Below are 138826 nucleotides of genomic sequence, written 5' to 3'. Positions count from 1 at the left end.
GAGATCGCGGGGGAGAGGAGAGATCGCGGGGGAGAGGAGAGATCGCGGGGAGAGAGAGATTGCGGGAGAGAGGAGAGATTGCGGGAGAGAGGAGAGATCGCGGGAGAGAGGAGAGATCGCGGGGGGATAGGAGAGATCGTGGGGAAGATGGGAGATCAAGGAGGGAGAGGAGAGATCATTGGGGGAGAGAGACATCGCGGGGGAGAGAGAGATCGCGGGGGCAGAGAGATCGCGGGGGGAGAGAGAGATCGCGGGGGGAGAGAGATCGCGGGGGGAGAGAGATCGCGGGGGGAGAGAGAGATCGCGGGGGGAGAGAGATCGCGGGGGGAGAGAGAGAAGGCGGGGGGAGAGAGAGATGGCGGGGGGAGAGAGAGATCGCGGGTGGAGAGAGAGGTCGCGGGGGAGGTGTGAGATCGCGGGGGAGAGGTGAGATCGCGGGGGAGAGGTGAGATTGTGGGGGGAGAAAGAGATAACGGTGAGAGAGAGTGACCGTGGGGGGAGAGGAGAGATCGCGGGAGGAGAGGAGAGATTGCGGGGGAGAGATCCCGGGGGAGAGGCGAGATCGCGGGGGGAGAGAGAGATCGCGGTTGGAGAGAGACATCGCGTGGGGGAAGCGGAGAGATCGCGGGGGAGAGGAGAGATTGCGGGGGGAGAGGAGAGATCGCGGGGGAGAGGGGAGATCGCGGGGGAGAGGAGAGATCGCGGGGGAGAGGAGAGATCGCGGGGAGAGAGAGATCGCGGGAGAGAGGAGAGATTGCGTGAGAGAGGAGAGATCGTGGGAGAGAGGAGAGATCGCGGGAGGGAGGAGAGATCGTGGGGATGATGGGAGATCACGGAGGGAGAGGAGAGATCATTGGGGGAGAGAGAGATTACGGAAGCAGAGAGAGATCGCGGGGAGAGAGATCGCGGGGGATAGAAAGCGGGGGAGAGAGAGAACGCGGGGGAGAGAGAGATGGCGGGGGAGAGAGAGATGGCGGGGAGAGAGAGATGGCGGGGAGAGAGGGATGGCGGGGAGAGAGAGATGGCGGGGAGAGAGAGATGGCGGGGAGAGAGAGGTGGCGGGGGAGAGAGAGGTGGCGGGGGAGAGAGATCTCGCGGGGGGAGACAGAGATCGAGGGGGAGAGAGAGATGGGGAGGGCAGAGAGATCGAGGGGGAGAGGAGATATCGTGGGGGAGAGGAGAGATCGTAGGGGTGAGGGGAGATCACCGAGGGAGAGGAGACATCGTTGGGGGAGAGAGAGATCGCGGGGGGAGAGAGAGAGCACGGGGGGAGAGAGAGATCGCGGGGGGAGAGATCACAGGGGAGAGGGAGAATGCGGGGGTGAGAGAGATTGCGGGGAGAGGAGAGATCGCGGGGAGAGGAGAGATCGCGGGGAGAGGAGAGATCATTGGGGGAGAGAGAGAACGCGGGGGAGAGAGAGATGGCGGGGGAGAAAGAGAACGCGGAGGAGGGAGAGATGGCGGGGGAGAGAGAGATGGGGAGGGGAGAGAGATCGATGGGGAGAGCAGATATCGCGGGGGAGAGGAGAGATCGTAGGGGAGAGGGGAGATCACCGAGGGAGAGGAGACATCCTTGGGGGAGAGGAGAGATCGCGGGCGAGAGAGATCGTGGGGGAGTGGAGAGATCGCGGGGAGAGGAGATATTGCCGGGGGTGAGGAGAGATCGCGGGGAGAGGAGAGATCGCGGAGGGAAGGAGAGATCGAGGGGAGAGGAGATATCGCCGCGGGAGAGGAGACATCGCGGGGGAGAGGAGAGATCGCGGGGGAGAGAGAGATAGCGGGGGGAGAGGAGAGATCGCAGGGGAGAGGAGAGATCGCGGAGGGAGAGGAGAGATCGCGGGGGAGAGGAGAGATCGCGGGGGAGAGGAGAGATCGCGGGGGAGAGGAGAGATCGCGGGGGAGAGGAGAGATCGCCGGGGAGAGGAGAGATCGCGGGGGAGAGGACAGATCGCGGGGGAGAGGAGAGATCGCGGGGGAGAGGAGAGATCGCGGGGGAGAGGAGAGATCGCGGGGGAGAGGAGAGATCGCGGGGGAGAGGAGAGATCGCCGGGGAGAGGAGAGATCGCCGGGGAGAGGAGAGATCGCGGGGGGAGGGGAGAGATCGCTGGGGGAGAGAGAGGGCGCTGGGGAGAGAGAGAGATTGCTGGGGAGAGAGAGATCGCTGGGGGAGAGGAGAGATCACGGAGGGAGAGGAGAGATCGCAGGGGAGAGGAGAGATCGCAGGGGAGAGGAGAGATCGCGGGGTAGAGAGGAGAGATCGCGCGAGGAGAGAGGAAAGTTTGTGGGGGAGAGGAGAGATTGCGGGTGGAGTTAGAGATCGCAGGGGGAGAGAGAGACCACGGGGGGAGGGAGAGACCGCGGGTGGAGGGAGAGATCGCGGGGGAGAGGAGAGATCGCGGGGGGAGAGAGAGATAGCGGGGGGAGAGAGATCGCGGGGGAGATAGAGATCGCGGGGGGAGAGAGAGATCACGGGGAAGAGGAGACATCGCGTGGGAGAGCGAGAGATCGCGGGGGGATAAGAGACATCGAGGGGGAGAGAGAGATCGCGGGGGAAAGAGTGATCGCAGGGGAGAGAGAGATCACGGGGAGAAAGAGAGATTGCGGGGAGAGTGAGATATCCCAGGGGCAGAGGAGAGAACGCGGGGGTGAGAGAGATCGCAGGGAGAGGAGAGATCGTGGGTGGAGAGGAGCGATCGCGGGGGGGGCGAGAGAGATCGCGGGAGAGAGAGAGATCACGGGGGTAGAGAGAGATCGCGGGGGAGAGGAGAGATCGTGGGGGATAGGAGAGATTGCGGGGATAGGAGAGATCGCGCGGGCAGAGAGGAAAGATCGCGGGAGGAGAGAGGAAAGATCGCGGGGGAGAGGAGAGATTGCGGGGGAGGAGAGAGATCGCGGGGGAGAGAGATCGCGGGGGAGATAGAGATCGCGGGAGGATAGGAGAGATCGTGGGGTAGAGGGGGATCGCGGAGGGAGAGGAGAGATCATTGGGGGAGAGAGACATCGCGGGGGAGAGAGAGATCGCGGGGGCAGAGAGATCGCGGGGGAGAGAGAGATCGCGGGGGGAGAGAGATCGCGGGGGGAGAGAGAGATGGCGGGGGGAGAGAGAGATGGCGGGGGGAGAGAGAGATGGCGGGGGGAGAGAGAGGTCGCGGGGGGAGAGAGAGATCGCGGGGGAGGTGTGAGATCGCGGGGGAGGTGTGAGATCGCGGGGGAGAGGTGAGATCGCGGGGGAGAGGTGAGATTGTGGGGGGAGAAAGAGATAACGGGGAGAGAGAGTGATCGCGGGGGGAGAGGAGAGATCGCGGGAGGAGAGGAGAGATTGCGGGGGAGAGATACCGGGGGAGAGGCGAGATCGCGGGGGGAGAGAGAGATCGCGGTAGGAGAGAGACATCGCGTGGGGGAAGCGGAGAGATCGTGGGGGGAGAGGAGAGATCGCGGGGGAGAGGGGAGATCGCGGGGGAGAGGAGAGATCGCGGGGGAGAGGAGAGATCGCGGGGAGAGAGAGATTGCGGGAGAGAGGAGAGATTGCGGGAGAGAGGAGAGATCGCGGGAGAGAGGAGAGATCGCGGGGGGATAGGAGAGATCGTGGGGAAGATGGGAGATCAAGGAGGGAGAGGAGAGATCATTGGGGGAGAGAGACATCGCGGGGGAGAGAGAGATCGCGGGGGCAGAGAGATCGCGGGGGGAGAGAGAGATCGCGGGGGGAGAGAGATCGCGGGGGGAGAGAGATCGCGGGGGGAGAGAGAGATCGCGGGGGGAGAGAGATCGCGGGGGGAGAGAGAGAAGGCGGGGGGAGAGAGAGATGGCGGGGGGAGAGAGAGATCGCGGGTGGAGAGAGAGGTCGCGGGGGAGGTGTGAGATCGCGGGGGAGAGGTGAGATCGCGGGGGAGAGGTGAGATTGTGGGGGGAGAAAGAGATAACGGTGAGAGAGAGTGACCGTGGGGGGAGAGGAGAGATCGCGGGAGGAGAGGAGAGATTGCGGGGGAGAGATCCCGGGGGAGAGGCGAGATCGCGGGGGGAGAGAGAGATCGCGGTTGGAGAGAGACATCGCGTGGGGGAAGCGGAGAGATCGCGGGGGAGAGGAGAGATTGCGGGGGGAGAGGAGAGATCGCGGGGGAGAGGGGAGATCGCGGGGGAGAGGAGAGATCGCGGGGGAGAGGAGAGATCGCGGGGAGAGAGAGATCGCGGGGAGAGAGAGATCGCGGGAGAGAGGAGAGATTGCGTGAGAGAGGAGAGATCGTGGGAGAGAGGAGAGATCGCGGGAGGGAGGAGAGATCGTGGGGATGATGGGAGATCACGGAGGGAGAGGAGAGATCATTGGGGGAGAGAGAGATTACGGAAGCAGAGAGAGATCGCGGGGAGAGAGATCGCGGGGGATAGAAAGCGGGGGAGAGAGAGAACGCGGGGGAGAGAGAGATGGCGGGGGAGAGAGAGATGGCGGGGAGAGAGAGATGGCGGGGAGAGAGGGATGGCGGGGAGAGAGAGATGGCGGGGAGAGAGAGATGGCGGGGAGAGAGAGGTGGCGGGGGAGAGAGAGGTGGCGGGGGAGAGAGATCTCGCGGGGGGAGACAGAGATCGAGGGGGAGAGAGAGATGGGGAGGGCAGAGAGATCGAGGGGGAGAGGAGATATCGTGGGGGAGAGGAGAGATCGTAGGGGTGAGGGGAGATCACCGAGGGAGAGGAGACATCGTTGGGGGAGAGAGAGATCGCGGGGGGAGAGAGAGAGCACGGGGGGAGAGAGAGATCGCGGGGGGAGAGATCACAGGGGAGAGGGAGAATGCGGGGGGTGAGAGAGATTGCGGGGAGAGGAGAGATCGCGGGGAGAGGAGAGATCGCGGGGAGAGGAGAGATCATTGGGGGAGAGAGAGATCGCGGAGGGAGAGAGAGATTGCGGGGAGAGAGATCGCGGGGGATAGAAAGCGGGGGAGAGAGAGAACGCGGGGGAGAGAGAGATGGCGGGGGAGAAAGAGAACGCGGAGGAGAGAGAGATGGCGGGGGAGAGAGAGATGGGGAGGGGAGAGAGATCGATGGGGAGAGCAGATATCGCGGGGGAGAGGAGAGATCGTAGGGGAGAGGGGAGATCACCGAGGGAGAGGAGACATCCTTGGGGGAGAGAGAGATCGCGGGGGGAGAGAGAGAGCACGGGGGGGAGAGAGAGATCGCGGGGGGAGGATAGATCGCGGGGGAGAGAGATCGCGGGGGAGAGATCGCTGGGGGAAAGAGAGATCGCGGGGGGAAGAGAGATCGCGGGGCGAGAGAGAGTTCGCGGGGCGAGAGAGAGATCGCGGGGGAGAGATCGCGGGGAGAGGAGAGATCTCGGGGAGAGGAGAGATCGCGGGGAGAGGAGAGATCGCGGGGAGAGGAGAGATCGCAGTGGGAGAGGAGATATCGCCGGGGCAGAGGAGAGATCACGGAGGGAGAGGAGAGATCGCGGGGGAGAGGAGAGATCGCGGGGAAGAGTGAGATCGCGGGGGAGAGCAGAGATCGCGGGGGAGAGGAGAGATCGCGGGGGAGAAGAGAGATCGCGGGGGAGAAGAGAGATTGCGGGGAGAGAGATCGCGGGGAGAGCGAGATCGCGGGGAGAGAGAGATCGTGGGGAGAGAGAGATCGCGGGAGAGAGGAGAGATTGCGTGAGAGAGGAGAGATCGTGGGAGAGAGGAGAGATCGCGGGAGGGAGGAGAGATCGTGGGGATGATGGGAGATCACGGAGGGAGAGGAGAGATCATTGGGGGAGAGAGAGATTACGGAAGCAGAGAGAGATCGCGGGGAGAGAGATCGCGGGGGATAGCAAGCGGGGGAGAGAGAGAACGCGGGGGAGAGAGAGATGGCGGGGGAGAGAGAGATGGCGGGGAGAGAGAGATGGCGGGGAGAGAGGGATGGCGGGGAGAGAGAGATGGCGGGGAGAGAGAGGTGGCGGGGGAGAGAGAGGTGGCGGGGGAAGAGAGATCTCGCGGGGGGAGACAGAGATCGAGGGGGAGAGAGAGATGGGGAGGGCAGAGAGATCGAGGGGGAGAGGAGATATCGTGGGGGAGAGGAGAGATCGTAGGGGTGAGGGGAGATCACCGAGGGAGAGGAGACATCGTTGGGGGAGAGAGAGATCGCGGGGGGAGAGAGAGAGCACGGGGGGAGAGAGAGATCACGGGGGGAGAGATCACAGGGGAGAGGGAGAATGCGGGGGTGAGAGAGATTGCGGGGAGAGGAGAGATCGCGGGGAGAGGAGAGATCGCGGGGAGAGGAGAGATCATTGGGGGAGAGAGAGATCGCGGAGGGAGAGAGAGATTGCGGGGAGAGAGATCGCGGGGGATAGAAAGCGGGGGAGAGAGAGAACGCGGGGGAGAGAGAGATGGCGGGGGAGAAAGAGAACGCGGAGGAGAGAGAGATGGCGGGGGAGAGAGAGATGGGGAGGGGAGAGAGATCGATGGGGAGAGCAGATATCGCGGGGGAGAGGAGAGATCGTAGGGGAGAGGGGAGATCACCGAGGGAGAGGAGACATCCTTGGGGGAGAGGAGAGATCGCGGGCGAGAGAGATCGTGGGGGAGTGGAGAGATCGCGGGGAGAGGAGATATTGCCGGGGGTGAGGAGAGATCGCGGGGAGAGGAGAGATCGCGGAAGGAGAGGAGAGATTGCGGGGGAGAGATCCCGGGGGAGAGGCGAGATCGCGGGGGGAGAGAGAGATCGCGGTTGGAGAGAGACATCGCGTGGGGGAAGCGGAGAGATCGCGGGGAGAGGAGAGATTGCGGGGGGAGAGGAGAGATCGCGGGGGAGAGGGGAGATCGCGGGGGAGAGGGGAGATCGCGGGGGAGAGGAGAGATCGCGGGGAGAGAGAGATCGCGGGGAGAGAGAGATCGCGGGAGAGAGGAGAGATTGCGTGAGAGAGGAGAGATCGTGGGAGAGAGGAGAGATCGCGGGAGGGAGGAGAGATCGTGGGGATGATGGGAGATCACGGAGGGAGAGGAGAGATCATTGGGGGAGAGAGAGATTACGGAAGCAGAGAGAGATCGCGGGGAGAGAGATCGCGGGGGATAGAAAGCGGGGGAGAGAGAGAACGCGGGGGAGAGAGAGATGGCGGGGGAGAGAGAGATGGCGGGGAGAGAGAGGTGGCGGGGGAGAGAGAGGTGGCGGGGGAGAGAGATCTCGCGGGGGGAGACAGAGATCGAGGGGGAGAGAGAGATGGGGAGGGCAGAGAGATCGAGGGGGAGAGGAGATATCGTGGGGGAGAGGAGAGATCGTAGGGGTGAGGGGAGATCACCGAGGGAGAGGAGACATCGTTGGGGGAGAGAGAGATCGCGGGGGGAGAGAGAGAGCACGGGGGGAGAGAGAGATCGCGGGGGGAGAGATCACAGGGGAGAGGGAGAATGCGGGGGTGAGAGAGATTGCGGGGAGAGGAGAGATCGCGGGGAGAGGAGAGATCGCGGGGAGAGGAGAGATCATTGGGGGAGAGAGAGATCGCGGAGGGAGAGAGAGATTGCGGGGAGAGAGATCGCGGGGGATAGAAAGCGGGGGAGAGAGAGAACGCGGGGGAGAGAGAGATGGCGGGGGAGAAAGAGAACGCGGAGGAGAGAGAGATGGCGGGGGAGAGAGAGATGGGGAGGGGAGAGAGATCGATGGGGAGAGCAGATATCGCGGGGGAGAGGAGAGATCGTAGGGGAGAGGGGAGATCACCGAGGGAGAGGAGACATCCTTGGGGGAGAGAGAGATCGCGGGGGGAGAGAGAGAGCACGGGGGGGGAGAGAGAGATCGCGGGGGGAGGATAGATCGCGGGGGAGAGAGATCGCGGGGGAGAGATCGCTGGGGGAAAGAGAGATCGCGGGGGGAAGAGAGATCGCGGGGCGAGAGAGAGTTCGCGGGGCGAGAGAGAGATCGCGGGGGAGAGATCGCGGGGAGAGGAGAGATCTCGGGGAGAGGAGAGATCGCGGGGAGAGGAGAGATCGCGGGGAGAGGAGAGATCGCAGTGGGAGAGGAGATATCGCCGGGGCAGAGGAGAGATCACGGAGGGAGAGGAGAGATCGCGGGGGAGAGGAGAGATCGCGGGGAAGAGTGAGATCGCGGGGGAGAGAGAGATAGCGGGGGAGAGGAGAGATCACGGGGGGAGAGCAGAGATCGCGGGGGAGAGGAGAGATCGATGGGAGAGGAGATATCGCCGGGGGAGAGAAAACATCACGGGGGAGAAGAGAGATCGCGGGGGAGAGGAGAGATCGCAGGGGAGAGGAGAGATCGCGGGGGAGAGAGAGATAGCGGGGGGAGAGGAGAGATAGCGGGGAGAGGAGAGATCGCGGGGGGAGAGGAGAGATCGCGGGGGAGAGGAGAGATCGCGGGGGAGAGGAGAGATCGCGGGGGAGAGGAGAGATCGCGGGGGAGAGGAGAGATCGCGGGGACAGGAGAGATCGCGGGGACAGGAGAGATCGCGGGGGAGAGTATAGATTGCGGGGGGAGAGTATAGATCGCGGGGATAAGGAGATATCGCGGGGGAGAGAGAGATCACTGAGGGAGAGCGAGATCACGGAGGGAGAGAGCGATTGCGGGGGAGAGGAGAGATCGCGGGGAGAGAGAGATCGCGGGGGAGAGAGAGATCGCGGGGGAGAGAGAGATCGCAGGGAGAGCGAGATCACGGGGGAGAGCGAGATCGCGGGGGAGAGAGAGATCGCGGGGGAGAGGGGCAATCACGGAGGTAGAGGAGAGATCATTGGGGGAGAGAGAGATCGCGGGGAGAGAGATCGCAGGGGTTTGAAAGCGGGGGAGAAAGAGATGGCGGGGGAGAGAGAGAATGCGGAGGAGAGAGAGATGGCAGGGGAGAGAGAGATGGCAGGGGAGAGTGATCTCGCGGGGGGAGAGAGATCTCGCGGGGAGTGAGAGAGATCGAGGGGGAGAGAGAGATGGGGCGGGGAGAGAGATCGCGGTGGAGATGAGAGATCGCCGGGGGGGAGGAGAGATCACGGAGGGAGAGGAGAGATCGCGGGGGAGAAGAGAGATCGCGGGGGAGAGGAGAGATCGCGGGGGAGAGGAGAGACCGCGGGGGAGAGGAGAGATCTTTGGGGGAGAGGAGAGATCGCGGGGGAGAGGAGAGTTCGCGGGGGGGAGGACAGATCGTGGGGGAGGGGCGATCACGGAGGGGGAGGAGAGATCTTTGGGGGAGGGAGAGATCGCGGGGAGAGAGATCTCGCGGGGAGAGGAGAGATCGCGGGGGAGAGGAGAGATCGCGGGGGAGAGGAGAGATCGCGGGGGAGAGGAGAGATCGCAGGGGAGAGGAGAGATCGCGGTGGGAGAGGAGAGATCGCGGGGGAGAGGAGAGATCGCGGGGGAGAGGAGAGATCGCGGTGGGAGAGGAGAGATCGCGGGGATAGAGAGTTCGCGCGGTGAGAGTGTGATCGCGCGGGTAGAGGATTGATCGCGCGGGGAGAGGAGAGATCGCGGGGGAGAGAGATCGTGGGGGAGTGGAGAGATCGCGGGGAGAGGAGATATCACCGGGGGTGAGGAGAGATCGCGGGGAGAGGAGATATCGCCGGGGGAGAGGAGAGATCGATGGGAGAGGAGATATCGCCGGGGGAGAGAAAACATCACGGGGGAGAGGAGAGATCGCGGGGGAGAGGAGAGATCGCAGGGGAGAGGAGAGATCGCGGGGGAGAGAGAGATAGCGGGGGGAGAGGAGAGATAGCGGGGAGAGGAGAGATCGCGGGGGGAGAGGAGAGATCGCGGGGGAGAGGAGAGATCGCGGGGGAGAGGAGAGATCGCGGGGACAGGAGAGATCGCGGGGGGAGAGTATAGATTGCGGGGGGAGAGTATAGATCGCGGGGGAAAGGAGATATCGCGGGGGAGAGAGAGATCACTGAGGGAGAGCGAGATCACGGAGGGAGAGAGCGATTGCGGGGGAGAGGAGAGATCGCGGGGAGAGAGAGATCGCGGGGGAGAGAGAGATCGCGGGGGAGAGAGAGATCGCAGGGAGAGCGAAATCACGGGGGAGAGCGAGATCGCGGGGGAGAGAGAGATCGCGGGGGAGAGGGGCAATCACGGAGGTAGAGGAGAGATCATTGGGGGAGAGAGAGATCGCGGGGAGAGAGATCGCAGGGGTTTGAAAGCGGGGGAGAAAGAGATGGCGGGGGAGAGAGAGAATGCGGAGGAGAGAGAGATGGCAGGGGAGAGAGAGATGGCAGGGGAGAGTGATCTCGCGGGGGGAGAGAGATCTCGCGGGGAGTGAGAGAGATCGAGGGGGAGAGAGAGATGGGGCGGGGAGAGAGATCGCGGTGGAGATGAGAGATCGCCGGGGGGGAGGAGAGATCACGGAGGGAGAGGAGAGATCGCGGGGGAGAAGAGAGATCGCGGGGGAGAGGAGAGATCGCGGGGGAGAGGAGAGATCGCGGGGGAGAGGAGAGATCGCGGGGGAGAGGAGAGATCGCGGGGGGGAGATCGCGGGGGAGAGGAGAGATCGCGGGGAGAGAGAGATCGCGGGGAGAGAGAGATCGCGGGGAGAGAGAGATCGCGGGGGAGAGAGAGATCGCGGGGGAGAGAGAGATCGCGGGGGAGAGGAGAGTTCGCGGGGGGGAGGAGAGATCGCGGGGGAGAGGAGCGATCGCGGGGGAGAGCAGAGATCGCGGGGGAGAGGAGAGATCGCGGGGAGAGAGAGATCGCGGGGAGAGAGAGATCGCGGGGGAGAGGAGAGTTCGCGGGGGAGAGGAGAGTTCGCGGGGGGGAGGACAGATCGTGGGGGAGGGGCGATCACGGAGGGGGAGGAGAGATCATTGGGGGAGGGAGAGATCGCGGGGAGAGAGATCTCGCGGGGAGAGAGAGATGGCAGGGGAGAGTGATATCGCGGGGAGAGAGAGATCTCGCGGGGAGAGAGAATGATCGAGGGGGAGAGAGAGATGGGGAGGGGACAGAGATCGCGGTGGAGAGGAGAGATCGCGGGGGAGAGGAGAGATCGCGGGGGAGAGGAGAGGTCGCGGGGGAGAGGAGAGATCGCGGGGGAGAGGAGAGATCGCGGGGGAGAGCAGAGATCGCGGGGGAGAGGAGAGATCGCGGGGATAGAGAGTTCGCGGGGATAGGGAGTTCGCGGGGATAGAGCATTCGCGGGGGGAGAAAGTGATCGCGCGGGGAGAGGATTGATCGCGCGGGGAGAGGAGAGATCGCGGGGCAGAGGAGAGGTCGCGGGCGAGAGAGATCGTGGGGAGAGACAGCGTGGGGGAGTGGAGAGATCGCGGGGAGAGGAGATATCGCCTGGGGTGAGGAGAAATCGCGGGGTAGAGGAGACATCGCGGGGGAGAGGAGAGATCGCGGGGGAGAGGAGAGATCGCGGGGGAGAGGAGAGATAGCGGGGAGAGGAGATTGCGGGGGCGAGAGATATCGCGGGGGAGGGAGAGATCGCGGGGGAGAGGAGAGATCGCGGGGGAGAGGAGAGATCGCGGGGGAGAGGAGAGATCGCGGGGGAGAGGAGAGATCGCGGGGGAGAGGAGAGATCGCGGGGGAGAGGCGAGATCGCGGGGGAGAGGCGAGATCGCGGGGGAGAGGAGAGATCGCGGGGGAGAGGAGAGATCGCGGGGGAGAGGAGAGATCGCGGGGGAGAGGAGAGATCGCGGTGGGAGAGGAGAGATCGAGGGGGAGAGGAGAGATCGCGGGGGGGAGGAGAGATCGCGGAGGAGAGGAGAGATCGCGGGGATAGAGAGTTTGCGGGGGGAGAGTGTGATCGCGCGGGGAGAGGATTGATCGCGAGGGGAGAGGAGAGATCGCGGGGCAGAGAGATCGTGGGGAGAGAGATCGTGGGGGAGTGGAGAGATCGCGGGGAGAGGAGATATCGTCGGGGGTGAGGAGAGATCGCGGGGAGAGGAGATATCGCCGGGGGAGAGGAGAGATCGCGGAGGGAGAGGAGAGATCGATGGGAGAGGAGATATCGCCGGGGGAGAGGAAACATCGCCGGGGAGAGGAGAGATCGTGGGGGAGAGGAGAGATCGCAGGGGAGAGGAGATATCGTGGGGGAGAGAGAGATAGCGGGGGGAGAGGAGAGATAGCGGGGAGAGGAGAGATCGCGGGGGAGAGGAGAGATCGCGGGCGAGAGGAGATATTGCAGTGGGAGAGGAGAGATCGCGGGGGGAGAAGAGATCGCGGGGGGAGAAGAGAGATCGCGGGGAGGGAGAGATCGCGGGGGAGGGAGAGATCGCGGGGGAGAGGAGAGATCGCGGGGAGAGGAGAGATCGCGGGGGAGAGGAGAGATCACGGGGAAGGGTGAGATCGCGGGGGAGAGAGAGATAGCGGGGGGAAGGAGAGATCGCAGGGAGAGGAGAGATCGCGGGGGAAAGGAGAGATCGCGGGGGACAGGAGAGATCGCGGGGGACAGGACAGATCGCGGGGGAGAGGAGAGATCGCGGGGGAGAGGAGAGATCGCGGAGGGAGAGGAGACATCGTAGGGGGAGAGATGGATCGTGGGGGGAGAGAGAGATCGCGGGGGAGGGAGAGATTGCGGGGAGAGGGATCTTGGGGGAGTGGAGATCTCGCGGGGAGAGAGAGATGGCAGGGGAGAGTGATATCGCGGGGAGAGAGAGATCTCGCGGGGAGAGAGAATCATCGAGGGGGAGAGAGAGATGGGGAGGGGACAGAGATCGCGGTGGAGAGGAGAGATCGCGGGGGAGAGGAGAGATCGCGGGGCAGAGGAGAGATCGCGGGGGAGAGCAGAGATCGCGGGGGAGAGCAGAGATCGCGGGGGAGAGCAGAGATCGCGGGGGAGAGGAGAGATCGCGGGGATAGAGAGTTCGCGGGGATAGGGAGTTCGCGGGGATAGAGCGTTCGCGGGGGGAGAAAGTGATCGCGCGGGGAGAGGATTGATCGCGCGGGGAGAGGAGAGATCGCGGGGCAGAGGAGAGGTCGCGGGGCAGAGGAGAGGTCGCGGGCGAGGGAGATCGTGGGGAGAGACAGCGTGGGGGAGTGGAGAGATCGCGGGGAGAGGAGATATCGCCTGGGGTGAGGAGAAATCGTGGGGTAGAGGAGACATCGCGGGGGAGAGGAGAGATCGCGGGGGAGAGGAGAGATCGCGGGGGAGAGGAGAGATAGCGGGGAGAGGAGATTGCGGGGGCGAGAGATATCGCTTGGAAGGAAGAGATCGCGGGGGAGAGGAGAGATCGCGGGGGAGAGGAGAGATCGCGGGGGAGAGGAGAGATCGCGGGGGAGAGGAGAGATCGCGGGGGAGAGGAGAGATCGCGGGGGAGAGGAGAGATCGCGGGGGAGAGGAGAGATCGCGGGGGAGAGGCGAGATCGCGGGGGAGAGGAGAGATCGCGTGGGAGAGGAGAGATCGCGGGGGAGAGGAGAGATCGCGGGGGAGAGGAGAGATCGCAGGGGAGAGCAGAGATCGCGGGGGAGAGCAGAGATCGCGGGGGAGAGGAGAGATCGCAGGGATAGAGAGTTCGCGGGGATAGGGAGTTCGCGGGGATAGAGCATTCGCGGGGGGAGAAAGTGATCGCGCGGGGAGAGGATTGATCGCGCGGGGAGAGGAGAGATCGCGGGGCAGAGGAGAGGTCGCGGGCGAGAGAGATCGTGGGGAGAGACAGCGTGGGGGAGTGGAGAGATCGCGGGGAGAGGAGATATCGCCTGGGGTGAGGAGAAATCGCGGGGTAGAGGAGACATCGCGGGGGAGAGGAGAGATCGCGGGGGAGAGGAGAGATCGCGGGGGAGAGGAGAGATAGCGGGGAGAGGAGATTGCGGGGGCGAGAGATATCGCGGGGGAGAGGAGAGATCGCGGGGGAGAGGAGAGATCGCGGGGGAGAGGAGAGATCGCGGGGGAGAGGAGAGATCGAGGGGGAGAGGAGAGATCGCGGGGGGGAGGAGAGATCGCGGAGGAGAGGAGAGATCGCGGGGATAGAGAGTTCGCGGGGGGAGAGTGTGATCGCGGGGGAGAGGAGAGATCGCGGGGGAGAGGAGAGATCGCGGAGGGAGAGGAGAGATCGAGGGGGAGAGGAGATATCGTCGGGGGTGAGGAGAGATCGCGGGGAGAGGAGATATCGCCGGGGGAGAGGAGAGATCGCGGAGGGAGAGGAGAGATCGATGGGAGAGGAGATATCGCCGGGGGAGAGGAAACATCGCCGGGGAGAGGAGAGATCGTGGGGGAGAGAGAGATCGCGGGGGGAGAGAGATCGCGGGGGGAGAGAGAGATCGCGGGGGGAGAGGAGAGATAGCGGGGAGAGGAGAGATTGCTGGGGGAGAGGAGAGATCGCGGAGGGAGAGGAGAGATCGCAGGGGAGAGGAGAGATCGCAGGGGAGAGGAGAGATCGCGGGGTAGAGAGGAGAGATCGCGGGAGGAGAGAGGAAAGTTTGTGGGGGAGAGGAGAGATTGCGGGTGGAGGGAGAGATCGCGGGGGAGAGGAGAGATCGCGGGGGGAGAGAGAGATCGCGGGGGGAGAGAGATCGCGGGGGAGATAGAGATCGCGGGGGGAGAGAGAGATCACGGGGAAGAGGAGACATCGCGTGGGAGAGCGAGAGATCGCGGGGGGATAAGAGACATCGAGGGGGAGAGAGAGATCGCGGGGGAAAGAGTGATCGCAGGGGAGAGAGAGATCACGGGGAGAAAGAGAGATTGCGGGGAGAGTGAGATATCCCAGGGGCAGAGGAGAGAACGCGGGGGTGAGAGAGATCGCAGGGAGAGGAGAGATCGTGGGTGGAGAGGAGCGATCGCGGGGGGGGCGAGAGAGATCGCGGGGGAGAGAGAGAGATCACGGGGGTAGAGAGAGATCGCGGGGGAGAGGAGAGATCGTGGGGGATAGGAGAGATTGCGGGGATAGGAGAGATCGCGCGGGCAGAGAGGAAAGATCGCGGGAGGAGAGAGGAAAGATCGCGGGGGAGAGGAGAGATTGCGGGGGAGGAGAGAGATCGCGGGGGAGAGAGATCGCGGGGGAGATAGAGATCGCGGGAGGATAGGAGAGATCGTGGGGTAGAGGGGGATCGCGGAGGGAGAGGAGAGATCATTGGGGGAGAGAGACATCGCGGGGGAGAGAGAGATCGCGGGGGCAGAGAGATCGCGGGGGAGAGAGAGATCGCGGGGGGAGAGAGATCGCGGGGGGAGAGAGAGATGGCGGGGGGAGAGAGAGATGGCGGGGGGAGAGAGAGATGGCGGGGGGAGAGAGAGGTCGCGGGGGGAGAGAGAGATCGCGGGGGAGGTGTGAGATCGCGGGGGAGAGGTGAGATCGCGGGGGAGAGGTGAGATTGTGGGGGGAGAAAGAGATAACGGGGAGAGAGAGTGATCGCGGGGGGAGAGGAGAGATCGCGGGAGGAGAGGAGAGATTGCGGGGGAGAGATCCCGGGGGAGAGGCGAGATCGCGGGGGGAGAGAGAGATCGCGGTAGGAGAGAGACATCGCGTGGGGGAAGCGGAGAGATCGCGGGGGGAGAGGAGAGATCGCGGGGGAGAGGGGAGATCGCGGGGGAGAGGAGAGATCGCGGGGGAGAGGAGAGATCGCGGGGAGAGAGAGATTGCGGGAGAGAGGAGAGATTGCGGGAGAGAGGAGAGATCGCGGGAGAGAGGAGAGATCGCGGGGGGATAGGAGAGATCGTGGGGAAGATGGGAGATCAAGGAGGGAGAGGAGAGATCATTGGGGGAGAGAGACATCGCGGGGGAGAGAGAGATCGCGGGGGCAGAGAGATCGCGGGGGGAGAGAGAGATCGCGGGGGGAGAGAGATCGCGGGGGGAGAGAGAGATCGCGGGGGGAGAGAGATCGCGGGGGGAGAGAGAGAAGGCGGGGGGAGAGAGAGATGGCGGGGGGAGAGAGAGATCGCGGGTGGAGAGAGAGGTCGCGGGGGGAGAGATCGCGGGGGAGGTGTGAGATCGCGGGGGAGAGGTGAGATCGCGGGGGAGAGGTGAGATTGTGGGGGGAGAAAGAGATAACGGTGAGAGAGAGTGATCGTGGGGGGAGAGGAGAGATCGCGGGAGGAGAGGAGAGATTACGGGGGAGAGATCCCGGGGGAGAGGCGAGATCGCGGGGGGAGAGAGAGATGGCGGTTGGAGAGAGACATCGCGTGGGGGAAGCGGAGAGATCGCGGGGGAGAGGAGAGATTGCGGGGCGAGAGGAGGGATCGCGGGGGAGAGGGGAGATCGCGGGGGAGAGGAGAGATCGCGGGGGAGGAGAGATCGCGGGGAGAGAGATCGCGGGAGAGAGGAGAGATTGCGTGAGAGAGGAGAGATCGTGGGAGAGAGGAGAGATCGCGGGAGGGAGGAGAGATCGTGGGGATGATGGGAGATCACGGAGGGAGAGGAGAGATCATTGGGGGAGAGAGAGATTACGGAAGCAGAGAGAGATCGCGGGGAGAGAGATCGCGGGGGATAGCAAGCGGGGGAGAGAGAGAACGCGGGGGAGAGAGAGATGGCGGGGGAGAGAGAGATGGCGGGGAGAGAGAGATGGCGGGGAGAGAGGGATGGCGGGGAGAGAGAGATGGCGGGGAGAGAGAGGTGGCGGGGGAGAGAGAGGTGGCGGGGGAGAGAGATCTCGCGGGGGGAGACAGAGATCGAGGGGGAGAGAGAGATGGGGAGGGCAGAGAGATCGAGGGGGAGAGGAGATATCGTGGGGGAGAGGAGAGATCGTAGGGGTGAGGGGAGATCACCGAGGGAGAGGAGACATCGTTGGGGGAGAGAGAGATCGCGGGGGGAGAGAGAGAGCACGGGGGGAGAGAGAGATCACGGGGGGAGAGATCACAGGGGAGAGGGAGAATGCGGGGGTGAGAGAGATTGCGGGGAGAGGAGAGATCGCGGGGAGAGGAGAGATCATTGGGGGAGAGAGAGATCGCGGAGGGAGAGAGAGATTGCGGGGAGAGAGATCGCGGGGGATAGAAAGCGGGGGAGAGAGAGAACGCGGGGGAGAGAGAGATGGCGGGGGAGAAAGAGAACGCGGAGGAGAGAGAGATGGCGGGGGAGAGAGAGATGGGGAGGGGAGAGAGATCGATGGGGAGAGCAGATATCGCGGGGGAGAGGAGAGATCGTAGGGGAGAGGGGAGATCACCGAGGGAGAGGAGACATCCTTGGGGGAGAGGAGAGATCGCGGGCGAGAGAGATCGTGGGGGAGTGGAGAGATCGCGGGGAGAGGAGATATTGCCGGGGGTGAGGAGAGATCGCGGGGAGAGGAGAGATCGCGGAGGGAAGGAGAGATCGAGGGGAGAGGAGATATCGCCGCGGGAGAGGAGACATCGCGGGGGAGAGGAGAGATCGCGGGGGAGAGAGAGATAGCGGGGGGAGAGGAGAGATCGCAGGGGAGAGGAGAGATCGCGGAGGGAGAGGAGAGATCGCGGGGGAGAGGAGAGATCGCGGGGGAGAGGAGAGATCGCGGGGGAGAGGAGAGATCGCGGGGGAGAGGAGAGATCGCCGGGGAGAGGAGAGATCGCGGGGGAGAGGACAGATCGCGGGGGAGAGGAGAGATCGCGGGGGAGAGGAGAGATCGCGGGGGAGAGGAGAGATCGCGGGGGAGAGGAGAGATCGCCGGGGAGAGGAGAGATCGCGGGGGGAGGGGAGAGATCGCTGGGGGAGAGAGAGGGCGCTGGGGAGAGAGAGAGATTGCTGGGGAGAGAGAGATCGCTGGGGGAGAGGAGAGATCGCGGAGGGAGAGGAGAGATCGCAGGGGAGAGGAGAGATCGCAGGGGAGAGGAGAGATCGCGGGGTAGAGAGGAGAGATCGCGGGAGGAGAGAGGAAAGTTTGTGGGGGAGAGGAGAGATTGCGGGTGGAGGGAGAGATCGCGGGGGACAGGAGAGATCGCGGGGGAGAGGAGAGATCGCCGGGGAGAGGAGAGATCGCCGGGGAGAGGAGAGATCGCGGGGGGAGGGGAGAGATCGCTGGGGGAGAGAGAGGGCGCTGGGGAGAGAGAGAGATTGCTGGGGAGAGAGAGATCGCTGGGGGAGAGGAGAGATCGCGGAGGGAGAGGAGAGATCGCAGGGGAGAGGAGAGATCGCAGGGGAGAGGAGAGATCGCGGGGTAGAGAGGAGAGATCGCGGGAGGAGAGAGGAAAGTTTGTGGGGGAGAGGAGAGATTGCGGGTGGAGGGAGAGATCGCGGGGGAGAGGAGAGATCGCGGGGGGAGAGAGAGATCGCGGGGGGAGAGAGATCGCGGGGGAGATAGAGATCGCGGGGGGAGAGAGAGATCACGGGGAAGAGGAGACATCGCGTGGGAGAGCGAGAGGGGATAAGAGACATCGAGGGGGAGAGAGAGATCGCGGGGGAAAGAGTGATCGCAGGGGAGAGAGAGATCACGGGGAGAAAGAGAGATTGCGGGGAGAGTGAGATATCCCAGGGGCAGAGGAGAGAACGCGGGGGTGAGAGAGATCGCAGGGAGAGGAGAGATCGTGGGTGGAGAGGAGCGATCGTGGGGGGGCGAGAGAGATCGCGGGGGAGAGGAGAGATCGTGGGGGATAGGAGAGATTGCGGGGATAGGAGAGATCGCGCGGGCAGAGAGGAAAGATCGCGGGAGGAGAGAGGAAAGATCGCGGGGGAGAGGAGAGATTGCGGGGGAGGAGAGAGATCGCGGGGGAGAGAGATCGCGGGGGAGATAGAGATCGCGGGAGGATAGGAGAGATCGTGGGGTAGAGGGGGATCGCGGAGGGAGAGGAGAGATCATTGGGGGAGAGAGACATCGCGGGGGAGAGAGAGATCGCGGGGGCAGAGAGATCGCGGGGGAGAGAGAGATCGCGGGGGGAGAGAGATCGCAGGGGGAGAGAGAGATGGCGGGGGGAGAGAGAGATGGCGGGGGGAGAGAGAGATGGCGGGGGGAGAGAGAGGTCGCGGGGGGAGAGAGAGATCGCGGGGGAGGTGTGAGATCGCGGGGGAGAGGTGAGATCGCGGGGGAGAGGTGAGATTGTGGGGGGAGAAAGAGATAACGGGGAGAGAGAGTGATCGCGGGGGGAGAGGAGAGATCGCGGGAGGAGAGGAGAGATTGCGGGGGAGAGATCCCGGGGGAGAGGCGAGATCGCGGGGGGATAGAGAGATCGCGGTAGGAGAGAGACATCGCGTGGGGGAAGCGGAGAGATCGCGGGGGGAGAGGAGAGATCGCGGGGGAGAGGGGAGATCGCGGGGGAGAGGAGAGATCGCGGGGGAGAGGAGATATTGCCGGGGGTGAGGAGAGATCGCGGGGAGAGGAGAGATCGCGGAGGGAAGGAGAGATCGAGGGGAGAGGAGATATCGCCGCGGGAGAGGAGACATCGCGGGGGAGAGGAGAGATCGCGGGGGAGAGAGAGATAGCGGGGGGAGAGGAGAGATCGCAGGGGAGAGGAGAGATCGCGGAGGGAGAGGAGAGATCGCGGGGGAGAGGAGAGATCGCGGGGGAGAGGAGAGATCGCGGGGGAGAGGAGAGATCGCCGGGGAGAGGAGAGATCGCGGGGGAGAGGACAGATCGCGGGGGAGAGGACAGATCGCGGGGGAGAGGAGAGATCGCGGGGGAGAGGAGAGATCGCGGGGGAGAGGAGAGATCGCGGGGGAGAGGAGAGATCGCCGGGGAGAGGAGAGATCGCGGGGGGAGGGGAGAGATCGCTGGGGGAGAGAGAGGGCGCTGGGGAGAGAGAGAGATTGCTGGGGAGAGAGAGATCGCTGGGGGAGAGGAGAGATCGCGGAGGGAGAGGAGAGATCGCAGGGGAGAGGAGAGATCGCAGGGGAGAGGAGAGATCGCGGGGTAGAGAGGAGAGATCGCGGGAGGAGAGAGGAAAGTTTGTGGGGGAGAGGAGAGATTGCGGGTGGAGGGAGAGATCGCGGGGGAGAGGAGAGATCGCGGGGGGAGAGAGAGATCGCGGGGGGAGAGAGATCGCGGGGGAGATAGAGATCGCGGGGGGAGAGAGAGATCACGGGGAAGAGGAGACATCGCGTGGGAGAGCGAGAGATCGCGGGGGGATAAGAGACATCGAGGGGGAGAGAGAGATCGCGGGGGAAAGAGTGATCGCAGGGGAGAGAGAGATCACGGGGAGAAAGAGAGATTGCGGGGAGAGTGAGATATCCCAGGGGCAGAGGAGAGAACGCGGGGGTGAGAGAGATCGCAGGGAGAGGAGAGATCGTGGGTGGAGAGGAGCGATCGCGGGGGGGCGAGAGAGATCGCGGGGGAGAGAGAGAGATCACGGGGGTAGAGAGAGATCGCGGGGGAGAGGAGAGATCGTGGGGGATAGGAGAGATTGCGGGGATAGGAGAGATCGCGCGGGCAGAGAGGAAAGATCGCGGGAGGAGAGAGGAAAGATCGCGGGGGAGAGGAGAGATTGCGGGGGAGGAGAGAGATCGCGGGGGAGAGAGATCGCGGGGGAGATAGAGATCGCGGGAGGATAGGAGAGATCGTGGGGTAGAGGGGGATCGCGGAGGGAGAGGAGAGATCATTGGGGGAGAGAGACATCGCGGGGGAGAGAGAGATCGCGGGGGCAGAGAGATCGCGGGGGAGAGAGAGATCGCGGGGGGAGAGAGATCGCGGGGGGAGAGAGAGATGGCGGGGGGAGAGAGAGATGGCGGGGGGAGAGAGAGATGGCGGGGGGAGAGAGAGGTCGCGGGGGGAGAGAGAGATCGCGGGGGAGGTGTGAGATCGCGGGGGAGAGGTGAGATCGCGGGGGAGAGGTGAGATTGTGGGGGGAGAAAGAGATAACGGGGAGAGAGAGTGATCGCGGGGGGAGAGGAGAGATCGCGGGAGGAGAGGAGAGATTGCGGGGGAGAGATCCCGGGGGAGAGGCGAGATCGCGGGGGGAGAGAGAGATCGCGGTAGGAGAGAGACATCGCGTGGGGGAAGCGGAGAGATCGCGGGGGGAGAGGAGAGATCGCGGGGGAGAGGGGAGATCGCGGGGGAGAGGAGAGATCGCGGGGGAGAGGAGAGATCGCGGGGAGAGAGAGATTGCGGGAGAGAGGAGAGATTGCGGGAGAGAGGAGAGATCGCGGGAGAGAGGAGAGATCGCGGGGGGATAGGAGAGATCGTGGGGAAGATGGGAGATCAAGGAGGGAGAGGAGAGATCATTGGGGGAGAGAGACATCGCGGGGGAGAGAGAGATCGCGGGGGCAGAGAGATCGCGGGGGGAGAGAGAGATCGCGGGGGGAGAGAGATCGCGGGGGGAGAGAGATCGCGGGGGGAGAGAGAGATCGCGGGGGGAGAGAGATCGCGGGGGGAGAGAGAGAAGGCGGGGGGAGAGAGAGATGGCGGGGGGAGAGAGAGATCGCGGGTGGAGAGAGAGGTCGCGGGGGGAGAGATCGCGGGGGAGGTGTGAGATCGCGGGGGAGAGGTGAGATCGCGGGGGAGAGGTGAGATTGTGGGGGGAGAAAGAGATAACGGTGAGAGAGAGTGATCGTGGGGGGAGAGGAGAGATCGCGGGAGGAGAGGAGAGATTGCGGGGGAGAGATCCCGGGGGAGAGGCGAGATCGCGGGGGGAGAGAGAGATCGCGGTTGGAGAGAGACATCGCGTGGGGGAAGCGGAGAGATCGCGGGGGAGAGGAGAGATTGCGGGGGGAGAGGAGAGATCGCGGGGGAGAGGGGAGATCGCGGGGGAGAGGAGAGATCGCGGGGGAGAGGAGAGATCGCGGGGAGAGAGAGATCGCGGGGAGAGAGAGATCGCGGGAGAGAGGAGAGATTGCCTGAGAGAGGAGAGATCGTGGGAGAGAGGAGAGATCGCGGGAGGGAGGAGAGATCGTGGGGATGATGGGAGATCACGGAGGGAGAGGAGAGATCATTGGGGGAGAGAGAGATTACGGAAGCAGAGAGAGATCGCGGGGAGAGAGATCGCGGGGGATAGAAAGCGGGGGAGAGAGAGAACGCGGGGGAGAGAGAGATGGCGGGGGAGAGAGAGATGGCGGGGAGAGAGAGATGGCGGGGAGAGAGGGATGGCGGGGAGAGAGAGATGGCGGGGAGAGAGAGGTGGCGGGGAGAGAGAGGTGGCGGGGGAGAGAGAGGTGGCGGGGGAGAGAGATCTCGCGGGGGGAGACAGAGATCGAGGGGGAGAGAGAGATGGGGAGGGCAGAGAGATCGAGGGGGAGAGGAGATATCGTGGGGGAGAGGAGAGATCGTAGGGGTGAGGGGAGATCACCGAGGGAGAGGAGACATCGTCGGGGGAGAGAGAGATCGCGGGGGGAGAGAGAGAGCACGGGGGGAGAGAGAGATCGCGGGGGGAGAGATCACAGGGGAGAGGGAGAATGCGGGGGTGAGAGAGATTGCGGGGAGAGGAGAGATCGCGGGGAGAGGAGAGATCGCGGGGAGAGGAGAGATCATTGGGGGAGAGAGAGATCGCGGAGGGAGAGAGAGATTGCGGGGAGAGAGATCGCGGGGGATAGAAAGCGGGGGAGAGAGAGAACGCGGGGGAGAGAGAGATGGCGGGGGAGAAAGAGAACGCAGAGGAGAGAGAGATGGCGGGGGAGAGAGAGATGGGGAGGGGAGAGAGATCGATGGGGAGAGCAGATATCGCGGGGGAGAGGAGAGATCGTAGGGGAGAGGGGAGATCACCGAGGGAGAGGAGACATCCTTGGGGGAGAGAGAGATCGCGGGGGGAGAGAGAGAGCACGGGGGGGAGAGAGAGATGGCGGGGGGAGGATAGATCGCGGGGGAGAGAGATCGCGGGGGAGAGATCGCTGGGGGAAAGAGAGATCGCGGGGGGAAGAGAGGTCGCGGGGCGAGAGAGAGTTCGCGGGGCGAGAGAGAGATCGCGGGGGAGAGATCGCGGGGAGAGGAGAGATCTCGGGGAGAGGAGAGATCGCGGGGAGAGGAGAGATCGCGGGGAGAGGAGAGATCGCAGTGGGAGAGGAGATATCGCCGGGGCAGAGGAGAGATCACGGAGGGAGAGGAGAGATCGCGGGGGAGAGGAGAGATCGCGGGGAAGAGTGAGATCGCGGGGGAGAGAGAGATAGCGGGGGAGAGGAGAGATCACGGGGGGAGAGCAGAGATCGCGGGGGAGAGGAGAGATCGCGGGGGAGAAGAGAGATCGCGGGGGAGAAGAGAGATTGCGGGGAGAGAGATCGCGGGGAGAGCGAGATCGCGGGGGAGAGAGAGATCGCAGGGAGAGCGAGATCGCGGGGGGAGAGAGAGATCGCGGTAGGAGAGAGAGATCACGTGGGGGAAGAGGAGAGATCGCGGAGGGAGAGGAGAGATCGCGGGGGGAGAGGAGAGATCGCGGGGGAGAGGAGAGATCGCGTGGGGGAAGAGAGATCGCGGGGGGAAAGGAGAGATCGCGGGGGGGAGGAGAGTTCATGGGGGAGAGGGGAGATCGCGGAGGGAGACGAGAGATCGTTGGGGGAGAGAGGGATCGTGGGGGGAGAGAGATCGCGGGGGGAGGGAGAGATTGCGGGGACAGGGAGAGATCGCGGGGAGAGAGATCGTGGGGGAGTGGAGAGATCGCGGGGAGAGAAGATCGCTGGGTAGCGAGAGAGATCGCGGGGGGGAAGCAGAGAGATCGCGGGGGAGAGGAGAGATCGCGGAGGGAGAGGAGAGATCGCGGGGAAAGGAGAGAGCGCGGGGGAAAGGAGAGACCGCGGGGGAGAGGAGAGACCGCGGGGGAGAGGAGAGATCGCGGGGGAGAGGAGAGATCGCGGGGGAGAGAAGAGATCGCGGGGGAGAGGAGAGATCGCGGGGGAGAGGAGAGATTGCGGGATGAGCGGACAGATCGCGGGGGAAGAGGAGAGATCGCGGGGGACAGGAGAGATCGCGAGGGGAGAGTATAGATCACGGGGGGGAGGGTATAGATCGCGGGGGAGAGGAGAGATCGCGGGGGAAGTGGAGAGATCGCGGGGGACAGGAGAGATCGCGGGGGAGAGTATAGATCGCGGGGAAAGGAGAGATCGCGGGGAGAGGAGATCGTGGGGCACAGTGAGATTGCGGGGGGGAGAAAGAGATCGCGGGGGGGAAGCAGAGAGATCGAGGTGGGAGAGGAGATATCGCCGGGGGAGAGGAGAGATCGTGGAGGGAAGGGAGAGATTGCAGGGGAGAGGAGATCGCGGGGACGAGAGATATCGCGGGGGAGGGAGAGATCGCAGGGGAGAGGAGAGATCGTGGGGGAGAGAGTGATCGCAGGGAGAGCGAGATCGCGGTAGGAGAGAGAGATCGCGTGGGGGAAGCGGAGAGAACGCGGGGGGAGAGGAGAGATCACGGGGGGAGAGGAGAGATCACGGGGGAGAGGAGAGATTGCGGGGGAGAGCGAGATCGCGGGGGGAGAGAGAGATCGCGGTAGGAGAGAGAGATCGTGTGGGGAAGCGGAGAGAACGCGGGGGGAGAGGAGAGATCGCGGTGGGAGAGGAGAGATCACGGGGGGAGAGGAGAGATCACGGGGGAGAGGAGAGATTGCGGGGAAGAGAGAGATAGCTGGGGGAGAGGAGAGATCGCGGGAGAGAGGAGAGATTGCGGGAGAGAGGAGAGATCGCGGGGGACAGGAGAGATCGCGGGGGAGAGCATAGATCGCGGGGGGAGAGAGGAGAGATCGCGGGGGGAGAGGAGATCGCGGGGGGAGAGAGGAGAGATCGCGGGGGGAGAGAGGAGAGATCGCGGGGGGAGTGAGGAGAAATCGCGGGGGGAGTGAGGAGAAATCGCGGGGGGAGAGAGAGATCGCGGGGGAGAGAGAGATCGCGGGGGGAGAGAGAGATCGCGTGGGAGAGAGAGATCATGGGGAGAGATCGCGGGGAGAGAGAGATCGCGGGGAGAGAGAGATCGCGGGGTAGAGCGAGATTGTTGGGGGGAAGCGGAGAGATCGCGGTGGGAGAGAAGATATCGCCGGGGGAGAGGAGAGATCGCGGAGGGAGAGGAGAGATCGCGGGGGAGGGGAGAGATCGCAGGGGAGAGGAGAGATAGCGCAGGGAGAGAGATAGCGCGGGAGAGGAGAGTTCACGGGGTAGAGGAGAGATCGCGGGGGAGAGGAGAGATCGCGGGGGAGAGGAGAGATCGCGGGGGAGAGAGTGATCGTGGGAGAGAGATCGCGGGCAAGAGAGATCGTGGGGGACAGGAGAGATCGCCGGGGAGAGAGAGATCGCGGGGGGGAGAGAGATCGCAGGGGGGAGAGAGATCGCGGGGGAGAGAGAGATCGCGGTAGGAGAGAGAGATCACATGGGGGAAGAGAGAGATCTCGGGGGGGGGAGGAGAGATCGCAGTGGGAGAGGATATATCGCCGGGGGAGAGGAGAGATCACAGGGGAGAGGATAGATCGCGAGTGAGAGGAGAGATCGCGGGGGAGAGGATAGATCGCGTGGGGAGAGAGGAGAGATCGCGGGGGGAGAGAGGAGAGATCGCGGGGGGAGAGAGGAGAGATCGCGGCAGGAGAGAGGGGCAATCGCGGGGGGAGAGACAGATCGCGGGGGAGAGAGATCGCGGGGGGAGAGAGAGATCGCGTGGGAGAGAGAGATCATGGGGAGAGATAGCGGGGAGAGAGAGATCACAGGGAGAGAGAGATCGCGGGAGAGAGAGATCACGGGGAGAGAGAGATCGCGGGGTAGAGTGAGATTGTGGGGGGGAAGCGGAGAGATCGCGGTGGGAGAGAAGATATCGCCGGGGGAGAGGAGAGATCGCGGGGGAGAGGAGAGATCGCAGGGGAGAGGAGAGATCGCGGGGGAGAGAGAGATCGCTGAGGGAGAGCGAGATCGCGGAGGCGGAGAGAGATAGCGCGGGAGAGGAGAGTTCACGGGGGAGAGGAGAGATCGCGGGGGAGAGGAGAGATCGCGGGGGAGAGGAGAGATCGCGGGGGAGAGAGTGATCGTGGGAGAGAGAGCGCGGGCGAGAGAGATGGAGGGGAGAGAGATCGTGGGGGAGAGGAGAGATCGCAGGGGAGAGGATAGATCGCGGGGGAGAGGAGAGATCGCGGGGGAGAGAGAGATCACTGAGGGAGAGCGAGATCGCGGAGGGAGAGAGAGATTGCGGGGGAGAGGAGAGATCGCGGGGAGAGAGAGATCGCGGGGAGAGAGAGATCGCGGGGAGAGAGAGATCGCGGGGAGAGAGAGATCGCGGGAGAGAGAGAGATCGCAGGGAGAGCGAGATCGCGGGGGAGAGAGAGATCGCGGGGGAGAGGGGCAATCACGGAGGTAGAGGAGAGATCATTGGGGGAGAGAGAGATCGCGGGGAGAGAGATCACAGGGCTTTGAAAGCGGGGGAGAGAGAGATGGCAGGGGAGAGTGATCTCGCGGGTGAGAGAGATCTCGCGGGGAGAGAGAATGATCGAGGGGGAGAGAGAGATGGGGAGGGGCGAGAGATCGCGGTGGAGAGGAGAGATCGCCAGGGGGGAGGAGAGATCACGGAGGGAGAGGAGAGATCGCGGGGGAGAAGAGAGATCGCGGGGGAGAGGAGAGATCGCGGGGGAGAGGAGAGATCGCGGGGGAGAGGAGAGATCGCGGGGGAGAGGAGAGATCGCGGGGATAGAGAGTTCGTGGGGATAGAGAGTTCGCGGGGGGAGAGAGTGATCGCGCGGGGAGAGGATTGATCGCGCGGGGAGAGGAGAGATCGCGGGGCAGAGAGATCGTGGGGGAGTGGAGAGATCGCGGGGAGAGGAGATATCGCCTGGGGTGAGGAGACATCGCGGGGTAGAGGAGAGATCGCGGGGGAGAGGAGAGATCGCAGGGGAGAGGAGAGATCGCGGGGGAGAGAGAGATAGCGGGGGGAGAGGAGAGATAGCGGGGAGAGGAGATCGCAGAGGCGAGAGATATCGCGGGGGAGGGAGAGATCGCGGGGGAGAGGAGAGATCGCGGGGGAGAGGAGAGATCACGGGGGAGAGGAGAGATCGCGGGGGAAAGAGTGATCGCGGGGGAGAGAGAGAGAGTGCGGGGAGAGTGACATATACCGGGGGCAGAGAGAGATCACGGGGAGAGGAGAGATCGTGGGGGGAGGGGAGAGATCGCGGGTGGAGAGGAGAGATCGCGGGTGGGAGGAGAGATCGCGGGGGAGAGGAGAGATCGCGGGGGAGAGGCGAGATCGCAGGGGAGAGGAGAGATCGCGGTGGGAGAGGAGAGATCGCGGGGGAGAGGAGAGATCGCGGGGGAGAGGAGAGATCGTGGGGGAGAGGAGAGATCGCGGGGGAGAGGAGAGATCGCGGTGGGAGAGGAGAGATCGCGGGGATAGAGAGTTTGCGCGGTGAGAGTGTGATCGCGCGGGTAGAGGATTGATCGCGCGGGGAGAGGAGAGATCGCGGGGGAGAGAGATCGTGGGGAGAGAGATCGTGGGGGAATGGAGAGATCGCGGGGAGAGGAGATATCACCGGGGGTGAGGAGAGATCGCGGGGAGAGGAGATATCGCCGGGGGAGAGGAGAGATCGCGGAGGGAGAGGAGAGATCGATGGGAGAGGAGATATCGCCGGGGGAGAGGAAACATCACGGGGGAGAGGAGAGATCGCGGGGGAGAGGAGAGATCGCAGGGGAAAGGAGAGATCGCGGGGGAGAGAGAGATAGCGGGGGGAGAGGAGAGATAGCGGGGAGAGGAGAGATCGCGGGGGGAGAGGAGAGATCGCGGGGGAGAGGAGAGATCGCGGGGGAGAGGAGAGATCGCGGGGGAGAGGAGAGATCGCGGGGACAGGAGAGATCGCGGGGGGAGAGTATAGATTGCGGGGGGAGAGTATAGATCACGGGGGAAAGGAGAGATCGCGGGGGAGAGAGAGATCACTGAGGGAGAGCGAGATCACGGAGGGAGAGAGAGATCGCGGGGAGAGAGAGATCGCAGGGAGAGAGAGATCGCGGGGGAGAGAGAGATCGCAGGGAGAGCGAGATCACGGGGGAGAGCGAGATCACGGGGGAGAGAGAGATCGCGGGGGAGAGGGGCAATCACGGAGGTAGAGGAGAGATCATTGGGGGAGAGAGAGATCGCGGGGAGAGAGATCGCAGGGGTTTGAAAGCGGGGGAGAGAGAGATGGCGGGGGAGAGAGAGAATGCGGAGGAGAGAGAGATGGCAGGGGAGAGAGAGATGGCAGGGGAGAGTGATCTCGCGGGGGGAGAGAGATCTCGCGGGGAGTGAGAGAGATCGAGGGGGAGAGAGAGATGGGGCGAGGAGAGAGATCGCGGTGGAGATGAGAGATCGCCGGGGGGGAGGAGAGATCACGGAGGGAGAGGAGAGATCGCGGGGGAGAAGAGAGATCGCGGGGGAGAAGAGAGATCGCGGGGGAGAGGAGAGATCGCGGGGGAGAGGAGAGATCGCGGGGGAGAGGAGAGATCGCGGGGGAGAGGCGAGATCGCGGGGGGGAGGAGAGATCGCGGGGGAGAGGAGAGATCGCGGGGAGAGAGAGATCGCGGGGAGAGAGAGATCGCGGGGAGAGAGAGATCGCGGGGGAGAGAGAGATCGCGGGGGAGAGGAGAGTTCGCGGGGGGGAGGAGAGATCGCGGGGGAGAGGAGCGATCGCGGGGGAGAGCAGAGATCGCGGGGGAGAGGAGAGATCGCGGGGAGAGAGAGATCGCGGGGAGAGAGAGATCGCGGGGGAGAGGAGAGTTCGCGGGGGAGAGGAGAGATCGCGGGGGGGAGGACAGATCGTGGGGGAGGGGCGATCACGGAGGGGGAGGAGAGATCATTGGGGGAGGGAGAGATCGCGGGGAGAGAGATCTCGCGGGGAGAGAGAGATGGCAGGGGAGAGTGATATCGCGGGGAGAGAGAGATCTCGCGGGGAGAGAGAATGATCGAGGGGGAGAGAGAGATGGGGAGGGGACAGAGATCGCGGTGGAGAGGAGAGATCGCGGAGGAGAGGAGAGGTCGCGGGGGAGAGGAGAGGTCGCGGGGGAGAGGAGAGATCGCGGGGGAGAGGAGAGATCGCGGGGGAGAGGAGAGATCGCGGGGGAGAGGAGAGATCGCAGGGGAGAGCAGAGATCGCGGGGGAGAGCAGAGATCGCGGGGGAGAGGAGAGATCGCGGGGATAGAGAGTTCGCGGGGATAGGGAGTTCGCGGGGATAGAGCGTTCGCGGGGGGAGAAAGTGATCGCGCGGGGAGAGGATTGATCGCGCGGGGAGAGGAGAGATCGCGGGGCAGAGGAGAGGTCGCGGGCGAGAGAGATCGTGGGGAGAGACAGCGTGGGGGAGTGGAGAGATCGCTGGGAGAGGAGATATCGCCTGGGGTGAGGAGAAATCGCGGGGTAGAGGAGACATCGCGGGGGAGAGGAGAGATCGCGGGGGAGAGGAGAGATCGCGGGGGAGAGGAGAGATAGCGGGGAGAGGAGATTGCGGGGGCGAGAGATATCGCGGGGGAGAGGAGAGATCGCGGGGGAGAGGAGAGATCGCGGGGGAGAGGAGAGATCGCGGGGGAGAGGAGAGATCGCGGGGGAGAGGAGAGATCGCGGAGGGAGAGGAGAGATCGCGGGGGGAGAGGAGAGATTGCAGGGAGAGGAGATCGCGGGGGCGAGAGATATCGCGGGGGAGGGAGAGATCGCGGTGGAGAGGAGAGACCGCGGGGGAGAGGAGAGATCGCGGGGGAGAGGAGAGATCGCGGGGGAGAGGAGAGTTCGCGGGGGGGAGGACAGATCGTGGGGGAGGGGCGATCACGGAGGGGGAGGAGAGATCTTTGGGGAGGGAGAGATCGCGGGGAGAGAGATCTCGCGGGGAGAGGAGAGATCGCGGGGGAGAGGAGAGATCGCGGGGGAGAGGAGAGATCGCAGGGGAGAGGAGAGATCGCGGTGGGAGAGGAGAGATCGCGGGGGAGAGGAGAGATCGCGGGGGAGAGGAGAGATCGCGGGGGAGAGGAGAGATCGCGGTGGGAGAGGAGAGATCGCGGGGATAGAGAGTTCGCGCGGTGAGAGTGTGATCGCGCGGGTAGAGGATTGATCGCGCGGGGAGAGGAGAGATCGCGGGGGAGAGAGATCGTGGGGGAGTGGAGAGATCGCGGGGAGAGGAGATATCACCGGGGGTGAGGAGAGATCGCGGGGAGAGGAGATATCGCCGGGGGAGAGGAGAGATCGCGGAGGGAGAGGAGAGATCGATGGGAGAGGAGATATCGCCGTGGGAGAGAAAACATCACGGGGGAGAGGAGAGATCGCGGGGGAGAGGAGAGATCGCAGGGGAGAGGAGAGATCGCGGGGGAGAGAGAGATAGCGGGGGGAGAGGAGAGATAGCGGGGAGAGGAGAGATCGCGGGGGGAGAGGAGAGATCGCGGGGGAGAGGAGAGATCGCGGGGGAGAGGAGAGATCGCGGGGGAGAGGAGAGATCGCGGGGGAGAGGAGAGATCGCGGGGGAGAGGAGAGATCGCGGGGACAGGAGAGATCGCGGGGACAGGAGAGATCGCGGGGACAGGAGAGATCGCGGGGGGAGAGTATAGATTGCGGGGGGAGAGTATAGATCGCGGGGGAAAGGAGATATCGCGGGGGAGAGAGAGATCACTGAGGGAGAGCGAGATCACGGAGGGAGAGAGCGATTGCGGGGGAGAGGAGAGATCGCGGGGAGAGAGAGATCGCGGGGGAGAGAGAGATCGCGGGGGAGAGAGAGATCGCAGGGAGAGCGAGATCACGGGGGAGAGCGAGATCGCGGGGGAGAGGGGCAATCACGGAGGTAGAGGAGAGATCATTGGGGGAGAGAGAGATCGCGGGGAGAGAGATCGCAGGGGTTTGAAAGCGGGGGAGAAAGAGATGGCGGGGGAGAGAGAGAATGCGGAGGAGAGAGAGATGGCAGGGGAGAGAGAGATGGCAGGGGAGAGTGATCTCGCGGGGGGAGAGAGATCTCGCGGGGAGTGAGAGAGATCGAGGGGGAGAGAGAGATGGGGCGGGGAGAGAGATCGCGGTGGAGATGAGAGATCGCCGGGGGGGAGGAGAGATCACGGAGGGAGAGGAGAGATCGCGGGGGAGAAGAGAGATCGCGGGGGAGAGGAGAGATCGCGGGGGAGAGGAGAGACCGCGGGGGAGAGGAGAGATCGCGGGGGAGAGGAGAGATCGCGGGGGAGAGGAGAGTTCGCGGGGGGGGAGGACAGATCGTGGGGGAGGGGCGATCACGGAGGGGGAGGAGAGATTTTTGGGGGAGGGAGAGATCGCGGGGAGAGAGATCTCGCGGGGAGAGGAGAGATCGCGGGGGAGAGGAGAGATCGCGGGGGAGAGGAGAGATCGCAGGGGAGAGGAGAGATCGCAGGGGAGAGGAGAGATCGCGGTGGGAGAGGAGAGATCGCGGGGGAGAGGAGAGATCGCGGGGGAGAGGAGAGATCGCGGGGGAGAGGAGAGATCGCGGTGGGAGAGGAGAGATCGCGGGGATAGAGAGTTCGCGCGGTGAGAGTGTGATCGCGCGGGTAGAGGATTGATCGCGCGGGGAGAGGAGAGATCGCGGGGGAGAGAGATCGTGGGGGAGTGGAGAGATCGCGGGGAGAGGAGATATCACCGGGGGTGAGGAGAGATCGCGGGGAGAGGAGATATCGCCGGGGGAGAGGAGAGATCGATGGGAGAGGAGATATCGCCGGGGGAGAGAAAACATCACGGGGGAGAGGAGAGATCGCGGGGGAGAGGAGAGATCGCAGGGGAGAGGAGAGATCGCGGGGGAGAGAGAGATAGCGGGGGGAGAGGAGAGATAGCGGGGAGAGGAGAGATCGCGGGGGGAGAGGAGAGATCGCGGGGGAGAGGAGAGATCGCGGGGGAGAGGAGAGATCGCGTGGGAGAGGAGAGATCGCGGGGACAGGAGAGATCGCGGGGACAGGAGAGATCGCGGGGGGAGAGTATAGATTGCGGGGGGAGAGTATAGATCGCGGGGGAAAGGAGATATCGCGGGGGAGAGAGAGATCACTGAGGGAGAGCGAGATCACGGAGGGAGAGAGCGATTGCGGGGGAGAGGAGAGATCGCGGGGAGAGAGAGATCGCGGGGGAGAGAGAGATCGCGGGGGAGAGAGAGATCGCAGGGAGAGCGAGATCGCGGGGGAGAGCGAGATCGCGGGGGAGAGAGAGATCGCGGGGGAGAGGGGCAATCACGGAGGTAGAGGAGAGATCATTGGGGGAGAGAGAGATCGCGGGGAGAGAGATCGCAGGGGTTTGAAAGCGGGGGAGAAAGAGATGGCGGGGGAGAGAGAGAATGCGGAGGAGAGAGAGATGGCAGGGGAGAGAGAGATGGCAGGGGAGAGTGATCTCGCGGGGGGAGAGAGATCTCGCGGGGAGTGAGAGAGATCGAGGGGGAGAGAGAGATGGGGCGGGGAGAGAGATCGCGGTGGAGATGAGAGATCGCCGGGGGGGAGGAGAGATCACGGAGGGAGAGGAGAGATCGCGGGGGAGAAGAGAGATCGCGGGGGAGAGGAGAGATCGCGGGGGAGAGGAGAGATCGCGGGGGAGAGGAGAGATCGCGGGGGAGAGGAGAGATCGCGGGGGGGAGGAGAGATCGCGGGGGAGAGGAGAGATCGCGGGGAGAGAGAGATCGCGGGGAGAGAGAGATCGCGGGGAGAGAGAGATCGCGGGGGAGAGAGAGATCGCGGGGGAGAGAGAGATCGCGGGGGAGAGGAGAGTTCGCGGGGGGGAGGAGAGATCGCGGGGGAGAGGAGCGATCGCGGGGGAGAGCAGAGATCGCGGGGGAGAGGAGAGATCGCGGGGAGAGAGAGATCGCGGGGAGAGAGAGATCGCGGGGGAGAGGAGAGTTCGCGGGGGAGAGGAGAGTTCGCGGGGGGGAGGACAGATCGTGGGGGAGGGGCGATCACGGAGGGGGAGGAGAGATCATTGGGGGAGGGAGAGATCGCGGGGAGAGAGATCTCGCGGGGAGAGAGAGATGGCAGGGGAGAGTGATATCGCGGGGAGAGAGAGATCTCGCGGGGAGAGAGAATGATCGAGGGGGAGAGAGAGATGGGGAGGGGACAGAGATCGCGGTGGAGAGGAGAGATCGCGGGGGAGAGGAGAGATCGCGGGGGAGAGGAGAGGTCGCGGGGGAGAGGAGAGATCGCGGGGGAGAGGAGAGATCGCGGGGGAGAGCAGAGATCGCGGGGGAGAGCAGAGATCGCGGGGGAGAGGAGAGATCGCGGGGATAGAGAGTTCGCGGGGATAGGGAGTTCGCGGGGATAGAGCATTCGCGGGGGGAGAAAGTGATCGCGCGGGGAGAGGAGAGATCGCGGGGCAGAGGAGATGTCGCGGGCGAGAGAGATCGTGGGGAGAGACAGCGTGGGGGAGTGGAGAGATCGCGGGGAGAGGAGATATCGCCTGGGGTGAGGAGAAATCGCGGGGTAGAGGAGACATCGCGGGGGAGAGGAGAGATCGCGGGGGAGAGGAGAGATCGCGGGGGAGAGGAGAGATCGCGGGGGAGAGGAGAGATAGCGGGGAGAGGAGATTGCGGGGGCGAGAGATATCGCGGGGGAGGGAGAGATCGCGCGGGGAGAGAGAATCATCGAGGGGGAGAGAGAGATGGGGAGGGGACAGAGATCGCGGTGGAGAGGAGAGATCGCGGGGGAGAGGAGAGATCGCGGGGGAGAGGAGAGATCGCGGGGGAGAGCAGAGATCGCGGGGGAGAGCAGAGATCGCGGGGGAGAGCAGAGATCGCGGGGATAGAGAGTTCGCGGGGATAGGGAGTTCGCGGGGATAGAGCGTTCGCGGGGGGAGAAAGTGATCGCGCGGGGAGAGGATTGATCGCGCGGGGAGAGGAGAGATCGCGGGGCAGAGGAGAGGTCGCGGGGCAGAGGAGAGGTCGCGGGCGAGAGAGATCGTGGGGAGAGACAGCGTGGGGGAGTGGAGAGATCGCGGGGAGAGGAGATATCGCCTGGGGTGAGGAGAAATCGCGGGGTAGAGGAGACATCGCGGGGGAGAGGAGAGATCGCGGGGGAGAGGAGAGATCGCGGGGGAGAGGAGAGATAGCGGGGAGAGGAGATTGCGGGGGCGAGAGATATCGCGGGGAGGGAGAGATCGCGGGGGAGAGGAGAGATCGCGGGGGAGAGGAGAGATCGCGGGGGAGAGGAGAGATCGCGGGGGAGAGGAGAGATCGCGGGGGAGAGGAGAGATCGCGGGGGAGAGGAGAGATCGCGGGGGAGAGGAGAGATCGCGGGGGAGAGGCGAGATCGCGGGGGAGAGGCGAGATCGCGGGGGAGAGGAGAGATCGCGTGGGAGAGGAGAGATCGCGGGGGAGAGCAGAGATCGCGGGGGAGAGCAGAGATCGCGGGGGAGAGGAGAGATCGCAGGGATAGAGAGTTCGCGGGGATAGGGAGTTCGCGGGGATAGAGCATTCGCGGGGGGGAGAAAGTGATCGCGCGGGGAGAGGATTGATCGCGCGGGGAGAGGAGAGATCGCGGGGCAGAGGAGAGGTCGCGGGCGAGAGAGATCGTGGGGAGAGACAGCGTGGGGGAGTGGAGAGATCGCGGGGAGAGGAGATATCGCCTGGGGTGAGGAGAAATCGCGGGGTAGAGGAGACATCGCGGGGGAGAGGAGAGATCGCGGGGGAGAGGAGAGATCGCGGGGGAGAGGAGAGATAGCGGGGAGAGGAGATTGCGGGGGCGAGAGATATCGCGGGGAGGGAGAGATCGCGGGGGAGAGGAGAGATCGCGGGGGAGAGGAGAGATCGCGGGGGAGAGGAGAGATTGCGGGGGAGAGGAGAGATCGCGGGGGAGAGGAGAGATCGCGGGGGAGAGGCGAGATCGCGGGGGAGAGGCGAGATCGCGGGGGAGAGGAGAGATCGCGGGGGAGAGGAGAGATCGCGGGGGAGAGGAGAGATCGCGGTGGGAGAGGAGAGATCGAGGGGGAGAGGAGAGATCGCGGGGGGGAGGAGAGATCGCGGAGGAGAGGAGAGATCGCGGGGATAGAGAGTTCGCGGGGGGAGAGTGTGATCGCGCGGGGAGAGGATTGATCGCGAGGGGAGAGGAGAGATCGCGGGGCAGAGAGATCGTGGGGAGAGAGATCGTGGGGGAGTGGAGAGATCGCGGGGAGAGGAGATATCGTCGGGGGTGAGGAGAGATCGCGGGGAGAGGAGATATCGCCGGGGGAGAGGAGAGATCGCGGAGGGAGAGGAGAGATCGATGGGAGAGGAGATATCGCCGGGGGAGAGGAAACATCGCCGGGGAGAGGAGAGATCGTGGGGGAGAGGAGAGATCGCAGGGGAGAGGAGATATCGTGGGGGAGAGAGAGATAGCGGGGGGAGAGGAGAGATAGCGGGGAGAGGAGAGATCGCGGAGGAGAGGAGAGATCGCGGGGATAGAGAGTTCGCGGAGGGAGAGTGTGATCGCGCGGGGAGAGGATTGATCGCGAGGGGAGAGGAGAGATCGCGGGGCAGAGAGATCGTGGGGAGAGAGATCGTGGGGGAGTGGAGAGATCGCGGGGAGAGGAGATATCGTCGGGGGTGAGGAGAGATCGCGGGGAGAGGAGATATCGCCGGGGGAGAGGAGAGATCGCGGAGGGAGAGGAGAGATCGATGGGAGAGGAGATATCGCCGGGGGAGAGGAAACATCGCCGGGGAGAGGAGAGATCGTGGGGGAGAGGAGAGATCGCAGGGGAGAGGAGATATCGTGGGGGAGAGAGAGATAGCGGGGGGAGAGGAGAGATAGCGGGGAGAGGAGAGATCGCGGGGGAGAGGAGAGATCGCGGGGGAGAGGAGATATTGCAGTGGGAGAGGAGAGATCGCGGGGGGAGAAGAGAGATCGCGGGGGGAGACGAGAGATCGCGGGGGGAGAAGAGAGATCGCGGGGAGGGAGAGATCGCGGGGGAGGGAGAGATCGCGGGGGAGAGGAGAGATCGCGGGGAGAGGAGAGATCGCGGGGGAGAGGAGAGATCACGGGGAAGGGTGAGATCGCGGGGGAGAGAGAGATAGCGGGGGGAAGGAGAGATCGCAGGGAGAGGAGAGATCGCGGGGGAAAGGAGAGATCGCGGGGGACAGGAGAGATCGCGAGGGACAGGAGAGATCGCGGGGGAGAGGAGAGATCGCGGAGGGAGAGGAGACATCGTAGGGGGAGAGATGGATCGTGGGGGGAGAGAGAGATCGCGGGGGAGGGAGAGATTGCGGGGAGAGGGAGAGATAGCGGGGAGAGGGATCTTGGGGGAGTGGAGATCTCGCGGGGAGAGAGAGATGGCAGGGGAGAGTGATATCGCGGGGAGAGAGAGATCTCGCGGGGAGAGAGAATCATCGAGGGGGAGAGAGAGATGGGGAGGGGACAGAGATCGCGGGGGAGAGGAGAGATCGCGGGGGAGAGGAGAGATCGCGGGGGAGAGCAGAGATCGCGGGGGAGAGCAGAGATCGCGGGGGAGAGCAGAGATCGCGGGGATAGAGAGTTCGCGGGGATAGGGAGTTCGCGGGGATAGAGCGTTCGCGGGGGGAGAAAGTGATCGCGCGGGGAGAGGATTGATCGCGCGGGGAGAGGAGAGATCGCGGGGCAGAGGAGAGGTCGCGGGGCAGAGGAGAGGTCGCGGGCGAGAGAGATCGTGGGGAGAGACAGCGTGGGGGAGTGGAGAGATCGCGGGGAGAGGAGATATCGCCTGGGGTCAGGAGAAATCGCGGGGTAGAGGAGACATCGCGGGGGAGAGGAGAGATCGCGGGGGAGAGGAGAGATCGCGGGGGAGAGGAGAGATAGCGGGGAGAGGAGATTGCGGGGGCGAGAGATATCGCGGGGAGGGAGAGATCGCGGGGGAGAGGAGAGATCGCGGGGGAGAGGAGAGATCGCGGGGGAGAGGAGAGATCGCGGGGGAGAGGCGAGATCGCGAGGGAGAGGCGAGATCGCGGGGGAGAGGAGAGATCGCGGGGGAGAGGAGAGATCGCGGGGGAGAGGAGAGATCGCGGGGGAGAGGAGAGATCGCGGGGGAGAGGAGAGATCGCGGGGGAGAGGAGAGATCGCGGGGGAGAGGAGAGATCGCGGGGGAGAGGAGAGATCGCGGGGGAGACGAGAGATCGTGGGGGAGAGAGAGATAGCGGGGGGAGAGGAGAGATAGCGGGGGGAGAGGAGAGATAGCGGGGAGAGGAGAGATCGCGGAGGAGAGGAGAGATCGCGGGGATAGAGAGTTCGCGGAGGGAGAGTGTGATCGCGCGGGGAGAGGATTGATCGCGAGAGGAGAGGAGAGATCGCGGGGCAGAGAGATCGTGGGGAGAGAGATCGTGGGGGAGTGGAGAGATCGCGGGGAGAGGAGGTTTCGTCGGGGGTGAGGAGAGATCGCGGGGAGAGGAGATATCGCCGGGGGAGAGGAAACATCGCCGGGGAGAGGAGAGATCGTGGGGGAGAGGAGAGATCGCAGGGGAGAGGAGATATCGTGGGGGAGAGAGAGATAGCGGGGGGAGAGGAGAGATAGCGGGGAGAGGAGAGATCGCGGGGGAGAGGAGAAATCGCGGGGGAGAGGAGATATTGCAGTGGGAGAGGAGAGATCGCGGGGGAGAGCAGAGATCGCGGGGGAGAGGAGAGATCGCGGGGGAGAGGAGAGATCGCGGGGAGGGAGAGATCGCGGGGGAGGGAGAGATCGCGGGGGAGAGGAGAGATCGCGGGGAGAGGAGAGATCGCGGGGGAGAGGAGAGATCACGGGGAAGGGTGAGATCGCGGGGGAGAGAGAGATAGCGGGGGGAAGGAGAGATCGCAGGGAGAGGAGAGATCGCGGGGGAAAGGAGAGATCGCGGGGGACAGGAGAGATCGCGGGGGAGAGGAGAGATCGCGGGGGAGAGGAGAGATCGCGGGGGAGAGGAGAGATCGCGGGGGAGAGGAGAGATCGCGGGGGAGAGGAGAGATCGCGGAGGGAGAGGAGACATCGTAGGGGGAGAGATGGATCGTGGGGGGAGAGAGAGGTCGCGGGGGAGGGAGAGATCGCGGGGAGAGGGATCTTGGGGATGTGGAGAGTTCGCGGGGAGAGAAGATCGCTGGGTAGAGAGAGAGATAGCGGGGGGGAAGCAGAGAGATCGCGGGGGAGAGGAGAGATCGCGGAGGGAGAGGAGAGATCGCGGGGAAAGGAGAGAGCACGGGGAAAAGGAGAGACCGCGGGGGAGAGGAGAGATCGCGGGGGAGAGGACAGATCGCGGGGGAGAGGAGAGATCGCGGGGGACAGGAGAGATCACGGGGGAGAGGAGGGATCGCGGGGGAGAGGAGAGCTCGCGGGGAAAGGAGAGAGCACGGGGAACAGGAGAGACCGCGGGGGAGAGGAGAGATCGCGGGGGAGAGGAGAGAACACGGGGGGAGAGTATAGATCGCTGGGGAGAGAGGAGAGATCGCGGGGGAAGTGGAGAGATCGCGGGGGAGAGGAGAGATCGCGGGGGAGAGGAGAGATCGCGGGGGAGAGGAGAGATCGCGGGGGGAGAGGAGAGATCGCGGGGGGAGAGTATAGATCACGGGGGGAGAGTATAGATCGCGGGGGAGAGGAGAGATCGCTGGGGAGAGTTTAGATTGCGGGGGAGAGGAGAGATCGCTGGGGAGAGTTTAGATCGCGGGGGAGAGGAGAGATCGCGGGGGAGAGGAGAGATCGCGGGGGAAAGGAGAGATCGCGGGGGAAAGGAGAGATCGCGGGGGAGAGGAGAGATCGCGGGGGAGAGGAGAGATCGCGGGGGGAGAGTATAGATCACGGGGGGAGAGTATAGATCGCGGGGGAGAGGAGAGATCAAGGGGGAAGTGGAGAGATCGCGCGGGACAGGACAGATCGCAGGGGATAGGAGAGAACGCGGGGGGAGAGTATAGATCGCGGGGGAAAGGAGAGATCGCGGGTAGAGGAGATCGTGGGGCAGAGTGAGATTGCGGGGGGGGTGAAAGAGATCGCGGGGGGGAGAAAGAGATCGCGGGTGCGAGAGATATCGCGGGGGAGGGAGAGATCGCGGGGGAGAGGAGAGATCGCGGGGGAGAGGAGAGATCGCGGGGGAGAGGAGAGATCGCGGGGGGGAGGAGAGATCGCGGGGGAGAGGAGAGATCGCGGGGAGAGAGAGATCGCGGGGAGAGAGAGATCGCGGGGAGAGAGAGATCGCGGGGGAGAGAGAGATCGCGGGGGAGAGAGAGATCGCGGGGGAGAGGAGAGTTCGCGGGGGGGAGGAGAGATCGCGGGGGAGAGGAGCGATCGCGGGGGAGAGCAGAGATCGCGGGGGAGAGCAGAGATCGCGGGGAGAGAGAGATCGCGGGGAGAGAGAGATCGCGGGGGAGAGGAGAGTTCGCGGGGGAGAGGAGAGTTCGCGGGGGGGAGGACAGATCGTGGGGGAGGGGCGATCACGGAGGGGGAGGAGAGATCATTGGGGGAGGGAGAGATCGCGGGGAGAGAGATCTCGCGGGGATAGGGAGTTCGCGGGGATAGAGCATTCGCGGGGGGAGAAAGTGATCGCGCGGGGAGAGGAGAGATCGCGGGGCAGAGGAGATGTCGCGGGCGAGAGAGATCGTGGGGAGAGACAGCGTGGGGGAGTGGAGAGATCGCGGGGAGAGGAGATATCGCCTGGGGTGAGGAGAAATCGCGGGGTAGAGGAGACATCGCGGGGGAGAGGAGAGATCGCGGGGGAGAGGAGAGATCGCGGGGGAGAGGAGAGATCGCGGGGGAGAGGAGAGATAGCGGGGAGAGGAGATTGCGGGGGCGAGAGATATCGCGGGGGAGGGAGAGATCGCGCGGGGAGAGAGAATCATCGAGGGGGAGAGAGAGATGGGGAGGGGACAGAGATCGCGGTGGAGAGGAGAGATCGCGGGGGAGAGGAGAGATCGCGGGGGAGAGGAGAGATCGCGGGGGAGAGCAGAGATCGCGGGGGAGAGCAGAGATCGCGGGGGAGAGCAGAGATCGCGGGGATAGAGAGTTCGCGGGGATAGGGAGTTCGCGGGGATAGGGAGTTCGCGGGGATAGAGCGTTCGCGGGGGGAGAAAGTGATCGCGCGGGGAGAGGATTGATCGCGCGGGGAGAGGAGAGATCGCGGGGCAGAGGAGAGGTCGCGGGGCAGAGGAGAGGTCGCGGGCGAGAGAGATCGTGGGGAGAGACAGCGTGGGGGAGTGGAGAGATCGCGGGGAGAGGAGATATCGCCTGGGGTGAGGAGAAATCGCGGGGTAGAGGAGACATCGCGGGGGAGAGGAGAGATCGCGGGGGAGAGGAGAGATCGCGGGGGAGAGGAGAGATAGCGGGGAGAGGAGATTGCGGGGGCGAGAGATATCGCGGGGAGGGAGAGATCGCGGGGGAGAGGAGAGATCGCGGGGGAGAGGAGAGATCGCGGGGGAGAGGAGAGATCGCGGGGGAGAGGAGAGATCGCGGGGGAGAGGAGAGATCGCGGGGGAGAGGAGAGATCGCGGGGGAGAGGAGAGATCGCGGGGGAGAGGAGAGATCGCGGGGGAGAGGCGAGATCGCGGGGGAGAGGCGAGATCGCGGGGGAGAGGAGAGATCGCGTGGGAGAGGAGAGATCGCGGGGGAGAGCAGAGATCGCGGGGGAGAGCAGAGATCGCGGGGGAGAGGAGAGATCGCAGGGATAGAGAGTTCGCGGGGATAGGGAGTTCGCGGGGATAGAGCATTCGCGGGGGGGAGAAAGTGATCGCGCGGGGAGAGGATTGATCGCGCGGGGAGAGGAGAGATCGCGGGGCAGAGGAGAGGTCGCGGGCGAGAGAGATCGTGGGGAGAGACAGCGTGGGGGAGTGGAGAGATCGCGGGGAGAGGAGATATCGCCTGGGGTGAGGAGAAATCGCGGGGTAGAGGAGACATCGCGGGGGAGAGGAGAGATCGCGGGGGAGAGGAGAGATCGCGGGGGAGAGGAGAGATAGCGGGGAGAGGAGATTGCGGGGGCGAGAGATATCGCGGGGAGGGAGAGATCGCGGGGGAGAGGAGAGATCGCGGGGGAGAGGAGAGATCGCGGGGGAGAGGAGAGATCGCGGGGAGAGGAGAGATTGCGGGGGAGAGGAGAGATCGCGGGGGAGAGGAGAGATCGCGGGGGAGAGGCGAGATCGCGGGGGAGAGGCGAGATCGCGGGGGAGAGGAGAGATCGCGGGGGAGAGGAGAGATCGCGGGGGAGAGGAGAGATCGCGGGGGAGAGGAGAGATCGCGGGGGAGAGGAGAGATCGCGGGGGAGAGGAGAGATTGCGGGGGAGAGGAGAGATCGCGGGGGAGAGGAGAGATCGCGGGGGAGAGGCGAGATCGCGGGGGAGAGGCGAGATCGCGGGGGAGAGGAGAGATCGCGGGGGAGAGGAGAGATCGCGGGGGAGAGGAGAGATCGCGGTGGGAGAGGAGAGATCGAGGGGGAGAGGAGAGATCGCGGGGGGGAGGAGAGATCGCGGAGGAGAGGAGAGATCGCGGGGATAGAGAGTTCGCGGGGGGAGAGTGTGATCGCGCGGGGAGAGGATTGATCGCGAGGGGAGAGGAGAGATCGCGGGGCAGAGAGATCGTGGGGAGAGAGATCGTGGGGGAGTGGAGAGATCGCGGGGAGAGGAGATATCGTCGGGGGTGAGGAGAGATCGCGGGGAGAGGAGATATCGCCGGGGGAGAGGAGAGATCGCGGAGGGAGAGGAGAGATCGATGGGAGAGGAGATATCGCCGGGGGAGAGGAAACATCGCCGGGGAGAGGAGAGATCGTGGGGGAGAGGAGAGATCGCAGGGGAGAGGAGATATCGTGGGGGAGAGAGAGATAGCGGGGGGAGAGGAGAGATAGCGGGGAGAGGAGAGATCGCGGAGGAGAGGAGAGATCGCGGGGATAGAGAGTTCGCGGAGGGAGAGTGTGATCGCGCGGGGAGAGGATTGATCGCGAGGGGAGAGGAGAGATCGCGGGGCAGAGAGATCGTGGGGAGAGAGATCGTGGGGGAGTGGAGAGATCGCGGGGAGAGGAGATATCGTCGGGGGTGAGGAGAGATCGCGGGGAGAGGAGATATCGCCGGGGGAGAGGAGAGATCGCGGAGGGAGAGGAGAGATCGATGGGAGAGGAGATATCGCCGGGGGAGAGGAAACATCGCCGGGGAGAGGAGAGATCGTGGGGGAGAGGAGAGATCGCAGGGGAGAGGAGATATCGTGGGGGAGAGAGAGATAGCGGGGGGAGAGGAGAGATAGCGGGGAGAGGAGAGATCGCGGGGGAGAGGAGAGATCGCGGGGGAGAGGAGATATTGCAGTGGGAGAGGAGAGATCGCGGGGGGAGAAGAGAGATCGCGGGGGGAGACGAGAGATCGCGGGGGGAGAAGAGAGATCGCGGGGAGGGAGAGATCGCGGGGGAGGGAGAGATCGCGGGGGAGAGGAGAGATCGCGGGGAGAGGAGAGATCGCGGGGGAGAGGAGAGATCACGGGGAAGGGTGAGATCGCGGGGGAGAGAGAGATAGCGGGGGGAAGGAGAGATCGCAGGGAGAGGAGAGATCGCGGGGGAAAGGAGAGATCGCGGGGGACAGGAGAGATCGCGAGGGACAGGAGAGATCGCGGGGGAGAGGAGAGATCGCGGGGGAGAGGAGAGATCGCGGAGGGAGAGGAGACATCGTAGGGGGAGAGATGGATCGTGGGGGGAGAGAGAGATCGCGGGGGAGGGAGAGATTGCGGGGAGAGGGAGAGATAGCGGGGAGAGGGATCTTGGGGGAGTGGAGATCTCGCGGGGAGAGAGAGATGGCAGGGGAGAGTGATATCGCGGGGAGAGAGAGATCTCGCGGGGAGAGAGAATCATCGAGGGGGAGAGAGAGATGGGGAGGGGACAGAGATCGCGGGGGAGAGGAGAGATCGCGGGGGAGAGGAGAGATCGCGGGGGAGAGCAGAGATCGCGGGGGAGAGCAGAGATCGCGGGGGAGAGCAGAGATCGCGGGGATAGAGAGTTCGCGGGGATAGGGAGTTCGCGGGGATAGAGCGTTCGCGGGGGGAGAAAGTGATCGCGCGGGGAGAGGATTGATCGCGCGGGGAGAGGAGAGATCGCGGGGCAGAGGAGAGGTCGCGGGGCAGAGGAGAGGTCGCGGGCGAGAGAGATCGTGGGGAGAGACAGCGTGGGGGAGTGGAGAGATCGCGGGGAGAGGAGATATCGCCTGGGGTCAGGAGAAATCGCGGGGTAGAGGAGACATCGCGGGGGAGAGGAGAGATCGCGGGGGAGAGGAGAGATCGCGGGGGAGAGGAGAGATAGCGGGGAGAGGAGATTGCGGGGGCGAGAGATATCGCGGGGAGGGAGAGATCGCGGGGGAGAGGAGAGATCGCGGGGGAGAGGAGAGATCGCGGGGGAGAGGAGAGATCGCGGGGGAGAGGAGAGATCGCGGGGGAGAGGAGAGATCGCGGGGGAGAGGCGAGATCGCGAGGGAGAGGCGAGATCGCGGGGGAGAGGAGAGATCGCGGGGGAGAGGAGAGATCGCGGGGGAGAGGAGAGATCGCGGGGGAGAGGAGAGATCGCGGGGGAGAGGAGAGATCGCGGGGGAGAGGAGAGATCGCGGGGGAGAGGAGAGATCGCGGGGGAGACGAGAGATCGTGGGGGAGAGAGAGATAGCGGGGGGAGAGGAGAGATAGCGGGGGGAGAGGAGAGATAGCGGGGAGAGGAGAGATCGCGGAGGAGAGGAGAGATCGCGGGGATAGAGAGTTCGCGGAGGGAGAGTGTGATCGCGCGGGGAGAGGATTGATCGCGAGAGGAGAGGAGAGATCGCGGGGCAGAGAGATCGTGGGGAGAGAGATCGTGGGGGAGTGGAGAGATCGCGGGGAGAGGAGGTTTCGTCGGGGGTGAGGAGAGATCGCGGGGAGAGGAGATATCGCCGGGGGAGAGGAAACATCGCCGGGGAGAGGAGAGATCGTGGGGGAGAGGAGAGATCGCAGGGGAGAGGAGATATCGTGGGGGAGAGAGAGATAGCGGGGGGAGAGGAGAGATAGCGGGGAGAGGAGAGATTGCAGTGGGAGAGGAGAGATCGCGGGGGAGAGCAGAGATCGCGGGGGAGAGGAGAGATCGCGGGGGAGAGGAGAGATCGCGGGGGAGAGGAGAGATCGCGGGGAGGGAGAGATCGCGGGGGAGGGAGAGATCGCGGGGGAGAGGAGAGATCGCGGGGAGAGGAGAGATCGCGGGGGAGAGGAGAGATCACGGGGAAGGGTGAGATCGCGGGGGAGAGAGAGATAGCGGGGGGAAGGAGAGATCGCAGGGAGAGGAGAGATCGCGGGGGAAAGGAGAGATCGCGGGGGACAGGAGAGATCGCGGGGGAGAGGAGAGATCGCGGGGGAGAGGAGAGATCGCGGGGGAGAGGAGAGATCGCGGGGGAGAGGAGAGATCGCGGGGGAGAGGAGAGATCGCGGAGGGAGAGGAGACATCGTAGGGGGAGAGATGGATCGTGGGGGGAGAGAGAGGTCGCGGGGGAGGGAGAGATCGCGGGGAGAGGGATCTTGGGGATGTGGAGAGTTCGCGGGGAGAGAAGATCGCTGGGTAGAGAGAGAGATAGCGGGGGGGAAGCAGAGAGATCGCGGGGGAGAGGAGAGATCGCGGAGGGAGAGGAGAGATCGCGGGGAAAGGAGAGAGCACGGGGAAAAGGAGAGACCGCGGGGGAGAGGAGAGATCGCGGGGGAGAGGACAGATCGCGGGGGAGAGGAGAGATCGCGGGGGACAGGAGAGATCACGGGGGAGAGGAGGGATCGCGGGGGAGAGGAGAGCTCGCGGGGAAAGGAGAGAGCACGGGGAACAGGAGAGACCGCGGGGGAGAGGAGAGATCGCGGGGGAGAGGAGAGAACACGGGGGGAGAGTATAGATCGCTGGGGAGAGAGGAGAGATCGCGGGGGAAGTGGAGAGATCGCGGGGGAGAGGAGAGATCGCGGGGGAGAGGAGAGATCGCGGGGGAGAGGAGAGATCGCGGGGGGAGAGGAGAGATCGCGGGGGGAGAGTATAGATCACGGGGGGAGAGTATAGATCGCGGGGGAGAGGAGAGATCGCTGGGGAGAGTTTAGATTGCGGGGGAGAGGAGAGATCGCTGGGGAGAGTTTAGATCGCGGGGGAGAGGAGAGATCGCGGGGGAGAGGAGAGATCGCGGGGGAAAGGAGAGATCGCGGGGGAAAGGAGAGATCGCGGGGGAGAGGAGAGATCGCGGGGGAGAGGAGAGATCGCGGGGGGAGAGTATAGATCACGGGGGGAGAGTATAGATCGCGGGGGAGAGGAGAGATCAAGGGGGAAGTGGAGAGATCGCGCGGGACAGGACAGATCGCAGGGGATAGGAGAGAACGCGGGGGGAGAGTATAGATCGCGGGGGAAAGGAGAGATCGCGGGTAGAGGAGATCGTGGGGCAGAGTGAGATTGCGGGGGGGGTGAAAGAGATCGCGGGGGGGAGAAAGAGATCGCGGGTGCGAGAGATATCGCGGGGGAGGGAGAGATCGCGTGGGGGAAGCGGAGAGAACGCGGTGGGAGAGGAGAGATCGCGGGGGGAGGGGAGAGATCGCGGGGGGAGAGGAGAGATCACGGGGGGAGAGGAGAGATCACGTGGGAGAGGAGAGATTGCGGGGAAGAGAGAGATAGCTGGGGGAGAGGAGAGATCGCGGGAGAGAGGAGAGATCGTGGGAGAGACGGAGAGATCGCGGGAGAGAGGAGAGATCGCGAGGGAAGAGGAGAGATCGCGGGGGACAGGAGAGATCGCGGGGGAGAGCATAGATCGCGGGGGGAGAGAGGAGAGATCGCGGGGGGAGAGAGGAGAGATCGCGGGGGGTAGAGCGGAGAGATCGCGGGGGAGAGAGGAGAGATCGCGGGGGGAGTGAGGAGCGATCGCGGGGGGAGAGAGAGATCGCGGGGAGAGGAGAGATCGCGGGGGAGAGGAGAGATCGCGGGTGAGAGGAGAGATCGCGGGGGAGAGGAGAGATTGCGGGGTGAGAGGACAGATCGCAGGGGAAGAGGAGAGATGGGGAGAGGATAGATCGCGGGGGGAGAGAGGAGAGATCGCGGGGGGTAGAGAGGAGAGATCGCGGGGGAGAGAGGAGAGATCGCGGGGGGGAGTGAGGAGCGATCGCGGGGGGAGAGAGAGATCGCGGGGAGAGGAGAGATCGCGGGGGAGAGGAGAGATCGCGGGGGAGAGGAGAGATCGCGGGGGAGAGGAGAGATTGCGGGGGAGAGGAGAGATCACAGGGGAAGAGGAGAGATCGTGGGGAACAGGAGAGATCGCGGGGGACAGGAGAGATCGCGGGGGGAAGAGTATAGATCACGGGGGGAGAGTATAGATCGCGGGGGAGAGGAGAGATCGCGGGGGACAGGACAGATCGCGGGGGATTGGAGAGATTGCGGGGAAGAGAGAGACAGCTGGGGGAGAGGAGAGATCACGGGGGGGAGAGAGAGGTCGCGTGGGAGAGAGAGATCATGGGGAGAGATCGCGGGGTAGAGTGAGATTGTCGGGGGGAAGCGGAGAGATCGCGGTGGGAGAGAAGATATCGCCGGGGGAGAGGAGAGATCGCGGAGGGAGAGGAGAGATCGCAGGGGAGAGGAGAGATAGCGCGGGGAGAGAGATAGCGCGGGAGAGTTCACGGGGGAGAGGAGAGATCGCGGAGGAGAGGAGAGATCGCGGAGGAGAGGAGAGATCGCGGGGGAGAGGAGAGATCGCGGGGGAGAGGAGAGATCGCGGAGGGAGAGGAGACATCGTAGGGGGAGAGATGGATCGTGGGGGGAGAGAGAGGTCGCGGGGGAGGGAGAGATCGCGGGGAGAGGGATCTTGGGGGAGTGGAGAGTTCGCGGGGAGAGAAGATCGCTGGGTAGAGAGAGAGATAGCGGGGGGGAAGCAGAGAGATCGCGGGGGAGAGGAGAGATCGCGGAGGGAGAGGAGAGATCGCGGAGGGAGAGGAGAGATCGCGGGGAAAGGAGAGAGCACGGGGAAAAGGAGAGACCGCGGGGGAGAGGAGAGATCGCGGGGGAGAGGACAGATCGCGGGGGAGAGGAGAGATCGCGGGGGACAGGAGAGATCACGGGGGAGAGGAGAGATCGCGGGGGAGAGGAGAGCTCGCGGGGAAAGGAGAGAGCACGGGGAACAGGAGAGACCGCGGGGGAGAGGAGAGATCGCGGGGGAGAGGAGAGAACACGGGGGAGAGTATAGATCGCTGGGGAGAGAGGAGAGATCGCGGGGGAAGTGGAGAGATCGCGGGGGAGAGGAGAGATCGCGGGGGGAGAGTATAGATCACGGGGGGAGAGTATAGATCGCGGGGGAGAGGAGAGATCGCTGGGGAGAGTTTAGATTGCGGGGGAGAGGAGAGATCGCTGGGGAGAGTTTAGATCGCGGGGGAGAGGAGAGATCGCGGGGGAGAGGAGAGATCGCGGGGGGAGAGTATAGATCACGGGGGGAGAGTATAGATCGCGGGGGAGAGGAGAGATCGCTGGGGAGAGTTTAGATCGCGGGGGAGAGGAGAGATCGCGGGGGAGAGGAGAGATCACGGGGGGAGAGTATAGATCGCGGGGGAGAGGAGAGATCACGGGGGGAGAGTATAGATCGCGGGGGAGAGGAGAGATCACGGGGGGAGAGTATAGATCGCGGGGGAGAGGAGAGATCAAGGGGGAAGTGGAGAGATCGCGCGGGACAGGACAGATCGCAGGGGATAGGAGAGAACGCGGGGGGAGAGTATAGATCGCGGGGGAAAGGAGAGATCGCGGGTAGAGGAGATCGTGGGGCAGAGTGAGATTGCGGGGGGGAGAAAGAGATCGCGGGTGCGAGAGATATCGCGGGGGAGGGAGAGATCGCGTGGGGGAAGCGGAGAGAACGCGGTGGGAGAGGAGAGATCGCGGGGGGAGGGGAGAGATCACGGGGGGAGAGGAGAGATCACGTGGGAGAGGAGAGATTGCGGGGAAGAGAGAGATAGCTGGGGGAGAGGAGAGATCGCGGGAGAGAGGAGAGATCGTGGGAGAGACGGAGAGATCGCGGGAGAGAGGAGAGATCGCGAGGGAAGAGGAGAGATCGCGGGGGACAGGAGAGATCGCGGGGGAGAGCATAGATCGCGGGGGGAGAGAGGAGAGATCGCGGGGGGTAGAGCGGAGAGATCGCGGGGGAGAGAGGAGAGATCGCGGGGGGAGTGAGGAGCGATCGCGGGGGGAGAGAGAGATCGCGGGGAGAGGAGAGATCGCGGGGGAGAGGAGAGATCGCGGGTGAGAGGAGAGATCGCGGGGGAGAGGAGAGATTGCGGGGTGAGAGGACAGATCGCAGGGGAAGAGGAGAGATCGCGGGGGAGAGGATAGATCGCGGGGGGAGAGAGGAGAGATCGCGGGGGGTAGAGAGGAGAGATCGCGGGGGAGAGAGGAGAGATCGCGGGGGGGAGTGAGGAGCGATCGCGGGGGGAGAGAGAGATCGCGGGGAGAGGAGAGATCGCGGGGGAGAGGAGAGATTGCGGGGGAGAGGAGAGATCACAGGGGAAGAGGAGAGATCGTGGGGAACAGGAGAGATCGCGGGGGACAGGAGAGATCGCGGGGGGAAGAGTATAGATCACGGGGGGAGAGTATAGATCGCGGGGGAGAGGAGAGATCGCGGGGGAGAGGAGAGATCGCGGGGGACAGGACAGATCGCGGGGGATTGGAGAGATTGCGGGGAAGAGAGAGACAGCTGGGGGAGAGGAGAGATCACGGGGGGGAGAGAGAGGTCGCGTGGGAGAGAGAGATCATGGGGAGAGATCGCGGAGAGAGAGAGATCGCGGGGTAGAGTGAGATTGTCGGGGGGAAGCGGAGAGATCGCGGTGGGAGAGAAGATATCGCCGGGGGAGAGGAGAGATCGCGGAGGGAGAGGAGAGATCGCAGGGGAGAGGAGAGATCGCAGGGGAGAGGAGAGATAGCGCGGGGAGAGAGATAGCGCGGGAGAGTTCACGGGGGAGAGGAGAGATCGCGGTGGAGAGGAGAGATCGCGGAGGAGAGGAGAGATCGCGGAGGAGAGGAGAGATCGCGGGGGGAGAGGAGAGATCGCGGGGGAGAGCAGAGATCGCGGGGGACAGCAGAGATCGCGGGGGAGAGCAGAGATCGCGGGGAGAGAGAGATCGCGGGGGAGAGAGAGATCGCGGGGAGAGGAGAGTTCGCGGGGGGGAGGAGAGATCGCGGGGGAGAGGAGCGATCGCGGGGGAGAGCAGAGATCGCGGGGGAGAGGAGAGATCGCGGGGAGAGAGAGATCGCGGGGAGAGAGAGATCGCTGGGAGAGAGAGATCGCGGGGGAGAGGAGAGATCACGGGGAGAGAAGATCGCTGGGTAGAGTGAGATTGCGGGGGGAGAGAGAGATCGCGGGGGAGAGGAGAGATCGCGGGGGAGAGGAGAGCTCGCGGGGAAAGGAGAGCTCGCGGGGAAAGGAGAGAGCACGGGGAAAAGGAGAGACCGCGGGGGAGAGGAGAGATCACGGGGGAGAGGAGAGAACACGGGGGGAGAGTATAGATCGCTGGGGAGAGAGGAGAGATCGCGGGGGAAGTGGAGAGATCGCGGGGGAGAGGATAGATCGCGGGGGGAGAGAGGAGAGATCGCAGGGGGTAGAGAAGAGAGATCGCGGGGGAGAGAGGAGAGATCGCGGGGGGAGTGAGGAGCGATCGCGGGGGGAGAGAGAGATCGCGGGGAGAGGAGAGATCGCGGGGGAGAGGAGAGATCGCGGGGAGAGGAGAGATCGCGGGGGAGAGGAGAGATTGCGGGGTGAGAGGGCAGATCGCAGGGGAAGAGGAGAGATCGTGGGGAACAGGAGAGATCGCGGGGGACAGGAGAGATTGCGGGGGGAAGAGTATAGATCACGGGGGGAGAGTATAGATCGCGGGGGAGAGGAGAGATCACGGGGGAAGTGGAGAGATCGTGGGGGACAGGACAGATCGCGGGGGATTGGAGAGATCGCGGGGAGAGGAGATCGTGGGGCAGAGTGAGATTGCGGGGGGGAGAAAGAGATCGCGGGGGGGAGAAAGAGATCGCGGGGCGAGAGATATCGCGGGGGAGAGGAGAGATCGCGGGGGAGAGGAGAGATCGCAGGGAGAGCGAGATCACGGGGGGAGAGAGAGATCGCGTGGGGGTAGCGGAGGGAACGCGGGGGGAGAGGAGAGATCGCGGGGGGAGAGGAGAGATTGCGGGGAAGAGAGAGACAGCTGGGGGAGAGGAGAGATCGCGGGAGAGAGGAGAGATCGCGGGAGAGAGCAGAAATCGCGGGAGAGAGGAGAGATCGCGAGTGAAGAGGAGAGATCGCGGGGAGAGAAGAGATTGCGGGGGCAGAGAGGATAGATCGTGGGGGGAGAGAGGAGAGATCGCGGGGGGAGAGAGGAGAGATCGCGGGGGAGAGAGGAGCAATCGCGGGGGGAAGAGAGATATCGCGGGGGAGAGAGAGATCGCGGGGGGAGAGAGAGGTCGCGTGGGAGAGAGAGATCATGGGGAGAGATCGCGGGGAGAGAGAGATCGCGGGGTAGAGTGAGATTGTCGGGGGGAAGCGGAGAGATCGCGGTGGGAGAGAAGATATCGCCGGGGGAGAGGAGAGATCGCGGAGGGAGAGGAGAGATCGCAGGGGAGAGGAGAGATCGCAGGGGAGAGGAGAGATCGCAGGGGAGAGGAGAGATAGCGCGGGGAGAGAGATAGCGCGGGAGAGTTCACGGGGGAGAGGAGAGATTGCAGGGGAGAGAAGAGATCGCGGGGAGAGTGATCGTGGGAGAGAGATCGCAGGCGAGAGAGATCGAGGGGAGAGAGATCGTGGGGGAGAGCAGAGATCGCAGGGGAGAGAGAGATCGCGGGGGGGAGAGAGATCACATGGGGGAAGAGGAGAGATCACGGGGGAGAGGATAGATCGCACGGGAGAGGAGAGATCGCGGGGGAGAGAGATCGTGGGGGAGAGGATAGATCGCGGGGGAGAGGAGAGATCGCGGCGGAGAGGAGATCGCGGGGATAGAGAGTTCGCGGAGGGAGAGTGTGATCGCGCGGGGAGAGGATTGATCGCGAGGGGAGAGGAGAGATCGCGGGGCAGAGAGATCGTGGGGGAGTGGAGAGATCGCGGGGAGAGAAGATATCGTCGGGGGTGAGGAGAGATCGCGGGGAGAGGAGATATCGCCGGGGGAGAGGAGAGATCGCGGAGGGAGAGGAGAGATCGATGGGAGAGGAGATATCGCCGGGGGAGAGGAAACATCGCCGGGGAGAGGAGAGATCGCAGGGGAGAGGAGAGATCGTGGGGGAGAGAGATATAGCGGGGGGAGAGGAGAGATCGCGGGGAGGGAGAGATCGCGGGGGAGGGAGAGATCGCGGGGGAGAGGAGAGATCGCGGGGGAGAGGAGAGATCGCGGGGGAGAGGAGAGATCGCGGGGAAGGGTGAGATCGCGGGGGAGAGAGAGATAGCGGGGGGAAGGAGAGATCGCAGGGAGAGGAGAGATCGCGGGGGAAAGGAGAGATCGCGGGGGAGAGGAGAGATTGCAGGGGAGAGAAGAGATCGCGGGGAGAGTGATCGTGGGAGAGAGATCGCAGGTGAGAGAGATCGAGGGGAGAGAGATCGTGGGGGAGAGCAGAGATCGCAGGGCAGAGAGAGATCGCGGGGGGGAGAGAGATCACATGGGGAAGAGGAGAGATCGCGGGGGAGAGGAGAGATCGCGGGGGAGAGGAGAGATCGCGGTGGGAGAGGAGAGATCGAGGGGGAGAGGAGAGATCGCGGGGGAGAGGAGAGATCGCGGAGGAGAGGAGAGATCGCGGGGATGGAGAGTTCGCGGACGGAGAGTGTGATCGCGCGGGGAGAGGATTGATCGCGAGGGGAGAGGAGAGATCGCGGGTCAGAGAGATCGTGGGGAGAGAGATTGTGGGGGAGTGGAGAGATCGCGGGGAGAGAAGATATCGTCGGGGGTGAGGAGAGATCGCAGGGAGAGGAGATATCGCTGGGGGAGAGGAGATATTGCGGTGGGAGAGGAGAGATCGCGGGGGGAGAGGAGAGATCGCGGGGGAGAGGAGAGATCGCGGGGGAGAGGAGAGATCGCGGGGAGGGAGAGATCGCGGGGGAGGGAGAGATCGCGGGGGAGAGGAGAGATCGCGGGGAGAGGAGAGATCGCGGGGGAGAGGAGAGATCGCGGGGAAGGGTGAGATCGCGGGGGAGAGAGAGACAGCGGGGGGAAGGAGAGATCGCAGGGAGAGGAGAGATCGCGGGGGAAAGGAGAGATCGCGGGGGACAGGAGAGATCGCGGGGGAGAGGAGAGATCGCGGGGGAGAGGAGAGATCGCGGAGGGAGAGGAGACATCATAGGGGGAGAAATGGATCGTGGGGGGAGAGAGAGATCGCGGGGGAGGGAGAGATTGCGGGGAGAGGGAGAGATTGCGGGGAGAGGGATCTTGGGGGAGTGGAGAGTTCGCGGGGAGAGAAGATCGCTGGGTAGGGAGAGAGATAGCGGGGGGGAAGCAGAGAGATCGCGGGGGAGAGGAGAGGTCGCGAAGGGAGAGGAGAGATCGCGAGGAAAGGACAGAGCACGGGGAAAAGGAGAGACCGCGGGGGAGAGGAGAGATCGCGGGGGAGAGGACAGATCGCGGGGGAGAGGACAGATCGCGGGGGAGAGGAGAGATCGCGGGGGAGAGGAGAGATCGCGGGGGAGAGGAGAGATCGCGGGGGAGAGGAGAGATCGCGGGGGAGAGGAGAGCTCGCGGGGAAAGGAGAGCTCGCGGGGAAAGGAGAGAGCACGGGGAAAAGGAGAGACCGCGGGGGAGAGGAGAGATCACGGGGGAGAGGAGAGAACACGGGGGGAGAGTATAGATCGCTGGGGAGAGAGGAGAGATCGCGGGGGAAGTGGAGAGATCCCGGGGGAGAGGAGAGATCGCGGGGCAGAGGAGAGATCGCGGGGGAGAGGAGAGATCGCGGGGGAGAGGAGAGATCGCGGGGGAGAGGAGAGATCGCGGGGGGAGAGTATAGATCACGGGGGGAGAGTATAGATCGCGGGGGAGAGGAGAGATCGCTGGGGAGAGTTTAGATCGCGGGGGAGAGGAGAGATCGCTGGGGAGAGTTTAGATCGCGGGGGAGAGGAGAGATCGCGGGGGAGAGGAGAGATCGCGGGGGAGAGGAGAGATCGCGGGGGGAGAGTATAGATCACGGGGGGAGAGTATAGATCGCGGGGGAGAGGAGAGATCACGGGGGAAGTGGAGAGATCGCGGGGGACAGGACAGATCGCAGGGGATAGGAGAGATCGCGGGGGGAGAGTATAGATCGCAGGGGAAAGGAGAGATCGCGGGTAGAGGAGATCGTGGGGCAGAGTGAGATTGCGGGGGGGTGAAAGAGATCGCGGGGGGGAGAAAGAGTTCGCGGGTGCGAGAGATATCGCGGGGGAGGGAGAGATCGCGGGGGAGAGGAGAGATCGCGTGGGGGAAGCGGAGAGAACGCGGGGGGAGAGGAGAGATCGCGGGGGGAGAGGAGAGATCGCGGGGGAGAGGAGAGATCGCGGGGGAGAGGAGAGATCGCGGGGGGAGAGTATAGATCACGGGGGGAGAGTATAGATCGCGGGGGAGAGGAGAGATCGCTGGGGAGAGTTTAGATCGCGGGGGAGAGGAGAGATCACGGGGGAGAGGAGAGATCGCGGGGGAGAGGAGAGATCGCGGGGGAGAGGAGAGCTCGCGGGGAAAGGAGAGCTCGCGGGGAAAGGAGAGAGCACGGGGAAAAGGAGAGACCGCGGGGGAGAGGAGAGATCGCGGGGGAGAGGAGAGAACACGGGGGGAGAGTATAGATCGCTGGGGAGAGAGGAGAGATCGCGGGGGAAGTGGAGAGATCGCGGGGGAGAGGAGAGATCGCGGGGTAGAGGAGAGATCGCGGGGGAGAGGAGAGATCGCGGGGGAGAGGAGAGATCGCGGGGGAGAGGAGAGATCGCGGGGGGAGAGTATAGATCACGGGGGGAGAGTATAGATCGCGGGGGAGAGGAGAGATCGCTGGGGAGAGTTTAGATCGCGGAGGAGAGGAGAGATCGCTGGGGAGAGTTTAGATCGCGGGGGAGAGGGGAGATCGCGGGGGAGAGGAGAGATCGCGGGGGAGAGGAGAGATCGCGGGGGAGAGGAGAGATCGCGGGGGGAGAGTATAGATCACGGGGGGAGAGTATAGATCGCGGGGGAGAGGAGAGATCACGGGGGAAGTGGAGAGATCGCGGGGGACAGGACAGATCGCGGGGGATAGGAGAGATCGCGGGGGGAGAGTATAGATCGCAGGGGAAAGGAGAGATCGCGGGTAGAGGAGATCGTGGGGCAGAGTGAGATTGCGGGGGGGTGAAAGAGATCGCGGGGGGGAGAAAGAGTTCGCGGGTGCGAGAGATATCGCGGGGGAGGGAGAGATCGCGGGGGAGAGGAGAGATCGCGGGGGAGAGAGAGATCGCAGGGAGAGCGAGAGGAGAGAGAGATCGCGTGGGGGAAGCGGAGAGAACGCAGGGGGAGAGGAGAGATCGCGGGGGGAGAGGAGAGATCGCGGGGGAGAGGAGAGATCACGGGGGGAGAGGAGAGATCACGTGGGTGAGGAGAGATTGCGGGGAAGAGAGTGATAGCTGGGGGAGAGGAGAGATCGCGGGAGAGAGGAGAGATCGCGGGAGAGAGGAGAGATCGCGAGGGAAGAGGAGAGATCGCGGGGGAGAGCATAGGTCGCGGGGGAGAGGATAGATCGCGGGGGGAGAGAGGAGAGATCGCGGGGGGTAGAGAGGAGAGATCGCGGGGGAGAGAGGAGAGATCGCGGGGGAGTGAGGAGCGATCGCGGGGGGAGAGAGAGATCGCGGGGAGAGGAGAGATCGCGGGGGAGAGGAGAGATCGCGGGGGAGAGGAGAGATCGCGGGGTGAGAGGACAGATCACAGGGGAAGAGGAGAGATCGCGGGGGAGAGGATAGATCGCGGGGGGAGAGAGGAGAGATCGCGGGGGGTAGAGAAGAGAGATCGCGGGGGAGAGAGGAGAGATCGCGGGGGGAGTGAGGAGCGATCGCGGGGGGAGAGAGAGATCGCGGGGAGAGGAGAGATCGCGGGGGAGAGGAGAGATCGCGGGGAGAGGAGAGATCGCGGGGGAGAGGAGAGATTGCGGGGTGAGAGGACAGATCGCAGGGGAAGAGGAGAGATCGTGGGGAACAGGAGAGATCGCGGGGGACAGGAGAGATTGCGGGGGGAAGAGTATAGATCACGGGGGGAGAGTATAGATCGCGGGGGAGAGGAGAGATCACGGGGGAAGTGGAGAGATCGCGGGGGACAGGACAGATCGCGGGGGATTGGAGAGATCGCGGGGAGAGGAGATCGTAGGGCAGAGTGAGATTGCGGGGGGGAGAAAGAGATCGCGGGGGGGAGAAAGAGATCGCGGGGCGAGAGATATCGCGGGGGAGAGGAGAGATCGCGGGGGAGAGGAGAGATCGCAGGGAGAGCGAGATCACGGGGGGAGAGAGAGATCGCGTGGGGGAAGCGGAGGGAACGCGGGGGGAGAGGAGAGATCGCGGGGGGAGAGGAGAGATTGCGGGGAAGAGAGAGACAGCTGGGGGAGAGGAGAGATCGCGGGAGAGAGGAGAAATCGCGGGAGAGAGGAGAGATCGCGAGTGAAGAGGAGAGATCGCGGGGGAGAGAAGAGATTGCGGGGGCAGAGAGGATAGATCGTGGGGGGAGAGAGGAGAGATCGCGGGGGGAGAGAGGAGAGATCGCGGGGGAGAGAGGAGCAATCGCGGGGGGAGAGAGAGGTCGCATGGGAGAGAGAGATCATGGGGAGAGATCGCGGGGAGAGAGAGATCGCGGGGTAGAGTGAGATTGTCGGGGGGAAGCGGAGAGATCGCGGTGGGAGAGAAGATATCGCCGGGGGAGAGGAGAGATCGCGGAGGGAGAGGAGAGATCGCAGGGGAGAGGAGAGATCGCAGGGGAGAGGAGAGATCGCAGGGGAGAGGAGAGATAGCGCGGGGAGAGAGATAGCGCGGGAGAGTTCACGGGGGAGAGGAGAGAATCCGGGGGAGAGGAGAGATTGCAGGGGAGAGAAGAGATCGCGGGGAGAGTGATCGTGGGAGAGAGATCGCAGGCGAGAGAGATCGAGGGGAGAGAGATCGTGGGGGAGAGCAGAGATCGCAGGGGAGAGAGAGATCGCGGGGGGGAGAGAGATCACATGGGGGAAGAGGAGAGATCACGGGGGAGAGGATAGATCGCACGGGAGAGGAGAGATCGCGGGGGAGAGAGATCGAGGGGAGAGAGATCGTGGGGGAGAGGATAGATCGCGTGGGAGAGGAGAGATCGCGGGGGAGAGGAGAGATCACGGGGAAGAGGAGAGATCGCGGGGAGAGGAGAGATCGCGGGGGAGAGTATAGATCGCGGGGGAAAGGAGAGATCGTGGGGAGAGGAGATCGTGGGGCAGAGTGAGATTGCGGGGGGGAGAAAGAGATCGCGGGGGGAGAAAGAGATCGCGGTGGGAGAGGAGAGATCGTGGGGGAGAGGAGAGATCGCGGGGGAGAGGAGAGATCGCGGGGGAGAGGAGAGATCGCGGGGGAGAGGAGAGATCCAGGTACCAACGACATAGGTAAAAAGAGGGATGAGGTCCTGCAGCAAGAATTTAGGGAGCTGGGTGAAGGATTAAAGAGCAGGACCTCAAAGGTTGTAATCTCTGGATTACTCCCGGTGCCACGTGCTGGTGAGTATAGGAATGGGAAGATAGAACAGATGAATGCGTGGCTAAAGGGATGGTGCAGGAGGGAGGGCTTTAGTTTCCTGGATCACTGGGTCTGCTTCTGGGAAAGGTGGGACTTGTACAAGTCGGACGGTTTACACCTGAACCAGAGGGGAACCAATATCCTTGTGGGGAGGTTTGCTAGCACTGCTGGGGGGGGTTTAAACTAACTTGGCAGGGGGATGGGGTACAGAGTGGAGCTATAGCAGGGGGTGATTTACAGCCAAATACAGAGAAAAAAACAAGGCACAGCAAATATGTGAAGGCAAAAGGGAATATGGCAGGGCTGGAAGGCATTTATTTTAATGCAAGGAGTCTTGCAAATAAGGTGGATGAACTGAAGTTGTTGTTGAACACATGGGAGTACGATATTGTTGCTATCACGGAGACATGGTTGAGGGAGGGTCAGGACTGGCAGCTCAATATTCCGGGGTATAGAATCTTCAGGCGAGACAGAGGGGGTTGTAAAAGGGGAGGGGGTGTTGCAATATTAATTAAGGAGTCAATTACTGCTGTAAGGAGGGATGATATATTAGCGTGTTCCTCTAATGAGGCCATATGGGTAGAACTTAAAAACAAAAAGGGGGCAAGCACTTTGCTGGGAGTGTACTATAGGCCCCCAAACAGTCAGGGGGAGATAGAGGAACAGATATGTAGGCAAATCTCAGAAAAGTGCGAAAATAATAGGGTAATAAGAGTGGGGGATTTCAACTTCCCCAATATTAATTGGGATAGTCAGAGTGTGAAAGGTTTAGAGGGTGCAGAATTCTTAAAGTGCATCCAGGAGAGCTTTTTGAGCCAACATGTAGAAAGTCCTACAAGAGAGGGGGCGATACTGGACCTAATTCTGGGGAATGTAGCCGGGCAAGTGGTGGAAGTGTCAGTAGGAGAGCATTTTGGCGACAGTGACCATAATTCGGTGAGATTTAAGGTGGTCATGGAAAAAGACAAAGGCGGCCCGGAAATAAGGGTTCTAAATTGGGGGAAGGCCGATTTTAATATGATAAGGCAGGATCTGGCCAAAGTGGACTGGGAGCAGCTACTTATAGGAAAATCCACATCAAGACAGTGGGAGACTTTCAGAAGGGAAATAGAGAGAGTACAACGCCAACATGTTCCTGTAAAGGTCAAGGGTGGGACCAACAAGCAAAGGGAACCTTGGATGACGAGGGTATACAAAAATGCATTAGAAATAAAAGGGGGGCTTTTGGCAGTTACAAAAGACTAAAGACGGAAGAAGCCCTAGAGGAGTATAAAAAGTGCAGGGGCATACTTAAAAAAGAAATTAGGAGGGCGAGGAGGGGCCATGAAATAACACTGGCGAGCAAAATAAAGGAAAATCCTAAGATGTTTTATAAGTATATTAAGGGCAAGAGGATAACCAGGGAAAGGGTAGGGCCCATTTGGGACCAAAGTGGCAATCTGTGTGTGGAGCCAGATGATGTCGGCGGGGTTTTAAATGAATTTTTTGCATCTGTGTTCACTATGGAGAGAGACGATGCAGACATAGAAATCGGGCAAGGGGACTGTGACATACTTGAACATATTAGCATCGAGAGGGAGGAGGTGCTAGCGGTTTTAGCAGGCCAAAAAGTGGATAAATCCCCAGGCCCGGACGAGATGTATCCCAGGCTGCTGTGGGAGGCAAAGGAGGAGATTGCAGGGGCTCTGACACAAATTTTCAGAACCTCTCTGGCCACAGGGGATGTACCAGAGGACTGGAGAACAGCTAATGTAGTACCATTATACAAGAAGGGTAGCAGGGATAAACCAGCGAATTACAGGCCAGTGAGCCTAACATCTGTGGTAGGGAAATTATTGGAAAAAATTCTGAGGGACAAAATTAGTCTCCACTTGGAGAGGCAAGGATTAATCGGGGATAGTCAGCATGGCTTTGTCAAGGGTAAATCATGTCTGACAAATCTGATTGAATTTTTCGAGGGGGTGACTAGGGGGGTGGATGAGGGAAATGCTGTGGATGTGGTTTACATGGACTTCAGTAAAGCTTTTGACAAAGTCCCGCATAGGAGACTGGTCAAGAAGGTAAGAGCCCATGGGATCCAGGGTGCCTTGGCGCGTTGGATCCTAAACTGGCTGAGTGGCAGGAGGCAGAGGGTGATGGTCGAAGGATGCTTTTGTGACTGGAAGCCTGTGTCCAGTGGGGTACCTCAGGGATCGGTGCTGGGTCCCTTGTTGTTTGTGATCTACATAAATGATTTGGATGAGAATGTAAAAGGTATGATCAGTAAGTTCGCAGACGACACGAAAATTGGTGGGGTGGTAAATTGCGAGGAGGAAAGCCTCAGGCTACAGGACGATATAAACGGGTTGGTCAGATGGGCGGAAAAGTGACAAATGGAATTTAACCCTGAAAAGTGCGAGGTGATGCATTTTGGATGGACAAATAAGGCAAGGGAATACACAATGAGTGGTAGGACCCTAGGAAGTACAGAGGGTCAGAGGGACCTTGGTGTACATGTACATAGATCTCTGAAGGCAGCGGAACAGGTAGATAAGGTGGTTAAAAAGGCATATGGGATACTTGCCTTCATTAGCCGAGGCATAGAATATAAGAGCAGGGAGGTTATGATGGAGCTGTACAAAACGCTGGTGAGGCCACAGCTGGAGTACTGTGTGCAGTTCTGGTCGCCTCACTATAGGAAGGATGTGATTGCTTTGGAGAGGGTGCAGAGAAGATTCACCAGGATGTTACCTGGGATGGAGCGCCTCAGCTATGAAGAAAGACTAAACAGGCTGGGGTTGTTTTCCTTGGAGCAGAGAAGGCTGAGGGGGGACCTGATTGAGGTGTACAAAATGATGAGGGGCATAGATAGGGTAGATAAAGAGGAACTTTTCCCCTTAGTAGGGGGGTCAATAACAAGGGGGCATAGATTCAGGGTAAGGGGCAGGAGATTTAGAGGGGATTTGAGGAGGAACTTTTTCACCCAGAGGGTGGTTGGAATCTGGAACTCACTGCCTGAAAGGGTGGTAGAGGCAGGAACCATCACAACATTCAAGAAGCATTTGGATGAGCACTTGAAATGCCATTGCATGCAAGGCTATGGACCAAATGCTGGAAAATGGGATCAGACTGGACAGCGATGGATGGGCGGCGCAGACACGATGGGCCGAAGGGCCTCTTTCTGTGCTGTAAAACTCTATGACTCTATGACGTGGGAGAGGAGAGATTGCGGGGAAGAGAGAGATAGCTGGGGGAGAGGAGAGATTGCGGGAGAGAGCAGAGATCGCGGGAGAGAGGAGAGATCGCGAGGGAAGAGGAGAGATCGCGGGGGACAGGAGAGATCGCGGGGGAGAGGATAGGTCGCGGGGGGAGAGAGGAGAGATCGCGGGGGAGAGAGGAGAGATCGCGGGGGAGAGGAGAGATCGCGGGGGAGAGGAGAGATCGCGGGGGAGAGGAGAGATCGCGGGGGAGAGGAGAGATTGCGGGGTGAGAGGACAGATCGCGGGGGAAGAGGAGAGGTCGCGGGGGATAGGAGAGATCGCAGGGGGAGAGGATAGATCACGAGGGGAGAGAGGAGAGATCGCGGGGGGAGAGAGGAGAGATCACGGGGGGAGTGAGGAGCGATCGCGGGGGAGAGAGAGATCGCGGGGGGAGAGAGAGATCGCGTGGGAGAGAGAGAACATGGGGAGAGATCGCGGGGAGAGAGAGATCGCAGGGAGAGAGAGATCGCAGGGAGAGATCGCGGGGTAGAGTGAGATTGTGGGGGGGAAGCAGAGAGATCGCGGTGGGAGAGAAGATATCACCGGGGGAGAGAGACCGCGGGGGGAGAGACAGATCGTGGGGGGGGAGAGAGATCGCGGGGAGAGAGAGATCGCGGGGAGAGTGAGGTTGCGGGGGGAGAGAGAGATCGCAGGGGGGAAGCAGAGAGATCGCGGGGGGAGAGGAGAGATCGCGGGGAAAGGAAAGAGCGCGGGGGAAAGGAGAGACCGCGGGGGAGAGGAGAGATCACGGGGGAGAGGAGAGATCGCGGGGGAAGAGGAGAGATCGCGGGGGACAGAAGAGATCACGGGGAGAGGGTATAGATCGCCGGGGAGAGGAGAGGTCGCTGGGGAGAGGAGAGATCGCGGGGGAGAGGAGAGATCGCGGGGGAGAGGAGAGATCGCGGGGGAGAGGAGAGATCGCGGGGGAGAGGAGAGATCGTGGTGGAGAGGAGAGATCGCGGGGGCAGAGGAGAGATCGCGGGGGACAGGAGAGATCGCGGGGGACAGGAGAGATCACGGGGGAGAGGAGAGATCGCGGGGGAGAGGAGAGATCGCGGCGGAGAGGAGAGATCGCGGGGGAGAGGAGAGATCGCGGGGGAGAGGAGAGATCGCGGGGGAGAGGAGAGATTGCGGGGTGAGAGGACAGATCGCGGGGAAGAGGAGAGATTGCGGGGGACAGGAGAGATCGCGGGGGGAGAGTATAGATCGGGGCGGGAGAGTATAGATCGCAGGGGAGAGGAGAGATCGCGGGGGAGAGGAGAGATCGCGGGGGAAGTGGAGAGATAGCGGGGGACAGGAGAGATCGTGGGGGGAGAGTATAGATCGCGGGGGAAAGGAGAGATCACGGGGAGAGGAGATCGTGGGGCAGAGTGAGATTGCGGGGGGGAGAAAGAGATCGCGGGGGGGAGAAAGAGATCGCGGGGGAGAGAGAGATCGCAGGGAGAGCGAGATCGCGTGGGGGAAGCGGAGAGATCGCGGTAGGAGAGATCGCGTGGGGGAAGCGGAGAGAACGCGGGGGGAGAGAAGAGATCGCGGGGGGAGAGGAGAGATTGCTGGGAAGAGAGAGATAGCTGGGGGAGAGGAGAGATCGCGGGAGAGAGGAGAGATCGTGGGAGAGAGGAGAAATCGCGGGAGAGAGGAGAGATCACGAGGGAAGAGGAGAGATCGCGGGGGAGAGAAGAGATCGCGGGGGGAGAGAGGATCGATTGTGGGGGGAGAGAGGAGAGATCGCGGGGGGAGAGAGGAGAGATCGCGGGGGGAGAGAGGAGCAATCGCGGGGGGAAGAGAGAGATCGCAGGGGAGAGAGAGATCGCGGGGGGAGAGAGAGGTCGCGTGGGAGAGAGAGATCATGGGGAGAGATCGCGGGGAGAGAGAGATCGCAGGGTAGAGTGAGATTGTCGGGGGGAAGCGGAGAGATCGCGGTGGGAGAGAAGATATCGCCGTGGGAGAGGAGAGATCGCCGAGGGAGAGGAGAGATCGCCGGGGAGAGGAGAGATCGCAGGGAAGAGGAGAGATAGTGCGGGGAGAGAGATAGTGCGGGAGAGTATAGATCGCTGGGGAGAGGAGAGATCGCGGGGAAGAGGAGAGATCACGGGGGAGAGGAGAGATCGCGGGTGTTGTGTATGTAATATGTGTGCTGCTTTGAACCTATGGACAGGACTGCACTACTTGTAGGGCGTAGTGATACGCAGTACCACTCCTGGCCATAGGGGTATAAATAGTACTGTGGGTACTGATCTCCCCTCAGTTCCCGCCTGTGGGCATGAAGTAAAGACCTACGTGTAGTCCCTACCTCCAACCAGTAAAGACCTGTTTGAGTTATACGTTTAAGTCTTTGTGTTAATTGTTCAATACAATACACATACTTAACACTGGCGACGAGTCAGGTTCTTACCCTGCGGCAGTTGAAGAGAGGTTTCAAACCTCACCACCCCACTAGAAGCGACAGGCTTAGGACTCTGAAGCCTCCATCAGCGACTGAGCACTGGAGTGCAGCAGCCATCCTGACAGCTTCCAGCGACTGACAGAAGTCTTTCTGCAGTTTCCTTGTTCAACCTAGGTGGTGGGGTAAGCCGTGCAGCGTTGGCTGCAAAGACAGGGCTGGGAAAGTCGGAGCAGATAAGGGCCATCGATCGCGATCGGAGATAAGGCCGGGCCGCCTTCAAGTGCGAGGCGCAGCGCGGGCCAGCGATCGGGACCAAAGATAAGGGCCGCACTCGGACTGAAAGGCGCGGCGGCTGCAGAAGCTCAAGGTGCGAGAGCCGCGGTGCACAGCGCGGGCTATCGATCGCACAGAAGATAAGGGCCGAGAGCCGCTTCGGTCGGGAGCCACTTCGCGATCCAGCGATCGCATCCGCTGATAAGGGCCGCACTCGGGCGATCGCGGCGAAGATAAGGGCCGCACTCGGGGGCTGAAGGGAGACGGCGTCGGGGGACGGGTGAAGACCGCCAAGCGCGGGAAAACCGCCATTTTGTGGGCGGAGGACAACGGCAAGAGCGGGAAGCCGCCATCTTTGATAACAAGTAAAGAAAATAAAATCTGAGAAATTGCAAATCTACAATGCCTAAACACGGGAATATTAGCACCTTTGATAGTGACCTCGAAGATTGGGCCATATATGTTGAAAGAGTAAAAAATTATTGTAAGGCCAATAAAATTCGTGACCAAGATAAAGCTCTAACATTATTAAATTTAATGGGTGCGAAGACATACGGGCAATTGAAACACCTGTTATCACCAGATGAACCGGCGGATAAGACGTTCGATGAGATTGTTACTGTCCTGAAAGATCATCTAAACCCCACGCCGCTGATGCTAGCGGAACGATTTAAATTTTACGACAGAAGGCAGCTACAGCATGAAAGCAATGCTGAATATTTGCTGGAATTGCGTAAATTAGCGAAATATTGCCAGTTTGGAATGGGACTGACAGATGCACTACGAGACAAATTTGTGTGTGGTTTATTTAAACAGGATACACAAAAGCGACTGCTCGAGGAGAATGAGCTGACGCTTGAGAAGGCGGTCACTATGGCAGCAGCACACGAAGCCGCAGCGAGAGGCACGGCAGTAATGCAGCTACGGTCACCGGAGCTCAGTGCACACAAATTGGGTGTGAGTTCTGGCAAATGTTATCGTTGTGGAAAGACAACGCATGATCAGAACCAGTGTTGGTTTAAAAACCAAGAATGTAGAACTTGTGGTAGGCTTGGACACATAGCTAGAGTATGCAGGTCAGGGAAGAAGACCAGCAAAAGAAGTCACCGCAAGGCAAATACGCAAAAGTACACAAGGTGGCCGAACAGGAGTCCGATTCAGACGCTAGCAGTAATGAACTGGCTGGCTTAAGCAGTATTGAACTGGCTAGCTTAAGGGTACTCAACGTTGGTAAGGGTGCAGACCTCCAGACAATTTGGGTCACTCTTCAGATAGAAGGAGTCCAAGTAAAACTGGAATTGGACACTGGATCGGCATTGACGGTCATAAATAAGAAAGATTATGGAAGGTTATTCCAACATATTCCCCTACAGGATACGGAGCTCATATTGAAAACATACACGGGGCAAAGAGTGTACCCCATCGGGAAAATTGAGGTCACAGTGGTCCACAAGGGCGAAGAAAGTCAAATAATGGACTTATATGTGTTATCTGAAGGAGGTCCTCCACTACTAGGACGGGAGTGGATTAGGAAAATGAATATCGACTGGCATTTCCTACAAACAATAACGAGTGAGAACTCGGTGAACATAATCAACCCAGACTCTGGAACTGATGATGGTAAGACCAACCCGTGTGCAAAAGACAAAGTTTCAGCACAGAATTCCACTGAGATAGAGAATTCTGAGTCTGTCCAGTCTACTGACATGCACATTTCTGAGGGACACCGGGCTCGAACTCAACTCCATTTCAAACTGCAACAGCAATTAGAACAAATGATTCGCCGTTTTGAGCAAGAGATGAATGCGACGAAAGAGTTCTTTGATATAGAGTGGGAACATCTGGAAAGACAACAGAAGCAGCTGCTGGAGCAAATGGAGCAGGAGCACACAAAACGTCTGATGTCAGAGGAGTTAACGGTCAGCCAACTCCTGCATATGCTGAAGGACAGGACTCTGAAATGGGAAAAACTTGAACACGAACTTCAATATTCAAACGAAAGGGGTTCGGAGCTCTCAAAGGTTATTGGAAGAGCTGAGGTGGCAACACAGACTGAGATGACTGCAACAGAGCAGCCCTTGGATGCCAAAAGTACGCTGACTCACGTCAACGTAGAACAACAGACCGCTGAAACAGCTGCTCCGGTAGAGGGATTGAATAGTCCGATCAATCAATCTCCAAAAGAAGTTGAAGTAGTAAAATCTCAAATGAGGTCATTAGTAAACGACTTGCTGAAAGCCCAGAAAAAGCTGGATGAAGAGGTACGCATGAAGAAGTCTCTTCAGGAAAGATGTCTGGACTTGGAACAAAAGCTGGCTAACGCCCAGCTGGGTATGGAAGAAATAGAAGACCCTCTCGCTGGCCTAGATCAGGACGACACCGAATATTACCATGACCTATTGAGTGACACTGAATATTATAGTGACCTGGTCTGCCCAGCTTGTGATGAAAACTCCCAAAGTGCAGAAATCAGGATGAATCACTTAAAGTCTAAGGAACATAGGGAGATGGTGGCGCTACAGCTGGCAGCTGACAGGGGAGCCCAGAGAGTCTCTAAGAAGCAGAAAAGGAAAAGACGAAGCAGAAGATGATAACCATCTGAACCATTATCACCCCTACCAGATCACACACGTGGTCCCTCCGAACGGAGCCAAATCAGTTCGGAAGTTCAAGCCGTTAAATCCATGGAAGGACTATTGAATGAGTCACTCCAGCAACGTGAACCGACTACACCACAGAGATTGAATCTGTGAACTGTTTTCCGCAGAGACTGAATCTGTGATCTGTTTTGACATGAAGTTATCTATGTATCTATGTTATTCTGTTATGTAAACCTGAAGTTATATATGTTATTACGTTATGTTAAATGGGGAGATGACTGTAAAGCTAAGAAGGGAGGAATGTTGTGTATGTAATATGTGTGCTACTTTGAACCTATGGACAGGACTGCACTACTTGTAGGGCGTAGTGATACGCAGTACCACTCCTGGCCATAGGGGTATAAATAGTACTGTGGGTACTGATCTCCCCTCAGTTCCCGCCTGTGGGCATGAAGTAAAGACCTACGTGTAGTCCCTACCTCCAACCAGTAAAGACCTGTTTGAGTTATACGTTTAAGTCTTTGTGTTAATTGTTCAATACAATACACATACTTAACAGCGGGGGGAGAGGAGAGATCGCGGGGGGAGAGGAGAGATCGCGGGGGGAGAGAGAGATAGCTGGGGGAGAGGAGAGATCGGGGGAGAGAGGAAAGATCGCGGGGGAGAGGAGAGATCGCGGGGGAGAGGAGAGATCGCGGGGGAGAGGCGAGATTGCAGGGTGAGAGGACAGATCGCGGGGAAGAGGAGAGATCGCGGGGGACAGGAGAGATCGCGGGGGGAGAGTATAGATCACGGGGGGAGAGTATAGATCACGGGGGAGAGAAGAGATCGCGGGGGAAGTGGAGAGATCGCGGGGGATAGGAGAGATCGCGGGGGATAGGAGAGATCGCTGGGGGAGAGTATAGATCGCGGGGGAAAGGAAAGGTCACGGGGAGAGGAGATCGTGGGGCAGAGTGAGATTGCGGGGGGGAGAAAGAGGTCGCGGGGGGGAGAATGAGATCGCGGGGGAGAGAGAGATCGCAGGGAGAGCGAGATCGCGTGGGGGAAGCGGAGAGATCGCGGTAGGAGAGATCGCGTGGGGGAAGCGGAGAGAACGCAGGGGGAGAGGAGAGATCGCGGGGGGAGAGGAGAGATTGCGGGGAAGAGAGAGATAGCTGGGGGAGAGGAGAGATCGCAGGAGAGAGGAGAGATCGCGGGAGAGAGGAGAAATCGTGGGAGAGAGGAGAGATCGCGAGTGAAGAGGAGAGATCGCGGGGGAGAGAAGAGATTGCGGGGGGAGAGAGGGTAGATTGTGGGGGGGAGAGAGGAGAGATCGCGGGGGGAGAGAGGAGAGATCGCGGGGGGAGAGAGGAGCAATCGCGGGGGGAGAGAGGAGCAATCGCGGGGGGAGAGAGGAGCAATCGCGGGGGGAGAGAGAGATCGCGGGGGAGAGAGAGATTGCGGGGGGAGAGAGAGGTTGCGTGGGAGAGAGAGATCATGGGGAGAGATCGCGGGGAGAGAGAGATCGCGGGGTAGAGTGAGATTGTCGGGGGGAAGCGGAGAGATCGCGGTGGGAGAGAAGATATCGCCGGGGGAGAGGAGAGATCGCGGAGGGAGAGGAGAGATCGCAGGGGAGAGGAGAGATAGCGCGGGGAGAGAGATAGCGCGGGAGAGGAGAGTTCACGGGGGAGAGGAGAGATTGCGGGGGAGAGGAGAGATCGCGGGGGGGAGAGAGATCGCGGGGGGGAGAGAGATCGCAGGGAGAGCGAGATCGTGGGGGAGAGAGAGATCGCAGGGAGAGCGAGATCGACGGGAGAGAGATCGTGGGGGAGAGGAGAGATCGCAGGGGAGAGAGAGATCGCGGGGGGGAGAGAGATCGCGGGGGAGAATATAGATCGCAGGGGAAAGGAGAGATCGCGGGGAGAGGAGATCGTGGGGTAGAGTGAGATTGCGGGGGGGAGAAAGAGATCGCGGGGGGGAAGCAGAGAGATCGCAGGGGGAGAGGAGATATCGCCGGGGGAGAGGAGAGATCGTGGAGGGAGCGGAGAGATTGCAGGGGAGAGGAGATCGCGGGGGCGAGAGATATCGCGGGGGAGGGAGAGATCGCGGGGGAGAGGAGAGATCGCAGGGGAGAGAGTGATCGCAGGGAAAGCGAGATCACGGGGGGAGAGAGAGATCGCGGTAGGAGAGCGAGATCGCGTTGGGGAAGCGGAGAGAACGCGGGGGGAGAGGAGATATCGCGGGGGGAGAGGAGAGATCACGGTGGGAGAGGAGAGATCACGGGGGAGAGGAGAGATCGCGAGGGAAGAGGAGAGATCGAAGGGAAAAGGAGAGATCGCGGGGGAGAGGATAGATCGCGGGGGGAGAGAGGAGAGATCGCGGGGGGAGAGAGGAGAGATCGCGGGGGGAGAGAGGAGCAATCGCGGGGGGAGAGACAGATCGCGGGGGAGAGAGAGATCGCGGGGGAGAGAGAGATCGCGTGGGAGAGATCGTGGGGAGAGAGAGATCACAGGGAGAGAGAGATCGCGGGGAGAGATCACGGGAGAGAGAGATCGCGGGGAGAGAGAGATCGCAGGGAGAAAGAGATCACGGGGTTGAGTGAGATTGTGGGGGGGAAGCGGAGAGATCACGGTGGGAGAGAAGATATCGCCGGGGGAGAGGAGAGATCGCGGGGGAGAGGAGAGATCGCGGGGGAGAGGAGAGATCGTGGGGGAGAGGAGAGATTGCAGGGTGAGAGGAGAGATCACGGGGGAAGTGGAGATATCGCGGGGGAGGGAGAGATCGCGGGGGAGAGGAGAGGTCGCAGGGGAGAGAGTGATCGCAGGGAAAGCGAGATCACGGGGGGAGAGAGCGATCGCAGTCGGAGAGAGAGATCGTGTGGGGGAAGCGGAGAAAACGCGGGGGGAGAGGAGAGATCGCGGGGGGAGAGGAGAGATCACGGGGGAGAGCAGAGATCATGGGGGAGAGGAGAGATTGCGGGGAAGAGAGAGATAGCTGGGGGAGAGGAGAGATCGCGGGAGAGAGGAGAGATCACGGGGGAAGAGGAGAGATCGCGGGGGACAGGAGAGATCACGGGGGGAGAGTATAGATCGCTGGGGAGAGGAGAGATTGCGGGGGAGAGGAGAGATCGCGGGGGAGAGGAGAGATCGCGGGGGAGAGGAGAGATCGCGGGGGAGAGGAGAGATCGCGGGGGAGAGGAGAGATCGCGGGGGAGAGGAGAGATCGCGGGGGGAGAGGAGCGATCGCGGGGGGAGAGGAGAGATTGCGGGGAAGAGAGAGATAGCTGGGGGAGAGGAGAGATCGCGGGAGAGAGGAGAGATCGCGGGAGAGAGGAGAGGTCGCGGGGAACAGGAGAGATCGCGGGGAACAGGAGAGATCGCGGGGAACAGGAGAGATCGCGGGGAACAGGAGAGATCGCGGGGAACAGGAGAGATCGCGGGGAACAGGAGAGATCGCAGGGAACAGGAGAGATCGCAGGGGAGAGAACAGATCGCGGGGGGAGAGAGGAGAGATTGTGAGGGGAGAGAGGAGAGATTGCGGGGGGAGTGAGGAGCGATCGCGGAGGGAGAGAGAGATCGCGGGGGAGAGAGTGATCGCGGGGGGAGAGAGAGATCGCGTGGGAGAGAGAGAACATGGGGAGAGATCGCAGGGAGAGAGAGATTGTGGGGGTGAAGCAGTGAGATCGCGGTGGGAGAGAAGATATCACCAGGGGAGAGAGACCGCAGGGGGAGAGACAGATCGTGGGGGGAGAGAGAGATCGCGGGGAGAGAGATCGTGGGGGAGGGGAGAGATCGCGGGGAGAGAGAGATCGCGGGGAGAGTGAGATTGCGGGGGGAGAGAGAGATCGCAGGGGGGAAGCAGAGAGATCGCGGGGGGAGAGGAGAGATCGCGGAGGGAGAGGAGAGATCGCGGGGAAAGGAGAGAGCGCGGGGGAAAGGAGAGACCGCGGGGGGGAGGAGAGATCGCGGGGGACAGGAGAGATCACGGGGAGAGGGTATAGATCGCCGGGGAGAGGAGAGATCGCCGGGGAGAGGAGAGTTCGCGGGGGAGAGGAGAGATCGCGGGGGAGAGGAGAGATCGCGGGGGAGAGGAGAGATCGCGGGGGAGAGGAGAGATCGCGGGGGAGAGAGAGATCACAGGGAGAGCGAGATCGTGGGGGAGAGAGAGATCGCAGGGAGAGCGAGATCGACGGGAGATCGTGGGGGAGAGGAGAGATCGCAGGGGAGAGAGAGATCGTGGGGGGTAGAGAGATTGTGGGGGAGAGTATAGATCGCGGGGGAAAGGAGAGATCGCGGGGAGAGGAGATCGTGGGGTAGAGTGAGATTGCGGGGGGGAGAAAGAGATCGCGGCGGGGAAGCAGAGAGATCGCAGGGGGAGAGGAGATATCGCCGGGGGAGAGGAGAGATCGTGGAGGGAGAGGAGAGATTGCAGGGGAGAGGTGATCGCGGGGGAGGGAGAGATCGCGGGGGGAGAGAGGAGAGATCGCGGGGGGAGAGAGGAGAGATCGCGGGGGGAGAGAGGAGAGATCGTGGGGGAGAGGAGAGATCGTTGGGGGAGAGAGGGATCGCGGGGGGAGAGAGAGATCGCGGGGGAGGGAGAGATTGCGGGGAGAGGGAGAGATCGCGGGGAGAGAGATCGTGGGGGAGTGGAGAGATCGCGGGGAAAGAAGATCGCTGGGTAGAGAGATCGCGGGGGGAGAGGAGAGATCGCGGAGGGAGAGGAGAGAGCGCGGGGGGAAGGAGAGACCGCGGGGGAGAGGAGAGATCGCGGGGGAGAGGAGAGATCGCGGGGGACAGGAGAGATCACGGGGGGAGAGTAGAGATCGCTGGGGAGAGGAGAGATCGCGGGGGAGAGGAGAGGTCGCGGGGGAGAGGAGAGATCGCGGGGGAGAGGAGAGATTGCAGGGTGAGAGGACAGATCGTGGGGGAAGAGGAGAGATCGCGGAGGACAGGAGAGATCGCGGGGGGAGAGTATAGATCGCGAGGGAGAGGAGAGATCACGGGGAAGTGGAGATATCGCGGGGGAGGGAGAGATCGCGGGGGAGAGGAGAGATCGCAGGGGAGAGAGTGATCGCAGGGAAAGCGAGATCACGGGGGGAGAGAGAGATCGCAGTAGGAGAGAGAGATCGTGTGGGGGAAGCGGAGAAAACACGGGGGGAGAGGAGAGATTGCGGGGAAGAGAGAGATAGCTGGGGGAGAGGAGAGATCGCGGGAGAGAGGAGAGATCGCGGGGGAAGAGGAGAGATCGCGGGGGACAGGAGAGATCACGGGGGGAGAGTATAGATCGCTGGGGAGAGGAGAGATTGCGGGGGAGAGGAGAGATCGCGGGGGAGAGGAGAGATCGCTGGGGAGAGGAGAGATCGTGGGGGAGAGGAGAGATCGCGGGGGGAGAGGAGCGATCGCGGGGGGAGAGGAGAGATTGCGGGGAAGAGAGAGATAGCTGGGGGAGAGGAGAGATCGCGGGGGGAGAGGAGAGATCGCGGGGAACAGGAGAGATCGCGGGGGAGAGAACAGATCACGGGGGGAGAGAGGAGAGATCGCGGGGGGAGAGAGGAGAGATCGCGGGGGGAGTGAGGAGCGATCGCGGAGGGAGAGAGAGATCGCGGGGGAGAGAGAGATCGCGGGGGGAGAGAGAGATCGCGTGGGAGAGAGAGAACATGGGGAGAGATCGCAGGGAGAGAGAGATTGCAGGGAGTGAGAGATCGCGGGGTAGAGTGAGATTGTGGGGGGGAAGCAGAGAGATCGCGGTGGGAGAGAAGATATCACCGGGGGAGAGAGACCGCGGGGGGAGAGACAGATCGTGGGGGGAGAGAGAGATCGCGGGGAGAGAGATCGTGGGGGAGGGGAGAGATCGCGGGGAGAGAGAGATCGCGGGGAGAGTGAGATTGCGGGGGGAGAAAGAGATCGCAGGGGGGAAGCAGAGAGATCGCGGGGGGAGAGAAGATATCACCGGGGGAGAGAGACCGCGGGGGGAGAGACAGATCGTGGGGGGAGAGAGAGATCGCGGGGAGAGAGATCGTGGGGGAGGGGAGAGATCGCGGGGAGAGTGAGATCGCGGGGAGAGTGAGATTGCGGGGGGAGAAAGAGATCGCAGGGGGGAAGCAGAGAGATCGCGGGGGGAGAGGAGAGATCGCGGAGGGAGAGGAGAGATCGCGGGGAAAGGAGAGAGCGCGGGGGAAAGGAGAGACCGCGGGGGAGAGGAGAGATCGCGGGGGACAGGAGAGATCACGGGGAGAGGGTATAGATCACCGGGGAGAGGAGAGATCGCCGGGGAGAGGAGAGATCGCCGGGGAGAGGAGAGTTCGCGGGGGAGAGGAGAGATCGCGGGGGAGAGGAGAGATCGCGGGGGAGAGGAGAGATCGCGGGGGAGAGGAGAGATCGCGGGGGAGAGGAGAGATCGTGGGGGAGAGAGAGATCACAGGGAGAGCGAGATCGTGGGGGAGAGAGAGATCGCAGGGAGAGCGAGATCCACGGGAGAGAGATCGTGGGGGAGAGGAGAGGTCGCAGGGGAGAGAGAGATCGCGGGGAGAGGATATCGTGGGGTAGAGTGAGATTGCGGGGGGGAGAAAGAGATCGCGGGGGGGAAGCAGAGAGATCGCAGGGGGAGAGGAAATATCGCCGGGGGAGAGGAGAGATCGTGGAGGGAGAGGAGAGATTGCAGGGGAGAGGTGATCGCGGGGGAGGGAGAGATCGCGGGGGAGAGGAGAGATCGCAGGGGAGAGAGTGATCGCAGGGAAAGCGAGATCGCGGGGGGAGAGAGAGATCGCGGTAGGAGAGAGAGATCGTGTGGGGGAAGCGGGGGAAGAGGAGAGATCGCGGGGGGAGAGGAGAGATCACGGGGGGAGAGCAGAGATCACGGGGGAGAGGAGAGATTGCGGGGAAGAGAGAGATAGCTGGGGGAGAGGAGAGATCGCGGGAGAGAGGAGAGATCGCGGGGGGAGAGAGGAGAGATCGCGGGGGGAGAGAGGAGAGATCGCGGGGGGAGAGAGGAGAGATCGCGGGGGGAGAGAGGAGAGATCGTGGGGGAGAGGAGAGATCGTTGGGCCAGAGAGGGATCGCGGGGGGAGAGAGAGATCGCGGGGGAGGGAGAGATTGCGGGGAGAGGGAGAGATCGCGGGGAGAGAGATCGTGGGGGAGTGGAGAGATCGCGGGGAAAGAAGATCGCTGGGTAGAGAGAGAGATCGCGGGGGGGAAGCAGAGAGATCGCGGGGGGAGAGGAGAGATCGCGGAGGGAGAGGAGAGAGCGCGGGGAAAAGGAGAGACCGCGGGGGAGAGGAGAGATCGCGGGGGAGAGGAGAGATCGCGGGGGAAGAGGAGAGATCGCGGGGGACAGGAGAGATCACGGGGGGAGAGTATAGATCGCTGGGGAGAGGAGAGATCGCGGGGGAGAGGAGAGATCGCGGGGGAGAGGAGAGATCGCGGGGGGGAGGAGAGATCGTGGGGGAGAGGAGAGATTGCAGGGTGAGAGGACAGATCGTGGGGGAAGAGGAGAGATCGCGGAGGACAGGAGAGATCGCGGGGGATAGGAGAGATCGCGGGGGGAGAGTATAGATCGCGGGGGAAAGGAGAGATCACGGGGAGAGGAGATCGTGGGGCAGAGTGAGATTGCGGGGGGGAGAAAGAGGTCACTGGGGGGAGAAAGAGATCGCGGGGGAGAGAGAGATCGCAGGGAGAGCGAGATCGCGTGGGGGAAGTGGAGAGATCGCGGTAGGAGAGAGAGATCGCGTGGGGGAAGCAGAGAGAACGCGGGGGGAGAGGAGAGATCGCAGGGGGAGAGGAGAGATTGCGGGGAAGAGAGAGATAGCTGGGGGAGAGGAGAGATCGCGGGAGAGAGGAGAAATCGCGGGAGAGAGGAGAAATCGCGGGAGAGAGGAGAGATCGTGAGGGAAGAGGAGAGATCGCGGGGGGAGAGAGGATAGATCGTGGGGGGAGAGAGGAGAGATCGCGGGGGGAGAGGAGAGATCGCGGGGGGAGACAGGAGAGATCGCGGGGGGAGAGAGGAGCAATCGCGGGGGTAGAGAGAGATCGCGGGGGAGAGAGAGATCGCGGGGGGAGAGAGAGGTCGCGTGGGAGAGAGAGATCATGGGGAGAGATCGCGGGGAGAGAGAGATCGCGGGGAGAGAGAGATCGCGGGGAGAGAGAGATCGCGGGGAGAGAGAGATCGCGGGGTAGAGTGACATTGTCGGGGGGAAGCGGAGAGATTGCGGTGGGAGAGAAGATATCGGGGAGAGGGGAGATCGCGGAGGTAGAGGAGAGATCGCAGTGGAGAGGAGAGATCGCAGGGGAGAGGAGAGATAGCACGGGGAGAGAGATAGCGCGGGAGAGGAGAGTTCACGGGGGAGAGGAGAGATCGCGGGGGAGAGGAGAGATCGCGGGGGGGAGAGAGATCGCAGGGAGAGCGAGATCGACGGGAGAGAGATCGTGGGGGAGAGGAGAGATCGCAGGGGAGAGAGAGATCGCGGGGGGCGAGACAGATCGTGGGGGGAGAGAGAGATCGCGGGGAGAGAGATCGTGGGGGAGTGGAGAGATCACGGGGAGAGAAGATCGCTGGGTAGAGTGAGATCGCGGGGGGAGAGAGAGATCGCGGGGGGGACGCAGAGAGATCGCGGGGGGAGAGGAGAGATCGCGGAGGGAGAGGAGAGATCGCGGGGAAAGGAGAGAACGCGGGGGAAAGGAGAGACCGCGGGGGAGAGGAGAGACCGCGGGGGAGAGGAGAGATCGCGGGGGAGAGGAGAGATCGCGGGGGAGAGGAGAGATCGCGGGGGACAGGAGAGATCGCGGGGGAGAGGAGAGATCGCGGGGGAGAGGAGAGATCGCGGCGGAGAGGAGAGATCGCGGGGGAGAGGAGAGATCGCGGGGGAGAGGAGAGATCGCGGGGTGAGAGGACAGATCGCGGGGAAGAGGAGAGATTGCGGGGGACAGGAGAGATCGCGGGGGGAGAGTATAGATCGCGGCGGGAGAGTATAGATCGCGGGGGAAAGGAGAGATCGCGGGGAGAGGAGATCGTGGGGTAGAGTGAGATTGCGGGGGGGAGAAAGAGATCGTGGGGGGAAGCAGAGAGATCGCAGGGTGAGTGGAGAGATCGTGGAGGGAGAGGAGAGAATGCAGGGGAGAGGAGATCGCCGGGGGGGGGAGAGATATCGCGGGGAGGGAGAGATCGCGGGGGAGAGGAGAGATCGCGGGGGAGAGAGAGATCGCAGGGAGAGCGAGATCGCGGTAGGAGAGATCACGTGGGGGAAGCGGAGAGAACGCGGGGGGAGAGGAGATATCGCGGGGGGAGAGCGAGATCGCGGGGGGAGAGAGAGATCGCGGGGGAGTGGAGAGATCGCGTGGGGGAAGAGAGATCGCGGGGGGAGAGGAGAGATCGCGGGGGGAGGAGAGTTCGTGGGGGAGAGGGGAGATCGCGGAGGGAGAGGAGAGATCGTTGGGGGAGAGAGGGATTGCGGGGAGAGAGGGAGATCGCGGGGGGAGGGAGAGATCGCGGGGAGAGGGAGAGATTGCGGGGAGAGAGATCACGGGGGGAGAGAGACCGCGGGAGGAGAGACAGATCGTGGGGGGAGAGAGAGATCGCGGGGAGAGAGATCGTGGGGGAGTGGAGAGATCGCGGGGAGAGAAGATCGCTGGGTAGAGTGAGATTGCAGGGGCAGAGAGAGATCGTGGGGGGGAAGCAGAGAGATCGCGGGGGGAGAGGAGAGATCGCGGAAGGAGAGGAGAGATCGCGGGGAAAGGAGAGAGTGCGGGGGAAAGGAGAGACCGCGGGGGAGAGGAGAGATCGCGGGGGAGAGGAGAGATCGCGGGGGAAGAGGAGAGATCGCGGGGGAAGAGGAGAGATCACGGGGGGAGGATATAGATCGCTGGGGAGAGGAGAGATCGCTGGGGAGAGGAGAGATCGCGGGGGAGAGGAGAGATCGCGGGGGAGAGGAGAGATCGCGGGGGAGAGGAGAGATCGCGGGGGAGAGGAGAGATCGCGGGGGAGAGGATAGATAGCGGGGGGAGAGAGGAGAGATCGCTGGGGGAGAGAGGAGAGATCGCGGGGAAGAGAGGAGAGATCGCGGGGGGGAGAGGAGCAATCGCGGGGGGAGAGACAGATCGCAGGGGAGAGAGAGATCACGGGGGGAGAGAGAGATCGCGTGGGAGAGAGAGATCATGGGGAGAGATCGCGGGTTGAGTGAGATCACAGGGAGAGAGAGATCGCGGTGTAGAGTGAGATTGTGGGGGGGAAGCGGAGAGATCATGGTGGGAGAGAAGATATCGCCGGGGGAGAGGAGAGATCGCGGAGGGAGAGAAGATATCGCCGGGGGAGAGGAGAGATCGCGGAGGGAGAGGAGAGATCGCAGGGGAGAGGAGAGATCGTGGGGGAGAGGAGAGATCGCGGGGCAGAGGGGAGATCGCGGGGGAGAGGAGAGATCGCGGGGGAGAGGAGAGATCGCGGGGGAGAGGAGAGATTGCGGGGGACAGGAGCGATCGCGGGGGGAGAATACAGATCGCGCGGGGAGAGTATAGATCGCGGGGGAAAGGAGAGATCGCGGGGAGAGGAGATCGTGGGGTAGAGTGAGATTGCGGGGGGGAGAAAGAGATCGCGGGGGGGAGAAAGAGATCGCGGTGGGGGAAGCAGAGAGATCGCAGGGTGAGAGGAGAGATCGCGGAGGGAGAGGAGATATCACCGGGGGAGAGGAGAGATCGTGGAGGGAGAGGAGAGATTGCAGGGGAGAGGAGATCGCGGGTGAGGGAGAGATCGCGGGGGAGAAGAGAGATCGCGGGGGAGAGAGAGATGGCAGGGAGAGCGAGATCGCGGGGGCAGAGAGAGATCGCGGTAGGAGAGAGAGATCGCGTGGGGGAAGCGGAGAGAACGCGGGGGGAGAGGAGCGATCGCGGGGGGAGAGGAGAGATCGCGGGGGGAGAGGAGAGATCACGGGGGAGAGGAGAGATTGCGGGGAAGAGAGAGATAGCGGGGGGAGAGGAGAGATCGCGGGAGAGAGGAGAGATCGCGAGGGAAGAGGAGAGATCGCGGGGGACAGGAGAGATCGCGGGGGGAGAGAGGAGAGATCGCTGGGGGAGAGAGGAGAGATCGCGGGGAAGAGAGGAGAGATCGCGGGGGGGAGAGAGATCACGGGGGGAGAGAGAGATCGCGTGGGAGAGAGAGATCATGGGGAGAGATCGCGGGTTGAGAGAGATCACAGGGAGAGAGAGATCGCGGGGAGAGATCGTGGGGTAGAGTGAGATTGTGGGGGGGAAGCGGAGAGATCACGGTGGGAGAGAAGATGTCGCCGGGGGAGAGGAGAGATCGCGGAGGGAGAGAAGATATCGCCGGGGGAGAGGAGAGATCGCGGAGGGAGAGGAGAGATCGCAGGGGAGAGGAGAGATCGCAGGGGAAAGGAGAGATAGCGCGGGGAGAGAGATAGCGCGGGAGAGGAGAGTTCACGGGGGAGGGGAGAGATCGCGGGGAGAGGAGAGATCGCGGGGGAGAGGAGAGATCGCGGGGGGGAGAGGAGAGATCGCGGGGGAGAGAGTGATCGTGGGGCAGAGTGAGATTGCGGGGGGGAGAAAGAGGTCACTGGGGGGAGAAAGAGATCGCGGGGGAGAGAGAGATCGCAGGGAGAGCGAGATCGCGTGGGGGAAGTGGAGAGATCGCGGTAGGAGAGAGAGATCGCGTGGGGGAAGCAGAGAGAACGTGGGGGGAGAGGAGAGATCGCAGGGGGAGAGGAGAGATTGCGGGGAAGAGAGAGATAGCTGGGGGAGAGGAGAGATCGCGGGAGAGAGGAGAAATCGCGGGAGAGAGGAGAAATCGCGGGAGAGAGGAGAGATCGTGAGGGAAGAGGAGAGATCGCGGGGGGAGAGAGGATAGATCGTGGGGGGAGAGAGGAGAGATCGCGGGGGGAGAGAGGAGAGATCGCGGGGGGAGACAGGAGAGATCGCGGGGGGAGAGAGGAGCAATCGCGGGGGTAGAGAGAGATCGCGGGGAGAGATCGCGGGGGGAGAGAGAGGTCGCGTGGGAGAGAGAGATCGCGGGGAGAGAGAGATCGCGGGGAGAGAGAGATCGCGGGGAGAGAGAGATCGCGGGGAGAGAGAGATCGCGGGGTAGAGTGACATTGTCGGGGGGAAGCGGAGAGATTGCGGTGGGAGAGAAGATATCGGGGAGAGGGGAGATCGCAGTGGAGAGGAGAGATCGCAGGGGAGAGGAGAGATAGCACGGGGAGAGAGATAGCGCGGGAGAGGAGAGTTCACGGGGGAGAGGAGAGATCGCGGGGGAGAGGAGAGATCGCGGGGGGGAGAGAGATCGCAGGGAGAGCGAGATCGACGGGAGAGAGATCGTGGGGGAGAGGAGAGATCGCAGGGGAGAGAGAGATCGCGGGGGGCGAGACAGATCGTGGGGGGAGAGAGAGATCGCGGGGAGAGAGATCGTGGGGGAGTGGAGAGATCACGGGGAGAGAAGATCGCTGGGTAGAGTGAGATTGCGGGGGGAGAGAGCGATCGCGGGGGGGACGCAGAGAGATCGCGGGGGGAGAGGAGAGATCGCGGAGGGAGAGGAGAGATCGCGGGGAAAGGAGAGAGCGCGGGGGAAAGGAGAGACCGCGGGGGAGAGGAGAGATCGCGGGGGAGAGGAGAGATCGCGGGGGAGAGGAGAGATCGCGGGGGACAGGAGAGATCACGGGGGAGAGGAGAGATCGCGGGGGAGAGGAGAGATCGCGGCGGAGAGGAGAGATCGCGGGGGAGAGGAGAGATCGCGGGGGAGAGGAGAGATCGCGGGGGAGAGGAGAGATTGCGGGGTGAGAGGACAGATCGCGGGGAAGAGGAGAGATTGCGGGGGACAGGAGAGATCGCGGGGGGAGAGTATAGATCGGGGCGGGAGAGTATAGATCGCAGGGGAGAGGAGAGATCGCGGGGGAGAGGAGAGATCGCGGGGGAAGTGGAGAGATAGCGGGGGACAGGAGAGATCGTGGGGGGAGAGTATAGATCGCGGGGGAAAGGAGAGATCACGGGGAGAGGAGATCGTGGGGCAGAGTGAGATTGCGGGGGGGAGAAAGAGATCGCGGGGGGGAGAAAGAGATCGCGGGGGAGAGAGAGATCGCAGGGAGAGGAGATCGTGGGGCAGAGTGAGATTGCGGGGGGGAGAAAGAGATCGTGGGGGGAAGCAGAGAGATCGCAGGGTGAGTGGAGAGATCGTGGAGGGAGAGGAGAGAATGCAGGGGAGAGGAGATCGCCGGGGGGGGGAGAGATATCGCGGGGAGGGAGAGATCGCGGGGGAGAGGAGAGATCGCGGGGGAGAGAGAGATCGCAGGGAGAGCGAGATCGCGGTAGGAGAGATCACGTGGGGGAAGCGGAGAGAACGCGGGGGGAGAGGAGATATCGCGGGGGGAGAGCGAGATCGCGGGGGGAGAGAGAGATCGCGGGGGAGTGGAGAGATCGCGTGGGGGAAGAGAGATCGCGGGGGGAGAGGAGAGATCGCGGGGGGAGGAGAGTTCGTGGGGGAGAGGGGAGATCGCGGAGGGAGAGGAGAGATCGTTGGGGGAGAGATGGATTGCGGGGAGAGAGGGAGATCGCGGGGGGAGGGAGAGATCGCGGGGAGAGGGAGAGATTGCGGGGAGAGAGATCACGGGGGGAGAGAGACCGCGGGAGGAGAGACAGATCGTGGGGGGAGAGAGAGATCGCGGGGAGAGAGATCGTGGGGGAGTGGAGAGATCGCGGGGAGAGAAGATCGCTGGGTAGAGTGAGATTGCAGGGGCAGAGAGAGATCGTGGGGGGGAAGCAGAGAGATCGCGGGGGGAGAGGAGAGATCGCGGAAGGAGAGGAGAGATCGCGGGGAAAGGAGAGAGTGCGGGGGAAAGGAGAGACCGCGGGGGAGAGGAGAGATCGCGGGGGAGAGGAGAGATCGCGGGGGAAGAGGAGAGATCGCGGGGGAAGAGGAGAGATCACGGGGGGAGGATATAGATCGCTGGGGAGAGGAGAGATCGCTGGGGAGAGGAGAGATCGCGGGGGAGAGGAGAGATCGCGGGGGAGAGGAGAGATCGCGGGGGAGAGGAGAGATCGCGGGGGAGAGGAGAGATCGCGGGGGAGAGGAGAGATCGCGGGGGAGAGGAGAGATCGCGGGGGAGAGGATAGATAGCGGGGGGAGAGAGGAGAGATCGCTGGGGGAGAGAGGAGAGATCGCGGGGAAGAGAGGAGAGATCGCGGGGGGGAGAGGAGCAATCGCGGGGGGAGAGACAGATCGCAGGGGAGAGAGAGATCACGGGGGGAGAGAGAGATCGCGTGGGAGAGAGAGATCATGGGGAGAGATCGCGGGTTGAGTGAGATCACAGGGAGAGAGAGATCGCGGTGTAGAGTGAGATTGTGGGGGGGAAGCGGAGAGATCATGGTGGGAGAGAAGATATCGCCGGGGGAGAGGAGAGATCGCGGAGGGAGAGAAGATATCGCCGGGGGAGAGGAGAGATCGCGGAGGGAGAGGAGAGATCGCAGGGGAGAGGAGAGATCGTGGGGGAGAGGAGAGATCGCGGGGCAGAGGGGAGATCGCGGGGGAGAGGAGAGATCGCGGGGGAGAGGAGAGATCGCGGGGGAGAGGAGAGATCGCGGGGGAGAGGAGAGATTGCGGGGGACAGGAGCGATCGCGGGGGGAGAATACAGATCGCGCGGGGAGAGTATAAATCGCGGGGGAAAGGAGAGATCGCGGGGAGAGGAGATCGTGGGGTAGAGTGAGATTGCGGGGGGGAGAAAGAGATCGCGGGGGGGAGAAAGAGATCGCGGTGGGGGAAGCAGAGAGATCGCAGGGTGAGAGGAGAGATCGCGGAGGGAGAGGAGATATCACCGGGGGAGAGGAGAGATCGTGGAGGGAGAGGAGAGATTGCAGGGGAGAGGAGATCGCGGGTGAGGGAGAGATCGCGGGGGAGAAGAGAGATCGCGGGGGAGAGAGAGATGGCAGGGAGAGCGAGATCGCGGGGGCAGAGAGAGATCGCGGTAGGAGAGAGAGATCGCGTGGGGGAAGCGGAGAGAACGCGGGGGGAGAGGAGCGATCGCGGGGGGAGAGGAGAGATCGCGGGGGGAGAGGAGAGATCACGGGGGAGAGGAGAGATTGCGGGGAAGAGAGAGATAGCGGGGGGAGAGGAGAGATCGCGGGAGAGAGGAGAGATCGCGAGGGAAGAGGAGAGATCGCGGGGGACAGGAGAGATCGCGGGGGGAGAGAGGAGAGATCGCTGGGGGAGAGAGGAGAGATCGCGGGGGGGAGAGAGATCACGGGGGGAGAGAGAGATCGCGTGGGAGAGAGAGATCATGGGGAGAGATCGCGGGTTGAGAGAGATCACAGGGAGAGAGAGATCGCGGGGAGAGATCGTGGGGTAGAGTGAGATTGTGGGGGGGAAGCGGAGAGATCACGGTGGGAGAGAAGATGTCGCCGGGGGAGAGGAGAGATCGCGGAGGGAGAGAAGATATCGCCGGGGGAGAGGAGAGATCGCGGAGGGAGAGGAGAGATCGCAGGGGAGAGGAGAGATCGCAGGGGAAAGGAGAGATAGCGCGGGGAGAGAGATAGCGCGGGAGAGGAGAGTTCACGGGGGAGGGGAGAGATCGCGGGGAGAGGAGAGATCGCGGGGGAGAGGAGAGATCGCGGGGGGGAGAGGAGAGATCGCGGGGGAGAGAGTGATCGTGGGGCAGAGTGAGATTGCGGGGGGGAGAAAGAGGTCACTGGGGGGAGAAAGAGATCGCGGGGGAGAGAGAGATCGCAGGGAGAGCGAGATCGCGTGGGGGAAGTGGAGAGATCGCGGTAGGAGAGAGAGATCGCGTGGGGGAAGCAGAGAGAACGTGGGGGGAGAGGAGAGATCACGGGGGAGAGGAGAGATCGCGGGGGAGAGGAGAGATCGCGGGGGAGAGGAGAGCTCGCGGGGAAAGGAGAGCTCGCGGGGAAAGGAGAGAGCACGGGGAAAAGGAGAGACCGCGGGGGAGAGGAGAGATCGCGGGGGAGAGGAGAGAACACGGGGGGAGAGTATAGATCGCTGGGGAGAGAGGAGAGATCGCGGGGGAAGTGGAGAGATCGCGGGGGAGAGGAGAGATCGCGGGGTAGAGGAGAGATCGCGGGGGAGAGGAGAGATCGCGGGGGAGAGGAGAGATCGCGGGGGAGAGGAGAGATCGCGGGGGGAGAGTATAGATCACGGGGGGAGAGTATAGATCGCGGGGGAGAGGAGAGATCGCTGGGGAGAGTTTAGATCGCGGAGGAGAGGAGAGATCGCTGGGGAGAGTTTAGATCGCGGGGGAGAGGGGAGATCGCGGGGGAGAGGAGAGATCGCGGGGGAGAGGAGAGATCGCGGGGGAGAGGAGAGATCGCGGGGGGAGAGTATAGATCACGGGGGGAGAGTATAGATCGCGGGGGAGAGGAGAGATCACGGGGGAAGTGGAGAGATCGCGGGGGACAGGACAGATCGCGGGGGATAGGAGAGATCGCGGGGGGAGAGTATAGATCGCAGGGGAAAGGAGAGATCGCGGGTAGAGGAGATCGTGGGGCAGAGTGAGATTGCGGGGGGGTGAAAGAGATCGCGGGGGGGAGAAAGAGTTCGCGGGTGCGAGAGATATCGCGGGGGAGGGAGAGATCGCGGGGGAGAGGAGAGATCGCGGGGGAGAGAGAGATCGCAGGGAGAGCGAGAGGAGAGAGAGATCGCGTGGGGGAAGCGGAGAGAACGCAGGGGGAGAGGAGAGATCGCGGGGGGAGAGGAGAGATCGCGGGGGAGAGGAGAGATCACGGGGGGAGAGGAGAGATCACGTGGGTGAGGAGAGATTGCGGGGAAGAGAGTGATAGCTGGGGGAGAGGAGAGATCGCGGGAGAGAGGAGAGATCGCGGGAGAGAGGAGAGATCGCGAGGGAAGAGGAGAGATCGCGGGGGAGAGCATAGGTCGCGGGGGAGAGGATAGATCGCGGGGGGAGAGAGGAGAGATCGCGGGGGGTAGAGAGGAGAGATCGCGGGGGAGAGAGGAGAGATCGCGGGGGAGTGAGGAGCGATCGCGGGGGGAGAGAGAGATCGCGGGGAGAGGAGAGATCGCGGGGGAGAGGAGAGATCGCGGGGGAGAGGAGAGATCGCGGGGTGAGAGGACAGATCACAGGGGAAGAGGAGAGATCGCGGGGGAGAGGATAGATCGCGGGGGGAGAGAGGAGAGATCGCGGGGGGTAGAGAAGAGAGATCGCGGGGGAGAGAGGAGAGATCGCGGGGGGAGTGAGGAGCGATCGCGGGGGGAGAGAGAGATCGCGGGGAGAGGAGAGATCGCGGGGGAGAGGAGAGATCGCGGGGAGAGGAGAGATCGCGGGGGAGAGGAGAGATTGCGGGGTGAGAGGACAGATCGCAGGGGAAGAGGAGAGATCGTGGGGAACAGGAGAGATCGCGGGGGACAGGAGAGATTGCGGGGGGAAGAGTATAGATCACGGGGGGAGAGTATAGATCGCGGGGGAGAGGAGAGATCACGGGGGAAGTGGAGAGATCGCGGGGGACAGGACAGATCGCGGGGGATTGGAGAGATCGCGGGGAGAGGAGATCGTAGGGCAGAGTGAGATTGCGGGGGGGAGAAAGAGATCGCGGGGGGGAGAAAGAGATCGCGGGGCGAGAGATATCGCGGGGGAGAGGAGAGATCGCGGGGGAGAGGAGAGATCGCAGGGAGAGCGAGATCACGGGGGGAGAGAGAGATCGCGTGGGGGAAGCGGAGGGAACGCGGGGGGAGAGGAGAGATCGCGGGGGGAGAGGAGAGATTGCGGGGAAGAGAGAGACAGCTGGGGGAGAGGAGAGATCGCGGGAGAGAGGAGAAATCGCGGGAGAGAGGAGAGATCGCGAGTGAAGAGGAGAGATCGCGGGGGAGAGAAGAGATTGCGGGGGCAGAGAGGATAGATCGTGGGGGGAGAGAGGAGAGATCGCGGGGGGAGAGAGGAGAGATCGCGGGGGAGAGAGGAGCAATCGCGGGGGGAGAGAGAGGTCGCATGGGAGAGAGAGATCATGGGGAGAGATCGCGGGGAGAGAGAGATCGCGGGGTAGAGTGAGATTGTCGGGGGGAAGCGGAGAGATCGCGGTGGGAGAGAAGATATCGCCGGGGGAGAGGAGAGATCGCGGAGGGAGAGGAGAGATCGCAGGGGAGAGGAGAGATCGCAGGGGAGAGGAGAGATCGCAGGGGAGAGGAGAGATAGCGCGGGGAGAGAGATAGCGCGGGAGAGTTCACGGGGGAGAGGAGAGAATCCGGGGGAGAGGAGAGATTGCAGGGGAGAGAAGAGATCGCGGGGAGAGTGATCGTGGGAGAGAGATCGCAGGCGAGAGAGATCGAGGGGAGAGAGATCGTGGGGGAGAGCAGAGATCGCAGGGGAGAGAGAGATCGCGGGGGGGAGAGAGATCACATGGGGGAAGAGGAGAGATCACGGGGGAGAGGATAGATCGCACGGGAGAGGAGAGATCGCGGGGGAGAGAGATCGAGGGGAGAGAGATCGTGGGGGAGAGGATAGATCGCGTGGGAGAGGAGAGATCGCGGGGGAGAGGAGAGATCACGGGGAAGAGGAGAGATCGCGGGGAGAGGAGAGATCGCGGGGGAGAGTATAGATCGCGGGGGAAAGGAGAGATCGTGGGGAGAGGAGATCGTGGGGCAGAGTGAGATTGCGGGGGGGAGAAAGAGATCGCGGGGGGAGAAAGAGATCGCGGTGGGAGAGGAGAGATCGTGGGGGAGAGGAGAGATCGCGGGGGAGAGGAGAGATCGCGGGGGAGAGGAGAGATCGCGGGGGAGAGGAGAGATCCAGGTACCAACGACATAGGTAAAAAGAGGGATGAGGTCCTGCAGCAAGAATTTAGGGAGCTGGGTGAAGGATTAAAGAGCAGGACCTCAAAGGTTGTAATCTCTGGATTACTCCCGGTGCCACGTGCTGGTGAGTATAGGAATGGGAAGATAGAACAGATGAATGCGTGGCTAAAGGGATGGTGCAGGAGGGAGGGCTTTAGTTTCCTGGATCACTGGGTCTGCTTCTGGGAAAGGTGGGACTTGTACAAGTCGGACGGTTTACACCTGAACCAGAGGGGAACCAATATCCTTGTGGGGAGGTTTGCTAGCACTGCTGGGGGGGGTTTAAACTAACTTGGCAGGGGGATGGGGTACAGAGTGGAGCTATAGCAGGGGGTGATTTACAGCCAAATACAGAGAAAAAAACAAGGCACAGCAAATATGTGAAGGCAAAAGGGAATATGGCAGGGCTGGAAGGCATTTATTTTAATGCAAGGAGTCTTGCAAATAAGGTGGATGAACTGAAGTTGTTGTTGAACACATGGGAGTACGATATTGTTGCTATCACGGAGACATGGTTGAGGGAGGGTCAGGACTGGCAGCTCAATATTCCGGGGTATAGAATCTTCAGGCGAGACAGAGGGGGTTGTAAAAGGGGAGGGGGTGTTGCAATATTAATTAAGGAGTCAATTACTGCTGTAAGGAGGGATGATATATTAGCGTGTTCCTCTAATGAGGCCATATGGGTAGAACTTAAAAACAAAAAGGGGGCAAGCACTTTGCTGGGAGTGTACTATAGGCCCCCAAACAGTCAGGGGGAGATAGAGGAACAGATATGTAGGCAAATCTCAGAAAAGTGCGAAAATAATAGGGTAATAAGAGTGGGGGATTTCAACTTCCCCAATATTAATTGGGATAGTCAGAGTGTGAAAGGTTTAGAGGGTGCAGAATTCTTAAAGTGCATCCAGGAGAGCTTTTTGAGCCAACATGTAGAAAGTCCTACAAGAGAGGGGGCGATACTGGACCTAATTCTGGGGAATGTAGCCGGGCAAGTGGTGGAAGTGTCAGTAGGAGAGCATTTTGGCGACAGTGACCATAATTCGGTGAGATTTAAGGTGGTCATGGAAAAAGACAAAGGCGGCCCGGAAATAAGGGTTCTAAATTGGGGGAAGGCCGATTTTAATATGATAAGGCAGGATCTGGCCAAAGTGGACTGGGAGCAGCTACTTATAGGAAAATCCACATCAAGACAGTGGGAGACTTTCAGAAGGGAAATAGAGAGAGTACAACGCCAACATGTTCCTGTAAAGGTCAAGGGTGGGACCAACAAGCAAAGGGAACCTTGGATGACGAGGGTATACAAAAATGCATTAGAAATAAAAGGGGGGCTTTTGGCAGTTACAAAAGACTAAAGACGGAAGAAGCCCTAGAGGAGTATAAAAAGTGCAGGGGCATACTTAAAAAAGAAATTAGGAGGGCGAGGAGGGGCCATGAAATAACACTGGCGAGCAAAATAAAGGAAAATCCTAAGATGTTTTATAAGTATATTAAGGGCAAGAGGATAACCAGGGAAAGGGTAGGGCCCATTTGGGACCAAAGTGGCAATCTGTGTGTGGAGCCAGATGATGTCGGCGGGGTTTTAAATGAATTTTTTGCATCTGTGTTCACTATGGAGAGAGACGATGCAGACATAGAAATCGGGCAAGGGGACTGTGACATACTTGAACATATTAGCATCGAGAGGGAGGAGGTGCTAGCGGTTTTAGCAGGCCAAAAAGTGGATAAATCCCCAGGCCCGGACGAGATGTATCCCAGGCTGCTGTGGGAGGCAAAGGAGGAGATTGCAGGGGCTCTGACACAAATTTTCAGAACCTCTCTGGCCACAGGGGATGTACCAGAGGACTGGAGAACAGCTAATGTAGTACCATTATACAAGAAGGGTAGCAGGGATAAACCAGCGAATTACAGGCCAGTGAGCCTAACATCTGTGGTAGGGAAATTATTGGAAAAAATTCTGAGGGACAAAATTAGTCTCCACTTGGAGAGGCAAGGATTAATCGGGGATAGTCAGCATGGCTTTGTCAAGGGTAAATCATGTCTGACAAATCTGATTGAATTTTTCGAGGGGGTGACTAGGGGGGTGGATGAGGGAAATGCTGTGGATGTGGTTTACATGGACTTCAGTAAAGCTTTTGACAAAGTCCCGCATAGGAGACTGGTCAAGAAGGTAAGAGCCCATGGGATCCAGGGTGCCTTGGCGCGTTGGATCCTAAACTGGCTGAGTGGCAGGAGGCAGAGGGTGATGGTCGAAGGATGCTTTTGTGACTGGAAGCCTGTGTCCAGTGGGGTACCTCAGGGATCGGTGCTGGGTCCCTTGTTGTTTGTGATCTACATAAATGATTTGGATGAGAATGTAAAAGGTATGATCAGTAAGTTCGCAGACGACACGAAAATTGGTGGGGTGGTAAATTGCGAGGAGGAAAGCCTCAGGCTACAGGACGATATAAACGGGTTGGTCAGATGGGCGGAAAAGTGACAAATGGAATTTAACCCTGAAAAGTGCGAGGTGATGCATTTTGGATGGACAAATAAGGCAAGGGAATACACAATGAGTGGTAGGACCCTAGGAAGTACAGAGGGTCAGAGGGACCTTGGTGTACATGTACATAGATCTCTGAAGGCAGCGGAACAGGTAGATAAGGTGGTTAAAAAGGCATATGGGATACTTGCCTTCATTAGCCGAGGCATAGAATATAAGAGCAGGGAGGTTATGATGGAGCTGTACAAAACGCTGGTGAGGCCACAGCTGGAGTACTGTGTGCAGTTCTGGTCGCCTCACTATAGGAAGGATGTGATTGCTTTGGAGAGGGTGCAGAGAAGATTCACCAGGATGTTACCTGGGATGGAGCGCCTCAGCTATGAAGAAAGACTAAACAGGCTGGGGTTGTTTTCCTTGGAGCAGAGAAGGCTGAGGGGGGACCTGATTGAGGTGTACAAAATGATGAGGGGCATAGATAGGGTAGATAAAGAGGAACTTTTCCCCTTAGTAGGGGGGTCAATAACAAGGGGGCATAGATTCAGGGTAAGGGGCAGGAGATTTAGAGGGGATTTGAGGAGGAACTTTTTCACCCAGAGGGTGGTTGGAATCTGGAACTCACTGCCTGAAAGGGTGGTAGAGGCAGGAACCATCACAACATTCAAGAAGCATTTGGATGAGCACTTGAAATGCCATTGCATGCAAGGCTATGGACCAAATGCTGGAAAATGGGATCAGACTGGACAGCGATGGATGGGCGGCGCAGACACGATGGGCCGAAGGGCCTCTTTCTGTGCTGTAAAACTCTATGACTCTATGACGTGGGAGAGGAGAGATTGCGGGGAAGAGAGAGATAGCTGGGGGAGAGGAGAGATTGCGGGAGAGAGCAGAGATCGCGGGAGAGAGGAGAGATCGCGAGGGAAGAGGAGAGATCGCGGGGGACAGGAGAGATCGCGGGGGAGAGGATAGGTCGCGGGGGGAGAGAGGAGAGATCGCGGGGGAGAGAGGAGAGATCGCGGGGGAGAGGAGAGATCGCGGGGGAGAGGAGAGATCGCGGGGGAGAGGAGAGATCGCGGGGGAGAGGAGAGATTGCGGGGTGAGAGGACAGATCGCGGGGGAAGAGGAGAGGTCGCGGGGGATAGGAGAGATCGCAGGGGGAGAGGATAGATCACGAGGGGAGAGAGGAGAGATCGCGGGGGGAGAGAGGAGAGATCACGGGGGGAGTGAGGAGCGATCGCGGGGGAGAGAGAGATCGCGGGGGGAGAGAGAGATCGCGTGGGAGAGAGAGAACATGGGGAGAGATCGCGGGGAGAGAGAGATCGCAGGGAGAGAGAGATCGCAGGGAGAGATCGCGGGGTAGAGTGAGATTGTGGGGGGGAAGCAGAGAGATCGCGGTGGGAGAGAAGATATCACCGGGGGAGAGAGACCGCGGGGGGAGAGACAGATCGTGGGGGGGGAGAGAGATCGCGGGGAGAGAGAGATCGCGGGGAGAGTGAGGTTGCGGGGGGAGAGAGAGATCGCAGGGGGGAAGCAGAGAGATCGCGGGGGGAGAGGAGAGATCGCGGGGAAAGGAAAGAGCGCGGGGGAAAGGAGAGACCGCGGGGGAGAGGAGAGATCACGGGGGAGAGGAGAGATCGCGGGGGAAGAGGAGAGATCGCGGGGGACAGAAGAGATCACGGGGAGAGGGTATAGATCGCCGGGGAGAGGAGAGGTCGCTGGGGAGAGGAGAGATCGCGGGGGAGAGGAGAGATCGCGGGGGAGAGGAGAGATCGCGGGGGAGAGGAGAGATCGCGGGGGAGAGGAGAGATCGTGGTGGAGAGGAGAGATCGCGGGGGCAGAGGAGAGATCGCGGGGGACAGGAGAGATCGCGGGGGACAGGAGAGATCACGGGGGAGAGGAGAGATCGCGGGGGAGAGGAGAGATCGCGGCGGAGAGGAGAGATCGCGGGGGAGAGGAGAGATCGCGGGGGAGAGGAGAGATCGCGGGGGAGAGGAGAGATTGCGGGGTGAGAGGACAGATCGCGGGGAAGAGGAGAGATTGCGGGGGACAGGAGAGATCGCGGGGGGAGAGTATAGATCGGGGCGGGAGAGTATAGATCGCAGGGGAGAGGAGAGATCGCGGGGGAGAGGAGAGATCGCGGGGGAAGTGGAGAGATAGCGGGGGACAGGAGAGATCGTGGGGGGAGAGTATAGATCGCGGGGGAAAGGAGAGATCACGGGGAGAGGAGATCGTGGGGCAGAGTGAGATTGCGGGGGGGAGAAAGAGATCGCGGGGGGGAGAAAGAGATCGCGGGGGAGAGAGAGATCGCAGGGAGAGCGAGATCGCGTGGGGGAAGCGGAGAGATCGCGGTAGGAGAGATCGCGTGGGGGAAGCGGAGAGAACGCGGGGGGAGAGAAGAGATCGCGGGGGGAGAGGAGAGATTGCTGGGAAGAGAGAGATAGCTGGGGGAGAGGAGAGATCGCGGGAGAGAGGAGAGATCGTGGGAGAGAGGAGAAATCGCGGGAGAGAGGAGAGATCACGAGGGAAGAGGAGAGATCGCGGGGGAGAGAAGAGATCGCGGGGGGAGAGAGGATCGATTGTGGGGGGAGAGAGGAGAGATCGCGGGGGGAGAGAGGAGAGATCGCGGGGGGAGAGAGGAGCAATCGCGGGGGGAAGAGAGAGATCGCAGGGGAGAGAGAGATCGCGGGGGGAGAGAGAGGTCGCGTGGGAGAGAGAGATCATGGGGAGAGATCGCGGGGAGAGAGAGATCGCAGGGTAGAGTGAGATTGTCGGGGGGAAGCGGAGAGATCGCGGTGGGAGAGAAGATATCGCCGTGGGAGAGGAGAGATCGCCGAGGGAGAGGAGAGATCGCCGGGGAGAGGAGAGATCGCAGGGAAGAGGAGAGATAGTGCGGGGAGAGAGATAGTGCGGGAGAGTATAGATCGCTGGGGAGAGGAGAGATCGCGGGGAAGAGGAGAGATCACGGGGGAGAGGAGAGATCGCGGGTGTTGTGTATGTAATATGTGTGCTGCTTTGAACCTATGGACAGGACTGCACTACTTGTAGGGCGTAGTGATACGCAGTACCACTCCTGGCCATAGGGGTATAAATAGTACTGTGGGTACTGATCTCCCCTCAGTTCCCGCCTGTGGGCATGAAGTAAAGACCTACGTGTAGTCCCTACCTCCAACCAGTAAAGACCTGTTTGAGTTATACGTTTAAGTCTTTGTGTTAATTGTTCAATACAATACACATACTTAACACTGGCGACGAGTCAGGTTCTTACCCTGCGGCAGTTGAAGAGAGGTTTCAAACCTCACCACCCCACTAGAAGCGACAGGCTTAGGACTCTGAAGCCTCCATCAGCGACTGAGCACTGGAGTGCAGCAGCCATCCTGACAGCTTCCAGCGACTGACAGAAGTCTTTCTGCAGTTTCCTTGTTCAACCTAGGTGGTGGGGTAAGCCGTGCAGCGTTGGCTGCAAAGACAGGGCTGGGAAAGTCGGAGCAGATAAGGGCCATCGATCGCGATCGGAGATAAGGCCGGGCCGCCTTCAAGTGCGAGGCGCAGCGCGGGCCAGCGATCGGGACCAAAGATAAGGGCCGCACTCGGACTGAAAGGCGCGGCGGCTGCAGAAGCTCAAGGTGCGAGAGCCGCGGTGCACAGCGCGGGCTATCGATCGCACAGAAGATAAGGGCCGAGAGCCGCTTCGGTCGGGAGCCACTTCGCGATCCAGCGATCGCATCCGCTGATAAGGGCCGCACTCGGGCGATCGCGGCGAAGATAAGGGCCGCACTCGGGGGCTGAAGGGAGACGGCGTCGGGGGACGGGTGAAGACCGCCAAGCGCGGGAAAACCGCCATTTTGTGGGCGGAGGACAACGGCAAGAGCGGGAAGCCGCCATCTTTGATAACAAGTAAAGAAAATAAAATCTGAGAAATTGCAAATCTACAATGCCTAAACACGGGAATATTAGCACCTTTGATAGTGACCTCGAAGATTGGGCCATATATGTTGAAAGAGTAAAAAATTATTGTAAGGCCAATAAAATTCGTGACCAAGATAAAGCTCTAACATTATTAAATTTAATGGGTGCGAAGACATACGGGCAATTGAAACACCTGTTATCACCAGATGAACCGGCGGATAAGACGTTCGATGAGATTGTTACTGTCCTGAAAGATCATCTAAACCCCACGCCGCTGATGCTAGCGGAACGATTTAAATTTTACGACAGAAGGCAGCTACAGCATGAAAGCAATGCTGAATATTTGCTGGAATTGCGTAAATTAGCGAAATATTGCCAGTTTGGAATGGGACTGACAGATGCACTACGAGACAAATTTGTGTGTGGTTTATTTAAACAGGATACACAAAAGCGACTGCTCGAGGAGAATGAGCTGACGCTTGAGAAGGCGGTCACTATGGCAGCAGCACACGAAGCCGCAGCGAGAGGCACGGCAGTAATGCAGCTACGGTCACCGGAGCTCAGTGCACACAAATTGGGTGTGAGTTCTGGCAAATGTTATCGTTGTGGAAAGACAACGCATGATCAGAACCAGTGTTGGTTTAAAAACCAAGAATGTAGAACTTGTGGTAGGCTTGGACACATAGCTAGAGTATGCAGGTCAGGGAAGAAGACCAGCAAAAGAAGTCACCGCAAGGCAAATACGCAAAAGTACACAAGGTGGCCGAACAGGAGTCCGATTCAGACGCTAGCAGTAATGAACTGGCTGGCTTAAGCAGTATTGAACTGGCTAGCTTAAGGGTACTCAACGTTGGTAAGGGTGCAGACCTCCAGACAATTTGGGTCACTCTTCAGATAGAAGGAGTCCAAGTAAAACTGGAATTGGACACTGGATCGGCATTGACGGTCATAAATAAGAAAGATTATGGAAGGTTATTCCAACATATTCCCCTACAGGATACGGAGCTCATATTGAAAACATACACGGGGCAAAGAGTGTACCCCATCGGGAAAATTGAGGTCACAGTGGTCCACAAGGGCGAAGAAAGTCAAATAATGGACTTATATGTGTTATCTGAAGGAGGTCCTCCACTACTAGGACGGGAGTGGATTAGGAAAATGAATATCGACTGGCATTTCCTACAAACAATAACGAGTGAGAACTCGGTGAACATAATCAACCCAGACTCTGGAACTGATGATGGTAAGACCAACCCGTGTGCAAAAGACAAAGTTTCAGCACAGAATTCCACTGAGATAGAGAATTCTGAGTCTGTCCAGTCTACTGACATGCACATTTCTGAGGGACACCGGGCTCGAACTCAACTCCATTTCAAACTGCAACAGCAATTAGAACAAATGATTCGCCGTTTTGAGCAAGAGATGAATGCGACGAAAGAGTTCTTTGATATAGAGTGGGAACATCTGGAAAGACAACAGAAGCAGCTGCTGGAGCAAATGGAGCAGGAGCACACAAAACGTCTGATGTCAGAGGAGTTAACGGTCAGCCAACTCCTGCATATGCTGAAGGACAGGACTCTGAAATGGGAAAAACTTGAACACGAACTTCAATATTCAAACGAAAGGGGTTCGGAGCTCTCAAAGGTTATTGGAAGAGCTGAGGTGGCAACACAGACTGAGATGACTGCAACAGAGCAGCCCTTGGATGCCAAAAGTACGCTGACTCACGTCAACGTAGAACAACAGACCGCTGAAACAGCTGCTCCGGTAGAGGGATTGAATAGTCCGATCAATCAATCTCCAAAAGAAGTTGAAGTAGTAAAATCTCAAATGAGGTCATTAGTAAACGACTTGCTGAAAGCCCAGAAAAAGCTGGATGAAGAGGTACGCATGAAGAAGTCTCTTCAGGAAAGATGTCTGGACTTGGAACAAAAGCTGGCTAACGCCCAGCTGGGTATGGAAGAAATAGAAGACCCTCTCGCTGGCCTAGATCAGGACGACACCGAATATTACCATGACCTATTGAGTGACACTGAATATTATAGTGACCTGGTCTGCCCAGCTTGTGATGAAAACTCCCAAAGTGCAGAAATCAGGATGAATCACTTAAAGTCTAAGGAACATAGGGAGATGGTGGCGCTACAGCTGGCAGCTGACAGGGGAGCCCAGAGAGTCTCTAAGAAGCAGAAAAGGAAAAGACGAAGCAGAAGATGATAACCATCTGAACCATTATCACCCCTACCAGATCACACACGTGGTCCCTCCGAACGGAGCCAAATCAGTTCGGAAGTTCAAGCCGTTAAATCCATGGAAGGACTATTGAATGAGTCACTCCAGCAACGTGAACCGACTACACCACAGAGATTGAATCTGTGAACTGTTTTCCGCAGAGACTGAATCTGTGATCTGTTTTGACATGAAGTTATCTATGTATCTATGTTATTCTGTTATGTAAACCTGAAGTTATATATGTTATTACGTTATGTTAAATGGGGAGATGACTGTAAAGCTAAGAAGGGAGGAATGTTGTGTATGTAATATGTGTGCTACTTTGAACCTATGGACAGGACTGCACTACTTGTAGGGCGTAGTGATACGCAGTACCACTCCTGGCCATAGGGGTATAAATAGTACTGTGGGTACTGATCTCCCCTCAGTTCCCGCCTGTGGGCATGAAGTAAAGACCTACGTGTAGTCCCTACCTCCAACCAGCAAAGACCTGTTTGAGTTATACGTTTAAGTCTTTGTGTTAATTGTTCAATACAATACACATACTTAACAGCGGGGGGAGAGGAGAGATCGCGGGGGGAGAGGAGAGATCGCGGGGGGAGAGAGAGATAGCTGGGGGAGAGGAGAGATCGGGGGAGAGAGGAAAGATCGCGGGGGAGAGGAGAGATCGCGGGGGAGAGGAGAGATCGCGGGGGAGAGGCGAGATTGCAGGGTGAGAGGACAGATCGCAGGGAAGAGGAGAGATCGCGGGGGACAGGAGAGATCGCGGGGGGAGAGTATAGATCACGGGGGGAGAGTATAGATCACGGGGGAGAGGAGAGATCGCGGGGGAAGTGGAGAGATCGCGGGGGAAGTGGAGAGATCGCGGGGGATAGGAGAGATCGCGGGGGATAGGAGAGATCGCTGGGGGAGAGTATAGATCGCGGGGGAAAGGAAAGGTCACGGGGAGAGGAGATCGTGGGGCAGAGTGAGATTGCGGGGGGGAGAAAGAGGTCGCGGGGGGGAGAATGAGATCGCGGGGGAGAGAGAGATCGCAGGGAGAGCGAGATCGCGTGGGGGAAGCGGAGAGATCGCGGTAGGAGAGATCGCGTGGGGGAAGCGGAGAGAACGCAGGGGGAGAGGAGAGATCGCGGGGGGAGAGGAGAGATTGCGGGGAAGAGAGAGATAGCTGGGGGAGAGGAGAGATCGCAGGAGAGAGGAGAGATCGCGGGAGAGAGGAGAAATCGCGGGAGAGAGGAGAGATCGCGAGTGAAGAGGAGAGATCGCGGGGGAGAGAAGAGATTGCGGGGGGAGAGAGGGTAGATTGTGGGGGGGAGAGAGGAGAGATCGCGGGGGGAGAGAGGAGAGATCGCGGGGGGAGAGAGGAGCAATCGCGGGGGGAGAGAGGAGCAATCGCGGGGGGAGAGAGAGATCGCGGGGGAGAGAGAGATTGCGGGGGGAGAGAGAGGTTGCGTGGGAGAGAGAGATCATGGGGAGAGATCGCGGGGAGAGAGAGATCGCGGGGTAGAGTGAGATTGTCGGGGGGAAGCGGAGAGATCGCGGTGGGAGAGAAGATATCGCCGGGGGAGAGGAGAGATCGCGGAGGGAGAGGAGAGATCGCAGGGGAGAGGAGAGATCGCAGGGGAGAGGAGAGATAGCGCGGGGAGAGAGATAGCGCGGGAGAGGAGAGTTCACGGGGGAGAGGAGAGATTGCGGGGGAGAGGAGAGATCGCGGGGGGGAGAGAGATCGCGGGGGGGAGAGAGATCGCAGGGAGAGCGAGATCGTGGGGGAGAGAGAGATCGCAGGGAGAGCGAGATCGACGGGAGAGAGATCGTGGGGGAGAGGAGAGATCGCAGGGGAGAGAGAGATCGCGGGGGGGAGAGAGATCGCGGGGGAGAATATAGATCGCAGGGGAAAGGAGAGATCGCGGGGAGAGGAGATCGTGGGGTAGAGTGAGATTGCGGGGGGGAGAAAGAGATCGCGGGGGGGAAGCAGAGAGATCGCAGGGGGAGAGGAGATATCGCCGGGGGAGAGGAGAGATCGTGGAGGGAGCGGAGAGATTGCAGGGGAGAGGAGATCGCGGGGGCGAGAGTGATCGCAGGGAAAGCGAGATCACGGGGGGAGAGAGAGATCGCGGTAGGAGAGCGAGATCGCGTTGGGGAAGCGGAGAGAACGCGGGGGGAGAGGAGATATCGCGGGGGGAGAGGAGAGATCACGGTGGGAGAGGAGAGATCACGGGGGAGAGGAGAGATCGCGAGGGAAGAGGAGAGATCGAAGGGAAAAGGAGAGATCGCGGGGGAGAGGATAGATCGCGGGGGGAGAGAGGAGAGATCGCGGGGGGAGAGAGGAGAGATCGCGGGGGGAGAGAGGAGCAATCGCGGGGGGAGAGACAGATCGCGGGGGAGAGAGAGATCGCGGGGGAGAGAGAGATCGCGTGGGAGAGATCGTGGGGAGAGAGAGATCACAGGGAGAGAGAGATCGCGGGGAGAGATCACGGGAGAGAGAGATCGCGGGGAGAGAGAGATCGCAGGGAGAAAGCGATCACGGGGTTGAGTGAGATTGTGGGGGGGAAGCGGAGAGATCACGGTGGGAGAGAAGATATCGCCGGGGGAGAGGAGAGATCGCGGGGGAGAGGAGAGATCGCGGGGGAGAGGAGAGATCGTGGGGGAGAGGAGAGATTGCAGGGTGAGAGGAGAGATCACGGGGGAAGTGGAGATATCGCGGGGGAGGGAGAGATCGCGGGGGAGAGGAGAGGTCGTAGGGGAGAGAGTGATCGCAGGGAAAGCGAGATCACGGGGGGAGAGAGAGATCGCAGTCGGAGAGAGAGATCGTGTGGGGGAAGCGGAGAAAACGCGGGGGGAGAGGAGAGATCGCGGGGGGAGAGGAGAGATCACGGGGGAGAGCAGAGATCATGGGGGAGAGGAGAGATTGCGGGGAAGAGAGAGATAGCTGGGGGAGAGGAGAGATCGCGGGAGAGAGGAGAGATCGCGGGGGAAGAGGAGAGATCGCGGGGGACAGGAGAGATCACGGGGGGAGAGTATAGATCGCTGGGGAGAGGAGAGATTGCGGGGGAGAGGAGAGATCGCGGGGGAGAGGAGAGATCGCGGGGGAGAGGAGAGATCGCGGGGGAGAGGAGAGATCGCGGGGGAGAGGAGAGATCGCGGGGGAGAGGAGAGATCGCGGGGGAGAGGAGAGATCGCGGGGGGAGAGGAGCGATCGCGGGGGGAGAGGAGAGATTGCGGGGAAGAGAGAGATAGCTGGGGGAGAGGAGAGATCGCGGGAGAGAGGAGAGATCGCGGGAGAGAGGAGAGGTCGCGGGGAACAGGAGAGATCGCGGGGAACAGGAGAGATCGCGGGGAACAGGAGAGATCGCGGGGAACAGGAGAGATCGCGGGGAACAGGAGAGATCGCGGGGAACAGGAGAGATCGCAGGGAACAGGAGAGATCGCGGGGGAGAGAACAGATCGCGGGGGGAGAGAGGAGAGATTGCGAGGGGAGAGAGGAGAGATTGCGGGGGGAGTGAGGAGCGATCGCGGAGGGAGAGAGAGATCGCGGGGGAGAGAGTGATCGCGGGGGGAGAGAGAGATCGCGTGGGAGAGAGAGAACATGGGGAGAGATCGCAGGGAGAGAGAGATTGTGGGGGTGAAGCAGAGAGATCGCGGTGGGAGAGAAGATATCACCAGGGGAGAGAGACCGCAGGGGGAGAGACAGATCGTGGGGGGAGAGAGAGATCGCGGGGAGAGAGATCGTGGGGGAGGGGAGAGATCGCGGGGAGAGAGAGATCGCGGGGAGAGTGAGATTGCGGGGGGAGAGAGAGATCGCAGGGGGGAAGCAGAGAGATCGCGGGGGGAGAGGAGAGATCGCGGAGGGAGAGGAGAGATCGCGGGGAAAGGAGAGAGCGCGGGGGAAAGGAGAGACCGCGGGGTGGAGGAGAGATCGCGGGGGACAGGAGAGATCACGGGGAGAGGGTATAGATCGCCGGGGAGAGGAGAGATCGCCGGGGAGAGGAGAGTTCGCGGGGGAGAGGAGAGATCGCGGGGGAGAGGAGAGATCGCGGGGGAGAGGAGAGATCGCGGGGGAGAGGAGAGATTGCGGGGGAGAGGAGAGATCGCGGGGGAGAGAGAGATCACAGGGAGAGCGAGATCGTGGGGGAGAGAGAGATCGCAGGGAGAGCGAGATCGACGGGAGATCGTGGGGGAGAGGAGAGATCGCAGGGGAGAGAGAGATCGCGGGGGGTAGAGAGATTGTGGGGGAGAGTATAGATCGCGGGGGAAAGGAGAGATCGCGGGGAGAGGAGATCGTGGGGTAGAGTGAGATTGCGGGGGGGAGAAAGAGATCGCGGCGGGGAAGCAGAGAGATCGCAGGGGGAGAGGAGATATCGCCGGGGGAGAGGAGAGATCGTGGAGGGAGAGGAGAGATTGCAGGGGAGAGGTGATCGCGGGGGAGGGAGAGATCGCGGGGGGAGAGAGGAGAGATCGCGGGGGGAGAGAGGAGAGATCGCGGGGGGAGAGAGGAGAGATCGTGGGGGAGAGGAGAGATCGTTGGGGGAGAGAGGGATCGCGGGGGGAGAGAGAGATCGCGGGGGAGGGAGAGATTGCGGGGAGAGGGAGAGATCGCGGGGAGAGAGATCGTGGGGGAGTGGAGAGATCGCGGGGAAAGAAGATCGCTGGGTAGAGAGAGAGATCGCGGGGGGAGAGGAGAGATCGCGGAGGGAGAGGAGAGAGCGCGGGGGAAAGGAGAGACCGCGGGGGAGAGGAGAGATCGCGGGGGAGAGGAGAGATCGCGGGGGAGAGGAGAGATTGCAGGGTGAGAGGACAGATCGTGGGGGAAGAGGAGAGATCGCGGAGGACAGGAGAGATCGCGGGGGGAGAGTATAGATCGCGAGGGAGAGGAGAGATCACGGGGAAGTGGAGATATCGCGGGGGAGGGAGAGATCGCGGGGGAGAGGAGAGATCGCAGGGGAGAGAGTGATCGCAGGGAAAGCGAGATCACGGGGGGAGAGAGAGATCGCAGTAGGAGAGAGAGATCGTGTGGGGGAAGCGGAGAAAACGCGGGGGGAGAGGAGAGATCGCGGGGGGAGAGGAGAGATCACGGGGGAGAGCAGAGATCATGGGGGAGAGGAGAGATTGCGGGGAAGAGAGAGATAGCTGGGGGAGAGGAGAGATCGCGGGAGAGAGGAGAGATCGCGGGGGAAGAGGAGAGATCGCGGGGGACAGGAGAGATCACGGGGGGAGAGTATAGATCGCTGGGGAGAGGAGAGATTGCGGGGGAGAGGAGAGATCGCGGGGGAGAGGAGAGATCGCGGGGGAGAGGAGAGATCGCGGGGGAGAGGAGAGATCGCGGGGGGAGAGGAGCGATCGCGGGGGGAGAGGAGAGATTGCGGGGAAGAGAGAGATAGCTGGGGGAGAGGAGAGATCGCGGGGGGAGAGGAGAGATCGCGGGGAACAGGAGAGATCGCGGGGGAGAGAACAGATCACGGGGGGAGAGAGGAGAGATCGCGGGGGGAGAGAGGAGAGATTGCGGGGGGAGAGAGGAGAGATCGCGGGGGGAGTGAGGAGCGATCGCGGAGGGAGAGAGAGATCGCGGGGGAGAGAGAGATCGCGGGGGGAGAGAGAGATCGCGTGGGAGAGAGAGAACATGGGGAGAGATCGCAGGGAGAGAGAGATTGCAGGGAGTGAGAGATCGCGGGGTAGAGTGAGATTGTGGGGGGGAAGCAGAGAGATCGCGGTGGGAGAGAAGATATCACCGGGGGAGAGAGACCGCGGGGGGAGAGACAGATCGTGGGGGGAGAGAGAGATCGCGGGGAGAGAGATCGTGGGGGAGGGGAGAGATCGCGGGGAGAGTGAGATTGCGGGGGGAGAAAGAGATCGCAGGGGGGAAGCAGAGAGATCGCGGGGGGAGAGAAGATATCACCGGGGGAGAGAGACCGCGGGGGGAGAGACAGATCGTGGGGGGAGAGAGAGATCGCGGGGAGAGAGATCGTGGGGGAGGGGAGAGATCGCGGGGAGAGAGAGATCGCGGGGAGAGTGAGATTGCGGGGGGAGAAAGAGATCGCAGGGGGGGAAGCAGAGAGATCGCGGGGGGAGAGGAGAGATCGCGGAGGGAGAGGAGAGATCGCGGGGAAAGGAGAGAGCGCGGGGGAAAGGAGAGACCGCGGGGGAGAGGAGAGATCGCGGGGGACAGGAGAGATCACGGGGAGAGGGTATAGATCACCGGGGAGAGGAGAGATCGCCGGGGAGAGGAGAGATCGCCGGGGAGAGGAGAGTTCGCGGGGGAGAGGAGAGATCGCGGGGGAGAGGAGAGATCGCGGGGGAGAGGAGAGATTGCGGGGGAGAGGAGAGATCGCGGGGGAGAGGAGAGATCGCGGGGGAGAGGAGAGATCGTGGGGGAGAGAGAGATCACAGGGAGAGCGAGATCGTGGGGGAGAGAGAGATCGCAGGGAGAGCGAGATCCACGGGAGAGAGATCGTGGGGGAGAGGAGAGGTCGCAGGGGAGAGAGAGATCGCGGGGAGAGGATATCGTGGGGTAGAGTGAGATTGCGGGGGGGAGAAAGAGATCGCGGGGGGGAAGCAGAGAGATCGCAGGGGGAGAGGAAATATCGCCGGGGGAGAGGAGAGATCGTGGAGGGAGAGGAGAGATTGCAGGGGAGAGGTGATCGCGGGGGAGGGAGAGATCGCGGGGGAGAGGAGAGATCGCAGGGGAGAGAGTGATCGCAGGGAAAGCGAGATCGCGGGGGGAGAGAGAGATCGCGGTAGGAGAGAGAGATCGTGTGGGGGAAGCGGGGGAAGAGGAGAGATAGCTGGGGGAGAGGAGAGATCGCGGGAGAGAGGAGAGATCGCGGGGGGAGAGAGGAGAGATCGCGGGGGGAGAGAGGAGAAATCGCGGGGGGAGAGAGGAGAGATCGCGGGGGGAGAGAGGAGAGATCGCGGGGGGAGAGAGGAGAGATCGTGGGGGGAGAGGAGAGATCGTTGGGCCAGAGAGGGATCGCGGGGGGAGAGAGAGATCGCGGGGGAGGGAGAGATTGCGGGGAGAGGGAGAGATCGCGGGGAGAGAGATCGTGGGGGAGTGGAGAGATCGCGGGGAAAGAAGATCGCTGGGTAGAGAGGGAGATCGCGGGGGGGAAGCAGAGAGATCGCGGGGGGAGAGGAGAGATCGCGGAGGGAGAGGAGAGAGCGCGGGGAAAAGGAGAGACCGCGGGGGAGAGGAGAGATCGCGGGGGAGAGGAGAGATCGCGGGGGAAGAGGAGAGATCGCGGGGGACAGGAGAGATCACGGGGGGAGAGTATAGATCGCTGGGGAGAGGAGAGATCGCGGGGGAGAGGAGAGATCGCGGGGGAGAGGAGAGATCGCGGGGGAGAGGAGAGATCGCGGGGGAGAGGAGAGATCGCGGGGGGGAGGAGAGATCGTGGGGGAGAGGAGAGATTGCAGGGTGAGAGGACAGATCGTGGGGGAAGAGGAGAGATCGCGGAGGACAGGAGAGATCGCGGGGGATAGGAGAGATCGCGGGGGGGAGAGTATAGATCGCGGGGGAAAGGAGAGATCACGGGGAGAGGAGATCGTGGGGCAGAGTGAGATTGCGGGGGGGAGAAAGAGGTCACTGGGGGGAGAAAGAGATCGCGGGGGAGAGAGAGATCGCAGGGAGAGCGAGATCGCGTGGGGGAAGTGGAGAGATCGCGGTAGGAGAGAGAGATCGCGTGGGGGAAGCAGAGAGAACGCGGGGGGAGAGGAGAGATCGCAGGGGGAGAGGAGAGATTGCGGGGAAGAGAGAGATAGCTGGGGGAGAGGAGAGATCGCGGGAGAGAGGAGAAATCGCGGGAGAGAGGAGAAATCGCGGGAGAGAGGAGAGATCGTGAGGGAAGAGGAGAGATCGCGGGGGGAGAGAGGATAGATCGTGGGGGGAGAGAGGAGAGATCGCGGGGGGAGAGGAGAGATCGCGGGGGGAGACAGGAGAGATCGCGGGGGAAGAGAGGAGCAATCGCGGGGGGTAGAGAGAGATCGCGGGGAGAGAGAGATCGCGGGGGGGAGAGAGAGGTCGCGTGGGAGAGAGAGATCATGGGGAGAGATCGCGGGGAGAGAGAGATCGTGGGAGAGAGAGATCGCGGGGAGAGAGAGATCGCGGGGAGAGAGAGATCGCGGGGGTAGAGTGACATTGTCGGGGGGAAGCGGGAGAGATTGCGGTGGGAGAGAAGATATCGGGGAGAGGGGAGATCGCGGAGGTAGAGGAGAGATCGCAGTGGAGAGGAGAGATCGCAGGGGAGAGGAGAGATAGCACGGGGAGAGAGATAGCGCGGGAGAGGAGAGTTCACGGGGGAGAGGAGAGATCGCGGGGGAGAGGAGAGATCGCGGGGGGAGAGAGATCGCAGGGAGAGCGAGATCGACGGGAGAGAGATCGTGGGGGAGAGGAGAGATCGCAGGGGAGAGAGAGATCGCGGGGGGCGAGACAGATCGTGGGGGGAGAGAGAGATCGCGGGGAGAGAGATCGTGGGGGAGTGGAGAGATCACGGGGAGAGAAGATCGCTGGGTAGAGTGAGATCGCGGGGGGAGAGAGAGATCGCGGGGGGGACGCAGAGAGATCGCGGGGGAGAGGAGAGATCGCGGAGGGAGAGGAGAGATCGCGGGGGAAAGGAGAGAACGCGGGGGAAAGGAGAGACCGCGGGGGAGAGGAGAGACCGCGGGGGAGAGGAGAGATCGCGGGGGAGAGGAGAGATCGCGGGGGAGAGGAGAGATCGCGGGGGACAGGAGAGATCGCGGGGGAGAGGAGAGATCGCGGGGGAGAGGAGAGATCGCGGCGGAGAGGAGAGATCGCGGGGGAGAGGAGAGATCGCGGGGGGAGAGGAGAGATCGCGGGGGAGAGGAGAGATTGCGGGTGAGAGGACAGATCGCGGGGAAGAGGAGAGATTGCGGGGGACAGGAGAGATCACGGGGGGAGAGTATAGATCGCGGCGGGAGAGTATAGATCGCGGCGGGAGAGTATAGATCGCGGGGGAAAGGAGAGATCGCGGGGAGAGGAGATCGTGGGGTAGAGTGAGATTGCGGGGGGGAGAAAGAGATCGTGGGGGGAAGCAGAGAGATCGCAGGGTGAGTGGAGAGATCGTGGAGGGAGAGGAGAGAATGCAGGGGAGAGGAGATCGCCGGGGGGGGAGAGATATCGCGGGGAGGGAGAGATCGCGGGGGAGAGGAGAGATCGCGGGGGAGAGAGAGATCGCAGGGAGAGCGAGATCGCGGTAGGAGAGATCGCGTGGGGGAAGCGGAGAGAACGCGGGGGGAGAGGAGATATCGCGGGGGGAGAGCGAGATCGCGGGGGGAGAGAGAGATCGCGGGGGAGTGGAGAGATCGCGTGGGGGAAGAGAGATCGCGGGGGGAGAGGAGAGATCGCGGGGGGAGGAGAGTTCGTGGGGGAGAGGGGAGATCGCGGAGGGAGAGGAGAGATCGTTGGGGGAGAGGAGGGATTGCGGGGAGAGAGGGAGATCGCGGGGGGAGGGAGAGATCGCGGGGAGAGGGAGAGATTGCGGGGAGAGAGATCACGGGGGGAGACAGACCGCGGGAGGAGAGACAGATCGTGGGGGGAGAGAGAGATCGCGGGGAGAGAGATCGTGGGGGAGTGGAGAGATCGCGGGGAGAGAAGATCGCTGGGTAGAGTGAGATTGCAGGGGCAGAGAGAGATCGTGGGGGGGAAGCAGAGAGATCGCGGGGGGAGAGGAGAGATCGCGGAAGGAGAGGAGAGATCGCGGGGAAAGGAGAGAGTGCGGGGGAAAGGAGAGACCGCGGGGGAGAGGAGAGATCGCGGGGGAGAGGAGAGATCGCGGGGGAAGAGGAGAGATCGCGGGGGACAGGCGAGATCACGGGGGGAGGATATAGATCGCTGGGGAGAGGAGAGATCGCTGGGGAGAGGAGAGATCGCGGGGGAGAGGAGAGATCGCGGGGGAGAGGAGAGATCGCGGGGGAGAGGAGAGATCGCGGGGGAGAGGATAGATCGCGGGGGGAGAGAGGAGAGATCGCTGGGGGAGAGAGGAGAGATCGCGGGAAGAGAGGAGAGATCGCGGGGGGGAGAGGAGCAATCGCGGGGGGAGAGAGAGATCGCGTGGGAGAGAGAGATCATGGGGAGAGATCGCGGGTTGAGTGAGATCACAGGGAGAGAGAGATCGCGGGGAGAGAGAGATCGCGGTGTAGAGTGAGATTGTGGGGGGGAAGCGGAGAGATCACGGTGGGAGAGAAGATATCGCCGGGGAGAGGAGAGATCGCGGAGGGAGAGAAGATATCGCCGGGGGAGAGGAGAGATCGCGGAGGGAGAGGAGAGATCGCAGGGGAGAGGAGAGATCGTGGGGGAGAGGAGAGATCGCGGGGCAGAGGGGAGATCGCGGGGGAGAGGAGAGATCGCGGGGGAGAGGAGAGATCGCGGGGGAGAGGAGAGATTGCGGGGGACAGGAGCGATCGCGGGGGGAGAATACAGATCGCGCGGGGAGAGTATAGATCGCGGGGGAAAGGAGAGATCGCGGGGAGAGGAGATCGTGGGGTAGAGTGAGATTGCGGGGGGGAGAAAGAGATCGCGGGGGGGAGAAAGAGATCGCGGTGGGGGAAGCAGAGAGATCGCAGGGTGAGAGGAGAGATCGCGGAGGGAGAGGAGATATCACCGGGGGAGAGGAGAGATCGTGGAGGGAGAGGAGAGATTGCAGGGGAGAGGAGATCGCGGGTGAGGGAGAGATCGCGGGGGAGAGGAGAGATCGCGGGGGTGAGAGAGATGGCAGGGAGAGCGAGATCGCGGGGGCAGAGAGAGATCGCGGTAGGAGAGAGAGATCGCGTGGGGAAGCGGAGAGAACGCGGGGGGAGAGGAGCGATCGCGGGGGGGGAGGAGAGATCGCGGGGGGAGAGGAGAGATCACGGGGGAGAGGAGAGATTGCGGGGAAGAGAGAGATAGCTGGGGGAGAGGAGAGATCGCGGGAGAGAGGAGAGATCGCGAGGGAAGAGGAGAGATCGCGGGGGGACAGGAGAGATCGCGGGGGAGAGGATAGATCGCGGGGGAGAGGGATAGATCGCGGGGGGAGAGAGGAGAGATCGCTGGGGGAGAGAGGAGAGATCGCGGGGAAGAGAGGAGAGATCGCGGGGGGGGGAGAGAGATCACGGGGGGAGAGAGAGATCGCGTGGGAGAGAGAGATCATGGGGAGAGATCGCGGGTTGAGAGAGATCACAGGGAGAGAGAGATCGCGGGGAGAGATCGTGGGGTAGAGTGAGATTGTGGGGGGGAAGCGGAGAGATCACGGTGGAGAGAAGATGTCGCCGGGGAGAGGAGAGATCGCGGAGGGAGAGAAGATATCGCCGGGGGAGGAGAGAGAGAGATCGCGGAGGAGAGGAGAGATCGCAGGGGAGAGGAGAGATCGCAGGGGAAAGGAGAGATAGCGCGGGGAGAGAGATAGCGCGGGAGAGGAGAGTTCACGGGGGAGGGGAGAGATCGCGGGGAGAGGAGAGATCGCGGGGGAGAGGAGAGATCGCGGGGGGGAGAGGAGAGATCGCGGGGGAGAGAGTGATCGTGGGAGAGAGATCGAGGAGAGAGAGATCGTGGGGGAGAGGATAGATCGCAGGGGAGAGAGAGATCGCGGGGGTGAGAGAGATCGCGGTAGGAGAGAGAGATCACATGGGGAAGAGGAGAGATCGCGGGGGAGAGAGAGATCGCGTGGGAGAGGAGAGATCGCGGGGGAGAGGAGAGATAGCGGGAGAGGAGAGATCGCGGGGAGAGGAGAGATCGCGGGGGAGAGAGAGATCGCTGAGGGAGAGAGAGATCGCGGGGAGGAGAGAGATCGCAGGGAGAGAGAGATTGCGATGGAGAGGAGAGATCGTGGGCGAGAGGAGAGATCGCGCGGATAGAGAGTTCGCGGGGGGAGAGTGTGATCGTGCGGGGAGAGGATTGATCGCGCGGGGAGAGGAGAGATCGCGGGGGAGAGGAGAGATCGCGGGCGAGAGAGATCGTGGGGGAGTGGAGAGATCGCGGGGAGAGGAGATATCGCCGGGGGTGAGGAGAGATCGCGGGGAGAGGAGATATCGCCAGGGGAGAGGAGAGATTGCGGAGGGAGAGGAGAGATCGAGGGGAGAGGAGATATCGCCTGGGGAGAGGAAACATCGCGGGGGAGAGGAAACATCGCGGGGGAGAGGAGAGATCGCAGGGGAGAGGAGAGATCGCGGGGGAGAGAGAGATAGCGGGGGGAGAGAAGAGATAGCGGGAAGAGGAGATCGCGGGGGTGAGAGATATCGCGGGGAAGGGCGAGATCGTGGGGGGGAGGAAAGATCGCGGGGGAGAGGAGAGATCGCGGGGGAGAGGAGAGATCGCGGGGGAGAGGAGAGATCGCGGGGGAGAGGAGATATTGCGGTGGGGAGGAGATATTGCGGTGGGAGAGGAGAGATCGCGGGAGTAGAGGAGAGATAGCGGGGGAGAGGAGAAATCGCGGGGGAGAGGAGAGATCGCGGGGGAGAGGAGAGATCGCGGGGGAGAGGAGAGATCGCGGTGGGAGAGGAGAGATCGCGGGGGAGAGGAGAGATCGCGGGGGAGAGGAGAGATCGCGGGGGAGAGGATAGATCGCGGTGGCAGAGGAGAAATCGCGGGGGAGAGGAGAGATCGCGGGTGAGAGAGATCGTGGGGAGAGAGGTCGTGGGGGAGTGGAGAGATCGCGGGGAGAGGAGATATCGCCGGGGTGAGGAGAGATCGCAGGGAGAGGAGAGATCGCAGGGGGAGAGGAGAGATCGCGGAGGGAGAGGAGAGATCGAGGGGAGAGGAGAGATCACCTGGGGAGAGGAAACATCGCGGGGGAGAGGAAACATCGCGGGGGAGAGGAGAGATCGCAGGGGAGAGGCGAGATCACGGGGGAGAGAAGTGATAGCGGGGGGAGAGAAGAGATAGCGGGAAGAGGAGATCGCGGGGGTGAGAGATATCGCGGGGGAGGGAGAGATCGTGGGGGGGGAGGAAAGATCGCGGGGGAGAGAAGAGATCGCCGGGGAGAGGAGAGATCGCGGGGGAGAGGAGAGATCGCGGGGGAGGGAGTGATCGCGGGGGAGAGGAGAGATTGCGGGGGAGGGAGAGACCGCGGGGAAGAGGAGAGATCGCGGGGGAGAGGAGAGATCGCGGGGGAGGGAGAGACCGTGGGGGAGAGGTGAGATCGCGGGGGAGAGGAGAGATCGCGGGGGAGAGGAGAGATCGCTGGGGGAGAGGAGAGATCGCGGTGGGAGAGGAGAGATCGCGGTGGGAGAGGAGAGATCGCGGGGGAGAGGAGAGATCGCGTGGGAGAGGAGAGATCGCGGGGGAGAGGAGAGATCGCGGGGAGAGGAGAGATCGCGGGGGAGAGGAGACATCGCGGGGGGAGGGGAGAGATCGCGGGGGGAGGGGAGAGATCGCGGGGAAGAGGAGAGATCGCTGGGGGAGAGAGAGATCGCTGGGGGAGAGAGAGATCGCTGGGGGAGAGGAGAGATCGCGGAGGGAGAGGAGAGATCGCAGGGGAGAGGAGAGATCGCGGGGGAGGGAGGAGAGATCGCGGGAGGAGAGGGGAAAGTTCGCGGGGGAGAGTATAAATAGCGGGTGGAGTGAGAGATCGCAGGGGGAGAGAGAGACCGCGGGGGAAAGGAGAGATCGCGGGGGAGAGGAGAGATCGCGGGGGGAGGGGAGAGATCGTGGGGGAGAGGAGAGATCGCTGGGGGAGAGAGAGATCGCTGGGGGAGAGAGAGATCACTGGGGGAGAGGAGAGATCGCGGGGGAGAGGAGAGATCGCGGGGGAGAGGAGAGATCGCGGGGAAGAGAAGAGATCGCGGGGGAGAGGAGAGATCGCGGGGGAGGGAGAGACCGCGGGGGAGAGGAGAGATCGCGGGGGAGAGGAGAGATCGCGGGGGAGAGGAGAGATCGTGGGGGAGAGGAGAGATCGCTGGGGGAGAGAGAGATCGCTGGGGAGAGAGAGATCGCTGGGGGAGAGGAGAGATCGCGGAGGGAGAGGAGAGATCGCAGGGGAGAGGAGAGATCGCGGGGGAGGGAGGAGAGATCGCGGGAGGAGAGAGGAAAGTTCGCGGGGGAGAGTATAAATAGCGGGTGGAGTTAGAGATCGCAGGGGGAGAGAGAGACCACGGGGGAGAGAGGAGAGATCGCGGGGGGAGGGGAGAGATCGCGGGGGAGAGGAGAGATCGCTGGGCGAGAGAGAGATCGCTGGGGGAGAGAGAGATCGCTGGGGGAGAGGAGAGATCGCGGAGGGAGAGGAGAGATCGCGGGAGGAGAGGAAAGTTCGCGGGGGAGAGTATAAATAGCGGGTGGAGTTAGAGATCGCACGGGGAGAGGGAGACCGCGGGGGAGAGGAGAGATCGCGGGGGAGAGGAGAGATCGCGGTGGGAGAGGAGAGATCGCGGGGGAGAGATCGCGGGGATACAGAGTTCGCGGGGGGAGAGTGTGATCGCGCAGGGAGAGGATTGATAGCGCAGGGAGAGGAGAGATCGCGGGGGAGAGGAGAGATCGCGGGCGAGAGAGATCGTGGGGGAGTGGAGAGATCGCTGGGGGAGAGAGGAGAAATCGCGGGGGGAGAGAGGAGAGATCGCGGGGGGGAGAGAGAGAGCGCGGGGGAGAGAGAGATCGCGGGGGGAGAGAGAGATCGCGTGGGAGAGAGAGATCATGGGGAGAGATCGCGGGGAGAGAGAGATTGCAGGGAGAGAGAGATCGCGGGGCGAGAGAGAGATCGCGGGGCGAGTGAGAGATCGCGGGGAAGAGAGAGTTCGCGGAGGAGAGAGAGTTCACGGGGAGAGAAGAGATCGCGGGGAGAGGAGAGATCTCCGGGAAAGGAGAGATCGCAGGGGGGAGGAGAGATCGCGGGGAGAGGAGAGATCGCGGGGAAAGGAGAGATCGCAGGGGAGAGGAGAGATCGCAGGGGAGAGGAGAGATCGCGGGGGAGAGGAGAGATCGCGGGGGAGAGGAGTGATCGTGGTGGGAGAGGAGAGATCGCGGGGGAGAGGAGAGATCGCGGGGGAGAGGAGTGATCGTGGTGGGAGAGGAGAGATCGCCGGGGGAGAGGAGAGATCGCGGAGGGAGAGGAGAGATCGCCGGGGAGAGGAGACATCGCAGGGAAAGGAACGATCGCGGGGGACAGGAGAGATCATGGGGGGAGAGGAGAGATTGCGGGGGAGAGGAGAGATTGCGGGGGGACAGAGTGATCGTGGGAGACAGATCGCGGGAGAGACATCGCGGGAGAGAGATCGCGGCAGAGAGATCGCGGGCGAGAAAGATCGCGGGCGAGAAAGATCGCGGGCGAGAAAGATCGCGGGCGAGAAAGATCGCGGGGAGAGAGATCGTGCGGGAGTGGAGAGATCGCGGGGAGAGGAGATCGCGGGGTAGATTGAGATTGCGGGGGGGAAGCAGAGAGATCGCGGGGGAGGGGAGAGATCGCGGTGGGAGAGGAGATATCGCTGGGGGAGAGGAGAGATCATGGAGGGAGAGCAGAGATCGCAGGGGAGAGGAGAGATCGCGGGGGAGATGAGAGATCGCGGGGGAGAGGAGACATCGCGGGGGAGAGGAGAGATCGTGGGGGAGAGAAGAGATCGCGGGGAGAGAAGAGATCGCGGGGGAGAGAAGAGATCGCGGGGGAGAGGAGAGATCGCGGGGAAGAGGAGACATCGCGGGGGAGAGGAGAGATCGCGGTGGAGAGGAGAGATCGCCGGGGGGGAGGAGAGATCGCGGAGGGAGAGGAGAGATCGCGGGGAAGAAGAGAGATCGCGGGGGAGAGGAGAGATCGCGGGCGAGAGGAGAGATCGCGGGGGAGAGGAGAGATCGCGGGGGATAGCAGAGATCGCGGGGGAGAGGAGAGATCGCGGGGGAGAGGAGAGATCGCGGGGGAGAGGAGAGATCGCGGGGGAGAGAGAGATCGCGGGGGAGAGCAGAGATCACGGGGGAGAGGAGAGATCTTGGGGGAGAGGAGAGATCGCGGGGGGGAGGAAAGATCGCGGGCGAAAGGAGAGATCACGGGGGAGACAGAGATCGCGGGGGGAGAAAGAGATCGAGGGGAGAGAGGAGAGATCGCGGGGGAGAGGGGAGATCGCGGGGGAAAGTAGAGATCGTGGGGGGAGAGGAGAGATCGCGGGCGAGAGAGAGATCGCGGGGGAGAGAGAGTTTGCGGGGCAGAGAGATCGTGGGGAGAGGAGAGATCACGGGGAGAGGAGAGTTCGCGGGGACAGGAGAGATCGCGGGCGAGAGAGACATCGCGGGGGAGAGAGGCATCACGGGGAGAGAGAGATCGCAGGGGGAGGGAGAGATCGCGGGGGGGAGAGAGAGATCGCGTGGGAGAGATCATGGGGAGAGATCGCGGGGAGAGAGAGATTGCAGGGAGAGAGAGATTGCGGGGCGAGAGAGAGATCGCGGGGAAGAGAGAGTTGGCGGAGGAGAGAGAGTTCACGGGGAGAGGAGAGATCGCGGGGAGAGGAGAGATCGCGGGGAGAGCAGAGATCTCGGGGAGAGGAGATATCGCAGGGAGAGGAGAGATCGCGGGGAGAGGGGAGATCGCGGGGAGAGAAGAGATCGCAGTGGGAGAGGAGATAGCGGGGGGGAGGAGAGATCGCGGGGAGTGGAGAGATCGCGGGGGAAAGGAGAGATCGGGGGGAAAGGAGAGATCGCAGGGGAGAGGAGAGATCGCAGGGGAGAGGAGAGATCGTGGGGGAGAGGGGTGATCGTGGTGGGAGAGGAGAGATCGCCGGGGGAGAGGAGAGATCGCGGAGGGAGAGGAGAGATCGCCGGGGAGAGGAGACATCGCAGGGAAAGGAACGATCGTGGGGGACAGGAGAGATCATGGGGGGAGAGGATAGATTGCGGGGGAGAGGAGAGATTGCGGGGGGACAGAGTGATCGTGGGAGAGAGATCGCAGGAGAGGCATCGCGGGAGAGAGATCACGGGAGAGAGATCGCGGGAGAGAGATCGCGGCAGAGAGATCGCGGCAGAGAGATCGCGGGCGAGAAAGATCGCGGGGAGAGAGATCGTGCGGGAGTGGAGAGATCGCGGGGAGAGGAGATCGCAGGGTAGATTGAGATTGCGGGGGGGAAGCAGAGAGATCGCGGGGGAGAGGAGAGATCGCAGTGGGAGAGGAGATATCGCTGGGGGAGAGGAGAGATCATGGAGGGAGAGCAGAGATCGCAGGGGAGAGGAGAGATCGCGGGAGAGAGGAGAGATCGCGGGGGAGAGGAGACATCGCGGGGGAGAGGAGAGATCGCGGGGGAGAGGAGAGATCGCGGGGGAGAGCAGAGATCGCGGGGGAGAGGAGAGATCGCGGGGGAGAGCAGAGATCGCGGGGGAGAGGAGAGATCGTGGGGGAGAGAGGAGAGATCACGGGAGGAGAGAGGAAAGTTCGCGGTGGAGAGGAGAGATTGCGGGTGGAGTTAGAGATCGCAGGGGGAGAGAGAGACCGCGGGGGGAGGGAGAGACCGCGGGGGAGACAGATCGCGGGGGAGAAAGAGATCGCGGGGGGAGATAGAGATCACGGGGAAGAGGAGACATCGCATGGGAGAGCGAGAGATCGCGGGGGTAGAGAGAGATCATGGGGGGAGAGAGAGCTCACGGGGAGAGGTCGCGGGGAGAGAGAGATCGCGGGGGGATAAGAGATATCGAGGGGGAGAGAGAGATCGTGGGGGAAAGAGTGATCGCAGGGGAGAGAGAGATCACGGGGAGAGAGAGAGATTGCGGGGAGAGTGAGGTATCCCAGGGGCAGAGGAGAGAAGACGGCGGTGAGAGAGATCGCGGTGAGAGGAGAGATCGTGGGGGCAAGGGAGAGATCGCGGGTGGAGAGGAGCGATGGCGGGGGGGGGGAGAGAGAGATCACGGGGAGAGAGAGAGATTGCGGGGGGGAGGAGAGATCGCGGGGGAGAGAGAGACCGCGGGGGGAGAGAGATCGCGGGGGGAGAGAGATCGCGGGGGAGAGATCGCGGGGGGAAAGAGAGATCGCGGGGGGAAAGAGAGATCGCGGGGGAAAGAGAGATCGCGGGGGGAAAGAGAGATCGCGGGGCGAGAGAGAGATCGCGGGGCGAGAGAGAGCTCGCGGGGCGAGAGAGAGCTCGCGGGGCGAGAGAGAGCTCGCGGGGCGAGAGAGAGATGGCGGGGTGAGAGAGATGGCGGGGAGAGAGAGATGGCGGGGAGAGAGAGATGGCGGGGAGAGAGAGATGGCAGGGGCGAGAGATCTCGCGGGGGGAGAGAGTGATCGAGGGGGAGAGAGAGATGGGGAGGGGAGAGAGATCGAGGGGGAGAGAGAGATGGCGGGGAGAGAGAGATGGCGGGGGAGAGAGAGATGGCAGGGGAGAGAGAGATCGAGGGGGAGAGAGAGATGGGGAGGGCACAGAGATCGAGGGGGAGAGGAGATATCGTGGGGGAGAGGAGAGATCGTAGGGGTGAGGGGAGATCACCGAGGGAGAGGAGACATCGTTGGGGGAGAGAGAGATCGCAGGGGGAGAGAGAGAGCATGGGGGGAGAGAGAGATCACGGTGGGGAGAGATCACAGGGGAGAGGGAGAATGCGGGGGTGAGAGAGATGGCGGGGAGAGGAGAGATCGTGGGGGGAGAGGAGCGATCGCGGGGAGGAGAGAGAGATCACGGGAGAGAGAGAGATCGTGGGGGAGAGAGGAAAGATTGCGGGAGGAGAGAGGAAAGATCGCGGGGGAGAGGAGAGATTGCGGGGGAGAGGAGAGATTACGGGTGGAGTTAGTGATCGCGGGGAGATAGAGATCGCAGGGGAGAGAGATCGTGGGGCAGAGAGAGATCGCGGGGGATAGGAGAGATCGTGGGGTAGAGTGGGATCGCAGAGGGAGAGGAGAGATCGTTGGGGGAGAGAGAGATCGCGGGGGGAGAGAGAGATCGCGGGGGAGAGAGAGATCGCGGGGGGAGAGAGATCGCGGGGGGAGAGAGAGGTCACGGGGGGAGAGAGAGATCGCGGGGGGAAAGAGAGATCGCGGGGGGAGAGAGAGATCGCGGGGGGAGAGAGAGATCGCGGGGGAGAGGAGAGATCGTAGGGGAGAGGGGAGATCACCGAGGGAGAGCAGACATCGTTGGGGGAGAGAGAGATCGCGCGGGAGAGAGAGGTCATGGGGGGAGAGAGATCGCGGGGGGAGAGAGACTGCGGGGGGAAAGAGAGATCGCGGGGCGAGAGAGAGGTCGCGGGGCGAGAGAGAGATCGCGGGGCGAGAGAGAGATCGCGGGGAAGAGAGAGTTCGCGGAGGAGAGAGAGTTCGCGGGGGAGAGATCGCGGGGAGAGGATAGATCGCGGGGAGAAGAGAGATCGCGGGGAGAGGAGGGATCGCGGGGAGAGGAGAGATCGCGGGGAGAGGAGAGATCGCGGGGAGAGGAGAGATCGCGGGGAGAGGAGAGATCTCGGGGAGAGGAGAGATCGCGGGGAGAGGAGAGATCGCGGGGAGAGAAGAGATCGCAGTGGGAGAGGAGATAGCGGGGGGGAGGAGAGATTGCGGGGAGAGGAGAGATTGCGGGGGAAAGGAGAGATGACGGGACAGGAGAGATCACGGGGGGAGAGGATAGATCGCGGGGGAGAGGAGAGATCGCGGGGGAGAAGAGAGATCGCGGGGGAGAAGAGAGATCGCGGGGGAGAAGAGAGATCGCGGGGGGGAGAGAGATCGCGGGGAGAGAGAGATCGCAGGGAGAGCGAGATCGCGGGGGGAGAGAGAGATCGCGTTAGGAGAGAGAGATCACGTGGGGGAAGCGGAGAGAACGCGGGGGGAGAGGAGAGATCGCGGAGGGAGAGGAGCGATCACGGGGGAGAGGAGAGATTGCGGGGAAGAGAGTGATAGCTGGGGGAGAGGAGAGATCGCGGGGGGAGAGAGAGATCGCGGTAGGAGAGAGAGATCACGTGGGGGAAGCGGAGAGAACGCGGGGGAGAGGAGAGATCGCGGGGGGAGAGGAGAGATTGCAGGGAAGAGAGAGATAGCTGGGGGAGAGGAGAGATCGCGGGAGAGAGGAGAGATCGCGGGAGAGAGGAGAGATCGCGGGGGAGAGGATAGATCGCTGGGGGAGAGAGGAGAGATCGCGGGGGGAGAGAGGAGAGATCGCGGGGGGAGAGAGAGATCGCGTGGGAGAGAGATCATGGGGAGAGATCGCGGGGAGAGAGAGATTGCAGGGAGAGCGAGATCGCGGGGCGAGAGAGAGATCGCGGGGAAGAGAGAGTTCGCGGAGGAGAGAGAGTTCATGGGGAGAGGAGAGATCGCGGGGAGAGGAGAGATCGCGGGGAGAGGAGAGATCGCGGGGAGAGGAGAGATCGCGGGGAGAGGAGAGATCTCGGGGAGAGGAGAGATCGCGGGGAGAGGAGAGATCGCAGGGAGAAAAGAGATCGCAGTGGGAGAGGAGATAGCGGGGGTGAGGAGAGATCGCGGGGAGAGGAGAGATCGCGGGGGAAAGGAGAGATCGGGGGGAAAGGAGAGATCGCAGGGGAGAGGAGAGATCGCAGGGGAGAGGAGAGATCGCGGGGGAGAGGAGAGATCGCGGGGGAGAGGAGAGATCGTGGGGAGAGGAGAGATGACAGGGGACAGGAGAGATCACGGTGGGAGAGGATAGATCGCGGAGGGAGAGGAGAGATCGCGGGGGAGAGGAGAGATCATGGGGGGGAGGAGAGATCGGAGGGGAGAGGAGAGATCGCGGGGGAGAGGAGAGATCGCGGGGGAGAGGAGAGGTCGTAGGGGAGAGGGGAGATCACTGAGGGAGAGGAGACATTGTTGGGGGAGAGAGAGATCGCGGGGTGAGAGATCGCGGGGGAGAGGGAGAAGGCGGGGGTGAGAGAGATGGCGCGGGTGAGAGAGATCGCGGGGGTGAGAGAGATCGCGGGGGTGAGAGAGATCGCGTGGGGAGAGAGATCGCGGGGGGAGAGAGATCGCGGGGGGAGGAGAGATCGCGAGCGGAGGAGAAATCGCGGGGGGGAAGAGAGATCGCGGGGGGAAGAGAGATCGCGGGGCGAGAGAGCGATCGCGGGGCGAGAGAGCGATCGCGGGGCGAGAGAGCGATCGCGGGACGAGAGAGCGATCGCGAGACGAGAGAGCGATCGCGGGGCGAGAGAGCGATCGCGGGGGAGAGAGAGTTCGCAGGGGAGAGATCGTGGGGAGAGGAGAGATCGTGGGGAGAGGAGAGATCGCGGGGAGTGGAGAGATCGCGGGGAGAGGAGAGATTGCGGGGAGAGAAGAGATCGCGGTGGGAGAGGAGATGTCGCCGGGGGAGAGGAGAGATCGCAGAGGGAGAGGAGAGATCGCAGGGGAGAGGAGAGATCGCGGGGAAGAGAGAGATCGCGGGGGGTAGATCACGGGGGACAGGAGAGGTCACGGGCGGAGCGGATAGATCGCGGGGGAGAGGAGAGATCGCGGGGGAGAGGAGAGATCGCGGGGGAGAGGAGTGATCGTGATGGGAGAGGAGAGATCGCCGGGGGAGAGGAGAGATCGCGGAGGGAGAGGAGAGATCGCCGGGGAGAGGAGACATCGCAGGGAAAGGAACGATCGCGGGGGACAGGAGAGATCATCGGGGGAGAGGATAGATTGCGGGGGAGAGGAGAGATCGCGGGGGGACAAAGTGACCGTGGGAGAGAGATCGCGGGAGAGAGATCGCGGGCGAGAAAGATCGCGGGGAGAGAGATCGTGCGGGAGTGGAGAGATCGCGGGGAGAGGAGATCGCGGGGTAGATTGAGATTGCGGGGGGGAAGCAGAGAGATCGCGGGGGAGAGGAGAGATCGCTGGGGGAGAGGAGAGATCATGGAGGGAGAGTAGAGATCGCGGGGGAGAGGAGAGATCGCGGGGGAGAGGAGAGATCGCGGGGGAGAGGAGAGATCGCGGGGGAGAGGAGAGATCGCGGGGGAGAGGAGACATCGCGGGGGAGAGGAGACATCGCGGGGGAGAGGAGACATCGCGGGGGAGAGGAGACATCGCGGGGGAGAGGAGACATCGCGGGGGAGAGGAGACATCGCGGGGGAGAGGAGACATCGCGGGGGAGAGGAGACATCGCGGGGGAGAGGAGACATCGCGGGGGAGAGAAGAGATCGCAGGGAGAGAAGAGATCGCGGGGGAGAGAAGGGATCGCGGGGGAGAGGAGAGATCGCGGGGGAGAGGAGAGATCGCGGGGGAGAGGAGAGATCGCGGGGGAGAGGAGAGATCGCGGTGGAGAGCAGAGATCACGGGGGAGAGCAGAGATCGCGGGGGAGAGGAAAGATCGCGGGCGAAAGGAGAGATCACGGGGGAGACAGAGATCGCAGGGGGAGAAAGAGATCGAGGGGAGAGAGGAGAGATCGCGGGGGAGAGGGGAGATCGCGGGGGAAAGTAGAGATCGTGGGGGGAGAGGAGAGATCGCGGGGGAGAGAGTTTGCGGGGCAGAGAGATCGTGGGGAGAGGAGAGATCACGGGGAGAGGAGAGGTCGCGGGGACAGGAGAGATCGCGGGGGAGAGAGACATCGTGGGGGAGAGAGGCATCGCGGGGAGAGAGTGATCGCAGGGGGAGAGAGAGATCGCAGGGGGAGGGAGAGATCGCAGGCGGAAAGGTGACATCGCGGGGGAGAGAGAGATCGCGGGGGAGAGGAGAGATCGCGGGCGAGAGAGATCGTGGGGGGAGAGATCGTGGGGGAGTGCAGAGATCGCGGGTAGAGGAGATATCGCCGGGGGTGAGGAGAGATCGCGGGGAGAGGAGATGTCGCCGGGGGAGAGGAGGGATCGCGGAGGGAGAGGAGAGATCGAGGGGAGAGGAGATATCGCCGGGGGAGAGGAGACATCGCGGGGAGAGGAGAGATCGCGGTGGGAGAGGAGAGATCGCGCGGGAGAGGAGAGATCGCGCGGGAGAGGAGAGATCGCGGGGGAGAGGAGAGATCGCGGGGGAGAGGAGATCGCGGGGGCGAGAGATATCGCGGGGGAGGGAGAGATCGTGGGGGAGAGGAGAGATCGGCGGGGAGAGGACAGATCATGGGGGAGAGGAGAGATCGCGGTGGGAGAGGAGAGATCGCGGGGGAGAGGAGAGATCGCGGGGGAGAGGAGAGATCGCAGGGGGGAGAGGAGAGATCGCGGGGGAGAGGAGAGATCGCGGGGGAGAGGAGAGATCGCGGGGGAGAGGAGAGATCGCGGGGGAGAGGAGAGATCGCGGGGGGGAGGAAAGATCGCGGGCGAAAGGAGAGATCACGGGGGAGAGGGGAGATCGCGGGGGAAAGTAGAGATCGTGGGGGGAGAGGAGAGATCGCGGGCGAGAGAGAGATCGCGGGGGAGAGAGAGTTTGCGGGGCAGAGAGATCGTGGGGAGAGGAGAGATCACGGGGAGAGGAGAGATCGCGGGGACAGGAGAGATCGCGGGGGAGAGAGACATCGTGGGGGAGAGAGGCATCGCGGGGAGAGAGTGATCGCAGGGGGAGAGAGAGATCGCAGGGGGAGGGAGAGATCGCAGGCGGAAAGGTGACATCACGGGGGAGAGAGAGATCGCGGGGGAGAGGAGAGATCGCGGGCGAGAGAGATCGTGGGGGGAGAGATCGTGGGGGAGTGCAGAGATCGCGGGTAGAGGAGATATCACCGGGGGTGAGGAGAGATCGCGGGGAGAGGAGATATCGCCGGGGGAGAGGAGGGATCGCGGAGGGAGAGGAGAGATCGAGGGGAGAGGAGATATCGCCGGGGGAGAGGAGACATCGCGGGGAGAGGAGAGATCGCGGTGGGAGAGGAGAGATCGCGCGAGAGAGGAGAGATCGCGGGGGAGAGGAGATCGCGGGGGCGAGAGATATCGCGGGGGAGGGAGAGATCGTGGGGGAGAGGAGAGATCGGTGGGGAGAGGAGAGATCATGGGGGAGAGGAGAGATCGCGGTGGGAGAGGAGAGATCGCGGGGGAGAGGAGAGATCGCGGGGGAGAGGAGAGATCGCAGGGGGGAGAGGAGAGATCGCGGGGGAGAGGAGAGATCGCGGGGGAGAGGAGAGATCGCGGGGGAGAGGTGAGATCGCGGGGGAGAGGAGAGATCGCGGGGGAGAGGAGAGATCGCGGGGGAGAGAGGAGAGATCGCGGGAGGAGGAAAGTTCGCGGTGGAGAGGAGAGATTGCGGGTGGAGTTAGAGATCGCAGGGGGAGAGAGAGACCGCGGGGGGAGGGAGAGATCATGGGGGGAGAGAGAGCTCACGGGGAGAGGAGAGGTCGCGGGGAGAGAGAGATCGCTGGGGGATAAGAGATATCGAGGGGGAGAGAGAGATCGTGGGGGAAAGAGTGATCGCAGGGGAGAGAGAGGTCACGGGGAGAGAGAGAGATTGCGGGGAGAGTGAGGTATCCCAGGGGCAGAGGAGAGAAGATGGCGGTGAGAGAAATCGCGGTGAGAGGAGAGATCGTGGGGGGAAGGGAGAGATCGCGGGTGGAGAGGAGCGATGGCGGGGGGGGTGAGAGAGATCGCGGGGGGAGAGAGATCGCGGGGGGAGAGAGATCGCGGGGGAGAGGTCGCGGGGGGAAAGAGAGATCGCGGGGGGAAAGAGAGATCGCGGGTGAGAGAGAGATCGCGGGGCGAGAGAGATGGCGGGGAGAGAGAGATGGCGGGGTGAGAGAGAGATGGCGGGGAGAGAGAGATGGCGGGGAGAGAGAGATGGCGGGGAGAGAGAGATGGCGGGGGCGAGAGATCTCGCGGGGGGAGAGAGTGATCGAGGGGGAGAGAGAGATGGGGAGGGGAGAGAGGGATGGCGGGGAGAGAGAGATGGCGGGGGAGAGAGAGATGGCAGGGGAGAGAGAGATGGCAGGGGACAGAGATCTCGCGGGGGGAGAGAGAGATCGAGGGGAGAGGAGAGATCGCGGGGGACAGGAGAGATGACAGGGGACAGGAGAGATCACGGGGGGAGAGGATAGATCGCGGGGGAGAAGAGAGATCGCGGAGGGGAGAGAGATCGCGGGGAGAGAGAGATCGCAGGGAGAGCGGGATCGCGGGGGGAGAGAGAGATCGCGTTAGGAGAGAGAGATCATGTGGGGGAAGTGGAGAGAACGCGGGGGGAGAGGAAAGATCGCGGAGGGAGAGGAGAGATCACGGGGGAGAGGAGAAATTGCGGGGAAGCGAGTGATAGCTGGGGGAGAGGAGAGATCGCGGGGGGAGAGAGAGATCGCGGTAGGAGAGAGAGATCACGTGGGGGAAGCGGAGAGAACGCGGGGGAGAGGAGAGATCGCGGGGGGGAGAGGAGAGATCACGGGGGGAGAGGAGAGATTGCGGGGAAGAGAGAGATAGCTGGGGGAGAGGAGAGGTCGCGGGAGAGAGGAGAGATCGCGGGAGAGAGGAGAGATCGCGAGGGAAGAGGAGAGATTGCGGGGGAGAGGAGAGATCGCGGGGGAGAGAGGAGAGATCGCGGGGGGGAGACGAGAGATCGCGGGGGGAGAGAGGAGAGATCGCGGGGGGAGAGAGGAGAGATCGCGGGGGGAGAGAGGAGCAATCGCGGGGGGAGAGAGATCGCGGGGGAGAGAGAGATCGCGGGGGAGAGAGAGATCGCGTGGGAGAGAGAGATCATGGGGAGAGATAGCGGGGAGAGAGAGATTGCAGGGAGAGAGAGATCGCGGGGCGAGAGAGAGATCGCGGGGAAGAGAGAGTTCGCGGAGGAGAGAGAGTTCACGGGGAGAGGAGAGATCGCGGGGAGAGGAGAGATCGCGGGGAGAGGAGAGATCGCGGGGAGAGGAGAGATCGCGGGGAGAGGAGAGATCGCAGGGAGAGGAGAGATCGCGGGGAGAGGAGAGATCGCGGGGAGAGAAGAGATCGCAGTGGGAGAGCAGATAGCGGGGAGAGGAGAAGTCGCGGGGAGAGGAGAGATCGCAGGGGAAAGGAGAGATCGGGGGGAAAGGAGAGATCGCGGGGGAGAGGAGAGATCGCGGGGGAGAGGAGAGATCGCGGGGGTGAGGAGAGATCGCGGGGGAGAGGAGAGATCGCGGGGAAGAGGAGAGATCGTGGGGAGAGGAGAGATGACAGGGGACAGGAGAGATCACGGGGGGAGAGGATAGATCGCGGAGGGAGAGGAGAGATCTCGGGAGAGGAGAGATCGCGGGGAGAGAAATGATCGCGGGGAAGAGGGAGATCACGGGGGAAGAGAGAGATCGCGGGGGAAGAGAGAGATAGCGGGGGAGAGGAGAGATCACAGGGGAGAGAGACATCGCGGGGCGAGAGAGAGATCGCGGGGCGACAGAGAGATCACGGGGCGACAGAGAGATCACGGGGCGACAGAGAGATGGCGGGGAAGAGAGAGTTCGCGGAGGAGAGAGAGTTCACGGGGAGAGGAGAGATCGCGGGGAGAGGAGAGATTGCGGGGAGAGGAGAGATCGCGGGGAGAGGAGAGATCTCGGGGAGAGGAGAGATCGCAGGGAGAGGAGAGATCGCGGGGAGAGAAGAGATCGCAGTGGGAGAGCAGATAGCGGGGGGAGGAGAGATCGCGGGGAGAGGAGAGATCGCGGGGGAAAGGAGAGATCGGGAGGAAAGGAGAGATCGCAGGGGAGAGGAGAGATCGCGGGGGAGAGGAGAGATCGCGGGGAAGAGGAGAGATCGTGGGGAGAGGCGAGATCGCGGGGGACAGGAGAGATGACAGGGGACAGGAGAGATCACGGGGGGAGAGGATAGATCGCGGAGGGAGAGGAGAGATCGCGGGGAGAGAAATGATCGCGGGGAAGAGGGAGATCGCGGGGGAGAGGAGAGATCGCGGGGGAGAAGAGAGATCGCGGGGGAGAAGAGAGATCGCGGGGGGGAGAGAGATCGCGGGGAGAGAGAGATCGATGGGAGAGCGAGGTCGCGGGGGGAGAGAGAGATCACGTGGGGGAAGTGGAGAGAACGCGGGGGGAGAGGAGAGATAGCGGGGGGAGAGGAGAGATCACGGGGGGAGAGGAGAGATCACGGGGGAGAGGAGAGATTGCGGGCAAGAGAGAGATAGCTGGGGGAGAGGAGCGATCGCGGGAGAGAGGAGAGATCGCGGGAGAGAGGAGAGATCGCGAGGGAAGAGGAGAGATCGCGGGGGACAGGAGAGATCGCGGGGGACAGGAGAGATCGCGGGGGAGAGGATAGATCGCGGGGGGAGAGAGGAGAGATCGCGGGGGGAGAGAGGAGCAATCGCGGGGGGAGAGAGAGATCGCGTGGGAGAGAGAGATCATGGGGAGAGATCGCGGGGTAGAGTGAGATTGTGGGGGGGAAGCGGAGAGATCGCGGTGGGAGAGAAGATATCGCCGGGGGAGAGGAGAGATCGCGGGGGAGAGGAGAGAAAGCGCGGGGAGAGAGATAGCGCGGCAGAGGAGAGTTCACGGGGGAGAGGAGAGATCACGGGGGAGAGGAGAGATCGTGGGGGGGAGGAGAGATCGCGGGGGAGAGGATAGATCGCGCGGGAGAGGAGAGATCGCGGGGGAGAGGGAGAATGCGGGGGTGAGAGAGATGGCGGGGAGAGGAGAGATCGTGGGGGGAGAGGAGCGATCGCGGGGAGGAGAGAGAGATCACGGGAGAGAGAGAGATCGTGGGGGAGAAAGAGATCGCGGGGGGAGAGAGAGATCGCGGGGGGAGAGAGAGATCGCGGGGGGAGAGAGATCGCGGGGGGGAGAGAGATCGCGGGGGCAGGTGTGAGATCGCGGGGGAGAGATCGCGGGGATAGGAGAGATCGCGCGGGCAGAGAGGAATGATCGCGGGAGGAGAGAGGAAAGATCGCGGGGGAGAGGAGAGATTGCGGGGGAGAGGAGAGATTACGGGTGGAGTTAGTGATCGCGGGGAGATAGAGATCGCGGGGGAGAGAGATCTTGGGGCAGAGAGAGATCGCAGGGGAGAGGAGAGAAAGCGCGGGGAGAGAGATAGCGCGGCAGAGGAGAGTTCACGGGGGAGAGGAGAGATCACGGGGGAGAGGAGAGATCGTGGGGGAGAGGAGAGATCGCGGGGGAGAGGAGATCGCGGGGGAGAGGGAGAATGCGGGGGTGAGAGAGATGGCGGGGAGAGGAGAGATCGTGGGGGTACAGGAGCGATCGCGGGGAGGAGAGAGAGATCACGGGAGAGAGAGAGATCATGGGGGAGAGAGAGATCGCGGGGGGAGAGAGAGATCGCGCGGGGGGGAGAGAGATCGCGGGGGGGAGAGAGATCGCGGGGGCAGGTGTGAGATCGCGGGGGAGAGATCGCGGGGATAGGAGAGATCGCGCGGGCAGAGAGGAATGATCGCGGGAGGAGAGAGGAAAGATCGCGGGGGAGAGGAGAGATTGCGGGGGAGAGGAGAGATTACGGGTGGAGTTAGTGATCGCGGGGAGATAGAGATCGCGGGGGAGAGAGATCGTGGGGCAGAGAGATCGCGGGGGGGAGAGAGATCGCGGGGGATAGGAGAGATCGTGGGGTAGAGTGGGATCGCAGAGGGAGAGGAGAGATCGCGGGCGGAGAGAGATCGCGAGGGGAGAGAGATCGCGGGGGAGAGAGAGATCGCGGGGGGAGAGAGAGATCGCGGGGGGAGAGAGAGATCGCGGGGGGAGAGAGAGATCGCGGGGGGAGAGAGAGATCGCGGGGGGAGAGAGAGATCGCGGGGGGAAAGAGAGATCGCGGGGGGACAGAGAGATCGCGGGGGGGAGAGAGATCGCGGGGGCAGGTGTGAGATCGCGGGGGAGAGGTGCGATCGCGGGGGAGAGGTGAGATCGCGGGGGAGAGGTGAGATCGCGGGGGAGAAGTGAGATCGCGGGGGAGAGGTGAGATCGCTGGGGGAGAAAGGGATAGCGGGGAGAGAGAGTGATCGCGGGGGGAGAGGAGAGATCGCGGGGAGAAGAGAGATTGCGGGGGAGATGAGAGATGCCGGGGGAGAGGCGGGATCGCGGGGGAGAGGAGAGATCGCGGGGAGAGGAGAGATCGCGGGGAGAGGAGAGATCATTGGGGGAGAGATCGCGGAGGGAGAGAGAGATCGCGGGGAGAGAGATCGCGGGGGATAGAAAGCGGGGGAGAGAGAGAACGCGGGGGAGAGAGAGATGGCGGGGGAGAAAGAGAACGCGGAGGAGAGAGAGATGGCGGGGGAGAGAGAGATGGCGGAGAGATAGCGGGGGAGAGAGAGATGGCAGGGGAGAGAGATCTTGCGGGGGGAGAGATTGATCGAGGGGGAGAGAGAGATGGGGAGGGGAGAGAGATCGAGGGGGAGAGGAGATATCGCGGGGGAGAGGAGAGATCGTAGGGGAGAGGGGAGATCACCGAGGGGGAGCAGACATCGTTGGGGGAGAGAGAGATCGCGCGGGAGAGAGAGATCGTGGGGGGAGAGAGATCGCGGGGGAGAGAGACTGCGGGGGGAGAGAGACTGCGGGGGGAGAGAGATCGCGGGGGGGGAGAGAGATCGCGGGGGGAAAGAGAGATCGCGGGGGGAAAGAGAGATCGCGGGGCGAGAGAGAGATCGCGGGGCGAGAGAGAGATCGCGGGGAGAGGAGAGATCTCGGGGAGAGGAGAGATCGCGGGGAGAGAAGAGATCGCAGTGGGAGAGGAGATAGCAGGGGGGAGGAGAGATCGCGGGGAGAGGAGAGATCGCGGGGGAAAGGAGAGGTCGGGGGGAAAGGAGAGATCGCGGGGGAGAGGAGAGATCGCGGGGAGAGGAGAGATCGCGGGGGAGAGGAGAGATCGCGGGGAGAGGAGAGATCGCGGGGGACAGGAGAGATGACAGGGGACAGGAGAGATCACGGGGGGGAGAGGATAGATCGCGGGGGAGAGGAGAGATCGCGGGGGAGAAGAGAGATCGCGGGGGAGAAGAGAGATCGCGGAGGGGAGAGAGATCGCGGGGAGAGAGAGATCGCGGGGAGAGCGAGATTGCGGGGGGAGAGAGAGATCGCGTTAGGAGAGAGAGGTCACGTGGGGGAAGCGGAGAGAATGCGGGGGGAGAGGAGAGATCGCGGAGGGAGAGGAGAGAGCACGGGGGAGAGGAGAGATTGCGGGGAAGAGAGTGATAGCTGGGGGAGAGGAGAGATCGCGGGGGGAGAGAGAGATCGCGGTAGGAGAGAGAGATCACGTGGGGGAAGCGGAGAGAACGCGGGGGAGAGGAGAGATCGCGGGGGGAGAGGAGAGATCACGGGGGGAGAGGAGAGATCGCGGGGGAGAGAGGAGAGGTCGCGGGGGGAGAGGAGAGATCGCGAGGGAAGAGAGGAGAGATCGCAGGGGGCGAGAGAGATCGCGGGGGAGAGAGAGATCGCGTGGGAGAGAGAGATCATGGGGAGAGATCGCGGGGAGAGAGAGATTGCAGGGAGAGAGAGATCGCGGGCGAGAGAGAGATCGCGGGGAAGAGAGAGTTCGCGGAGGAGAGAGAGTTCACGGGGAGAGGAGAGATCGCGGGGAGAGGAGAGATCGCGGGGAGAGGAGAGATCGCGGGGAGAGGAGAGATCTCGGGGAGAGGAGAGATCGCAGGGAGAGGAGAGATCGCGGGGAGAGGAGAGATCGCGGGGAGAGGAGAGATCGCGGGGAGAGGAGAGATCGCGGGGAGAGAAGAGATCGCAGTGGGAGAGGAGATAGCGGGGGGGAGGAGAGATCGCGGGGAGAGGAGAGATCGCGGGGGAGAGGGGAGATCGCGGGGGAGAGGAGATCGCGGGGGCGAGAGATATCGCGGGGGAGGGAGAGATCGTGGGGGAGAGGAGAGATCGGCGGGGAGAGGACAGATCATGGGGGAGAGGAGAGATCGCGGTGGGAGAGGAGAGATCGCGGGGGAGAGGAGAGATCGCAGGGGAGAGGAGAGATCGCAGGGGGGAGAGGAGAGATCGCGGGGGAGAGGAGAGATCGCGGGGGAGAGGAGAGATCGCGGGGGAGAGGAGAGATCGCGGGGGAGAGGAGAGATCGCGGGGGAGAGGAGAGATCGCGGGGGGGAGGAAAGATCGCGGGCGAAAGGAGAGATCACGGGGGAGAGGGGAGATCGCGGGGGAAAGTAGAGATCGTGGGGGGAGAGGAGAGATCGCGGGCGAGAGAGAGATCACGGGGGAGAGAGAGTTTGCGGGGCAGAGAGATCGTGGGGAGAGGAGAGATCACGGGGAGAGGAGAGATCGCGGGGACAGGAGAGATCGCGGGGGAGAGAGACATCGTGGGGGAGAGAGGCATCGCGGGGAGAGAGTGATCCCAGGGGGAGGGAGAGATCGCAGGGGGAGGGAGAGATCGCAGGCGGAAAGGTGACATCGCGGGGGAGAGAGAGATCGCGGGGGAGAGGAGAGATCGCGGGCGAGAGAGATCGTGGGGGGAGAGATCGTGGGGTAGTGCAGAGATCGCGGGTAGAGGAGATATCGCCGGGGGTGAGGAGAGATCGCGGGGAGAGGAGATATCGCCGGGGGAGAGGAGGGATCGCGGAGGGAGAGGAGAGATCGAGGGGAGAGGAGATATCGCCGGGGGAGAGGAGACATCGCGGGGAGAGGAGAGATCGCGGTGGGAGAGGAGAGATCGCGCGGGAGAGGAGAGATCGCGGGGGAGAGGAGATCGCGGGGGCGAGAGATATCGCGGGGGAGGGAGAGATCGTGGGGGAGAGGAGAGATCGGTGGGGAGAGGAGAGATCTTGGGGGAGAGGAGAGATCGCGGTGGGAGAGGAGAGATCGCGGGGGAGAGGAGAGATCGCGGGGGAGAGGAGAGATCGCAGGGGGGAGAGGAGAGATCGCGGGGGAGAGGAGAGATCGCGGGGGAGAGGAGAGATCGCGGGGGAGAGGAGAGATCGCGGGGGAGAGGAGAGATCGCGGGGGAGAGAGGAGAGATCGCGGGAGGAGGAAAGTTCGCGGTGGAGAGGAGAGATTGCGGGTGGAGTTAGAGATCGCAGGGGGAGAGAGAGACCGCGGGGGGAGGGAGAGATCATGGGGGGAGAGAGAGCTCACGGGGAGAGGAGAGGTCGCGGGGAGAGAGAGATCGCGGGGGGATAAGAGATATCGCGGGGCGAGAGAGAGATCGCGGGGCGACAGAGATCACGGGGCGACAGAGAGATCGCGGGGAAGAGAGAGTCCGCGGAGGAGAGAGAGTTCACGGGGAGAGGAGAGATCGCGGGGAGAGGAGAGATCGCGGGGAGAGGAGAGATCTCGGGGAGAGGAGAGATCGCAGGGAGAGGAGAGATCGCGGGGAGAGAAGAGATCGCAGTGGGAGAGCAGATAGCGGGGGGAGGAGAGATCGCGGGGAGAGGAGAGATCGCGGGGGAAAGGAGAGATCGGGAGGAAAGGAGAGATCGCAGGGGAGAGGAGAGATCGCGGGGGAGAGGAGAGATCGCGGGGAAGAGGAGAGATCGTGGGGAGAGGCGAGATCGCGGGGGACAGGAGAGATGACAGGGGACAGGAGAGATCACGGGGGGAGAGGATAGATCGCGGAGGGAGAGGAGAGATCTCGGGAGAGGAGAGATCGCGGGGAGAGAAATGATCGCGGGGAAGAGGGAGATCACGGGGGAAGAGAGAGATCGCGGGGGAAGAGAGAGATAGCGGGGGAGAGTAGAGATCACGGGGGAGAGGAGAGATCGCGGGGGAGAGGAGAGATCGTGGGGGAGAAGAGAGATCGCGGGAGAGAGGAGAGATCGCGGGAGAGAGAGATCGCGAGGGAAGAGGAGAGATCGCGGGGGACAGGAGAGATCGCGGGGGAGAGGATAGATCGCGGGGGGAGAGAGGAGAGATCGCGGGGGGAGAGAGGAGCAATCGCGGGGGAGAGAGAGATCGCGTGGGAGAGAGAGATCATGGGGAGAGATCGCGGGGAGAGAGAGATCGCGGGGTGAGAGAGATCGCGGGGTAGAGTGAGATTGTGGGGGGGAAGCGGAGAGATCGCGGTGGGAGAGAAGATATCGCCGGGGGAGAGGAGAGATCGCGGAGGAGAGGAGAGATCGCAGGGGAGAGGAGAGAAAGCGTGGGGAGAGAGATAGCGCGGCAGAGGAGAGTTCACGGGGGAGAGGAGAGATCACGGGGGAGAGGTGAGATCGTGGGGGAGAGGAGAGATCGCGGGGGAGAGGATAGATCGCGCGGGAGAGGAGAGATCGCGGGGGAGAGGGAGAATGCGGGGGTGAGAGAGATGGCGGGGAGAGGAGAGATCGTGGGGGGAGAGGAGCGATCGCGGGGAGGAGAGAGAGATCACGGGAGAGAGAGAGATCGTGGGGGAGAGAGAGATCGCGGGGGGAGAGAGAGATCGCGGGGGGAGAGAGAGATCGCGGGGGGAGAGAGAGATCGCGGGGGGAGAGAGAGATCGCGGGGGGGGAGAGAGATCGCGGGGGGGAGAGAGATCGCGGGGGCAGGTGTGAGATCGCGGGGGAGAGATCGCGGGGATAGGAGAGATCGCGCGGGCAGAGAGGAATGATCGCGGGAGGAGAGAGGAAAGATCGCGGGGGAGAGGAGAGATTGCGGGGGAGAGGAGAGATTACGGGTGGAGTTAGTGATCGCGGGGAGATAGAGATCGCGGGGGAGAGAGATCGTGGGGCAGAGAGAGATCGCAGGGGAGAGGAGAGAAAGCGCGGGGAGAGAGATAGCGCGGCAGAGGAGAGTTCACGGGGGAGAGGAGAGATCACGGGGGAGAGGAGAGATCGTGGGGGAGAGGAGAGATCGCGGGGGAGAGGGAGAATGCGGGGGTGAGAGAGATGGCGGGGAGAGGAGAGATGGCAGGGGACAGAGATCTCGCGGGGGGAGAGAGAGATCGAGGGGAGAGGAGAGATCGCGGGGGACAGGAGAGATGACAGGGGACAGGAGAGATCACGGGGGGAGAGGATAGATCGCGGGGGAGAAGAGAGATCGCGGAGGGGAGAGAGATCGCGGGGAGAGAGAGATCGCAGGGAGAGCGGGATCGCGGGGGGAGAGAGAGATCGCGTTAGGAGAGAGAGATCATGTGGGGGAAGTGGAGAGAACGCGGGGGGAGAGGAAAGATCGCGGAGGGAGAGGAGAGATCACGGGGGAGAGGAGAAATTGCGGGGAAGAGAGTGATAGCTGGGGGAGAGGAGAGATCGCGGGGGGAGAGAGAGATCGCGGTAGGAGAGAGAGATCACGTGGGGGAAGCGGAGAGAACGCAGGGGAGAGGAGAGATCGCGGGGGGGAGAGGAGAGATCACGGGGGGAGAGGAGAGATTGCGGGGAAGAGAGAGATAGCTGGGGGAGAGGAGAGGTCGCGGGAGAGAGGAGAGATCGCGGGAGAGAGGAGAGATCGCGGGGGAGAGGAGAGATCGCGGGGGAGAGAGGAGAGATCGCGGGGGGGAGACGAGAGATCGCGGGGGGAGAGAGGAGAGATCGCGGGGGGAGAGAGGAGAGATCGCGGGGGGGAGACGAGAGATCGCGGGGGGGGAGAGGAGAGATCGCGGGGGGAGAGAGGAGAGATCGCGGGGGGAGAGAGGAGAGATCGCGGGGGGAGAGAGATCGCGGGGGAGAGAGAGATCGCGGGGGAGAGAGAGATCGCGTGGGAGAGAGAGATCATGGGGAGAGATAGCGGGGAGAGAGAGATTGCAGGGAGAGAGAGATCGCGGGGCGAGAGAGAGATCGCGGGGCGACAGAGAGATCACGGGGCGACAGAGAGATCGCGGGGAAGAGAGAGTTCGCGGAGGAGAGAGAGTTCACGGGGAGAGGAGAGATCGCGGGGAGAGGAGAGATCGCGGGGAGAGGAGAGATCGCGGGGAGAGGAGAGATCGCGGGGAGAGGAGAGATCGCGGGGAGAGAAGAGATCGCAGTGGGAGAGCAGATAGCGGGGGAAGGAGAGGTCGCGGGGAGAGGAGAGGTCGCGGGGGAAAGGAGAGATCGGGGGGAAAGGAGAGATCGCGGGGGAGAGGAGAGATCGCGGGGGTGAGGAGAGATCGCGGGGGAGAGGAGAGATCGCGGGGGAGAGGAGAGATCGCGGGGAAGAGGAGAGATCGTGGGGAGAGGCGAGATCGCGGGGGACAGGAGAGATGACAGGGGACAGGAGAGATCACGGGGGGAGAGGATAGATCGCGGAGGGAGAGGAGAGATCTCGGCAGAGGAGAGATCGCGGGGAGAGAAATGATCGCGGGGAAGAGGGAGATCACGGGGGAAGAGAGAGATCGCGGGGGAAGAGAGAGATAGCGGGGGAGAGGAGAGATCACAGGGGAGAGAGACATCGCGGGGCGAGAGAGAGATCGCGGGGCGACAGAGAGATCACGGGGCGACAGAGAGATCGCGGGGAAGAGAGAGTTCGCGGAGGAGAGAGAGTTCACGGGGAGAGGAGAGATCGCGGGGAGAGGAGAGATCGCGGGGAGAGGAGAGATCGCGGGGAGAGGAGAGATCTCGGGGAGAGGAGAGATCGCAGGGAGAGGAGAGATCGCGGGGAGAGAAGAGATCGCAGTGGGAGAGCAGATAGCGGGGGGAGGAGAGATCGCGGGGAGAGGAGAGATCGCGGGGGAAAGGAGAGATCGGGAGGAAACGAGAGATCGCAGGGGAGAGGAGAGATCGCGGGGGAGAGGAGAGATCGCGGGGAAGAGGAGAGATCGTGGGGAGAGGCGAGATCGCGGGGGACAGGAGAGATGACGGGGGGACAGGAGAGATCACGGGGGGAGAGGATAGATCGCGGAGGGAGAGGAGAGATCTCGGGAGAGGAGAGATCGCGGGGAGAGAAATGATCGCGGGGAAGAGGGAGATCACGGGGGAAGAGAGAGTTCGCGGAGGAGAGAGAGTTCACGGGGAGAGGAGAGATCGCGGGGAGAGGAGAGATCGCGGGGAGAGGAGAGATCGCGGGGAGAGGAGAGATCTCGGGGAGAGGAGAGATCGCAGGGAGAGGAGAGATCGCGGGGAGAGAAGAGATCGCAGTGGGAGAGCAGATAGCGGGGGGAGGAGAGATCGCGGGGAGAGGAGAGATCGCGGGGGAAAGGAGAGATCGGGAGGAAACGAGAGATCGCAGGGGAGAGGAGAGATCGCGGGGGAGAGGAGAGATCGCGGGGAAGAGGAGAGATCGTGGGGAGAGGCGAGATCGCGGGGGACAGGAGAGATGACGGGGGGACAGGAGAGATCACGGGGGGAGAGGATAGATCGCGGAGGGAGAGGAGAGATCGCGGGGGAGAGGAGAGATCGTGGGGGAGAAGAGAGATCGCGGGGGGGAGAGAGATCGCGGGGAGAGAGAGATCGATGGGAGAGCGAGGTCGCGGGGGGAGAGAGAGATCACGTGGGGGAAGTGGAGAGAACGCGGGGGGAGAGGAGAGATAGCGGGGGGAGAGGAGAGATCACGGGGGGAGAGGAGAGATCACGGGGGAGAGGAGAGATTGCGGGGAAGAGAGAGATAGCTGGGGGAGAGGAGCGATCGCGGGAGAGAGGAGAGATCGCGGGAGGAGAGATCGCGAGGGAAGAGGAGAGATCGCGGGGGACAAGAGAGATCGCGGGGGAGAGGATAGATCGCGGGGGGAGAGAGGAGAGATCGCGGGGGGAGAGAGGAGAGATCGCGGGGGGAGAGAGGAGCAATCGCGGGGGGAGAGAGAGATCGCGTGGGAGAGAGAGATCATGGGGAGAGATCGCGGGGAGAGAGAGATCGCGGGGTGAGAGAGATCGCGGGGTAGAGTGAGATTGTGGGGGGGAAGCGGAGAGATCGCGGTGGGAGAGAAGATATCGCCGGGGGAGAGGAGAGATCGCGGGGGAGAGGAGAGATCGCAGGGGAGAGGAGAGAAAGCGCGGGGAGAGAGATAGCGCGGCAGAGGAGAGTTCACGGGGGAGAGGAGAGATCACGGGGGTGAGGAGAGATCGTGGGGGAGAGGAGAGATCGCGGGGGAGAGGATAGATCGCGCGGGAGAGGAGAGATCGCGGGGGAGAGGGAGAATGCGGGGGTGAGAGAGATGGCGGGGAGAGGAGAGATTGTGGGGGGAGAGGAGCGATCGCGGGGAGGAGAGAGAGATCACGGGAGAGAGAGAGATCGTGGGGGAGAAAGAGATCGCGGGGGGAGAGAGAGATCGCGGGGGGAGAGAGAGATCGCGGGGGGAGAGAGAGATCGCGGGGGGGGGAGAGAGATCGCGGGGGGGGAGAGAGATCGCGGGGGCAGGTGTGAGATCGCGGGGGAGAGATCGCGGGGGATAGGAGAGATCGCGCGGGGCAGAGAGGAATGATCGCGGGAGGAGAGAGGAAAGATCGCGGGGGAGAGGAGAGATTGCGGGGGAGAGGAGAGATTACGGGTGGAGTTAGTGATCGCGGGGAGATAGAGATCGCGGGGGAGAGAGATCGTGGGGCAGAGAGAGATCGCAGGGGAGAGGAGAGAAAGCGCGGGGAGAGAGATAGCGCGGCAGAGGAGAGTTCACGGGGGAGCAGGAGAGATCACGGGGAGAGAGGAGAGATCGTGGGGGGAGAGGAGAGATCGCGGGGGAGAGGACGATCGCGGGGGAGAGGGAGAATGCGGGGGGTGAGAGAGATGGCGGGGAGAGGAGAGATCGTGGGGGTAGAGGAGAGCGATCGCGGGGAGGAGAGAGAGATCACGGGAGAGAGAGAGATCGTGGGGGAGAGAGAGATCGCGGGGGGAGAGAGAGATCGCGGGGGGGGAGAGAGATCGCGGGGGGGACAGAGATCGCGGGGGCAGGTGTGAGATCGCGGGGAGAGAGATCGCCGCGGGGCAGAGAGGAATGATCGCGGGAGGAGAGAGGAAAGATCGCGGGGGAGAGGAGAGATTGCGGGGGAGAGGAGAGATTACGGGTGGAGTTAGTGATCGCGGGGGAGATAGAGATCGCGGGGGAGAGAGATCGTGGGGCAGAGAGAGATCGCGGGAGGGAGAGAGATCGCGGGGGATAGGAGAGATCGTGGGGTAGAGTGGGATCGCAGAGGGAGAGGAGAGATCGTTGGGGGAGAGAGGCATCGCGGGGGAGAGAGATCGCGGGGGCAGAGAGATCGCGGGCGGAGAGAGATCGCGGGGGGAGAGAGATCGCGGGGGAGAGAGTGATCGCGGGGGGAGAGAGAGATCGCGGGGGGAGAGAGAGATCGCGGGGGGAGAGAGAGATCGCGGGGGGGAGAGAGAGAGATCGCGGGGGGAGAGAGAGAGATCGCGGGGGGAGAGAGAGATCGCGGGGGGAGAGAGAGGGATCGCGGGGGGAAAGAGAGATCGCGGGGGGAAAGAGAGATCGCGGGGGGAAAGAGAGATCGCGGGGGGAGAGAGAGATCGCGGGGGGAGAGAGAGATCGCGGGGGGGAGAGAGATCGCGGGGGCAGGTGTGAGATCGCGGGGGAGAGGTGCGATCGCGGGGGAGAGGTGAGATCGCGGGGGAGAGGTGAGATCGCGGGGGAGAGGTGAGATCGCTGGGGGAGAAAGGGATAGCGGGGAGAGAGAGTGATCGCGGGGGGAGAGGAGAGATCGCGGGGAGAGGAGAGATCGCGGGGAGAGGAGAGATCATTGGGGGAGAGATCGCGGAGGGAGAGAGAGATCGCGGGGAGAGAGATCGCGGGGGATAGAAAGCGGGGGAGAGAGAGAACGCGGGGGAGAGAGAGATGGCGGGGGGAGAAAGAAAACGCGGAGGAGAGAGAGATGGCGGGGGAGAGAGAGATGGCGGAGAGAGAGAGATGGCAGGGGAGAGAGATCTTGCGGGGGGAGAGATTGATCGAGGGGGAGAGAGAGATGGGGAGGGGAGAGAGATCGAGGGGGAGAGGAGATATCGCGGGGGAGAGGAGAGATCGTAGGGGAGAGGGGAGATCACCGAGAGGGAGCAGACATCGTTGGGGGAGAGAGAGATCGCGGGGGGGGGGGGGAGAGAGAGATCGCGAGGGAGAGAGAGATCGCGCGGGAGAGAGAGATCGTGGGGGGAGAGAGATCGCGGGGGAGAGAGACTGCGGGGGGAGAGAGATCGCGGGGGGAAAGAGAGATCGCGGGGGGAAAGAGAGATCGCGGGGCGAGAGAGAGATCGCGGGGAATAGAGAGTTCGCGGAGGAGAGAGAGTTCGCGGGGGAGAGATCGCGGGGAGAGGAGAGATCGCGGGGAGAGAAGAGATCGCAGTGGGAGAGGAGATAGCAGGGGGGAGGAGAGATTGCGGGGAGAGGAGAGATCGTGGGGGAAAGGAGAGGTCGGGGGGAAAGGAGAGATCGCGGGGGAGAGGAGAGATCGCGGGGAGAGGAGAGATCGCGGGGGAGAGGAGAGATCGCGGGGAGAGGAGAGATCGCGGGGGACAGGAGAGATGACAGGGGACAGGAGTGATCACGGGGGGGAGAGGATAGATCGCGGGGGAGAGGAGAGATCGCGGGGGAGAAGAGAGATCGCGGAGGGGAGAGAGATCGCGGGGAGAGAGAGATCGCAGGGAGAGCGAGATCACGGGGGGAGAGAGAGATCGCGTTAGGAGAGAGAGGTCACGTGGGGGAAGCGGAGAGAATGCGGGGGGAGAGGAGAGATCGCGGAGGGAGAGGAGAGATCACGGGGGAGAGGAGAGATTGCGGGGAAGAGAGTGATAGCTGGGGGAGAGGAGAGATCGCGGGGGGAGAGAGAGATCGCGGTAGGAGAGAGAGATCGCGGAGGGGAGAGAGATCGCGGGGAGAGAGATATCGCGGGGAGAGAGAGATCGCAGTGGGAGAGGAGATAGCGGGGGGAGGAGAGATCGCGGGGAGAGGAGAGATCGTGGGGGAAAGGAGAGATCGGGGGGAAAGGAGAGATCGCAGGGGAGAGGAGAGATCGCGGGGGAGAGGAGAGATCGCGGGGGAGAGGAGAGATCATGGGGAGAGGAGAGATGACAGGGGACAGGAGAGATCACGGTGGGAGAGGAGAGATCTCGGGAGAGGAGAGATCGCGGGGAGAGAAATGATCGCGGGGAAGAGGGAGATCACGGGGGAAGAGAGAGATCGCGGGGGAAGAGAGAGATAGCGGGGGAGAGGAGAGATCACGGGGGAGAGGAGAGATCGTGGGGGAGAAGAGAGATCGCGGGGGAGAAGAGAGATCGCGGGGGGGAGAGAGATCGCGGGGAGAGAGAGATCGCAGGGAGAGCGAGATCGCGGGGGGAGAGAGAGATCGCGGTCGGAGAGAGAGATCACGTGGGGGAAGTGGAGAGAACGCGGGGGGAGAGGAGAGATAGCGGCGGGAGAGGAGAGATCACGGGGGGAGAGGAGAGATCACGGGGGAGAGGAGAGGTTGCGGGGAAGAGAGAGATCGCTGGAGAGAGGAGAGATCGCGGGAGAGAGGAGAGATCGCGGTAGAGAGGAGAGATCGCGAGGGAAGAGGAGAGATCGCGGGGGACAGGAGAGATCGCGGGGGACAGGAGAGATCGCGGGGGAGAGGAAAGATCGCGGGGGGAGAGAGGAGAGATCGCGGGGGGAGAGAGGAGAGATCGCGGGGGGAGAGAGGAGAGATCGCGGGGGGAGAGAGGAGAGATCGCGGGGGGAGAGAGGAGCAATCACGGGGGGAAAGAGAGATCGCGGGGGAGAGAGAGATCGCGTGGGAGAGAGAGATCATGGGGAGAGATCGCGGGGAGAGAAAGATCGCGGGGTGAGAGAGATCGCGGGGTAGAGTGAGATTGTGGGGGGGAAGCGGAGAGGTCGCGGTGGGAGAGAAGATATCGCCGGGGGAGAGGAGAGATCGCGGGGGAGAGGAGAGATCGCAGGGGAGAGGAGAGAAAGCGCGGGGAGAGAGATAGCGCGGGAGAGGAGAGTTCACGGGGGAGAGGAGAGATCACGGGGGAGAGGAGAGATCGTGGGAGAGAGGAGAGATCGCGGGGGAGAGGATAGATCGCGCGGGAGAGGAGAGATCGCGGGGGAGAGGAGAGATCATGGGGGAGAGGAGAGATCGGAGGGGAGAGGAGAGATCACGGGGGAGAGGAGAGATCGCGGGGGAGAGGAGAGATCGTAGCGGAGAGGGGAGATCACTGAGGGAGAGGAGACATTGTTGGGGGAGAGAGAGATCGCGGGGTGAGAGATCGCGGGGGAGAGGGAGAAGGCGGGGGTGAGAGAGATGGCGCGGGTGAGAGAGATCGCGGGGGTGAGCGAGATCGCGTGGGGAGAGAGATCGCGGGGGGAGAGAGATCGCGGGGGGAGGAGAGATCGCGGTGGGAGAGGAGAGATCGCGCGGGAGAGGAGAGATCGCGGGGGAGAGGAAATCGCGGGGGGCGAGAGATATCGCGGGGGAGGGAGAGATCGTGGGGGAGAGGAGAGATCAGGGGGGAGAGGAGAGATTGCGGGGGAGAGGAGAGATCGCGGGGGAGAGAGAGATCGCGGGGGGAGAGAGGAGCAATCGCGGGGGGAGAGAGATCGCGGGGGAGAGAGAGATCGCGGGGGAGAGAGAGATCGCGTGGGAGAGAGAGATCATGGGGAGAGATCGCGGGGAGAGAGAGATTGCAGGGAGCGAGAGATAACGGGGCGAGAGAGAGATCGCGGGGCGACAGAGAGATCGCGGGGAAGAGAGAGTTCGCGGAGGAGAGAGAGTTCACGGGGAGAGGAGAGATCGCGGGGAGAGGAGAGATCGCGGGGAGAGGAGAGATCTCGGGGGGAGGAGAGATCGCGGGGAGAGGAGAGATCACGGGGAGAGAAGAGATCGCAGTGGGAGAGGAGATAGCGGGGGAGGAGAGATCGCGGGGAGAGGAGAGATCGCGGGGGAAAGGAGAGATCGGGGGGAAAGGAGAGATCGCAGGGGAGAGGAGAGATCGCGGGGGAGAGGAGAGATCGCGGGGAAGAGGAGAGATCGTGGGGAGAGGCGAGATCGCGGGGGACAGGAGAGATGACAGGGGACAGGAGAGATCACGGGGGGAGAGGATAGATCGCGGAGGGAGAGGAGAGATCTCGCGAGAGGAGAGATCGCGGGGAGAGAAATGATCGCGGGGAAGAGGGAGATCACGGGGGAAGAGAGAGATCGCGGGGGAAGAGAGAGATAGCGGGGGAGAGGAGAGATCACGGGGGAGAGGAGAGATCGCGGGGGAGAGGAGAGATCGTGGGGGAGAAGAGAGATCGCAGGGGAGAAGAGAGATCGCGGGGGGGAGAGAGATTGCAGGGAGAGCGAGATCGCGGGGGGAGAGAGAGATCGCGGTAGGAGAGAGAGATCACGTGGGGGAAGTGGAGAGAACACGGGGAGAGAGGAGAGTATGCGGGGAAGAGAGAGATAGCTGGGGGAGAGGAGAGATCGCGGGAGAGAGGAGAGATCGCTGGAGAGAGGAGAGATCGCGGGAGAGAGGAGAGATTGCGGGAGAGAGGAGAGATCGCGAGGGAAGAGGAGAGATCGCGGGGGACAGGAGAGATCGCGGGGAGAGGATAGATCGCGGGGGGAGGAGAGATCGCGGGGGGAGAGAGGAGAGATCGCGGGGGGAGAGAGGAGCAATCGCGGGGGGAGAGAGAGATCGCGGGGGAGAGGAGAGATCGGAGGGGAGAGGAGAGATCGCAGGGGAGAGGAGAGATCGCGGGGAGAGGAGAGATCGCGGGGGAGAGGAGAGATCGGAGGGGAGAGGAGAGATCGCGGGGGAGAGGAGAGATCGCGGGGAGAGGAGAGAACGCGGGGGAGAGAGAGATCGCTGAGGGAGAGAGAGATTGCGGGGAGAGAGAGGAGAGATCGCGGGGGGAGAGAGGAGCAATCGCGGGGGGAGAGAGAGATCGCGGGGGAGAGGAGAGATCGGAGGGGAGAGGAGAGATCGCGGGGGAGAGGAGAGATCGCGGGGGAGAGGAGAGATCGCGGGGAGAGGAGAGATCGCGGGGAGAGGAGAGATCGCGGGGGAGAGGAGAGATCGGAGGGGAGAGGAGAGATCGCAGGGGAGAGGAGAGATCGCGGGGAGAGGAGAGATCGCGGGGGAGAGGAGAGATCGGAGGGGAGAGGAGAGATCGCGGGGGAGAGGAGAGATCGCGGGGAGAGGAGAGAACGCGGGGGAGAGAGAGATCGCTGAGGGAGAGAGAGATTGCGGGGAGAGAGAGATCGCGGGGGAAAGAGATCGCAGGGAGAGCGAGATCACGGAGGAGAGAGAGTGATCGAGGGGGAGAGAGAGATGGGGAGGGGAGAGAGATTGAGGGGGAGAGGAGATATCGCGGGGGAGAGAGAGATCGCGGGGGGAGAGGGAGAAGGCGGGGGTGAGAGAGATGGCACGGGTGAGAGAGATCGCGGGGGTGAGAGAGATCGCGGGGGTGAGAGATCGCGGGGGGAGAGAGATCGCGGGGGGAGGAGAGATCGCGAGGAGAGGAGAAATCGCGGGGGGAAGAGAGATCGCGGGGGGAAGAGAGATCGCAGGGGGAAGAGAGACCGCGGGGCGAGAGAGAGATCGCGGGGCGAGAGAGCGATCGCGGGGCGATAGAGCGATCGCGGGGCGAGAGAGCGATCGCGGGACGAGAGAGCGATCGCGGGGCGAGAGAGCGATCGCGGGGCGAGGGAGCGATCGCGGGGCGAGAGAGCGATCGCGGGGCGAGAGAGCGATCGCGGGGCGAGGGAGCGATCGCGGGGCGAGAGAGCGATCGCGGGGCGAGAGAGCGATCGCGGGGCGAGAGAGCGATCGCGGGGCGAGAGAGCGATCGCGGGGGAGAGAGGGTTCGCAGGGGAGAGATCGTGGGGAGAGGAGAGATCGTGGGGAGAGGAGAGATCGCGGGGAGTGGAGAGATCGCGGGGAGAGGAGAGATTGCGGGGAGAGGAGAGATCGTGGTGGGAGAGGAGATATCGCCGGGGGAGAGGAGAGATCGCAGAGGGAGAGGAGAGATCGCAGGCGAGAGGAGAGATCGCGGGGAAGAGAGAGATCGCGGGGAAGAGAGAGATCGCGGGGAACAGAGAGATCGCGGGGGGGAGAGAGATCACGGGGGACAGGAGAGGTCACGGGCGGAGCAGATAGATCGCGGGGGAGAGGAGAGATCGCGGGGGAGAGGAGAAATCGCGGGGGAGAGGAGTGATCGTGGTGGGAGAGGAGAGATCGCCGGGGGAGAGGAGACATCGCGGAGGGAGGAATCGCCGGGGAGAGGAGACATCGCAGGGAGGAGAGAGGAAAGTTCGCGGTGGAGAGGAGAGATTGCGGGTGGAGTTAGAGATCGCAGGGGGAGAGAGAGACCGCGGGGGGAGGGAGAGACCGCGGGGGGAGACAGATCGCGGGGGTGAAAGAGATCGCGGGGGGAGATAGAGATCACGGGGAAGAGGAAACATCGCATGGGAGAGCGAGAGTTCGCGGGGGTAGAGAGAGATCATGGGGGGAGAGAGAGCTCACGGGGAGAGGAGAGGTCGCGGGGAGAGAGAGATCGCGGGGGGATAAGAGATATCGAGGGGGAGAGAGAGAGATCGTGGGGGAAAGAGTGATCGCAGGGGAGAGAGAGATCACGGGGAGAGAGAGAGATTGCGGGGAGAGTGAGGTATCCCAGGGGCAGAGGAGAGAAGACGGCGGTGAGAGAGATCGCGGTGAGAGGAGAGATCGTGGGGGGAAGGGAGAGATCGCGGGTGGAGAGATCGCGGGTGGAGAGGAGCGATGGTGCGGGGGGAGAGAGAGATCACGGGGAGAGAGAGAGATTGCGGGGGGGAGGAGAGATCGCGGGGGAGAGAGAGACCGCGGGGGGAGAGAGATCGCGGGGGGAGAGAGATCGCGGGGGGAGAGAGATCGCGGGGGAAAGATCGCGGGGGGAAAGAGAGATCGCGGTGGGAAAGAGAGATCGCGGGGCAAGAGAGAGATCGCGGGGCGAGAGAGAGCTCGCGGGGCGAGAGAGAGATGGCGGGGTGAGAGAGAGATGGCGGGGTGAGAGAGAGATGGCGGGGTGAGAGAGATGGCGGGGAGAGAGAGATGGCGGGGAGAGAGAGATGGCGGGGGAGAGAGAGATGGCAGGGGACAGAGATCTCGCGGGGGGAGAGAGAGATCGAGGGGGAGAGAGATGGGGAGGGCAGAGAGATCGAGGGGGAGAGGAGATATCGTGGGGGAGAGGAGAGATCGTAGGGGTGAGGGGAGATCACCGAGGGAGAGGAGACATCGTTGGGGGAGAGAGAGATCGCGGGGGGAGAGAGAGAGCATGGGGGGAGAGAGAGATCACGGTGGGGAGAGATCACAGGGGAGAGGGAGAATGCGGGGGATGAGAGATGGTGGGGAGAGGAGAGATCGTGGGGGGAGAGGAGCGATCGCGGGGAGGAGAGAGAGATCACGGGAGAGAGAGAGATCGTGGGGGAGAGAGAGATCGCGGGGGAGAGATCGCGGGGGGAAAGAGAGATCGCGGGGGGAAAGAGAGATCGCGGGGGGAAAGAGAGATCGCGGGGCGAGAGAGAGATCGCGGGGCGAGAGAGAGATGGCGGGGTGAGAGAGATGGCGGGGAGAGAGAGATGGCGGGGAGAGAGAGATGGCAGGGGCGAGAGATCTCGCGGGGGGAGAGAGTGATCGAGGGGGAGAGAGAGATGGGGAGGGGAGAGAGATCGAGGGGGAGAGAGAGATGGTGGGGGGAGAGAGAGATGGCGGGGGAGAGAGAGATGGCAGGGGAGAGAGATCTCGCGGGGGGAGAGAGAGATCGAGGGGGAGAGAGAGATGGGGAGGGCAGAGAGATCGAGGGGGAGAGGAGATATTGTGGGGGAGAGGAGAGATCGTAGGGGTGAGGGGAGATCACCGAGGGAGAGGAGACATCGTTGGGGGAGAGAGAGATCGCGGGGGGAGAGAGAGAGCATGGGGGGAGAGAGAGATCACGGTGGGGAGAGATCACAGGGGAGAGGGAGAATGCGGGGCTGAGAGAGATGGCGGGGAGAGGAGAGATCGTGGGGGGAGAGGAGCGATTGCGGGGAGGAGAGAGAGATCGCGGGGGGAGAGAGAGATCGCGGGGGGAGAGAGAGATCGCGGGGGGAGAGAGAGATCGCGGGGGGGAGAGAGATCGCGGCGGGGAGAGAGATCGCGGGGGCAGGTGTGAGATCGCGGGGGAGAGATCGCGGGGATAGGAGAGATTGCGCGGGCAGAGAGGAAAGATCGCGGGAGGAGAGAGGAAAGATCGCGGGGGAGAGGAGAGATTGCGGGGGAGAGGAGAGATTACGGGTGGAGTTAGTGATCGCGGGGAGATAGAGATCGCGGGGGAGAGAGATCGTGGGGCAGAGAGAGATCGCGGGGGAGAGAGAGATCGCGGGGGATAGGAGAGATCGTGGGGTAGAGTGGGATCGCAGAGGGAGAGGAGAGATCGTTGGGGGAGAGAGGCATCGCGGGGGAGAGAGAGATCGCGGGGGCAGAGAGAGATCGCGGGGGAGAGAGAGATCGCGGGGGGAGAGAGAGATCGCGGGGGGAGAGAGAGATCGCGGGGGGAGAGAGAGATCGCGGGGGGAGAGAGAGATCGCGGGGGGAGAGAGAGATCGCGGGGGGAGAGAGAGATCGCGGGGGGGGAGAGAGATCGCGGGGGCAGGTGTGAGATCGCGGGGGAGAGGTGAGATCGCGGGGGAGAGGTGAGATCGCGGGGAGAGGTGAGATCGCGGGGGAGAGGTGAGATCGCGGGGGAGAGGTGAGATCGCGGGGAGAGGTGAGATCGCGGGGGAGAGGTGAGATCGCGGGGGAGAGGTGAGATCGCGGGGAGAGGTGAGATCGCGGGGGAGAGGTGAGATCGCTGGGGGAGAAAGGGATAGCGGGGAGAGAGAGTGATCGCGGGGGGAGAGGAGAGATCGCGGTGGGAGAAGAGAGATTGCGGGGGAGATGAGAGATGCCGGGGGAGAGGCGGGATCGCGGGGGAGAGGAGAGATCGCGGGGAGAGGAGAGATCGCGGGGAGAGGAGAGATCATTGGGGGAGAGATCGCGGAGGGAGAGAGAGATCGCGGAGGGAGAGAGAGATCGCGGGGGATAGAAAGCGGGGGAGAGAACGCGGAGGAGAGAGAGATGGCGGGGGAGAGAGAGATGGCGGAGAGAAAGAGATAGCGGGGGAGAGAGAGATGGCAGGGGAGAGAGATCTTGCGGGGGGAGAGATTGATCGAGGGGGAGAGAGAGATGGGGAGGGGAGAGAGATCGAGGGGGAGAGGAGATATCGCGGGGGAGAGGAGAGATCGTAGGGGAGAGGGGAGATCGCCGAGGGAGAGCAGACATCGTTGGGGGAGAGAGAGATCGCAGGGGGAGGAGAGATCGCGGGGGGGGGAGAGATCGCGAGGGAGAGAGAGATCGCGCGGGAGAGAGAGATCGTGGGGGGAGAGAGATCGCGGGGGAGAGAGATCGCGGGGGGAGAGAGACTGCGGGGGGAGAGAGATCGCGG

This window comes from Somniosus microcephalus, chromosome 16 (assembly GCF_052327205.1).
Source record: "Somniosus microcephalus isolate GS21.2 chromosome 16, FLI_Smic_1.0, whole genome shotgun sequence".
Taxonomy (NCBI): domain Eukaryota; kingdom Metazoa; phylum Chordata; class Chondrichthyes; order Squaliformes; family Somniosidae; genus Somniosus; species Somniosus microcephalus.
Note: the sequence above shows the minus strand (reverse complement) of the source record.